At 45.1% G+C, this 144,179-nt stretch overlaps 1 protein-coding gene across 1 annotated transcript; it reads right to left on the bottom strand.

The window, feature by feature from the left end:
• Nucleotides 1–22,659: 22,659 nt before the first annotated feature.
• Nucleotides 22,660–129,808, bottom strand: LOC138297020 (homeobox protein unc-42-like). Its single transcript, XM_069236538.1, has 3 exons — nt 129,370–129,808; nt 74,488–74,729; nt 22,660–23,250 (listed from the first exon to the last, which is right to left on the bottom strand). The coding sequence occupies exons 1-3, from the start codon at nt 129,806–129,808 to the stop codon at nt 22,855–22,857; spliced, it is 1,077 nt and encodes a 358-aa protein (XP_069092639.1). The 3' UTR covers nt 22,660–22,854.
• Between the last annotated feature and the right edge of the window lie 14,371 nt (nt 129,809–144,179).

Genomic DNA, 144,179 nt, shown 5'->3' with positions numbered 1-144,179 from the left:
GCACAGAGACTGGCTAGCTTGTTTTTAATGCCCGCAACCCTGATTTTTAGTTCTAGCAGGTCCTTCAGAACCTGTGCCTCAAATAACAAACCAGTAGACAGGGGTGGAATGGCCTGTGTTGCTTGCAGCAGATGTGCTAAAGATGGGCCTTGAATGGCCTGAGGAATATCTTGCTGCTGTTGGGCACCCTCCAGTCTTTTTTTGGGCTTGGATTGGCCTTGTTGTTTCCACCTGTCTGCATGCCAGGTTCTTGAAGCCTTCCTTTCTTCAGGATGCCTTTGCAACATGACGAACGTGGCGATAGCACTCCAACCCTATGTAGTATTGTTTTGCCACTTCATCTGTTATGTTGTCTAGGGAGGTAAAAGAATAATGTATCAGATGAAGTTGAAACTGTATATGATGTGCTTCACTTATTTACATATGTGAACTGCATTAGGTAAAGCAAATCACGTTAGTGAGCTTCTGCGTTGTAATACTCATCTGTAAATACACAATGCAATACACATTGATGTCTTAACAGACCCAGTGCCAGATAGTCAGAACATAGAGTGGTTAGCTACCTCCTGTAAGACAAAACAGTTGTCCTCTTCACCAATATAGACTCCGGAAAATACCATGGAAATGTAACCTAAAGCTTCTGGTTTATAGCTGTAGCAAAAGCATGTAATCTTTCACATATACAAAAGTCTTTACACACATTTTCTCATGGCTGCTTTTCTCCCCACACAATGTGATTCAGGCAATGCATGTCAGGAGTGCGTGCATGCATGATGGAATTCTCATCTGTACAAGTAATTTGTGGTGTATGATGCAGGGAACCTTGCACCATGAATCAGGGGTGATAGCATTGGTGGTGCCCAGTATAACTCACTCCACCAGTCAGTGAGAAGTATAATGGGCTGTATGCTGCTGGCACAGTGCATCCCTACATGTGGACTTGTGAACATTGCTGCAAAGTCACAAACTATCTGGCACTGTATGAATGTCTCCCAGAAATGGGACATAGAATATATGAGGTCATGAGTTTGCCATTTAAATGTAATTCCATGTGCAGACTAGTGACATGCACAGTGTGCTCCTTACAATTATTCTTTTTCACTGCGGTAGGGTTCCTGACATCCTGTCATGACTTGCGAAGCCACATGTCATTACCCTTCCACGTGGACATTTACACTCACAATGTGCATCAGTCAGGCAGTCTGGAAATGATTTGTTGAACATCATAGTTACATAGAGTTACAGATCTGTGTACTTGTTTCCCTATCATTTCATTTTACATGTGGATTACATGGACTACTGTGAGGGATGCTCAAGTACCCCTGAGGCTGGATTACAGCAACCATAACCCATGTTCAGATATAGAAATGACGAAACAAAAGTACTACTGATAATGTACCTACACCGTTATAGCTACAAGTTTTGAGATACAATATGTCCTTTGTCATGACTTAAATCAATGGTTAGTTGATCAGAGAAAGAATGGTTTGTTTGTGATGGCCAGCCTGCAGATACAGTCATACAAATTTGTACATGTTGGACTTTGGAAATCAAACATAGCTACAGGAACAGGTATGGGCCACACAAAAACATCTTAAGTGTTGATTAGCATGGATGTCTGACCATGCATATAGTCTTTCACACTGATCTTGTGTTACAGGATAGGTTCAACGTATGTAGCATGTATGAGCATAGTATGATGCCAAATAATGCAATACATGTGGTATTTGGACATATGCGTACTTTATTTAAATTACATGAGACCATAATGTTTACACTTGGCAACTCTTTCTGGGTAATGCGTTTCATCTCATCAGCGCCAATGTCTAACTCATCCATAGATTTAGCCAAGCGCACCATGTCAAGACAAAATAAGCTCATTCCACTCAGCTCCAACATTTGTCAAGCCATTGTTTATAATGTTTCTGCCATGTGTTGGATGTCACATTTTGCATCTTTGGAGCATCAACATATTAAGTGCTTGATGATGGTAATTGTGCCATTGGCAGCCAACCTCTTGGTGAGCAAACATCACCACAGCAGGGAAAGATAAATTAATCCTTTTGCCATGCATGCATACATTGTCCATACATACACATTGAAATAAATCTGTCTACTTTACATTATCATGTATTGAAGTACTGTTGTGCGTGCACACTGAGTGCAAAATGGTTACATGTGATTGACGCATCACCATACGCATCAATGATACTGCTATCATGGATCACACACAAACCTTGCAGAGCTACAACCATGTATTTATTACACTCACTAGTAGTGTTGGGATCCCAGATGGTTGCAACGTTTCCACTTGCGTAAGGTGCTGGTCCACCTACTAGACAATTAGAACATTGCATTGTAAATAGAGCAAAAACTCACTGTCTAAATATCATGAACAGTACTTGACATCCCAGCAATTATGGAATTTCAACAAGTTCCACACATATATGTAAACATTTTCTTAAGATATGAGATGCAGATCATCACCTTACATGGCAGAGGTGTCTGGAAGGTACGATCAGACATATCTCACAGCACATACTTGAAGCATGCCTCAGGCATGTGACTATTTTGTGCACTGTGAGGCACCATCATCTCAGGGCCCCTGGCCCCAAGACACAAAGGCCCTCATTACAACCCTGGTGGTAAATCCCGCTTACCGCCGTGCAGAAGACCGCCAACACACCGCTGCGGCAGTGGAATTCCGCTACAGCTATTACGACCCACAGCCCGGAACCCGCCATAATCCAGACACCGACACAAGTCCGACACACCAAAGGTCAGTGATAAACTGTCGATAACAAAACCTCCACCGTCACGCCAACAAGAATACGCCCACACTATCATGACCCACGAATCCATGCAGCAGTCTTTTAACCGCGGTATTCCATTGGTGGTACACACCGCTGCGCTCAAAATACACACACATCTACAAAACACAACCACATTGGACAATTCGAAATACACATACACACACCACACCCACACACCCAATCCAATATGAAGCACACACCCACATCACCCACAAACCTTTACACCCAAAATTCTGAAAGAAGGCCAGAGAGAGAGACTACCTAACACAATACCAGCATCCATAGGCACACAACACCATCACTCACACAACATCCACGCACCTCAAACAACACATCCCCTCACACATCACAACACACACCACCTCACACATCACCCACACCACATCATGGCACCTCAACAACACCCCACGTCCTCTGAGGAGGAGCTCAGGGTCATGGTGGAGGAAATCGTCCGGGTAGAGCCACAGCTATTCAGATCACAGGTGCAGCACACCTCCATTGCTAGGAAGATGGAGCTATGGCGCAGAATCATCGACAGGGTCAACGCAGTGGGACAGCATCCAAGAACTAGGGATGACATCCGAGAGAGGTGGAACGACCTACGGGGGAAGGTGCGTTCCGTGGTCTCCAGACACCCGATTGCTGTACAGAGGACTGGCGGTGGACTCCCACCTCCTCCCCCACAACTAACAACATGGGAGGAGCAAGTCTTGGCAATACTGCATCCTGAGGGCCTCGCAGGAGTAGGGGGAGGACTGGACTCTGGTAAGGCAAATCTTTACTACCTTATCCCCCCCACCCCACCTGCATGCCATCACATACTCCCACCCTTACCCTCACACCCATCACCCTAACAACCCACAGATACCCCACCAACACAACCCACACATCCCAAAACCAAGCCCTGCATGTAACACCAATGCATGGACACCCATCACCCAAGCATGTCCACTATAGGTACCCACACAGACCCCAAACCAATTATCACACAAGGACCTCAACAAGAATGCAAGCACTGGAGTACAGGGTCACTCACCCAATGCACACGATGGCACACACAGATGCAATAATCATGCCTTTACACCCCTGCAGGACCCCTACCCAAGGTCACCGGACAGGAGGTATCAGACATATCCAGTCCCCCCACAGAAGAGACCCACAGTGATGACAGCACCTCTGCACAACTGGATCAAGATGACCAGCCCGGCCCATCAGGGACCTCGGGACAGTCGGTTCCCCTGACACTGGCACAAGCCACCACAGAGCCTCCCCTCTCAGGAAACACCAGCACCCACCCAGCGGGCCCATCCCTCTGTCCCTGGGACACGTCAAGCAGCAGTGTGTCCACCACTACAAGGATCCCAGGCAAACCCACCAACCCAAGACAAACAGGGACCTGGGGGCAGTGGCAGTGGGCACACAGTTCAGGGGACAGAGGAACAGGAAAACAGGGGAGCTGGGTGGACTGCTGTGCGACAGGGGGAGGACAGGCCCAGGGAACCCACTCTCCACGAGCCCTCTCCAACATCATGGGAGTGTACTTTCATTCCCAGGAGACAATGGCAATGGTACTGGCCAAGTTTCAGAAGACCCAGCGGCTGCAGTAGGAACACTATCTGGGGATCAGGGAGGAACTGAAGTCCATTAACACCACCCTGGTCACCATTGCAGGGGTGCTGCAAGACTTTGTCAACACCAGGAGGGACACTGTGGCACCACAAGGGGCCCCTGACACTAGCCCGGATGATAAACAGCCCTCCACCTCCGCCGGTGCTAGTGGACAGGAGACACCGCCACAGGAAGACAACACCAGCACCCTACCCCCTGCAGATGGAGAGCCACCCTACAAATGGTCCCTGAGATCCTGGAATAAGACAGAGAACATTGCCAAGACCCCCTCCAGGAAATGAGACCCCCTGAATGTCACCCTTCTGTCCCACTTTGTCACCCTGTCCATCCATCAACTGCCCTTGCTCCACTTTCTATGCCCCTTTGGACAATACACCTGTGAAACAAATAGACTGGACTCTGCCATGGACATTTCTCCACCATCACCCCCTGCCCATTTTACAACACCCTCCACTTATTTGCACAGAAATAAACACACTTCAATCACAAAACAATCTGGAGTCAGTATGTGCTTTCACAAATGAGTAATTGCAATAACTATGGAATATAGCAATGTCAGTTTAATTGTTCACATACCGATGAAACACAGCTGTAGGGCTGGAGGAATATAGCAGAGGGCACAAAGTGGGACCCACATCTGTTAAATGGAAAGGCAAAGTAACAAGTCAGAGTCCATACACTGAGTGAAAATGACAGACTTATGCTAGCTCCAACAATAGTATGAGATGTGTGAGGCAGTGACATCTTCTTACCTGTGTCTCACAGGAAGTATTGCTGGATAATGTTGTTTCTGTTGTCGATATCCTCTTCTTCTGCCTCCTCTTCTTTACTGTCCACAGGCTCCACAGCTGCCACAAGACCACCAGCTGAACCATCCTCTTGCAGAAAAGGCACCTGCCATCGCAAAGCCAGGTTGTGCAGCATACAGCAGGCCATGATGATCTGGCACACCTTCTTTGGTGAGTAGTAGAGAGAACCACCTGTCATATGGAGGCACCGGAACCTGGCCTTCAGGAGGCCGAAGGTCCGTTCAATCACCCTCCTAGTTCGCCCATGTGCCTCATTGTAGCGTTCCTCTGCCCTTGTCCTGGGATTTCTCACTGGGGTCAGTAGCCATGACAGGTTTGGGTAACCAGAGTCACCTGCAAATATTGAGGGACAACTGTTAGACACAAACTAACCCGTAGGGACAACCCCAGACCCAGACCACTATTCATACTGTATAGGGTCCTTGTCCTCACCTATTAGCCACACACGGTGCCCCTGGAGTTGCCCCATCACATAAGGGATGCTGCTATTCCTCAGAATGTAAGCGTCAAGCAATGAGCCAGGAAATTTGGCATTCACATGGGAGATGTACTGGTCGGCCAAACACACCATCTGCACATTCATCGAATGGTAGCTCTTCCGGTTTCTGTACACCTGTTTACTCCTGCGGGGGGTACCAAGGCCACATGTGTCCCATCAATGGCACCTATGATATTGGGGATATGTCCCAGGGCATAGAAGTCACCTTTCACTGTGGGCAAATCTTCCACCTGAGGGAACACTATGTAGCTGCGCCTGTGTTTCAGCAGGGCAGACAACACTCTGGACAACACGTTAGAGAACATTGGCTGGGACATCCCTGAGGCAATGGCCACTGTTGTTTGAAAGGAACCACTTGCCAGGAAATGGAGTACTGACAGGACCTGCACTAGAGGGGGGATCCCTGTGGGATGGCGGATAGCTGACATCAGGTCTGGCTCCAACTGGGCACACAGTTCATATATTGTTGCACGATCTAGTCTGTAGGTGACTATTATGTGTCTCTCTTCCATTGTCGACAGGTCCACCAGCGGTCTGTACACTGGAGGATGCCGCCATCTCATCACCTGCCCCAGTGGACGTGCCCTACGGACGAGAACAGCGAGCAGAGAGTCAGCCAACACTGAGGTATCACAAAATGTAATTTGCACACATTTATTAATCCGCAATGTGCCTGTTACTGTGTGTATGCAAGGCCAACATTGGTGTGACGCAGTTAAAATTAATGCCATGTGGCCCCCTGAAATGGCGGCTGCCTGACCTGTAAGGTGAGACAAGGGGATATGAGGTAATTGCGCTGGTGTTGTACACCGTCGCGGTAGGCGGTCGAAGACCGCGGTGCAATCCTGCATTGGTTAACATTGGACCCTATGGGTCCCAGGAGCCAATGACGACGTACGTCGGCGGTGATGGTACGCACCGCCATGGACATGACCGCCATTTTCTGTCTGTTCCCTCACTAACTGACCTTCAGCAGGAGAGGACCTACACTGCAAGTGCTGCTGTGACCTCAGTCTGGAAGCGACAATGGCTCATGTGTCTTCACTTCAGAGGAGTTGGAGAAACTAGTAGATAGGGTCCTCCCCCAGTACACACAACTGTACGGTCCTCTAGACAAACAGGTGAGTACACTGTGAGAATGCTGCATGGGCAATACCTGTTTGGAGTGGTGTGGATGGAAGAAAATTGGGGGCGGGGGGGGACTGAGGCCTGCATGTGTGGACGGTGAGTGTATGTGCGTCAGGGCAATGGTGGGAACGTGGGCCAAAGAGGATGACGATCTGGACGAGTAAAGATTTTCCTTTTACACTGTACTATTCCTCTAGGTCAGCGCCCACCAGAAGAAGGATATTTGGCGTGCCATCGCCAAGGACGTCCGGACCCTGGGGGTCCACCATAGACGGAGCACCCAATGGCGGAAAAGATGGGAGGACCTTCGCTGCTGGAGCAAGAAGACGACGGAGTCCCAGCTGGGGATGGCCTCCCAACGTGGGAGGGGTGCCTGTTGCACCATGACCCCCCTGATGTTCCAGATCCTGGCGGTGGCGTATCCGGAGTTGGATGGGCGCTTGAGGGCATCACAGCAGCCACAAGGGGGTGAGTACACTATCATTCTGCTGACTTTGGCGCATTACAAGGTGTCTGGGCGGGGGAGGTGGACAGTGGGTTCCCCTAGGCCAGGGCAAGCTTTGTAGGCCAGGTCCCTTGTGAGGCAGGCTCTGTAGCACCCCAACCCCACTAGTGGTTAGTGCCATCTACACATAGTCAGGCTCATGGGACTTCCAGGTGTGCAGCAATCGGGCTTAGACCTTGTACCCCATGGACGTGTGATGAATCTAGGAACTATAAGTGCATGGCGTAGTGCAGAGGGCTGCTGTGTCTGTTGTGTCCGCCAACGGTAGTGGTGTTGCATGCACTGAACATGTCTTTTTTCTGTCTCCCCCCCCCTTTTTGTGGTATCCCTGTTCTTGTGTGCAATAGCATCATCAGGCGGAAGAGCAGTGGCACCGGAGCAGGAGGGAGCTGCATCCCACTTGGCCCTGGAGGGCGAAACAACAGAGTCTGAAGCCACTAGTGGGACGGAGGGCAAGGGGAGCTCCATGGCGGGGACAGGAGCAGACAGCAGTGACAGTGACTCCTCCTCTGGTGGGAGCTCCCTTGCGGTGGCGGGCCCCTCTGTGCCCCCCGCATCAACAGGTACAGCCGCCACCCCCTCTACCAGCACTGCCTTCCCAGCAGCCCCTCAGCGTGTGTCCCGTGGCCGCTCACCAAGGAGGGTGGGCATCTCCCTCACCCCAGGCACCTCAGGCCCTGCCCCAGTCAGCCCTGCTGCCCTCAGTGAGGAGGCTATTGACCTCCTGAGATCCCTCACTGTTGGGCAGTCCACCATTCTGAATGCCATCCAGGGTGTTGAGAGGCATTTGCAACAAACAAATGGATACCTGGAGGGCATTCTTTCTGGCCAGGCAGCCCAACAGAGAGCATTTCAGGCTCTGGCATCAGCACTGATGGCAGACATTGTCCCTGTGTCCAGCCTCCCCCCTCCAACTTCCTCCACCCAGACCCAATCCCCTGTACCTCACTCTATCCCAAGCACACCATCAGAGCAGCATGCACACACCTCAACACACAAGGGTGGCTCAGGCAAACATAAGCACCACACATCCAACAGGCACTCACACAAGCATCATACCCATGCACAAATACCAACATCCACTGCCTCCACTGTGTCCCCCTCCTCCACGTCTCCCTTCTCCCTCCCAGTCTCATCTCCACTCACACCTGCATGCACTACATCCTCAGCCATTACCTTCATCACCAGCACGCCCATCACCACACACCGCTCATGTGCACTCACCACCCCCACTACCATTCACACATCCCCAGTGTCCTCACCCAGTGTGTCTGTGAGCCCTCCTCCCAAAGTACACAAACGCAGGCACACACCCACCCGACAGCCATCCACCTCACAACAGCCTCCAGCCCATGCACCTTCACCAAATTTCAGCAGACGTACACCTCCTACAACCACTACCTCTACCTCCACTCTCCAACCCTCTCCATCTACCCATCACAGTGTGTCTAAAAAACTTTTCCTCGCTAATATTGACCTCTTCCCTACACCTCCCCCACCCCGTCCTTCCCCTAGGGCCAGGCTTTCCCGGTCCCAGCCCAGCACCTCAGCCACCACATCCCCAGGCACAGTGGTGCTAGCATCTGCGGGGTCATGGAGTGCGCCAACCATCAGGGCTGCCAGTGCGCCACGGAGCCAGGGCAAGGACATTCCACCACCTGCCAAGGTGAAAAAGGTGCCCACATCCCGGAGGGAAAAGCCGAAAACACCTGCCACCAAGGGGTCAGGGAAATGGAAAGAGGATAGTGGCAAGACAGCTGTGCCACCATCAAAAGTGGGGAAGGGTGAGAAACTGAAGGGCAGGTCAGGAGAGGGCATGGTGGCACCGACTGAGGGACCTGTGTCACACCTTCTGTCCACGTTGACGCCAACCTGAACGGCGGAGAAGACCGCTACATGCACCGCCACCTGCACCACCACAGACCTCGCAGCCAGCACCGGCGCCACAGAGCCCACCGCCAGCACCACTGCCTCAGAACCTGCAGCCAGCACCGCCGCCACAGACCCCGCTGCCAGCACCGCTGCCATAGAGCCCGCAGCCAGCACCACAGCCAGCCCCGCCACCACAGACCCTGCCGCAAGCACTGCCGCCACAGAACCCACCAGAAGCACCGCTGCCACAGAGCCTGCAGCCAGGACCGCCGCCACGGACCCCGCCGCAAGCACCGCTGCCACAGAGCCCGTCGCAAGCACCGCTGCCACAGACCCCGCAGCCAGCACCACCGCCACAAGCCCTGCCGCAAGCACCGCTGACACAGAGCCCACAGCCAGCACCGCCGCCACAGACCCCGCCGCAAGCACCGCCGCCAGAGAGCCTGCTGCAAGCACCACCGCCACAGAGCCCGCAGCCAGCACCACCACGACTGACACCGCCGCAACCACCGCTAGCGGCCCGCAACATCCTGAGCCAGTGGCACCACCGCAGACATGTCTGCCATCCCCAGTGGTCAGTCGTCCGAGGCTGGTGGTGAGTTCCAGGAGCCTTAGCAGCTCCCATGAAGCATCACTGTCATCACAGTTGTCACCTGCATATGGAATGCGAAGCCGCAGCAGTGTGGGGTATGTTTCTCCCTCCATGGCGTATCAACCTACCTGTACCTTGGCAATCTCGTGACACACACACCCAGGCGAGTGTATTGCTGCGGCCACAATGCACGTGGAGCACTCTGGGCACAAATCTCCCTCCAGAACCAGTGGAGAAAGGCATCCACTACCTCAGTCCTTGGCAGGATGAAGCACTCTGGGCACCAAGCCCCCTCCAGAACCAGTGGAGTATCTCATCCATTGCCTCAGTCCTTGGCAGGATGAAGCACTCTGGGCACAAAGCCCCCTCCAGAACCAGTGGAGTATCACATCCACTACCTCAGTCCTTGGCAGGATGAAGCAGGATGAAGCAGGATGAAGCACTCTGGGCACAAAGCCCCCTCCAGAACCAGTGGAGTATCACATCCACTACCTCAGTCCTTGGCAGGATGAAGCACTCTGGGCACAAAGCCCCCGCCAGAACCAGTGGAGTATCTCATCCACTACCTTGGTCCTTGGCAGGATGAAGCACTCTTGGCACAAAGCCCCCTCCAGAACCAGTGGAGACTGTTATCCACTTGAGAGACTGTGGCTTTGTATTCCCCAGGATGCAGCAGTGGGCATACCACCCACTGGAAAGACTTGAGAGACTGTGGCTTTGCACTTCCCAGGATAAAGCAGTGGGCAAACCACCCAAAGGAGAGACTGTGGCTTTGCACTCCCCAGGATTAAGCAGTGGGAAAACCACCCACTGGAGAGACTTGAGAGACTGTGGCTTTGCACTCCCCAGGATACATCAATGGGCATGGAGCCCCCTCGTGGAGCAGTGGCGTTGTGCGTTCATCTGGCTGAGGTGCCCCCCTCCGCCTCCGCCTGAGGTGCTTATTTATTTTCGATCTGATGCCCCAGCAGTGTTCTCTCCGTTTCCAGTCAGGTATCTAGAGTGCTATCTAGTTTGGGCCCAGTGGTCCACGGACAATGATTGGTGCACTATCCGGACTTGTGTAGTTGGTGTACATAATTGTATACACTGGATTTTGGGTTTTGACTGATGGATTTTTTTGGATTACAATCGTTACAATCATTTCCTTTTGTCCTTGCGTTATTCCAGGGGGGGTGGGGGGAGTGTATGTGTAATGTTGCAGCATGTGCTTGTGTGTATGGTGTTGTGGGTGAGGGTGGGGGTGTTGCGTGTTGCTTGTGTGTGTCACTCTATTTTCCCTCCCCCTCCCCTGTGTTGTAGGTGCAGGACTCACCATGGTCGTCACCGCTGTCGTTGGAGCTCCTGATAGAGGAGCAGGAAGACCATCGCCGGCAGGATCTGCAGTTCGGGCTCCATGGCGTCCTGGTTCCTCGTGGGGTGTGGAGAGGTGAGTGTTTTCCCTTCTGTGTACTGTTTCCGCCGTATTTTTATTTGCGTTGGTTCCGCCCCGGAAAAGGTGTTGTGATAGGGTGGCCGGTACAATGTCTTCCGCCTTACTGTTGGCAGTGTCCGCCGCGCTGTTTGTTTGTACCGCCGTGATGGTCGGAGTGTTAAAGTGGCTGTCTATTTTGGCGGTTTCCGCCACGGTCGTAATCCCATTTTTTTTTTCCGCCGGCCTGTTGACGGTATTACCGCCGCTTTAACACTGACCGCCAGGGTTGTAAGGAGGGCCTAAGGGCCAAAACCATTGGCATGACGTGGGCCAAAGTAGTGCTGGGATGGGTAAGGTCATGACCATATCAGACTATTCATGTCACGAGTGCAAAGAGTGCTGACTGGCGGCAAAGCATGCTACCTTGAAACATGGTGCAAGGGTGCATGCCTTGGAAGACAGTATACATCTCTGTCCTATAATGTCCACGTTCATTAACTATTATATTTGACAGTGCCATCTTAAAATTTACACATGTGCAGAACAATGCAGCACACATAAGGAGGTAACCTCATAGGAGATTGAACATTACATTCCTCCTTACACATCACCTATGCTGAATTTAAAAATCTTTGGCTCATGCCCTGCATAAACACTTATGTGAAATCATATCATGTTGCCTAATGCAAGCATGTATATTTTAAATATTAAAGCCACATAACATTGAATCAATCAATCAAACATTTATAGAGCATAGCAAATCAACCGTGAGGGTCTCAGGGTGCTGGAGCTGTTTGTTGCTGTGTGTAGGTATGATCATTTGAACATCCAGGTGTTTAGTTCTCTTCTGAATCGCTGGAGTGACGGTGCTGTCGTGAGGAGCAGTGGGAGGGTGTTCCAAGCCTTGGCTCCTAGGTGCGAGAAGGAGCGTCCTCCGCTGCTGACTCGACTGATCTATGGGGTGAAGCTGATCGGAGGTGTCTGATCAATCGGTGGAAGGTCAGGCATTTGTTGATATATGCTAGACCTTCATTGTGCAGGGCCTTTTAGGCATGGGTCAGCATCTTGAACTGACATCTCTTCTGAATTGGGAGCCAGTGTAGTTTCTTGAGATGGGGTGTGATGTGGGTCCTTCTGGGGAGGTTGAGTATGAATTGTGGTCTTCTAGGTGTTGGGTGAGTTGCTAGTTGATCGCTTTCTTGAGGACTTTTGCTGGATAGGGGAGCAGAGAGATGGGCCGGTAGTTCTTCAGTTAGTCTGGGTCGGTGGATTTTTTTTCAGGAGGTGCCTCACTTCCGTGTGTTTCCAGTCCTCCAGGAATGAGGCCACAGTGAAGGAGGTATCCAGGACCTTCCTGAGCTCATTACCAATTGTCTTGCTTCTGAGGTTGAATATGTGGTAGGTGCAAGGCTCTGTGGGTGCTCCCGAGTGTACGTAGTTCATGATGGAGATAGTGTCTTACATGATGAGGAGTTACCAGTGCATAAAAAGGTGTTCGGGTTTTTGTTCATGTGTGTGAGCTGGTTAATGCTGTCTGCATCGTAGAGTTGGCGTTCAAAGTTTTTGTAGATGGCCGAAATCTTGTTGTGGAAGAAGTCTGTGAGCTTGTCGCACAGTTCCTGGGAGGGAGTGATGTAGTTTTCGGTGGCTGCAGAATTGGTGAACTCCTTCATGATGGAGAAGAGTTCTTTATTGTGGTTTGCCCTGGCTTTGATGTGATCTGCTACTGTGTTTTTTTTGCTTTTTTCAGGAGGTGGTGGTACTGGTTGAGAGTAGTCCCGAAGGTGGCGCGGTCCTGAAGGCGGTGCGGAAGCTCTGTGCGTTTTCAGAGTTAAGTGTAGAGACTGGGAGGTGGGAGTGGAGAGTGTCCTTCTACTGTTCTTCTAATACCTTTTTGCAGTTTCTTTGTGTTGATTTGGGGGCACATTGCCGGGGTAGGTGGGTCCTGAGATGGTGAAGTGTACATTTTGGTAGTCGGGCCACATGAGTGGTGATTTGTGGATGTACCTGACTCGCACTATGTGTGGTGCATGCACAATGCACCATGGTAAATGTGCTATGCAAATCTATTAGTTTGTTTGAGCCAACCAAGGCCAGTTTGTGAAGGCCTGACAAGTGCCATTGATCACGAGTGACACAATGGCCCTCATTCCAATTCTGGCGGGCGGCGGAGGCCGCCCGCCAGAATTCCCCCCTCCAAAATACCGCGCCGCGGTCAAAAGACCGCGGCGGGTATTACAAGTTTTCCCCTGGGCTGGCGGGCGGTTGCTGAAAAACCGCCCGCCAGCCCAGGGGAAAACGACCTTCCCACGAGGATGCCGGCTCGTAATCGAGCCGGCGGAGTGGGAAGGTGCGACGGGTGCAGTGGCACCCGTCGCGTATTTCAGTGTCTGCAAGGCAGACACTGAAGTACTTTGCGGGGCCCCCAGGGGCCCCGCGACCCCCCCTACCGCCATCCTGTTCATGGCGGCTTTCCCGCCATGAACAGGATGGCGCTAGGGGGGGTCGGAATCCTCATGGCTGCGGAGCGCGCTCCGCTGCCATGGAGGATTCACACGAGCAGCGGAAAGTCGGCGGGAGACCGCTGACTTTCCGCTTCTGACCGCGGCTGAACCGCCGCGGTCAGAATGCTCGTTGGAGCACCGCCAGCCTGTTGGCGGTGCTCCCGTGGTCGGTGGCCCTGGCGGCCACCGGCCGCCAGGGTCAGAATGACCCTCAATGTATTGCAAATCAGTGGATTGCCTTACTTTGCACCAGAAAGAGGTTCCTTGACCGTTGCATGGAGGTACCCATTGACATCAGATGGTTTTAGATACAGTCCCAAAATTAAAAAAACAGATAAACCTTGAAATGTGCCAGTAAATACTACCTTCCCAGGAGTGGCATTGCAAGGAGTTAGACCTTTAAATCTCCTTGTTACTTCGTTTTCAATGTGTGCTGCATTCTGCAGCACACATAGATGGTGGAATACACCAGGATAATTTGGTTAACAGGAAGACACACATGCATGCACAAAAACATTCATGCATGCGTCCTTGCTTTGTGGTGAAAGTGTGCCTGTGTTAGCCCTAGGCAGCTAAAACATCCCCAGCTTAGGAGAAAAAGGCACAATTGTTTTGTATTCTATTAGACACAGTATATTACTTGCATTTTGCTTTCACACATAGCCATGCAGTAGAGAGACTATACCCCTCATTATGACATTGACGGTCTTTTCTAAGACCACCAATGCCACGGGCACCAGAAGACCGCCAGTACTGGCGGTCTTCCGCCCGCCATATCATGACTGCTGAAGGATTTCTACCACAATTTGGGTGTAAATCCTTCAGCTGTCGTTCTGGCGGACAGAGGCACTGTGGCGGTTACAACACCGGCACCGCACTACCAGTAGGACACCGCCTGCCGTTTTATGACCAATAGGATGGCTTGGCAGTGTCCTGATGGCGGGGTGCTGCCGGTGGTGGAAGCTCCCCTTCCGGTTCCCTGCCAGAAAACATGAGTGTATGAATGCTGAAGTGAATGTGAGTATGGATGCATGTGTGTGAATGCGAGTATGGATGCGTGTGTGTGAATGTGTCTGTGTGAATGCGAGTATGGATGTGTGTGTGTGAATGCATGTATGAATGCTGAAGTGAATGTGAGTATGTAAGGGTAGGTGAATGAGTGTATGCGTGGTGCATGTGGGTATCTGTGTGCATGTATGCGGGGAGAGCTGTGTATGGAGGGGGGCTGAGGGAGAGGGGCGATGCGAGTGTGTCTGTGTGCGTGTACAGCTGTGGAGGGTGTTGTGTGGTGGGTACATGTCTGCGTGTAAATGAATGGGTGTCATAAGTGTGTGTATCTGTGGGTCTGTGTGTGAATGGGAGGGTGGACAGTGTGTGCGTGTATACAGGGGAGGTGGGGTAAGTACGGGGTTTGGGGGTGGGGTTAGCTTTTGGTTGGGGGTTAGTGTTTAGATGGGGGGCTCCTACATGTTGGGGGTGGGGTGAGGGCGTCATCTACTGTCACCAGGAGACTCATAATACCACCAGAGGTCATTTCAGGACCGCCGGGTTGGAGATGCTAATCTCCGGCCCGGTGGTCCGACCACCCTAGCGCTACAGGTGGTGAACTGGCTGTGTTGCAGCCAGTTCACCACGACGGTCATTATAAGGCGGTCCTCACTGCCGGCCTGTCGGCGGTCGGACTGCCACCTTTACTCTGGCAGTCAGAAGACTGCCAGGGTCAGAATGACCCCCTATATGTGCTGCACTGTGTGGCCATGCCCAATAATCCCCCCTCTTCTTACAGTCACAAGACATTATGGGAAATATACTGTGATCCACATGTGGCAGACGTAAACAAAACATCATGACATGCGACACACACACTCAGTCATCACATACAATTTGGTTCTACATTCTCTTTGGGCTGTACTGGAGTGTCTGAAGGTGAATACACTCTAGCAGCACACACATTCAGCATGTGCACACTGTTCTACATTGCAGCCTTTGTGTTCTGTAAGTCTGACACAAGCACTTGTTCTGCACATGGGGTCATCATGCACACATATTATGAACAACATGATGTTGGGGAGGGGTGAGTGTAACACAGCAATAGACCTTTGGAATAGGTGAGTGAGCCATTAGGCCTCACTTCAGTGAACCAGGGTCACATGGTCATGCTCACCACTAATGTTCAATGAACCTCATGCTGCCAAACACACATGATATCTGTCTTACTCCTGCCAAAGGCAGTAGCAGTACATCTACTCTAAGGGCAGGTCTTTGTGTGGCCCTCCTGCTTCGAGAATACTGCAATTCCTGACACAGGCATATGTAATGGCACACAAGATTTATGATTACCTCACCTATGCACCTGTACACTTTGGGCAGGGGTAAACTAACCTTGCCATGCTGAGGTAAGTTCATATCCAAATTCCACCATCATATCATGTTCAATGAGTTAGTGTGTGTACACATACCATTTTGTGTGACTTGACATGGATATTTCACACTCCAGACATCTCTGTGTTCTTCAGGTGTTGTGATGTTTGCCAAAACCATCTTCATTGTCATACTTGTCTGGGTATGTACTCACATTGCAAAGACATCTGCTTATATTGTTGTGTTACAGGACTTTGAGTCTCATTGCATTGCTGTGCAATGTCTGTGAAATGTGTATTTTGACAACTGTGGCCTGAAGAGGAATATATGACAGTTTGGACAGGTATTGACTCACATGTGCAGTGTTTTGAGGATCCCCACACATGCATGTATGCAGTCAGAACAAACAGGTTTAACTTGTACACATCATACTTAGGCGGTCATTCCGACCCTGGCGGTCATGGACCGCCAGGGCCGGGGACCGCGGATGCACCGCCAACAGGCTGGCGGTGCATCCAGGCCAATTCTGACCGCTGCGGTAAAGCCGCGGTCAGAAAAGGGAAACCGGTGGTTTCCCGCCAGTTTTCCCCTGGCCTGAGGAATCCTCCATGGCGGCGCTGCAGGCAGCGCCGCCATGGGGATTCCGACCCCCTTACCGCCAGCCTGGTTCTGGCGGTTTTGACCGCCAGAACCTGGCTGGCGGTAACGGGTGTCGCGGGGCCCCTGGGGGCCCCTGCAGTGCCCATGCCCTAACAGGGCCCCACCAAGATTTTCAGTGTCTCCATAGCAGACACTGAAAATCGCGACGGGTGCAACTGCACCTGTCGCACCCTTTCCACTCCGCAGGCTCCATTCGGAGCCGGCATCCTCGTGGAAGGGGGTTTCCCGCTGGGCGGGCTGGCGGCCTTCTGGCGGTCGCCCGCCCGCCCAGCCGGAAACTCAGAATTACTGCAGCGGTCTTTTGACCGCGCAGCGGTATTCTGACGGCGGGACTTTGGCAGGCGGCCTCCGCCGCCCGCCAAAGTCAGAATGACCCCCTTAGTCTTTGTACATGACAATTGTCACTCATGATCTTCGGAGGCATGTGCTACAACTTTTGCTCCTGCAAAGTGCTGCCATCCTGCATGATACCACATTGGTGAGACTCATTACACTGAGTGGTTTGTCTCAGGTTTGGACATATTGGGTGATTTGTGTTGCAATACTCACTCAGTATTATACGAAACACACTTTGCTGCTGGACTCCCCCCAGCTCCCCATAACACAGCAAGACTGCTAGCTGTGCACTACTACTCTGCTCAAGAGTGTGAGGACAGAAATGTTCAATTTAGATGTGGATATATGACAACCCTTTATATGCATTACACTGTATCACATTCCATTGCTCTTTTGGTTGACTGAATATCTGGAGACATGGCCCGATGTTGTTTAATGAGTCAGACAACATGACTGATACATGTTTAGGCCTACTTTTAGTAGAGAAGATGTGATTGATCTGATGTTTACAGTGACTGTGACATAAAGATAATATAATGAATGTGTTCAAGCATTTCTTCTCATGTTCATCGTTGATGACATTTTAAAACATTTTGTCCATTGGGAAAAGTTATTATGGAAGAAATTTGACACAAAGGTGTTGCATCGCCATCGACCAGCCATCGTGTTTTGGTGGTCTCCAACATTGTCATCCTTCTCCTGCACTGGCTCACTTTCCTCTGGCTCCAAGTCCCAAGAGGCATTTGTTCTGACACAAATGTTGTGCAGGATTGCACAAACCAGGATGATCTTACACACCATGAGCGGGTGGGAGGAGCATTTGCAGTCTTCCCCCAGACATATCAAGGCACCGAAACCTGGACTTCAGAACACTGAAGGTCCATTCTACCATGTTCTGGGGCCTGGCCAGCGCCTGGTTATACTGTTTTTCAGGCTCCAAATGGGGATGGAGGAATGGGGTCATGACCCATGGCTCCAGACCATATCCTTGGTCAGCTGAAAGTACAAATAAATATGTTAGTGTTATCCACATTGTTACAGGAACATACCTGTCCATGTGTGTTATGTATACTCACAGATATTTCCTACATTATTGAACGTCATGGGTTATAAATACAGTTACCATGGTTTGGCACATGTGTCTTCAAGTTATCTGTGTCAATGCTAATGTTGTCCATGTCCTGATACCCTGGACACTTCTACATGCTGACTTTCATGTTATGGCAGTAGATTATTGTGATAGGTATTTCTGAATGTTGTGGGCAACTCTGTTATGTGCACTCACTACATGTGCATAGAGACAAAATAAGGATAACATTTTGCATCATATATTCAGCACTAGGTAGGTTTGGACAGTGCCAAACTGTATGACACACACGCATGCATATGTCCTTTTGAAAATTTGAAAATTCTCAATGCTTTTGCTTGGCTACATGACTTTGACCCAGCTTTTGATTTGTTCACTGGCTTTGACATTTACAATTGCAGCCTACATGTACTGCATTTGTACCATGTGACAAGGATATTTTATACATTTTGTTGTAAGCTTTTAGCTAATGCTTGTTGTCAGACAAGTAATGCTGAACTTAGATGGACACATAGGTATGGCAATGTGGACCATTAGTATGTAGGACACACTAATGTAGATACAAGTAGATTTCTATTACAGACAAGGACACAATACTTTACTGTTTACCAGGTATGTATATGATTTTACCAGGTATGTAGATGATTCTTTACTTCTATGCATTGATCCTGTCATCGTTGATGTGGCTTGAGAATGTTGAGATTGGGATCCTAGGTACATTGGGATACCTTGCCCTGGTTGCATTACATTCTATGTTAGTTATTGGTGTATGACATGTTTGACAGCATTGTGGTTGAATTTGTGACCTTAACATGGAAGGCTTCATATGCTGGGAATTTGGGCTCGTTATAAAAAAATACTTTTTGGCACGCCATTCCAAGCCAGGAATTGCCTCATGCATGTACCACAATGAATGGTGCAAGTATGAGGCACACCATTCTTACATATGCACCTAGTCCCATCAACAGATACAGAGATGGCTAGTATGTCATACATTTTTACGTTTGTGGGTATGTTGCATTCTTCAGATTTACTCATTAACAAATAGAGCATTCCCATATCGGCCATCCTGGAAGTGCTCGTTGATAATACTAAGCCAGAAGATGTAGGCATCATGGTTACTTCTAGGATATTAGGCCAGCACATTGGTGAACATCCCCAGATAGTCCATGATGGCCTGGATGTTGATTGAGTAGGTATGTCTGCAGTTCTGGTACGGGTGGGATGTTTTTGCAGGGGGAACCAAGTGCACAAGTGTGCAATCCAAGGCACCTAAAACATGGGGAAATCCCATAATGGCACAGAGACCTTGCTTGGTCTTCAGCTGTTGTTGATAGGTCTTGGGGAAGAGGAGGTACTAGGGTGTGAGGCAGATAATGGCATCCAGGATAGTGGAAAATTATGCCTGAAAATAATGCCTGCGATATTACTGCCACTTCAGCTGTTGTGACCTGGAAGGAACCAGAAGCACACATGTGGAGGAAAGCTATCTGGTTCACCTGGGGATAAATGTTGGTGGGCCTGGCAGTTGGTGGCAGGAGACTTGGCCCAAACTTGTGGAGCACTTCTATTATAGTCTCCCTCCTGACCCTATAGAATTTGAAAACCTCATCCTCCTTGAGCTTGATGAGTGAGAACACACGCTCCCTCCTCCTTTGCTGCCTACGTAGTGGTTGTCTCCTTGCGATGTTGAGCATCAGAATCACAACCTACATCATGTAGATGAGCTTGCCAAAGTGTTTTTGGATGTTCAGCTTTTTATACCACAGCCACTGTGTCATTTCCTACGCCTGGGTTACCAATGTGTAGAGTTTTTGGTGCATTTCAGGTTTTGCACACCACATCCAAATGATGTGTCACACATTGACAAACCCATAAATATCACAGGGCTAGTTTTGCATGATATTTTGTGTGGGAATGCCTACCTTGCATATTTTAATTTGTGTTTGGCCTAGCTGGTTGAGGTGCAGCTTTTGCCCGACGCAAGCCTTAAAAACTGAAGCATTTGGGCAAATGTCTTGTCTCATAGATCTGGAGTAGTACTTGTGTCACTGTTGAATCCAAACTTTTTGAGAAACGGCGGCGCAGGCCTCTCATAAATATGCCCCCAAGTATGGAGGGAGATTTAGACAATATACAGACACAGGGAGAGCAGACATGTAAACAGACAGTGCAGATTGTGTGCAACAAACAAAGACAGAAGTGCAGTGAGGGCTGAGATAAGTGTTCTGAGTGGGAAAGTGCAGAGAGTAGAGATGAACTGCTGGAGAGCATCGAGAAAGTGCAAAGTTCAGAGGGACATAGTGCAGAAAGTGGCTGCACAGAGAAAAGAAGACTGCATGTAGAGAGGATGGACAGAAGCTCAGTGATCAATCTTGTCCTTAGTCTGCAGGTCTAAAAAAATCATTAAAATGTTAATAGACCAGCAGATCAAGCAACTTGTATAATCTACTTCACCTAACTGTAATGTACCTCAAATTGTGTAACTGTAGGCAAATATTTTATTTTACAGTCGCCTTTTTCTTCATTCTCACATATGAGTATACCTTCAAATATGTGAGTTGAGCATTTCTGCTCAACAAAAAAACTCTTTTGTTTTTATTAAATATACTAAATGTTTGCTCCATGTATAATAGGAATCTAACCCACATATCGGGTACACTTGATCCATGACTCATCTTTTAGTTTACTAAGAGCGTTGCCATCAGGGCAGCAGTGGTTCTCAGTTTATGTTTAAACACTCACTTTTAAGTAATATAGCACTAAAGCATGAGGTAGTAGTGCACTGCCACTTACAAACCATAAATGTCCAAGAACTGTCCAAAAGCCTTCCCACTAACTTGAAGCTTTACTGATACTATATACTGTATTAACAATAATCTGTGAAAATTTCAGAAAACATATTTATCAGTGGCACATCACCAAGTAAAGTGTTCTGGTTTATTTTCATCCTATTAAAATAAATTTTCATCACACTGAAGTACAAAAAATGGGCTTTCACAACTAAAACCATTTTGAAATGTTTATACAGTTGACTTAGTTATTTAAATGTTGTGTGTTAGGAAAAACCTGACACCCTACAACCTTTCATTTTACACTTTTTACAGCAGGTCAGAGAGTTCACTTTACAAAATCCTAGAACTGTGCAGTCAGAAGGACAAAAAGGCAAGCTGACATTTGACCTTTGTCTCTGAACACAGAGCAAAAGTAAGGAGAACAAGATTTAAAGGTGTCTTTATGGCTCCTTCACTTTCTGACTTAACAGAACACCTGTTCTTTGTCAATTTGCCAGAAGGGGGGAGTAGGTCCTAAAAATAGCTCAACCTGATAAAATATGACTCGCCACAGGAAGTGGTCAAGTAGATTTTCCGATGCCTAGTTTGACAAGATGCCAGTCAGGACATGGGAGAAATTGTTCATATTTTACGGTCTTGTGAACATTTCCAAATAAATCTTGTGTGGACACTTCCAAATATATCTTGTGTCTCAAGCAAAAGGCCTCATAAAAGCTCCATACTTTAAAGATGTCAATTGTGGCCTTTCAGGAGACCATCATCCCCCATATACAGGCCTGTCCTTGCCTGCCCGAGTCGCTCCTCATCAAGGCATTGTAGGCTAAGGAAGTCCAAAATTGCTCTGCTCCCACTGCAGAGCTGCTTCAACTATGACCATGCACATGAATTTAATTTTTCATAATGTGAGGAATTTGCAGGAAGAACTATCCATTGGAAGAAAAAAACTACCTTCAGTAATGATATTTCTAGTGGATATCAAATGTTGCTGCAGATTCCTCACTGTCCCTCCTCTTCTTCTTTCTGAGTTGGTGGTGATCATAATAAGGTCCCAATGTATGCAACTGTTGTTTCTGCTGTATTATTATCAGTTGTCATGAAGTTTATTTCACTTACAAATTGAATGCTTTGTTGGACATAGAAAAGATTAAGTAATGCCAGAGTACCATGCATCACATCACGTGGGACCATGTCCTCACATCCTTGGTGAACAGAGCCACAAATGGAGTCTTTTGGCACCATCTGTCAGCGCTCTGCAACTTTTGCTGAGGTGAATATTTTCCAGATCCAGTCTGGAGTCTGTGTGATGATATGGTATCCACCAGAAATATAATTACCAAAGGTAAGTAACTTTTCCTTCATAGCCCTCCTGGTACGTATACACACTAATCCAGTCTTTGTAGTGATCCCATGTTAAGCACTAATACTTGCAGTCTTCATTGATTTTTCAATAAGATCTATCTCTTTCACACCTAAACGTCTGTGCCCACCATGTTTTTTCTTGTCACTACATTTTACAGTCACGCTCTTCACCTTTGTCTTCCGCTAACATCCTCATTCTTCTTCAAGAGGTTGACATCACTAGAAGTATATTTTGTCTTCACTGAACATTTATTTTGCTTTTTATAGACATGTAAAATTGTCTGTGTAAACAACCATGTTTTAGGACATTTTTATTGAAAGAATTCAGAAACCTAAAAGAGATATAACAAATTAACAAGCTGTACACAATGCATTCATTATCACTCAAAGGAAAGTGTTTATGTCACATTGACTGGAGTTGATAAATTGGTTTGCTAAAAGTTATTGGTAAACTCCAACCATCTGTATAAGGTGTGCTGGTGAATGAGTTTTTAGTTCCAGTGAACTGAGGGATCCAAAGCTGAAATGGATGTTAGGGATATCATTGAAGATGGCACATTGGCACTTGATGAGTTAATCGACCTCAGTGGAGTGTACCAGTCATCATGCTGGTGAGAAGGTGGTGGAGCAGCTGGCAAATGTGGGTGACTGCTTGAACATGAGAACTGACCAACAGTATGATGAGGAGAGTAGCTGGTGCTAGCTAAAGAGGAGAAACGTGGCATGTGATTGAGGGAATGTGGGTACTGATATTGGTGGGACGAAGTGGAAGCTGAGCATACTCCAGGCATTAGACTACTGCAGGATGGAATCACGGAGGGCGTCAATGATTTTTGGATCACCCTTTCATGCTTGCGATGTTTCGCTCTTCGATTTTGGAACCAAACCTTCAGAAAATATGAAACATAGATTTTATCACTACAGTACAATTAGCAGTGACTGCAATTCATTACATAACAACTCAATATACTTAAAAGAATTAAAAGAGACAGGTCACAGTTCTGGATATTACTATACTTATTTAAATAAACTTAACCCTTTCATGTACAATGAGTCGTGTCTTGCACATGAACAAGACAATATATGTACTACATAAACAGCTGTTTGTGTGTCTATGCTCAAACTACAATATCCAGCATTACTAGACATTATGAAAGTATCGGAAAATCAACATTTCTGTATACAGTTCATGTGGTGCAACAGGCCTAGCTGAGCTCTGCTCTCACGAGAATTTTCATTAAAAAAATTCCAATATGGTTTCAGTATTGCTTGAGAGTTCTAACTTGCCTCCTTTTTGTTTTCAGAACTTGAACTGTGGGAACAGATCACCAAAAATATAGACCAAACAGCTGCCATCATACTGCAGCTAGCTTGTAGTTTTGTTGGATTCATAGCTTTGGCAGCTCAGGGGTGATAGCTCAGTGTGGGTTTGCAGGGGGTATGAGGATAAAGCATTGAATTTAGGCATTACTGAGAGAGCGGATTCAGAACATCATCATTTATTAAAGGCTGAAGGACTATCCACTAGCTCTCCTAACTGCTTGGTGAAATGTTGATCTTAGCTCCATATAATTTGATCTTGGCCAAAATCTCTGTAAATTCTTGTTAGAAATTGAGCTATTGGTTGAGCAGTGGAAACCCTACTCAAGCAACAACCACAATCTCTGTGAGGGTGAACCACAACAGAACCCCAACTTTACCTGTGCTTAACAATCTGGTTGCTTGACACAAATCAGTCAGGCTTAACCTTGAGTCAATGTGTAAAGTATTCATGCAGCACTTCAAACAGTAATAAAGTGAAAATACAACACAAAAAAAACTCACAATGATTCAGAAAGATAGAGTAAAATGTAATAAATAATTTAAAATCAAAACAACATAAATCCTATTCAGTAGAACCAGAGATGTGCAATTGTAAAGTTTTCAGTGCAAACAGTGCTTAGAAGCACAAAGCACAAATTTTTAAAATCTGATTCTTATAGACCGGGACAAAGTCACAAGTTTGGCTGACCGTTAATGAGCGCGGGCCAGATACAGGGAACAAGTCACAGGTGGAGCCGTGCATCGACAAGAGGCTTGTGGTGTGAAGGTCTGCTTCGATGATGCGCCGTGAAGTGGCAGTTCCATATAGCCTCTGGGCTGTGATGCAAGATCTGGCATCAGAGATGTGTTGCGCTGTGACAGTTTTGAACCAGAGATGCATTGTGCTGCATCGGTTCTGTCCATAGGACAAGCTGGGCTGGCAGCTTACCTTCAGGCCCACAGGGCACAGAGCAGTACAGCAATCCTACTGAGTCTTTCACAGTTCCATAGGTGTAATGAAGAGTTGCATCTGAGGGTCCAATAACTATACCAGGTGCCCACTTTGAAGTAGGAGAAATTGCTAGAGGTTTCCACCCCCAGAGATGTCTGGAATATTATGCTTTCCTAGCCTGCTTGTCACAAACGACTAGTGTCAAACTCTTTGCGAGTTTGCTCAGGCAGAGTCTTTGTTATGTGAAAGTATGGCAGGTGACAACTCCTCCGCTCATCAAGTCAGAGCTCACTCATCCTGCCAACACCCATTTCCCTTTTGTCTCACTGTCTGGGAGCAATACACACAGACCACCTGCCAGCTACACCTAGTTGTGTGACCCAGGATGCATGCTGACAACACAAAATGGTAAAGACAAGAAAATGGAAACTTTCCAAAAGTGATATTTTCTGATTTATGACTCAAAATCTGACTTTACCATTAAAGAGCACTGCTTGAAGTGGAAAAACTTTTTTGTCAGATGTATTTGCTGGTAATTTTTCAATCACATACCATGTGAAATTGTTTTCGAAATGTTCCATTTCAATAAAGTGACACATTAATTTTGTCATTGTTTTTGCACCTAGAGGTGCTTCTGTGTATATTAATTTGTGTCCAGATCTTCCATGTTGTCGTGCCAACATACTTTATACTACATGGGCAGACTATCATATGGATTACATTTGTAGGATTACAGTTTGAGTTGTTTCAGTGACCAATATGTTTTCAAACCTAGATCTAGTTTTTTACTTGGTTTGTGAGAGTGCAGATATTACAACAGCCACATGGGTAATGTCCTGACTCTGGGGGCACATTCCAAAGTGACTGTAGGGTAGTTTTTTTGTTTGGGATGGTATTGTTCTTGTATGCACTAGTGAACCCTCAGTGACCTGCGGCGTTTATAGGAGAACCTCAGTTTCTGGAAGTTAAGGGGACCTAACATGAGAATCATGCAGTGCCTATTCATTATTTTCTTTGTTTGAGTATGTAGTATGTCTATTAAGGTATGATACTTTCCATCCTAAGTCACTAAGCGATAACTTACTGGTAGGCCCGCGTTTGAGACTAAGAAGGAATTTTATAGAAAAAAATGACTATGATCAGCATGCAAGGCTACTGTCTAACAAACTAGAGGCAAAAAGTACCCTATCAAACATATAAAGAAGGTCAGAAAAAGAGCCTGCAACAATCCCAGGCAATCACATCTACAAACCTAAAAATGAATGCCTTATCTGTGTCACCACCTATGCTACATACTCAAACCAAAAGAAGAAAACAATCAATAGGCAATGGAGGATCCTCACATCAGGTCCCATTAACTTTCAAAAAACGATGTTCTCCTTTGTCCGTGGAAGGACACTAAGGGATTCGCTAGTGCATACAAGACCAAAACCACCCCAAACAAAAAAAGCTACCCTAGAGTCATTTTGTAATCTGCTCTAGTGTTAGAACATTGCCCATGTGGCCGGTGAAATATCTGCCCTCTCACAAGGTAAGTAAAAGAACTGGACCTAGGTTTGAAAACACTTGGTCACTGAAACAACATAAAAACTGGTATTACAAATGCAATCTATATGATAGTCTGTCTATGTGGTTTAAAGTATGTTGCCATGACAACAAGGAAGAGCCAGACCTGAATTAATGAACACAGTAGCAACTTTAGGTGCAAAAAAACTAGCACAAAATGAATATGTCACTTTATTGAAATGGGACATTCGGAAAACAATTTCACATGGGATGTATTGATAAATTACCAGCAAATACATCTGACAAAAAGCTGTTCCACTTCGAGCAGGGCCTGGATTTACTGGTTTAAGAGTTTGGATACCATCCTGAATGATGCTATTCAATGATCCCAATACTTAGGACAGAGATAGCCACACACGCACAGTAGATCATACATTTAGATTTTATAACATATGGAAAGAGATGAAAAAAACAAGGGCTATTCAGTATAGAATATAACCTGGTACCTCCTCTATAGTTTCTAAGTACAATAGTGTCACTCTATTGCCAAATTAATATTCATTAGGTGTAGAAAATAGACATGAATAATAATGCCTAGATAATGTATCTATCATGTAAAGTGAGTCAATTTATTAAGTTTTCTGCATTTTCACAAGGGTGGATGAGTCATTGTTACTCATATAACACGTTGGAAAGTTTTATAATCATGTCTACGGTACTCAAACAATAAAAAGGAAATTTCCTTGGGTATACCTAAAGACATTTTTACTTGTCTGAATCCCTGCGCCAAATCCAGTAGTGATTCATCTAAGAACTCCCATACGTGGCTGAGTCTGCCATGGTGGTATTCACCTACCTATGATGAAACATGCCACGATAAGTTTTGGGTGAGGCATCTATTCCAAAATCTGTTTTGCTTCTGCTCATAGGAATGACCACATTTATAAAAAATGAGACCTGGTTGCCTGTGTGTGTTTAGTGTAAGCCAATTTTACCATGTTTAGAGGAGGGCGCATGAGCACTTTAGTACTAGTTAGCAGTTATAAAGGGTGCAGGGTTCTAAAAACCAACCAAAACAGGTTCAGAAAATAAGAGGGTGTTGCCAAAAAAGCTTGGTGATGACCCGTCAGAGGGTGCTGCGTCCAACAATTCTGTAGTGGTTTTTAATGGACATCATAGGCTTTGCATACATATCAAACAGAATTAATTCTGTACAGGTTTATGCTAAGGTCTTCTTTTCTCATCTCTGTTTTTGTTCTGGGAGACAGAGCTTTTGCTTTCTGTCAGATTTCTTGAAATCACTAAACAATAATATCTAGTGACAGGGTCGAAGGATCAGCCTACCTCAGCAACTTCTTATAATGTCTTTCACATTTTGTTTGTTCCACACTGCAAGGGGCATTGCGTTGATTTCTGGCCCGCAGTCTTGGGTCCTCACTGCAATGCAGGTTTCTTTTCACGCCCATGGACGATACTTGGAAATCCTGGGTGTGCGGGATGAAGTCTCAGACATTGCATCGATCTGGCAGGCGATTTGTGGAATTTTCTGTCGTACGGTAGGCAGTGCGTCGATTCTTCACTCAAGAATACGGACTGCGTCATTCGGCTCAGCTGTGCAGCAATTTTCTCGTTGCAAGGCAGGCTGTGCATCGTTTCCAGCAGGCTGTGCATCGATTTTCGGCACACAAGGAATTCCCTTGAAGAGATGAAGGCCCTTATTATGACATTGCAAGTAAATCCCACTTACTGCTGCGGTGACAGCCGCCAACATACCACTGTGGTGGCGAATATCCGTTCACCATATTATGACACACACAGCAATCTGACATAATACTGCCACATACACAAATCTGCCAGCCCAAAGGTCAGTGCTGAATTGGCAGTCCCATCACCCATACCGTTATGCCAACATCACAATATGACCCACAAATCACCACAGCGGACATTAAACGGCGGTAAACCATTGTTGGTACATACCGCCGCGCTCAGAATGGACACCCACATATAAAACAACACTACACTGGCCAATACGAAAAACACACCTGACACTCATACACACACCACACCCACCCACCTATAAAACACCCACCCACATTACCCAAAACCCTTTACAAACAACATTTAATGCCAGGAGATTGACACGAACAGCACAGATACAACTAGACATACACCCCACATCACACACCCCACCACATTACACAACACACTCACAAACCCACTCCACACAACACCCATGTCCCCACAAAGGCACCCCTGTTTCACTGATGGGGAGTTAAGGGTCATGGTGGAGGAAATTGTCAGGATAGAGCCACAGCTGTTTGGAGCACAGGTACAGCAGAAATCCATTGCCAGGAAGATGGAACTATGGTGGAGAATCGTGGACAGGGTGAACACCGTGGGACACCATCAGGAAGAGGTGAAAAGATACGTTCCATTGCAGCAAGGCACCTGATCGTCATACAGAGGACTGGCGGTGGACCACCACATCCTCACCCACAACTCACAGCATGGGAGGAGCAAGTCTTGGCATTACTGCATCCTGAGGGACTTGCTGGAGTAGCTGGAGGACAGGACACTGATAAGTCAACATTTACTACTTATCAACCCCCATACCTGCATGCCATCTCACACCCTCACTCCCATCACTCCACTCCACCCCACCCCACCCCACACACTGCACCTACACATATGACTAACCACATTTGCAAGCCCTGCATGCCATACCAATGCATGGACAGCCCTCCCAGCCCTGCATGGACACCCATCACCAAAGCATGCACAGCATAGGGGAGCTAACAATGATACAGTACATCACCATACACAAGCAAAAGGTGTCAGGGCAACACCAACGTCAGAGGGGAAGCCAGGGATGTAAAATATGTCACAGACATGAAGCATAATACATCACTTACATCCCCACAGATGCCCCAGCCAATCTCAGGGGAGAGGAGGTGCCTCAACAAACCAGTCCCCCAATAGAAGATGCCCACAGTGATGACAGTAGCTCTGGACTTCAGAATCTGGATGAACTATCTGGCCCATCAAGGACCAATGTACGGCCTTTCACCCAAGCCCACTCCCATTCCACCACAGAGTCTCCTCCATCAGTATCCAACACTACAGCACCCACCCAGCGTACCCACACCTCTGCCCCCAGGACACGTCAATCAGCAGTGTGCCCACCTGTACAGGGACCCCAATCCACACCTCGCCCCCAAAACAATCCGGAACCTGGGGTCAGTGACAGTGGGCACACCATTCAGGGGACAGAGGCACAGGCCAACAGGGACACTGGGAGGTCCACTGTGTGCCAGGGAGAGGACAGGACCAGGGAACTGACTCTCCAGGATGCACTCTCCGAGATCCAGGGAGCCTTCCAACATTCCCAGGACACAATGGGCCAGATCCTTGACAACATGCAGGAGAACAGGAGGGACAGTTTCAGGGGATCATGGAGGACTTGCAGGCTACTAACACCATCATAATCTCCATAGCAGGGGTGCTGGCAGAAATGGCCAACATCATAAGGGAGGCAACACCACACCAGCGGGCCACTACCACTAGCCAGTCCATTGACCGGCCCTCTACTTCCGCTGCAACTAGTGGACAGTAGGCCTCGCCACAGGACCAACAGGCCACCAGCACCCCTCTCCCTGCAGAAGGTGAATCATCTCACAAACGTTCCCTGTGACCCAGACAGAAGCCAGAGACACTTGCAAAGACCACCGCCAGGAAATGAGACTCTCCTGATTGTCCCCCTTGTGTGCCAAACTGTCACCTCGTCCACTTTGAACTGCTTTGTTCCCCTTCCTATGGCCCCCTTGGACACTGCACCTGTGCTACAAACAGACTCGAACAATACCCTGGACCTTCATCTGCCATCACTCCATTCCATTGCACTTTTCTCTCCATTTCATAGCACTACAATAAACACCCTTGAACACAACTTGACTACTTGTATTTTGTGTTTTGAAACTGTGCATTTATGGAAAAAGTCACATCTTGTGCAAATGACCTGAACACTATGAGAGCATAGAAATAAGGACCTGTAGCTGTCTGTAGTCAGCACATCAGTATACAGTTGTTATCTCAGCAACATCTGTAAAATGACAAGCCATAGGTGACAGTAAGTTGAGATGCAATGGAAGTTAATGCCATCATGCTACAGCCACACCAATAGTCATGGGAATGGTCAGTTGCACTGTCTCACCTGTGTGTGATTGAACGTATTGACGGATAACTGATGTTCTGTTGTCCTCATACTCATCCTCAGTCTCTTCATCCTCACTGTCCTCAGGGTCTACTGCTGCCACATGAGCATCTCCAGTCTCTTCCTCCTGCAGAAAGGGTACCTGGCATCTGATGGCCAGGTTGTGCAAAATGCAGCATGCAACTACTATCTGGCAGACCTTCTCGGGTGAGGAGCACATGTCCTCTCGATGATCCGTCTGGTTCCCCAATGTGCCTCATTATAACGTTCTTCTGCCCCTGTCCTGGCATTCCTCACAGGAGTCAGCAGCCACGATAGGCTTGGGTAGCCAGAGGCACCTGCAAGTATTGAGGGATCACAATTATTTGGGGATGACACCTGAAGGCAAACACTAACATACAGTGGGTGGGGACCAAGGGTCATGTATTAGCCACACCCTGTGCCTCTGTAGTTGGGTCATCAATTTTGGGATGCTGCTATTCCTCAGAACAAAAGCAACATGCACCGACCCAGCATACTGGTCCGCCAGGCACACCTTTTGCACATTCAGTGAGTGGAAACTCTTCCAATTCCTAAACACCTGATCACTCTGGAGGGGCAGGGGGAACAAACGCAATATGTGTCCCGTCAGTCGCCCCAATAATATTTGGGATATGTCCCATTGCATAGAATCCGACCTTCACAGTGGCCAAATCTTCCACCTGGGGGAAAGAAATGTAGCTGCACATGTGTTTTACCAGGGCAGTCAACACTCGTGCCAGCACGATTTAGAACATTGGCTGTGACATTCATGCTGCCAAGCCCACTGTCACTGGGAAAGAACTTGTTGCCAAGAAATGGAGCACTGATAGCACTTGCACAAGAGGGGGGATCCCAGTGGGATGACGGATAGCAGAGATCAGGTCTGGCTCCAATTGGGCACACAGCTCAGTTATTGTGGCCCTGTCCAGTCTATAGGTGAGGATAATGTGCCTGTCGTTCAGGGTAGCCAAGTCCAAAAGGGGTCTGTACACAGGGGTATGTCTCCACCTTCTATTCATCCGCAGCGGTAGGTATCTAAGGGACACAAGAGTGAGTAGGTTGTCACAATTTCAACAATGGAACCACAACCTCAGTGTACATAGTGCATTTATGAAATGGGACAGTGAGAATGGCGAGGTATGGGCTAATCTAGGCTGTGATGCAGTTAATGTCGATATGACCGTTGCCCCACCCATGAAGTGGTGACCACCTGTCCTGTATGTAGGTACAGGTGGAAGTGAGGTAATTCCGCTGACGTTGGGCATCGTGATGGAAGGCGGTCTTGAACCTCCGTACAATTCCTCATTGGATATATTGGGGCTCTATGGAGTACAGTGGCCAATGGGGATCAGCACCGGCAGGGACAGTGTACACCACTGTGGATGTGACCGCCATTTTTTATCTGATTCCTCACTTGTTTCCTGACCTTCAACACGAGAACACCTACACTGCGTGTGCTGCTGTGACTTGTGTCTGGAACCTACCATGGCCCGTGTGACCGGGCAAAGGGCCCCAGCCTTCACTTTGGAGGAGTTGGAGCGACTGGTGGATGGGGTCCTACCCCAGTACGGACTGCTGTATGGGCCTCCAGACCAACAGGTGAGTACACATTGGGCAAGATGCATGTGGGAAGGATGCATGGAGATGTGTGTGCAAGCATCGTGTTAGGGGGAGATGAAATGTCTTGTGATGGTGTACATTGTGTGCGCCAGGTGATGTGTGTCCCAATGGTGATGTAAACGGGATTGGTGGGCCATATGTGTGACAGGCTGAATTGTTTGGTTAATGGTGTTCTCCTGTCTAAATTATCTCTGCAGGTCAGTGCCCATCAAAAGAAGAGATTCTGGCATGCCATTGCCAAGGACGTGCGGACCCTAGTGGTCTATGGCAGGCGGGGCACCTACTGTCGTAAATGGTGGGAGGACCTGAGACGCTGGGCAAGGAAGACCGCAGAGGCCCAGCTGGGGGTTGCCTCCCAACGAGGAACGGGTGCCCATAGGAACCTGGCCTGCATACTGGCGGTGGCCTACGCAGAGCTGGATGGGTGCTTGAGGGAATCACAGCCGCCACAAGGGGGTGAGTACAGTGGGTATTATTAAACAATTTATCAGGTGGGGTGGGATCCGTGTGATGGATGTGAGTTAGTGGGTGCCTCTAAGGCCAGGCCAGACATTGCAGTGTGAGTCAACTCTAGGGTAATGGGTATATGGCAAATGCAGGTAAGCTAGCTTGTTAGCATTCCATTTCAGTCAGGGCTTTGTGGGTACCAGGTGGGGTGCAGTTGGCGGTGTGTGGCCCTCATCTTGCTGTAGCATCTAACCAAATCACTGGTAGTGCAATGCATAGTGCTCAAGCCTGATCCCTGTATGTGACGGTGCTGTGTATACCAAATATGGCGTGGGTGCAGTAATTGAGCCAGTGTTTCCTTTTTCTCTCTTCCCCCCTTTTTCTTCTGTCATCCTGTCCATGCGTGCATTAGCATCATCTGGCAGAGGAGCAGGGGCATCGGTGACAGAGAGAGCTGCATCCCACAGTACCCTCGAGGCAGAGTCCACCGACGCCAAGGGAACCAGTGGGGCGGAGGGTGAGGGAGCACCACGACGGAGACAGGAGGTGACAACACAGACTCAGATACCTTCTCCGATAGAAGCTCCCTGGTGGTGGCAGACACCTCTGTGACCACCCCAGCTGCAGGTACAGGTGCCACCTCCCGTACCAGCACCATCCTCCCAGTAGCCCCTCAGCGAGTTGCCTGTGCCCCCTCACCCAGGAGCGTAGGTATCTCCTTCGTCCCAGGCACCTCAGGCCCTACGCCAGTCAGCCCTTCTGTCCTGAGTGAGGAGGCTATTGACCTCCTGAGATCCATCTCTGTGAGGCAGTCAACCATTGTAAATGGCATCCTAGATGCATTCCTTGAGGACATCCACAGTGGATTGGCGGCCCAACAGAGATCGATTCAGGCTCTAGCCTCCTCTCTGATGGCAGCCATTGTCCCTGTTTCTACTGTCCCCCTTCCAACTACCACTTTCCAGTCCCAGTCTCCTCAACCCCAACCCATCGCAAGCACACATACTGATGAGCATGCACACAAGACAACACCCAAGAGTGGCACAGGCAAACACAGGCACCACACTTTATCCCAAAAGCACTCACGCAAACACCAGACAGTTTCAGACACAACCACATCCACTACCTCCACTGTCTCCCCCTCCTACTCCTCCATCCACCTCCCTCCCATTCACACCCACACTCATACCTGCATGCACTGTACCAACATCCACCACCAGCTTCACCACACCAAGTAGCACACACACCTCACTGGCAGACACCTCCACAGCATCCATGCACACTTCCCCTGTGTCCTCTCCCACCCTGTCTGCCCCTCTCCTAAAGGACACAAATGCAAGCACTCACACACCTAACAGCCATTCACTTCACATCAGCATACTGCCTATGCACCTGCACCCAAATTGAGCAGACATACACCTCCTACAACCACTTCCTCAACCTCCACTCCACTCCCATCCCTCCTCCCACTCCACGTCCTTAAGAAGCTTTTCATTGCCCGACTTGATCTCTTCCCCCCATCCTGCTCGAAAGAGCAGGGTCCCAATGACCCAGTCCAGCACCTTAGCCAAACAGTCCACACGGACAGTGGTGGCACCACCGAGTCGGGGTGGAAAGACAGTGAAAGATCTCATTCCACCAGCCTTGAAGGGGAAGGAGCCTACACCTCCTGCTTCTAAGGAGAAGGAGCCTGAACCTCCTGCTTTGAAGAGGAAGGGGCCTGCACCTCCTGCTTTGAAGGGGAATAAGCCCTCAACTCCTGCTTTGAAGGGGAAGAAGCCCGTCTAAAACCTATTTGTGGAAAATTAGAAATATGTTTATTAATGGAAGGGTTGTTTTGTAGTAGGTACCAGTGTTTTCGTAGATGTTTCCGGATGAGATGGTGGCCACTGTGTAACTCAGTAATGAACCAGATAACAGAATTCTTACTGGCCTGTTGGAATTGATTTAACAACTTGTTATGGTCCATGTCTCTCAGTTTGTCCTTAATGGTGTTGAGTGATTTTAGATTGTAGCCCCTGGCTGTGAGTCTCTCAGTCATTTGGATAGAGATAGTTTCATAGTCCGATGTGTTGGAACAGTTCAGTCTGGCTCTCCTATACTCGCCTTGAGGAATATTCTGGATGGTACTGGGAGGATGACAACTGGTAGCATGAAGGATTGAGTTGGCCGCTGTCCATTTTGGTTGCATGTCAACCGGGAGTTACCTGCTTTCCAAAATAAAAACTTGATTTAGAGCAACTAAGGGTCTCTTTGCAGTTCCTTCTATGAACTTCACCGATTTCATGACAATCAGATATAAACTTTTTCATTCATTTAGTAGGACCTTACCTTCTTCTTACTAGCGTATTTCTCTTGGAGGACTAGGGTCCATGTCCTCTGGTTAAGCTCCCACGCTTACAGATAAGGCATTTTACACAGGAAGTTTGTGGCTTGGACCCCCTCCTCTTTGGAGCACCTCTGCTTAACTACAATAAATTTACTTCCTGTCCTAAGCCTCGGATATTAAACAAGCTAGAGATGTCCTCTCATATGAAGAGACGTGAACTACGTAATTCCAAATTAGACCAAGTCTTCAACCCATCTGGTGCTGGTATTTCTTACCCAACTACCACCAACCTACTCTCCGCTAAAAGTACCTTTTTAGCTTTGGAGAAATCCCTTAAGAAGGAAACCTCCAAATGGTGGGAAGTAGCCTCCCTCAAAAAATATCTGGAAAACAACCGTATATCTCGTGGACTCAGGATCTTGATCTTCCCAGCAATGGACACTACATCACAAGAGCATCTACAAAAATGGGAAGCCAACTTAAAACTAGCGTCAACAAACATGATTAAACAACTGATTGAAATATCCCAAGAAGAATATGAAAAAGATAGACAAGAGGTTGACAGCCTTACCCAACGTATCGAAGAAGCCAACTGGGGAGAAATTAGAACTAAAAACTATGCCATTCTTAACAGCATAATTGACAGTTATGAGGAAGACATCATTCAAAGAAAAAAGTTCAGAAGGGATCTTTATGATTACCAACATGGGAGAGTCTACACCTTCAGTAAAAAGTACGATAACAATAAAGACTCTAATCTCTCTTTGGATACACAAAGTTGTCCATACACCGTACCGTCTTCAGAAATTGAATTCTCTGATGATTCTGAACGAGGTCCATCAATTAGACCCCAAGTACATTTTTCCGAAGAGGCAAGGCGCTATCACCTGGGGACCTTAACCCCTTCGCTGCCAGGCTTTTTCCCCCTCCTGTGTCGAGCCTTTTTTTGGCTATTTGGGGCAGTTCGCGCTTAGGCCCCCATAACATTTTGTTCACATAAGCTACCCACGCCAAATTTGCGTCCTTTTTTTCCAACATCCTACGGACTCTAGAGGTACCCAGACTTTGTGGGTTCCCCAGAAGGAGGCCAAGAAATTAGCCAAAATACAGTGAAAATTTTGTTTTTTCAAACAAATGGGAAAAACGGGCTGCAGAAGAAGGCTTGTGTTTTTTTCCCTGAAAATGGCATCAACAAAAGGTTTGCGGTGCTAAAATCACCAGCTTCCCAGCTTTCAAGAACAGGCATACTTGAATCAGAAAACCCAATTTTTCAACACAATTGTGGCATTTTACTGGGACATACCCCATTTTTACGATTTTTTGTGCTTTCAGCCTCCTTCCAGTCAGTGACAGAAATGGGCATGAAACCAATGCTGGATCCCAGGAACCGAAACATTTCTGAAAAGTAGACAAAATTCTGAATTCAGCAAGGGGTAATTTGTGAAGATCCTACAAGGGTTTCCTACAGAAAATAACAACTGAAAAAGAAAAATATTGAAATTGAGGTGAAAAAAACTGAAATTTTTCTCTACGTTTTACTCTGTAACTTTTTTCTGCAATGTCAGATTTTTTAAAGCAATATACTGTTACGTCTGCTGGACTCTTTTGGTTGTGGGGATATATAAGGTTTGTAGGTTCATCAAGAACTCTAGGTACCCAGAGCCAATAAATGACCTGCACCCTGCAGAGGGTTTTCATTCTATACTGGGTATACAGCAATTCATTTGCTGAAATATAAAGAGTAAAAAATAGCTATCATGAAAACCTTTGTATTTCCAAAATGGGCACAAGATAAGGTGTTGAGGAGCAGTGGTTATTTGCACATCTCTGAATTCCGGGGTGCCCATACTAGCATGTGAATTACAGGACATTTATCAAATAGACGTCTTTTTACCACACTCTCTTATATTTGGAAGGAAAAAATGTAGAGAAAGACAAGGGGCAATAACACTTGTTTTGCTATTGTATGTTCCCCCAAGTATCCCGATAAAAATGGTACCTCACTTGTGTGGGTAGGCCTAGCGCCCGCGACAGGAAATGCCCCAAAACACAATGTGGACACATCCCATTTTTTGACAGAAAACAGGTGTTTTTTGCAAAGTGCCTACCTGTAGATTTTGGCCTCTAGCTCAGCGGGCACCTAGGGAAACCTACCAAACCTGTGCATTTTTTTTAACTAGAGACCATGGGGAATCCAAGATGCGGTGACTTCTGGGGCTCTGACCAGGTTCTGTTACCCAGAATCCTTTGCAAACCTCAAGATTTGGCTAAAAAAAACACATTTTCCTCATATTTCGGTGACAGAAAGTTCTGGAATCTGAGAGGAGCCACAAATTTCCTTCCACCCAGCGTTCCCCCAAGTCTCCCGATAAAAATGGTACCTCACTTGTGTGGGTAGGCCTAGTGCCCACGAAAGGAAATGGCCCAAAACACAATGTGGACACATCACATTTTTTCACAGAATACAGAGGTGTTTTTTGCAAAGTGCCTACCTGTAGATTATGGCCCCTAGCTCAGCCGGCACCTAGGGAAACCTACCAAACCTGTGCATTTTTTAAAACTAGAGACCTAGGGGAATCCAAGATGGGGTGACTTGTGGGGCTCTGACCAGGTTCTGTTACCCAGAATCCTTTGCAAACCTCAAAGTTTGGCTAAAAAACAAATTTTCCTCACATTTCGGTGACAGAAAGTTGTGGAATCTGAGAGGAGCCACAAATTTCCTTCCACCCAGCGTTTCCCCAAGTCTCCCGATAAAAATGGTACCTCACTTGTGTGGGTAGGCCTAGTGCCCACGAAAGGAAATGGCCCAAAACACAATGTGGACACATCACATTTTTTCACAGAAAACAGAGGTGTTGTTTGCAAAATGCCTACCTGTAGATTTTGGCCCCTAGCTCAGACGGCACCTAGGGAAACTTACCAACCCTGTGCATTTTTGAAAACTAGAGACCTAGGGGAATCCAAGATGGGATGACTTGTGAGGCTCTCACCAGGTTCTGTTACCCAGAATCATTTGCCCTTAACCCCCCGGGGAGCGACCCTTGCCTACGGGGTCGCCCCTGCATGACATTGGTGCAAAAAAAAAAAGATCCCCGGTGCCTAGTTGTTTCTGCCCCCCTTGGGGGCAGATTGACCTGATATCGGCCGATTTGCCCCCAAGAGGGGCAGAAATGGTCTAAATACAATTTGCCCCCCAGGGGAGCAACCCTTGCCTAATGGGTCGCTCCCCATCTAAAAAAAATAAAAAAAATAAAAAACAAACACAAAAAAATAATTGCCCTGGCGTCTAGAGGTTTCTGCCCCCCCGGGGGCAGATCGGCCTAATAACAATAGGCCGATCTGCCCCCAGGGGGGGCAGAAATGGCCTAAAATAACTTTGCCCCCTCACCTCCCCGGGGGAGCGATGCCTTGCCTACGGGGTCGCTCCCCTTGCGTGACGGCGCAAAAAAAAAGATCTCTGGTGCCTAGGGGTTTTCACCCCCCTTGGGGGCAGATTGACCTAAAATCGTCCGATCTGACCCCAAGGCGGGCAGAAATGGCGTAAATACAATTTGCCCCTCCAGGGGAGCGACCCTTGCCTAAGGGGTCGCTCCCCATCTGTAAAACAACAACAACAAACAAAATCCCCGGTGCCTAGTGGTTTCTGCCCCGCTTGGGGGCAGATCGGCCTAATTAAAATAAGCTGATCTGCCCCCCTGGGGGGCAGAAATGGCCTAAAATATATTTGTCCCCCAGGGGAACGACCCTTGCCTAAGGAGTCGCTCCCCTTACGTGAAATTCATCAACAAAAAAAAAGAACTCCCTGGTGTCTAGTGGTTTCTGTCCCCATTGGGGGAAGATTGGCCTCATAAAAATAGGCCAATATGCCCCCAAGGGGGGGCAGAAATGGCCTAAATATAATTTGCCCCCTATGGGAGCGACCCTTGCCTAAGGGGTCGCTCCCCACCTGTAAAAGAAAAAAGAAAACAAAAAAGAAAACAAAACAAAAAAATTATCCCTGGTGCCTAGAGGTCGGCCTAATAATAGGCCGATCTGCCCCCAGGGGGGGAAGAAAAGGCCATAAAAAAAATGCCCCCCCTGGGAGCGACCCAACGGGTCGCTCCCTTATGCCAATTTCATTTTTAAAAATAAATCCCTGGTGTCTAGTGGGCGTTTCAAAAGCCGGATTGCTTTGCAATCCGGCTTTTGAAACGCAGAGAGAAACCTCAAAGGGAAGGAAATAACTTCCCTTCCCTTTGAAGCCTCTCTTGGCCTCCCCCACGTGATCGGAGGAGAAATGCTTTGCATTTCTCTTCCGATCGCGCTGGAAGCTGAGCTCCCAGCGCGATGAGAGGAGGCCCTATGACAAATAAGCCCATGAATGCGCGCTGACGTCACAGTGGGGTCGGGGTGGAAGGGGAAGGGCTTCCCCTTCTATCCCTGCCTTGGGGGGGTGGGAGGGAACCCCAGAGAGGGCTCCCTCTGGGCTCTGTGCCCATGACGTAATGGTTACGTCCTGGGCACAGCAGCACTGTGCCTCAGGACGTAACCATTACGTCCTGGGCACAGAAGTGGTTACAAGACATACGAGCAAAACCACCAGATACTTTAATAGAAGTACCAAGTACATCAGGCATACTAACGAGAGCTCGCATCAAAACTACAAGAACTTGAAACCTGATGAGCAATTGATAGTTAATCTTTCTGATCACAAACTTTCTTCAACAGATCAATACATTCTGAATAGAGAACTTTCTTTTTGTCCTACCAACCATTGGAACATTACACACAAAAAAATTGACTTCTTTAAATTCATACATCATTTAAAACTCAAATCTTTTTTTTCCACTTTTTCCCCACCTCCCCCTTTACCATCTCCCTTGCCTAGCTCAAATGACTGTTCAGTTCAAGACCTTGATGATATCGGTCTTTTACGGAATTTATCCAACACTGATGAACCTGATCTCCCACTCTCCTCATTAGCACAGGAACTTGACCTTGACATTAATCAATATCACCCCTCTGACTTACGACCGCAATCTACTTTCACCCCCATCCTCCCAGCAGGTAATTCAATTGACTTATTTTCGACTGCGGTCTTGAAGGACCTTGACCGTGAATACAAATGTTACTGTGATAAACGTAAATACATTCCTTCTAACACTAACAGACAGCAATCATTAGCTCTATAACAACTGAGCAAAAATAGTCAAATTGTTATCAAAGAGGCCGACAAAGGTGGGAATATTGTTATTCTTAACACCCAGGATTACCTGCAGGAAGCTTATCGACATCTTCAGGATAAGACATGCTATAAAAAACTTTCTCACAACCCAACAGCCGAAATCCAACAAAGGTTGTCTGACCTTCTGGAGTCTTGGCATTCTCGTCAAACGCTCTCAAGCAAAGAAATTTACCTACTATCCCCATATTGTACCTTCTACCAAAAATACACAAACAAGGCCACCCACCTAAGGGAAGACCAATAATATCAGGCATCAATTTGGTTTGTTCCAAATTGGGAACTTTAATTGACAAGGAGCTACAGCCTTTCATGATCAATTTACCCTCCTTTATTCGTGATACTAAAGACATCTTACAAAAATTACAAAAGATTGATTGGCAACCTGACTATTTCCTTGTTACAATTGACGTAGTTAGCCTCTACACCTCTATTAAACATAGTGATGGCACAGAAGCTGTAAGAAAATGTCTTTCCACCAAAGCTGTGCAGTACATGGTACGAAACTCAATGATATTGGAAATGCTGAAATTTTGCCTAGAAAACAACTATTTCCTCTTTAATGGTCAATTCTATCTGCAACTCCAAGGGACAGCGATGGGGCAAACTTTGCACCACCGTATGCTTGCATCCTGATGGGAGCGGTTGAAAACTCCTGGCTTTGGAACGAAAAAACTGAGCACCTCTCACAACAATAATCTTTTGGGGACGCTATATCGACGACATGTTGCTAATCTGGCAAGGCCAGAAAGACCTTCTCAACCAAGTTTTACAGACATTAGTACCTAACAACTGGGGAATTGATATTACATATCAAATCTCTAATTCATCAGTAGAATATCTTGATCTTATGATTTTCATAAAAGACAACAAGTTACAGACCAGGTTTTTCCAGAAAAAGACAGCGGCCAACTCAATCCTTCATGCTACCAGTTGTCATCCTCCCAGTACCATCCGGAATATTCCTCAAGGTGAGTATAGGAGAGCCAGACTGAACTGTTCCAACACATCGGACTATGAAACTATCTCTATCCAAATGACTGAGAGACTCACAGCCAGGGGCTACAATCTAAAATCACTCAACACCATTAAGGACAAACTGAGAGACATGGACCGTAACAAGTTGTTAAATCAATTCCAACAGGCCAGTAAGAATTCTGTTATCCGGTTCATTACTGAGTTTCACAATGGCCACCATCTCATCCGGAAACATCTATGAAAACACTGGTACCTACTACAAAACAACCCTTCCATTAATAAACAAATTTCTAATTTTCCACAAATAGGTTTTAGACGGGCTCCCAACCTCAGGGACAAATTATGTTAATCTTTTTTCCATGCCAAACCATCCACTACATTTTTACCTTCGAAACCAAAAGGCTTTTATACCTGCAGCAAATGTTCTATTTGTAAGTTGGGCCTATCTAAATCTAGAACTCTCACCATAAACGAGCAAGGTTGTCATATCAATGACTTCATACATTTTGAAAGCTCCAATGTGATCTATGCAATATGGTGCCCTTGTCAACAAACCTATATAGGCAGTACTTCTCGCACACTCAAAATCAGGATTCAAGAACACTACTGTAATATAAAGAAACTGGATATGAAGGCACCTTTAGTAGAACATTTTACTGAATTTCATTCTCATAAATGCACGTTCACTTTCAGTGGTCTTCGAAGGATCACAGCATCCCCAAGAGGAGGCAATTTACTGGTACGACTGCGCCAGGAGGAGAGCAGAATGATAATTCACTACGACACAGTGCATAATGGACTCAATAAAGATCATGAGTGGCACTATTGGCTGATGTAAAGTGCCATTCATGCACTACCTCCTTTTTGGTGATCACCAGTGTCAGTTAGGATTACTTATTGTCTGCTTTCAAGAAAAACGTGTTCTGTGTTCTGAGTTAGTAGCCTAATGTTTATACCTTAATCTCCATTTTTCCTTTAATCATATTGGTATATTTTGTCCATTTAATTTTTTCTGTTCTTTACTTAGTTTTTAATCTTTGGTTTTTGCACTGGTAAGGGGGTTTTCACAAGGATGTCAATGAGCATATCAGGAGTTTATTGATTCCATTTCTTTATATATGACCCACCCAGGCATATCAGCCCCTTATATCAACAAGTTTGCTTTAGGATCTCATTCTACCTCAAATATGTAGTATTATCATCATTATTATATTTTTCTGATATAGGCGACACCATTACAAGATGGCTCTGTCTCTTTTTGGAATTCAAGATGGTGCCGTCTTTATTAGATATGGCATCATTCGATGCTTTGTACTCTTAGTCCTTTTTAGTGACCACACTTCATCAACTACATTGAGGTAGGACACATATATTTTTTGGCAAACGGATGTAAGGCGCGTTGTCGGGGCGGCACGTTCGCCCCGTTTAAAATTGTGGCGACGGATGTGAATACCCGAATATTTGACCGGCTCTGACCCCCTTTTTGAGGTGAGATTTGTGCCCATTTTCAGAGCTTTTCTGCATTGCTAACATGTATCTAACATTAGCGTTAGGTCGCAAGTCTTTTTTATTCCTTAACAATATTCCCAAATGTATTGGCTATCTAATTTACTTTTTTGAGCATTTTTATCTTTACATTAAGTCTCAACAGGGTTTAAAGATCTTGCTTGACTTCTTTCATGGCTAATAACATGTTTCCCTAACATTAATGGCGTTGTTAAATTTCGCATTTCTGCTGAGTAATTTTCGTGCGAGGCTACACTCTTTTTTCTCCTTTCTCTATTAGTTTTTAACTTTTCAATTTCCTTTTCCTTTGGATCACCAATCACTTGGAAAAAGTTTTTCCTGGAATTAAATTTTATGCTTTGCATGGGCACGATTATCTTCACGGACCTTGGGTTTTCACACATCGGTGTGGTCTTCTTTCTCAACTATCTCTTACAATACAACATGAATTATTTTTTTAGTCGCATGTCGTTTCTCTTTTTCAGCCTTGAGAAAGCCCTGGCATATGTGCCTGTGGGGCGAAACACGTGTTGGCTGAGCTTCTGCTTTCTTGTGGGACCCATTTTGTTTGCATTTCAACCGGGAGTTACCTGCTTTCCAAAATAAAAACTTGATTTGAGCAACTAAGGCTCTCTTTGCAGTTCCTTCTATTAACTTCACTGATTTCATGACAATCAGATATATACTTTTTCCTTCATCTAGTGGGACTTTACCTTCTTCTTACTAGCGTATTTCTCTTGGAGGACTAGGGTCCATGTCCTCTGGTTAAGCTCCCATGCTTACAGATAAGGCATTTTACACAGGAAGATTGTGGCTTGGACCCCCTCCTCTTTGGAGCACCTCTGCTTAAATACACAAAATGCCATACTGCAGCCCAGCACATACAATTATTATGTTGATACAGGGTGCATACATCAACAAATCTCAAAATCATGCAATCACGATTAGAGTAAACAAAGAAGACACAAATGCGTCGGAAATATCCGCAAACGCAAACTACATGACCTGTTGGCCCTTAGTGTATTTTCCAACTTCACACTCCTCGCAATACTGATTTACTGTTAAATCGAAGCATAAAGGTTATGAGTCAGTAAAAATAGACACACCTAAGTAATGCGTCAGAAATACACAAATATCAGATGCGTCAAAAAAATACATGCATAACAGAAAACGTGACTCAAGGGCACAGGAAGTGATATAATAGGATATCCTGTTTACAGGCCTGGTACAGTGGGTGTCCTTTCACTTTCTCTTTACAGTCTGTGCCTCTGTTGACTTTGTGGTTGTGTTTTGGAGTTGGTGGTGTCTTCTTGCGATTTAGTCTATCTTGTACTGTCCCTCCTGTCGTGTTTATGTTGTATTTTATCGTCATTTGTCCCAGTGTCTGTGAATTTGTTGTGTTCAGTGTATTTTACCTTGTACTTGTGCTGTCTGTCTGGGTTGGTTCTACAGGTGGGTTAGTTGGGTTATATAATTTTTGGGTGTTAAGTTTCCTTTCATTACTTCTGTTTTTCCATTGTACTGTCTAACATTTACTTCTAGCTGTACCCCAATGCAATGTCTGGCAGGGGGAGGCTGACCAGAATGGAGGAGGAGGAGCTGGGAGGCTTTACTTGGTTGGTAGCCCAGTACCTCCCATTGATGCTAGAGATGGGTGGCCGTGTGATCCAGGGCTACCGTACAGAGGCAAGGCGGCTGCGTTGGGGAAAGGTGCTCCACCACCTGAAGATGGTGTACCCCACCAGTCGCAATGACCACTAGCTGAAGCATCGCTGGGCTGACCATGTGGGCAGGGAGCAGGTTCTTCTTGACCATCTTGGTGTGGTGATTGGTGGCCCTGTTGATGGTACCCCATTGGCTAACTAATTACTGTTCACTGCACTTGAATGCCAGTAGCAGATGTGTTGGCGTGCTGCATGCAATGCATGTGAACAGGTTGCATGCAACCAGAATGGAGTGTCACTGTGCCAGTATAGACATGGGCTTCACATATCCTAACATTTAACCAATGCAAGTCAGAATTTCCGATAGTCATGCACATTCATCACTAAGTCACACATTTCATGGGCCATGGCAACATCTGTGCCCCAGCATTGTGTCATGTATAATAAGGTTAAACACTGCCAGCATACCACTTGTGAGTGGATTGTGATAACTAAGTATGACAATCCATATATGGTGCAATAATATCAGAGTTTCACATACATCAGCCCTCCATTATGTTTACAAAAGGGTGAATACCCGCTTTAGGGAGCTCTGGCAATGGGCCATTTGATGCCATCAGCCAATTGTGACACATCGGTCATTGATTACACAATGCATGAGAATTGTAGACTAACTATTTAGCTGCTTGTCCTCCACAAACTGCCTCTGTGTGCCTTGCAGGACAAGCCAAAATACCTGAATCAGTTGTCTTGCAGAGCACAAAGGTCGTGCCATTTACCTGTCACCCAATTCCCGCTCATACCATGGAGTTCCATCTTCTACAGATTGGCCACACATGGTTGTTGCAGGGTGCACCACTACATGAGTCTCAGGCCCAGTGTAAGAGTGAAGATGTATGTCTCTCATACACCAGAGTGACAGTCTCATTGTGAGTATGCAGTGGTGTGTCTGTTGCACTGTCCACAACCTGGATGAATACCTCACTCATCTGAAATAGTACATACTGCCATATGTTGTCCACTAGTAGTGACAGTGATGTGATAGTAACCATGGTTTTTCATCCATATATTTCAGGTGGACCTCCCCCCTACACCATAGGTGAAGTGGCAAGATTTGAGAACCCAGATGTATCCAGTAAGTGTGATTTTGTCTTTCCTGTGAAGTGTTGAAGTGTTTAGTGTGAGTGAGTCATGAGTTCAGCACCCAATGCTAGGAGTGATGAGCTGTAAAATTATCGGAAAGCAGATTAGGATGGTTGGTGACAATGTGTCACATTTAAGTGGTTCCCCATGCACAAGCAGAGAGTCATATTTTGTGAGTACAATTGTGTACTGGCATGGTTATGGGAGGAATGATATTGGCTGATCAGGTATTGATGGGTGTCTACACCTGGACACATGATTGTAGAAGTGAGAGACCTATGGATACCAGCTTCACGTTTTGTCATCACCTAAATTATGGTGCACCCCCTGACTCCATGTATGAGTGGGCATGCAGTGGTGGATGAGCTGGACAACTGAGATGTTGATCTGCATAGCCATACCCCCTGGGGCACAGGGGGTGGGATCAACAAATGTGTAGGTATATGTGATGCTCACTGTGTAGGTGACAGTCCTTCTGATCAGGCTTGCATGTGCACCTATCAACACTGAACCCTAATGGTAAACAACATCATCCCATACTCGCAATAACAGCATCAAGTTTCAGGTGATGTATGTTTCAACATTTGACACTTAAGAAGAGGAATAGGGGCCCTTATCAATGTGAATTTGATGCTGGCTTCAAATTGTCGCACATGGTGCAAAGTCCAAACACATCTGAATTTGTTTGTTACCTAATCTTGTTGTGGATGGCTATGGTGTAAGGGAAGTGGTGCTAAGGCAGCATTGTTGTTTCATCAATCAGGGCCATTGTATCATCTGGATTTCGAGTAGAAGTGCATGTGCTATTCGATGTTGATAGTAAGCTGACTTACTGTACATACTCCACACAGTGCTGACACTGATGGCTGTCTCATTTTTACAGATGCCAACATGAATGAGAACCAACTCTGGTGTTGCAGAAGTGGGCAGTGCACTATAGGCACATTTTGACAGTGGAATCTGGGTTCAGGAGGATGGCTTGCCACTATCGCTCAGAGCGATCCACTGGTGAGTGGCGGGCATTCAGCCAAGTGGGATCCACACTTGCCACACAGGCCAGACCAAGCACAACTGCTGTGCAGGGGCCCACAGCTGCCAATGTCACCATTGCTCCAGCTGCTGCAATCACAAGTAGCATGACACAGCCAACCACATCAGTTGCCATCGACATGAGTACCATAAAAGATCTTCAGAGGGATGTACAACTGGTTCTCCAAAAGCTGGACTTTATTGAGCAGGAGGTGACCAAGAATAGCAAGCCCCTCAAGAATATTAAAAAAAAGACTCAAAAGGGCCAACCTCTGAATGACATTATGTCACTCCTCCCAAATTGACTCCCCTCCCTCCTCTTCTTCTACTCTTTTTTTGTGGGTATTAAGGAGTTAGTTGTAGGTTAGAATAGGTTAGTGGGTTAGTTAGGATAAGCAGGTTTGGGGAGTGGGTTTACTACTTTCTATGTTTTACTATGTGGGCAGGTGGGGGTGATGTTGGGGCTTTTATGTTTGTAAAAAAAAGAAAAAAAAGAAAAAATATATATATTTGTTTAGTCATAGTTAGGAAAGTGTAGTTTAGTGTATGTTGTCCTGCATGTGTCCTGTGATAAAAGAGGGTGGGGGACGAATGTTTAGAGTGTGTATGTCAACACCAGAGCAGTACGTGCTCTATTGACGACAAAAATGCAAAAACCCAGCACTCTCAAAACAAAGTAATTTATGCATTGTGCTGATATGTTGTGGTTTAACCTTTTGCATTGCAGAGTTCAATCCTGAAAACTTATTTTTAATATGCTTACAAATACTGTTCCTTTGCAATGTATTGCTGCAGGTTTTCAGAGTGTGTTAGGGTGTGGCCCCTTTCCACGGCCTTCCAGAGACTTTCCCTGCAACATGCCTGGGCGTGGTTCTGGGCTGGGCCAAGACTCTATAAAAGAGAGCCAGCCCAACTCCCAGTGCTCACTATTCAGAGGTCCTGGTGCAGAGCAGCAGCTTTTTCCTGAGCTCCTGTCCCGGCGGCCTATTTGGATCTTCCAGTCTTCTGCCCTAATCCTTCATTGGTGATCATTGTTCCAGGCGGTAAGACGGTGGTTGGACTGTCCCGACACCGTTATTTAGAATTTTCATATTCTTGGTTTAAATTCTTAAATGAGTAACAGATTACTTGCGCGCTACCATTTCTTGAGATTTATATGGTAGTTTACAAATAGGCAAGACGTGCGATTTATTTCATAAAGGTTTGACTTTGTTATTCATTGCGCGCTACCATTTCTTGACATTCACATGGTGGCTTAAGAATCGGCAAGACGCGTGATTCGTTTTATGGTGTTTAAACATTGTTGTCCATTGCGCGCTACTATTTCTTGACATTTACATGATGTTTTATGAATTGGCAAGACGCTCAACTCGTTTCATGAGCATTTAACTTTGTTGTTCATTGCGCGCTACCATTTCTTGACATTTTACATGGTGGCTTAAGAATCGGCAAAAGAAGCGCGATTCGTTTCATTGTACTTTGATCTTGTTATTTATTGTGAGCTGTTATTCCTTGACATTTACATCGTGTTTTACGAATCGGCAAGATGCTCAATTCGATTAATGATGATTTGACTTTGATATTCATTGCGTGCTACCATTTCTTGGTATTTTACATGGTAACACTCGAATTCGCAAGACGCACGATTCTCTCCTCGAGTTTAATTCATGTTGTTTATTGTATGCTACTATTCTAAGATATTTATTGTGGAATATTCGAGTTGACAAGTTATGTGATTTGGTTCCTGAATCCATATTGTGTTATTCATGGTGCACAATCCTTTTATGGTGTTTACTATATATATATATCTATATATATCTGCAATATGCGCAATTTGTGTTGAAACATTTTAAGAGTACACAGAAGGCCAGAGTTTCTAGATGCAATATTGTATGGTCCTAGTATACATTCTCAAAACAGGATTTATATGACTGGTTTAAACTTTAGTCAGAATGTTTTTTTCTGATTCTCATGTAAAGGAAAGTACTTGAGTAAGAAAGTTTTCATTTAATTCATCTTGATTCCCCTACAGGTATCCGGCCATCTTGAAACTTAGTCATTTTAAACTTACCTCTTAGATTGTTCATGTTTTCAGAGTGACTAGGCTTAGAATCATAGTCTAGTATTGATTTCAGGAGATATAATTTTCATATTGTGTGTTCTAACCTTTTTCTTACTACAGGTCTCCTTCCCAGCTGTTCCCTTCCTAATCCCCTCTTCCCCTCTTGAACTCTCTCAGTCTCTGTGATTTATCTATCAGAGTCTTGGAGCTGTTCAGTGGTGGACGTGTTGGGAACGTGCACAGACCCCGAGGATCTGGTGAATCTGACAGAATAGTGAGCCCACAAATTATTATCCTCCTGGCTTGTGTATGTTCTCAGCATGGCCACGCTAGACAAGTTAGTCAAGGCTATCACACAGCTCCAAGGAGAGGTGGTATCATCCAAAGAATTGACAACTAGCTTAGCAGAGAGAGTGAGTCAGTTGCAAGATAAGGTAGAGAAGAAGGAACAAAGTCACACAGGTGTGTCTTGGCCAGGTACTTCTTCTCAGGTTTCTGGAAGTACTCCAATTTCCCTAAATGTTCCTTCTGCAATTCCTTTAGCTCCCCCAGAACGTTTCTCAGGTGACCATTTGAAAGCGCAATCTTTCCTGGTTCAAGTGGAACTACACTTCACCTGCAGACCAAATACTTTTCCCGATGCCTAGTCCAAAGTAGCTTTCTTGTTATCATATCTGTCTGGGGACGCAGCTACTTGGGCAGTTCCTTTTGTGCGTAAAAATAGTCCCTTGTTGTATAACTGGAGAAATTTTGTTCGTGAATTTGAGAGAGTTTTTGATCGTTGAACTGTAACACAGTCAGCAGATCGTGAATTATTAGATTTACGCCAAGGAAATCAAGACCTAGTGTCGTATTTAGGCAACTTTAACCGGCTGGTTGCAGAGACATCCTTTTACAAGGGACTCAAAGAGGTATTAAAAGATATCTTAGCACAAATCGATCCACAACCTACAGACTGTCAAGAATTAATAAATCTTGTCTTGAGACTTGATCATCGTTTAGCAGAACATAAAGGAACGCGCAAAAAGATTGAAAAATATTCATGGCGCGTTCATGATAACAGAGACTCAAGAACTCCGAAAGAAAGAACGCCGGAACCGATGGAAATTGGAACCATCAGAAGACCTTTGACCAAAGATGAAAAGGACCTCCGCAGAAAAAATGGACAATGTCTTTATTGTGGGTGAAAAGGTCGTTTTGCCAAAGATTATCCAATCAAACCAAAGAACAAGCAAGGTCCAGTTCAGAAGGTCGCAGCCAATGCACCAGTCGAGTTGGAAAACTAAAACACCCGAGATGCAGAGAAGGGTTGCTCTTGGGTGTCACTGTGGACCCTTCACAATCTAGACATCTTAAACTGGAAATAAGAGTTCAGGTCAAGAAAAAGATCTATTTAAAAAAAAGCTCTAGTCGATTCTGGGGCTACTGGGAATTTTGTTGATGTCCAATTGGTTTGTGCATGGGGGATCCCATGTATTGAAAAGAATACCCCAGAAACCATCCAGGCAGTCGATGGAAAACTCTTGACTGGAGGTCCGGTAACTTTTCAGACTATCCCCTTGTCGATGATTTGTGAAGATAAGATTCAAAGAAAGAAACATAAAGAGAAAATCATCTTTCATGTGATCCATGCTCCCCAATATGGGATTATCCTCGGCTTGCCATGGTTAACTCATCACAATCCGGAGATCAATTGGGCAGAACAAAAAATCGTGTTCTCATCTGCGCTATGTAATGAATAATGTCTCCAAAAGATTCAAGTACCAAAAGTTTGCAACTCTTACATAGCTACTGCCGCGGAGAAAGAAATTCAGCTGCCCAAACAGTATTCATCTTACAAAGATGTATTTGATGAGAAAGGAGCAGAGACTCTAAATCCTCATAGATCTTATGACTGTCGAATTGATCTAGCCCCAGGTGCGATACTTCCCAACTGTCATGTATATGCCCTGTCAGAACATGAAAATCAACATTTACGAAAATACCTAGATCAATTTTTGGAGAATGGCTTCATTCACCCCTCTAAGGCCCTCATTCTGACCTTGGCGGGCGGCGGAGGCCGCCCGCCAAAGTCCCGCCGTCAGGTTACCGTTCCGCGGTCGAAAGACCGCGGCGGTAATTCTGACTTTCCCGCTGGGCTGGCGGGCGGTCGCCTTCAGACCGCCCGCCAGCCCAGCGGGAAAGAGGCTTCCACGATGAAGCCGGCTCGGAATCGAGCCGGCGGAGTGGAAGCTGTGCGACGGGTGCAGTTGCACCCGTCGCGTATTTCACTGTCTGCGCAGCAGACAGTGAAATACATGTAGGGGCCCTCTTACGGGGGCCCCTGCAATGCCCATGCCAGTGGCATGGGCACTGCAGGGGCCCCCAGGGGCCCCGCGACCCCCCCTACCGCCATCCGGATCCCGGCGGTCGGACCGCCGGGATCTGGATGGCGGTAGGGGGGGTCGGAATCCCCGCGGCGGTGCAGCAAGCTGCGCCGCCGTGGAGGATTCAATGGGGCGGCGGTACACTGGCGGGAGCCCGCCAGTGGTGCCGGTCCGACCGCGGCTTTACCGCCGCGGTCGGAATCCCCATTGGAGCACCGCCGGCCTGTCGGCGGTGCTCCCGCGGTCCTCCGCCCTGGCGGTCTCCTGTAGCTTCGCCTTTGTTTTTTGTTCCAAAAGCTAATGGAGAACTGCGACTTGCATCTACTATAGGGGTTTGAACAAAGTCACCATCAAGAATAAATATCCTTTGCCCCTAATTCCGGTCTTATTGGAACAAGTAAAGAAAGCAAAAATCTACACGAAGCTTGACCTTCGAGGTGCTTATCATTTGGTCATAATGAGAGAGGGTGACAAATGGAAAACAGCGTTCAAGACAAGATATGGCCTTTTTGAATACACTGTCATGCCTTTTGGTCTGTGTAATGCTCCAGCAGCATTTCAATTTATCTTGAATGACGTTCTTAGAGAGTACCTCAACATATTTGCCATAGTCTACATCAATGACATTTTGATCTACTCAGACAATGAAAACAAACATGTCAAGAAAATTCTTGCAGCCCTTCGAAAACACCATTTATATTGCAAACTAACCAAGTGTGAGTTTCATGTTACCACAGTTGAGTTTTTAGGGGCTATTCTTACCCCTCAAGGTATGGTGATGGCAGAAAAGAAAGTAAAAGCCGTATCTGATTGGCCCACCCCAAAGACTGTTCGTGATGTACAATGTTTCCTGGGGTTTGCAAATTTTTACCGGAGGTTCATAAATCATTTCTCCCAGACAGTGGCTCCAATCATTAAGCTACTAAGAAAGAAAGAAAAGTTTGTATGGTCCCCAGAAGCTGATCAAGCCTTCTCGACTTTGAAGGAAGCTTTCTCCACTGCCCCAGTCTTGACTCATCCTGATGCAAATCAACCTTTCATAGTGGAAGCTGATGCTTCAGATGTAGCAATAGGAGCCGTCTTATCACAACGAAATAAAGACACTGGTCAACTTCATCCAGTAGCTTTTATGTCTCAAAAGTTGAATGAAGCCGAACAGAACTATGTCATTGCTGAAAAAGAGCTTCTGGCAATTCGTGACGCCTTTAAAGAATGGAGAAATCATTTGTTGGGTGCCAAATACACTGTTACAGTATATACTGATCATTGTAACCTTCAATTCATGAGTTCCGCCAGACTTTTGACCCCTCGGCAATTACGCTGGATGATTTTTTTTGCTGGATTTGATTTTGTAGTAACCTTCCGGCCTGGTAAAGATAATCGCAAGGCTGATGCCTTGTCCCGTCAAAAGTCTACCACGTTGCCTGCATTTCAAGCCTCCAGAGCTATCATTGCTCCTGACAAGGTTCTATGTATCATAAAAACTGAAGATTTCTTTGAAGAAATTCGCAACTCTTTCACTGTTTAAAAATGGCAAACATGGGCCCAAGCAGATCCCAAAAGGTCAATCAAGCAAGGTTTACCCTTTCATGACGCTCGTTTGTTCGTACCCACTACCAAACTTCGCAAGATAGTGTTTCATTGGTTGCATGTTATACCTACGGCACGTCACCCAGGTACTCCTAAAACTATTGAACTGATCCAACGGTATTTTTGGTGGCCTACCCTAACAAAAGATGTAAAAGCAATGGTAAAGAACTGTGAAGTTTGTGCTTGCATTAAAACAAGTCATTAAAAACCAAAAGGGTTGTTACATCCACTTCCAACCCCAAGTCGTCCATGGGAGCACATTTCTTTAGACTTTATTACCGGTCTGCCAGTGGTTCAACAGCATTCAGTAATTCTGGTGGTAGTAGATAATCTCACGAAATATGGACATTTCATCGCCTGTAAAAAATGTGCCCACTTCTAGTGAATTGGCAACTATTTTACGGAACAGAGTGGTTCGTTATCATGGACTGCCAAAGGTTATCCTCTCCGATCGGGGGTCACAATTTTCCTCGAATTTCTGGAAGACATGGTGTAAAACACTCTACGCTATCTACTAGTCACCATCCTCAAACAGATGGTCAAACAGAGAGACTAAATCAGACTTTGAAACACTACCTACGTGCCTATGCTGAAAAGGCACTTCATTCTTGGAGATTTATGCTGTGGTTAGCTGAGTTAGCTTACAATAACTCATTCCACACTTCTATTGGCGTTACACCCTTTTTTGGTTTATTTGGCTATCATCCTGACACCTTGCCCATCACAATTCCTCAAGAAAGTTTTCTTACTCCAGCTGTGTCAGAAACCATTCAGCATTTACATCAAACCCAGAAACTGATTCAACAGCATTTAGAAAAAGCCAAACAAAAATATAAAAGGCATTATGACAAGAAACATTGTGAGGGACCACAATATCAACCAGGTGACAAAGTGTGGCTTTCCACAAAACACATAGACTTCAAGAAGAAGCACATGTTTAACCCTAAATTCATAGGTCCTTATACTGTCCTTCAGCAAATCAATCCAGTGACCTATAAACTACAATTGCCCAGATCCTTACGGATTCATCCAGTGTTCCACACTTCCCTCTTGAAAAAGGCAGTCCAAAAGGTCCACCCTCATCCAGCTCCTGTTCTAGTACAAGGGGAAGAAGAATACGAAGTCAAGAAAGTGTTGGATTCTAAACTGAGAGGGCGTAATCTATGGTACTTAATCTCATGGAAAGGTTATGGTCCTGAAAGTAACTCATGGGTTTCCGCATCTGATGTTCATGCTCCAGTACTTGTGAGACGCTTTCATCGTCTTAATCCAAGCAAACCAGGCCCTAGAGTGCGTCTGGGAGAGGGGAGTACTGTCAACACCAGAGCAGTACGCGCTCTATTGGCGACAAAAATGCAAAAACCCAGCACTCTCACAACAAAGTAATTTATGCATTGTGCTGATATGTTGTGGTTTAACCTATTGCATTGCAGAGTTCAATCCTGAAAACTTATTTTTAATATGCTTACAAATACTGTTCCTTTGCAATGTATTGCTGCAGGTTTTCAGAGTGTGTTAGGGTGTGGCCCTTTTCCACGGCCTTCCAGAGACTTTCCCTGCAATATGCCTGGGCTTGGTTCTGGGCTGGGCCAAGACTCTATAAAAGAGAGCCAGCCCAACTCCCAGTGCTCACTATTCAGAGGTCCCGGTGCAGAGCAGCAGCTTCTTCCTGAGCTCCTGTCCCGGCGGCCTATTTGGATCTTCCAGTCTTCTGCCCTAATCCTTCATTGGTGATCATTGTTCCAGGCGGTAAGACGGTGGTTGGACTGTCCCAACACCGTTATTTAGAATTTTCATATTCTTGGTTTAAATTTTTAAATGAGTAACAGATTACTTGCGCGCTACCATTTCTTGACATTTATATGGTAGTTTACAAATAGGCAAGACGCGCAATTTATTTCATAAAGGTTTGATTTTGTTATTCATTGCGCACTACCATTTCTTGACATTCACATGGTGGCTTAAGAATCGGCAAGACGCGCGATTCGTTTTATGGTGTTTAAACATTGTTGTCCATTGCGCGCTACTATTTCTTGACATTTACATGATGTTTTACGAATTGGCAAGACACACAACTCGTTTCATGAGCATTTAACTTTGTTGTTCATTGCGTGCTACCATTTCTTGACATTTTACATGGTGGCTTAAGAATCGGCAAAAGAAGCGCAATTCGTTTCATTGTACTTCGATCTTGTTATTTATTGTGAGCTGTTATTCCTTGACATTTACATTGTGTTTTACGAATCGGCAAGACGCTTGATTCGATCAATGATGATTTGAGTTTGATATTCATTGCGTGCTACCATTTCTTGGTATTTTACATGGTTACACTTGAATTGGCAAGACGCACAATTCTCTCTTCGGGTTTAATTCATGTTGTTTATTGTATGCTACTATTCTAAGATATTTATTATGTAATATTTGAGTTGACAAGTTATGTGATTTGTTTCCTGAATCCATATTGTGTTATTCATGGAGCACAATCCTTTTATGGTGTTTACTATATATATATATATCTATATATATCTGCAATATGCGCAATTTGTGTTGAAACATTTTAAGAGTACACAGAAGGCCAGAGTTTCTAGATGCAATATTGTATGGTCCTAGTATACATTCTCAAAACAGGATTTATATTACTGGTTTAAAATTTAGTCAGAATGTCTTTTCTGATTCTCATGCAAAGGAAAGTACTTGAATAAGAAAGTTTTCATTTAATTCATCTTGATTCCCCTACAGGTATCTGGCCATCTTGAAACGTAGTCATTTTAAACTTAACTCTTAGATTGTTCATGTTTTCAGAGTGACTAGGCTTAGAATCATAGTCTAGTATTGATTTCAGGAGATCTAATTTTCATATTGTGTGTTCTAACCTTTTTCTTACTACATGCCTCCTTCCCAGCTGTTCCCTTCCTAATCCCCTCTTCCCCTCTTGAACTCTCTCAGTCTCTGTGATTTATCTATCAGAGTCTTGGAGCTGTTCAGTGGTGGACGTGTTGGGAACGTGCACAGACCCCGAGGATCTGGTGACTCTGACAGTGTAGTTAAATGTGTAAGGTAAGTGTAGCATAGAGTAGTTATGGTCTGTTGTGGGTTATGTATAGTTAGGATAGGTTAGATTAGGATAGGTGTTAATTATTATTGTTTAATTGATTTATTTATCATAATAAATGTTATTGGGTACTCCCTTACTTCAAGTGCGGTATGCTTGGGTTGCAGGGTCTTCCCATGGGTGTACAGTGCAAATTGTGTGTTGTCCTGGGGACTCCGTCCTGCATCCAAATCCCTCTCTTGACATTTTCAACACCTCCTTATGACTGGGCTGTCACATTGTAAGCTACAACACATCTACTTACCTGTGCACCTGCATCCAGTGTTCCTACCACTCAAGCTGACTATGTTGACCAAGTATAGGACGGGATAGGTATGGGAATACAGCTAACATTGTATGTGTTTTGTTTTGGGATGCTGGTCACTGTGGGACACGTTACTATTGCGTACATATCATTCCTATCCTGCTAAACTGATCACTGGCAATAATGGATGAGTTTGAGTCCCTCTGTTTCACACCAATGTGTTCTAGTGGTACTCCCAGCTGACAAAATTGCCCGATGACTGTTTCACACCCATTCTTGCAGTATGTAGTGGGTGTAGCATACATGTTTTCAGAATATATCATATATTTAGTGATTTCCTTGTAGGGGATGAGGCCAATATCAACGTACAACATGTAGGTACCATGTGCATAGATATGTACCCACATATACATGCACTCTTGTACTCACACTCTGTGACTTGAGACATGTTGCACACATTACAAACACTAGGCATAGTAGAAGTGTCACAACACACATAAACATGCTGGTTGTGTAGGTGGTGTTTATTTAAAAGTGTAACAGTGCAAAGTATATACAATGTCCAAGTCTGTGACCCCATTTGTGGAATCCATCCAATTGGGACACAACACAAGTCCAGGGTTGAGGGACATGTCACAGGACATGTTTGGGTAAAGTGTCTTTCAGTGCAGGAATACATAAATTGCCAAATGGAAAGTTAGGGACAATAGCACTCCATAGCAGAGAGGTCAACAGTGTGTTGAGGTGGAGGGCATATGTCAGAGTGCCAACACTGGCATGATGTCAAGCACAGGACTAAGGAAAACACTGCCCATGTGGCATGGGCTGGTGCTACCGGGAACTCCTACCGGTGAAGATGATCTGTTCCACATCTTCATCCTCCGACGTGTGTGGTTCCTCCTCCATCCTTGATGGTGGTAGTGGGGGGTAGAGGAAGCCACACACACCTCAGTGGTTGCAGATGTGGACTCCCAATTCTTGGCAGCTGCCATCTGTGGCACTACATATGGTATCACTGCAGCAAGGAAAAACTGCTAGTTTTTAAGTATAGCTGCAACATCCCTGTGGTAAGAAGCCATGTCTGCCCTGAGGGAGAAATATTCCCAGTGAATGGAGTCCTTATTGTCCACAGGAACGCTACTGCCAGTTTGAGAGGGCAGTTGTTGTGGCCTCTCCCTCATGGCAGCAGCTATGTCCCTCAGTCACTCCTGGACTCCACATATTGGGGAGTGTGTGTGTCGGTTGGCTACAGTCTGTTCTGTTGCCGTAACCATGCACGTCCGCATCCCCACAAGGCTGGCTGCCATTGTTTGCATCACCACCCGCACCTCCTTGACCAGCTCCCGCTGGCCTCCCACCACAGACCTCTAGAAGCTGGTGCCTGTGTCCTCAGAGTCCTCTGATTTGTCTGTGCTGGCAGGTCGTACTCTTGGGGTGCTAAGTGGGGCCTGTGGGATGTCTGCTAATTCAGTTCTCCTCCTTGCGACTGGAGGTGGTGTCTGCATGTTCACAAGGACTTCTTGGAGGGTCTCTAGGCTGATAGTTGCCAGCTGGTCATCCAAGTCATTAGGGTATTCCAGGACAGGCAGATCCGCAGAAGAGCCATCACCCTCTGCAATGAGATAGTGTAAGATCAGTCTATCTGTGTTAGGGCAGTTGACAAGTCACTTCACTGACTTGATAATTGAGGCTCATTGTCATTATAGGCCCATGTTGATGTTGAAGTGGTGCAGCACGGTGCTGTGCAATAATAATCAGTGCCACACTGCTTCACTTTGGTGACACAAGATTGCACGGTATGCAAGTGATTATGGGGCACCTCTGTGTTGTCCCCCATACTGGTGCAAGATTCAGCTGCCAGTGTAATTGTTGGCATCCTTGCACCATTGTGCAAGGATGTATGTATTGAGGGGTGTGACTGTTAATGTGTGTGAAAGTGTCCCTTCATGCACATTAACAATTACCAATGGCACTCCTGTATGAGCTGTAGAATGCAGCGCACTCTGAAGAGCCAAATCATCATTTACATATGATTGTTTATGTGCATGGAGTTACACCTTCACAGTCTTAAAAGATCATTTCTGGCATTTTGCTCTTCCTATGCATGCTGCAGATTGCAGCAGACATAGGAATTCAGAAATGAAGGAGGTACAAATGCATTCCTTTTCATTGCGCCCTGCTAATGCCACCCCTGGTGCTGGCATAATAGGTTTGGCCCAACCTCAAGTGTACAATATTCCATTCATCTGAGGCAGCATTGAAATATATTGTGTGTTGCTGTGGCACACCCACAGCAACACCCATTTCACCACCTTCCACGCACTGTCATGATCAGGTGCCTATGTATTTACAAGGTGAGATAATGCAATAAAAAGTGTACTAACGCTACCTTGTCAATACAGCGCAGTGCTTAGCACCACTGAAGCGTCACTGAAAGTGACACTCCAGTGCCCGTAGGGGCCTATGATTTGCCCATTAGTTCCAATGGATTGTTCCAGTACATCATAGCTGCAGTCTACATCTCTATGCCCAACCTGCATGTCACATGAATGGAAGCGCAGTTGCCACAGTTGTCTACGTCATATCTTCTAAGTGTGTGGTCTATCCTTATAGTGTCTTGACTGCCTCTTATCTTGTTCTACCCTCCCTTTGCATCCATTTGCATGGTGTTGCCTTGCAATGTGTGTTGCTGTGCTCATGGCACAGCACCACACATGGCAATTTTCACCTGTCCCAGTCTTAAATGTTTCACATACACCCATGTTGTGCTGAGACCTTGGACCACCCCAGGGATGGCATAGTCACCACACTGTGCTCTTGTTGCCATTGATGTCTCCTCATGTTGTGATTTGTGTTTGCATGCTACTTTGCATAGCACTCGTGGACCTGGCAGAATACTGTTTCTACTCCTGTCAGAGAAGGTTGTTTACCTTACTGAACACCTATGTTTTCCCCCTCAATGCAGCCCTCCTTGCACTATGAAACATGAGTGCAGCATGGTGACAGTACAGCTCATGTGACAAAAGCTCAGGTTTGAACCCAGGGATGGCCAATATTGGTATGACATTTCTGCTGTGTACATCATTCTGTTTGTGACAGTGCCTGGTGGTAAATGTGTCTATGGACATTGCCAATTCTGAGGAGTTGTACTCAGGTCAGAGCCTGAGGTAGGTTCATATTAAATGTGCAACAGACCAAGGGGCACCTGACTGTCACTGTGTAATTGTTCATCCCCTACAGCACAGCACAGGTGGTGATGGCAACTGTTGTCAATGTGTAATGCCCCATGGGCCAATGGCCTGGACATGGCAGGTTACCAGCAGCTGAGGGACTGGCTATGGCATCAGTCCTGTGACACTAGACCAGTGATGCGTTCAACATAACCCTCCAGGTATATTTCCAAATTTCCTCCAGCCTTGCCATGGCGATGTAACCCCCATGAAATGGTTATTGGTGAAGTGGTGTGCCCCTGGGTGGCCCTGCACAGCCCATGTACTTGGCATGGGCAGTGCAGGGTATCCCATACCTTGGCCCTTTGCCGTTTTCACTGCCTGATTTGCAGGGCTTGGTGCAGCGTGTCCTCTTACACCCAATGCAGGCCACAACTGGCACTGACTCCATTTGATCCATCTATATCCTAGTGTGTGCCCCACAGAGCTAAAATGTGCAGAGATATTACCAGCCACCATCCCAACGTGTGACCCAACCTGCCAAGTGCAGTGGGTACACTGCACTGGCAGTCTTACCAACAGCGGGCTTGACCATGCACCATCCCCTGCCCGTTGATGTAGAATTAACTGCCATTATGTTAAAGCCATACCCCATGTGTTGTATGAGAGTTTTTTTCCCAATTCCCATGTGTCTGACATGGTTGTGTCCAAATAGTTGTAGGTTCAGCCTGTGACTGTTGTGACCTACTCTTAGCAATCTGTGGTACATATTTTGTGTATTGCCACATTTCAGTTCAGCATCAATATGTGTGGTTGAACACAACTTCAGTTTAGTTGGTCTGGGTAGTGGCATGTTACCAATGATTGTAGTCCAGCCTGCTATTCTGCCAGCACCTGTTGGGTTAATTGTTCCACGCACCCAGGGGACACCCTACTTGCCTGATGTAGGGATGGCTGGCTCGTGTGGATGTGTTGTCTAAGTGTGGAGGTGCTACCAGCACATGCCTGGGGACTGTTGGGACAGTTGCAATGACTAGTGTTCTGTGAGATGCAGCACACATGCGTTTGGGCAATGAGGCAAGGCTGCTACAATATGTTACAGCAAGGGACACCACTGTGTAGTTGCCCCAGGAATAGGGTTGACTGACTACCTGGTCTCTGAGGTCTTGGTTGTGTTAGTGGTGTTGATGTGACTACATGCAAGGGATTTAGTGATATCACAACCAGTGGCACAGTGATTATACATGCCATCATCCCATGTGCTGCATTTATACATGTGGGTATTTAGGCCTGGTGTTCTTAATATGTCCAGGTTGTGTATGCTAGAATGGTGCATGTCACTCCCAAGGCGCGGGTACATGGGTAAGCTTATGTTGGCATGGGGCAAGTTGCTTAATGTGCATTGTATCCCTTGGTGCTCCTTTGACATAAATTGTGTGTGTCCTATGTGCCTCCTACTTCTAGCATTGACATGTAAGCATATATTTCCCCCATGCAACTTACCTTGCATTTGTGGTGTTACCTGGCATTCTGCACTGTCCTGTCCTTGTATCCCTGTGACGATTTCTTCCGGGATGACCACTGCAACCATCTCCTCCATCTCATCCGTATCCTCTTGTGGTGCTGGTCTCCCACCTCTAGTTTGCAGTGCTGCCTTCCTGTTCCGTGCCATTTTTTCCATGGTCCTTCTCTTGCAGTCATGCCAGTGTTTCTTGCACTCAGTCACTGTTCTCCTAATTTCTGCCACACTGTTGACCTTATCCACAGTCTGCTGCCAGATTGCCTCTCTCCTTCCAATTGGCAATTTAGAGGTGATGAAGAGTTGATTTTGATGCTCCTGGCTTCTGGGATCCATTTTGGGGCTCCTTTGCACTGTTTGCTCCACCCGCGTCTCTTTTCTACACTACTGCAGGCAAAAATGGTGCATTTCTGCTTTGCGACATGTTTCCATGTCGGAAACTAGATTAGAGTCATTTTTCCTCTGTTAACGTCATTTTGCCTTACGACAAGGCGCAATGGTTAATGCGGGAAAAAATGACTCTGAACATTTTTAGCACCACCCAGAGTCAAAGTATAAATTTGGCGCCCGAGTAGCGTACAAAAATGGCACTAGTCAGCGCTAACCTTTTTGACGCAAAACTGAGTTAGTGCAGTTTTGCATCAAAAAGTATAAATCAGGGCCTGAGTTATGGGCTTTATGGTAGATGAAGAATTACATTGTGGAATTATTAGTAACCTGTCCAGAACTACATGGACAGGAACAGAATCAAGCTGTTCCATGACAATATTAGTCAACTTCCCCGCAGGCATTACAATGCGTTGACCATTACAACGTGTTGTAATACCGCGGAGGGCTTTGCAACACAAATGCAGTGGCATTGACTGATAAATATATATATCTTTTATTTTAGGGGCAATCCCTCAAACCTCCATTTCGAAAATCTATGTAAAGTCCCCAAACCCCTTTTTAAAGAAATATAGATATACATATATTTTAAACATTGATTGTTTTTTCACTTTCTGATGCCCTTTTAAATTGCCCCTTATTGCCCTGTACCTTCACCCATGCCTGAACCCTAAAAGAAACTTACAAACATTACTACTCCATACCCTTGGCCAGCCCTGAGCCCGAACAAACCCTTTCTATCCTGTACCCTTACCAGTCCCTCAACCCTAAGAACCCCTTACTACTCCATGCCCTTATCCAACCCTAAACCCCCTATAAAACCCTTTCCCATCCTTAAAAATCCTTAAACCCTTACAGAAAATACCTGCGTGATGAAATACTTGTGTGGTAACATTTTGTAGGGTAAATACTGTGGGGCAAAAGCTGTATACCATTCCATGAAGAATTATGGCCCTCATTACGACCTTGGCGGTCTTTTTTAAAGATCGCTGAGGTACCGCCGTGCTGAAGACCGCCAGTGCAGGCGGTTTTCCGCGCAGCTTATTATGACTGCTGGCAGCCATACTGGCGGTCGGCGGGGAAGTGGAGGCTGCTCCACCTCCACCGCCCCGTCATCAGATCACCGCCCACCGAATCACGTCCCATGATTCGGTGTGGCGGTGTTCTGGTGACGGGGAGCTGGCGGCAGAGCAGCCCTCATGGAACCTGTCCCCTCCCGGAGGGTCAACGGACAAGGTAAGCTGATCGTCCGTTAAGGGAGGGGGGTAGGGGGGGTTGTGTGCATGCATGGGGGTGTGCGTGTGAGTCTGTAGAGGAGGTGTGTGAGTGTGTGTATGCATGCGGGGGGTGTTGTGTGTATAGGAAATGTGTGCGGGTCAGTCTGTGTGCATGCCTGTTTGTATGTGTGCGGGTATGTGTTGGTGTAGTGTATGTGTGCGTGTAGGGGTGTGTGTATGTGCATGTTGGGGGTGGGGTGGGGAGGGGGGTCCTGCCACCTTTGGGGGGTGACAAGGGGGTGGGGGGTGGCAGAGGGGGGTGGCGGAGACCCCTATCAGTGCCAGGGAAGGAATTCCCTGGCACTGATAGTGCCTACCGCCATGGATTTCGTGGCGGTTCCAAACCACCCGAAATCCATGGCGGTATGCAGGGTCCTGATACGACCGGTGGTCTGGTGACGGCTGCTGGGCTGGAGACTGAAGTCTCCAGCCCAGTGGTCGTCACCGCCCTGGCTGTCGGAGTGGAGAAGTGGCGGATGACCATGGTGGTAACCGCCATGGTCATAATTCCATTTTTTTCCGCCGGCCTGTTGGCGGTTTTACTGCCACTTCTCCCCCGTCCGCCAAGGTCATAATAAGGGCCTAGGTCTCTTCATCTCAATTTCACAAAATCTAACCGTAGAGCTTTTTCACTAGTCCTATTGAAAATCCCAAGATGTGGTCAACATAAATACACTGGTGTTGTACAAACTTGTTATTATGCAAGTGAAATTCTGAATAATTGGTCTTCATGTTGTTTGCTGGTATTCCTGCTTTCCCTTAACCTACACTCCAGTGTGCACATTTCCCCTTTATCTAAAACCATACAGTGTGTATATTTCCCCCTTATTAAACCAAACAGCATTTAAAATCACAACTGTTTTGCAAACAAATGCATACCTTGCAGAGCTTTTCCTCAGTGATTCGGTACTCATGAAGGAAAGATATGCCAAATTACATTTCCTTACAAAATGGCTAAAATGGTGTATACAATATTAACATAATTGCGAACTTGCTATTTTATGAGTTAAAACTCATAAAACTTTGTGGTCTCATACTTTTGATACTTGATACTTTTGATAGGTTTGTGTGACATCCTGTCTATAGTCACAGGGGATCTGTCTATGCCCTCGGCACCACACCGACCCCCGCAGACCACGCCCGCAACCTAGGCTTCATCTTGGACCCTCTTCTCACCATGACCAAGCAAGTCAATGCCGTGTCCTCCGCCTGCTTCCTCACCCTCCGCATGCTCCGCAAGATCTTCCGCTGGATCCCCGCCGACACTAGAAAAACCGTGACCAACGCCTCCGTCACGAGCCGCCTGGACTACGGCAACACCCTCTACGCTGGGACCACAGCCAAACTCCAAAAACACCTGCAACGCATTCAAAACACCTCGGCCCACCACATCCTCGACGTACCCCGCAACAGCCACATCTCCGCACACCTGAGACACCTGCATTGGCTCCCAGTCAGCAAAAGAATCACCTTTCGACTTCTCACCCACGCACACAAAGCCCTCCACAACAAGGGACCGGAATACCTCAACCGACGCCTCAGCTTCTACGTCCCCACCCGCCTCCTCCGTTCCTCTGGCCTCGCGCTCGCTGCCGTCCCTCGCATCCGCCGCTCCACGGCGGGTGGGAGGTCTTTCTCCTTCCTGGCAGCCAAGACCTGGAACTCCATCCCCACCAACCTCAGGACCACCCAGGACCACTCCGCATTCCGGAGACTCCTAAAAACCTGGCTTTTCGAGCAGCAGTACCCCCCCCCCTTTTTTCCCCTAGCGCCTTGAGACCCGCACGGGTGAGTAGCGCGCTTTATAAATGTTAATGATTTGATTTGATTTGGTCTATTGAATTCTGAGGTTCTCAGAATTGCAAGGCATCTTTTGAAGGAACTTAGAGGCATATTCACAAGCCCCTAACGCCGCCTTGCGCCACCCTAGTGTCATTTTTTTTATGGTACGGCAGCATTAAGAAGGCCATTCCCCCAGGCCATAGTTACAAAGTGGAGCAATGCATGAATTGCACCAAGTTGTAATGCCTTGCACCACATAATGCCTGCACCAGGCATAATGTATGCAAGGGAGCGTTCCCCCGCAGGGAGGCCTGAAAAATGTTGCAGTCAAATTTACAAGATTTCACTGCACCATTTTTTATGTTATTGTTAATGCCTGCCGGCAGGCGATACATTGTTGCTCCTATTTTGGCCTATGGACTTCCCTGTGCATGGCTGCACTAGCACCAAACTTTTTGGCGCTAGTCAAGCAAAGTGCCACAACAGCACCAAAAATATTGACGCTGTTGTGGTAACGACCGCCATGGTGGACCGTACTGTAAATACGGCACAGCCATGGTGTCGTTAGGGGGGTGCAGGGGGATACAAGAAACCGATGTACCACTTTCTTGTAAATATGCCCCTAAAAGTGTAGGCAGTTGGGGCTGTGGCTAAGGAGTAATCATTAAATTTACGTTCCTGCTTCCTTACGCGTGGTGCTTCATTAATAAGCTCAGCTTACCTTTTCACACTGGCGACAAGAGAAAGTTTACACCTCAACACACCAGGAAGAAGGACATCTTTTAGCGGAGCAGATCTCTTCGGGACGTGCAGAGGAGGCGACATTTGGTCTCAATAAAAGCCTTTGTGATTACTTTACACCAGGATTCTCACTGGTGAGTGACTATTACTAAGATTTACGAGAGGGCGATCGTTTGAACGACGAGGAGAAGGTAGTGACTCAAACATCATTTGAGGGGTTGCGTTTCTTAAGGGGAACCAAGGAAACTACTGAAGCGTTTGTCACACTGTAGCAATGTGTGTTTGACTCTACCGTTCCCACAAGCGTCTTGTGCTCCTTGGCGCATTTACAGATGTTCCAGGCTCCCATCCTCCCTTGAAGAAAGTACTCACCTATATTTGAGCGTCATCGCTAATTATGCTGAAGTAATGGTGGTGAAGCACTATAATTAAGAGTGACAGTGCAAAGCGAGTTTAAATTTTGTCAAAGCACGCATTCCTCCTCAGACTTATGCAGCAGATTGTCGCGCCTGCAACCTCATTACTAGAGCAGTATTTTGCTGCGCGCACTCTGAACCTGCGTCCCCTCGTGAAGGATGTGGTTGGCGCATTGAAGAGCTGGGAGAGGGACTCATATTCACCTAATATCAGGACTCCCTCGACTACTTAGCGCGTTAACATTAAGAGGCTGGTAGTTACCTGGGGTCATATGACAGTCAACAACTATCTGTGTAGAGTCTTTGGGAAAAGGTCTCCTGCCTGCTGCTGCTGGTGGGCGACATTTTGTTGAAGGAAGGGGCAGATCGATGTGTTGTGAGAGAGCTTTCGCTTTCAGACAGTTCAGCTTTAATATTTCCACTGCATTTTGATTGGACATACTGTCACCTGGTGGATTTCTGAGGAATTACCACCTGGTGGATTTCATGAAGGAAACTACTATTCTTCTGTCATTGCGAAAATCTGGACGAAGTCTTCTTCAGTGAGTCGCATAGTGTTAGGAAAATCAACAGTATTCAGAGTGGGGAAGAATATATCAGTGGAAGATGACTGTGAACGTCTTCAGTGATTTGCACACGTGTGAGTGTGAGTGTTGGAAACATCTCACAGCAGGAAGAGGCATTGCAAATACTGATATGCATATATACATATGTATATCGACTCAGTGATTCACACACTGGGGAATTACATTATTAATCCTCAGGGTTTGGTAAGTCTGACCATGTACATTGTTGTAAGGTTCACAGTAGATATAAGGGGTGCGATTTCACACTAATAATTAAACTGCTGCGAGCGTAAAGTTAGCAAACATGCAAAGTATCACACCACCTCCGTTTTTTTCATCATGCCTTGGTGAACCACCATTGAGATGGAGCAAGTGGAAAAACGTTTTTCATGACTATGCAGTTGTATGTGGGCCAAATCTAGGTTTGGAAAGAAAAGCTGCGTAATTACTCCATTGTTTTGGGGCGGAGGGACAAGAAACACTAGAATATCTTCCAGATCTGGAGGCAATGATGCTAGAGGTTTCAATGATTATGAAGTTTGCATAAAAAAGTTGGATAATCATTTTTTACCCAAAATGAGGACTATTCTGGAACTCTTTGACTTTGGCATATGTTCACAGGAGGGTGAAAGTGTAGAAGAGTCTGTGTTGGCACTAAGGAAGTTGGCAGCCACATGCAGCTTTGGGGCTAGTTGTGATGAACGCATCAGAGACCAATTTTTGTTAAATAGCAAAATAGAGAAAATTCTAGAAGAATTGTGACTGAAAGATGACCCACCCTTAAATTAGATATTAATTGTAGCTAACCAAGTACAAAACATTTTGAGGTGTCTGCGTGAGATTAAAAAAGATAATGTGAGTAAAGAAGAGGTACATCAAGTGGAAACAGAAGAAAGTGATGTTCAATGGGTAAAAAATAAAATGCTTACATATGGGAAGAAAAGTGAAGATGACTTTAAAGGACGGTGTTTCACATGTGGGTGTATGTGGCGCCTGGCAAATACTAACGATTGCCCAGCTGTTAAGGTCCTATTCAACAAATGTGGAAAAAGGGGACTGTACATGATATGTTGTCAAAGTGGGAAGTTTATAAAGAAAACAGATAGGAAAAATGTGATAGAGGTCGATAATGGGATGGCACTAGCCTGAGTAATTCAAAAGATTGGGTAAATATTATATGACAGAGATGTAGAAGTCATGTTTGACTCTTGTTCCAGGTTGATGATCATTTCTGAAAGAGTGTTCAATTTAATGCACATGGAACAAATAAAGCTTCACAAAATGGATATCTCCTGGGGCAGACATGGAGTGCAACCAATATAAATGAAGGATTACTTCCTAGGTAGAAATAGGGTGGAATACAAGAACAGCCATGCAGTGTGCAAAATATATGTGTCTGTTTGTGGTGACAATATCCTGGGCTGGCCAGTTCAGAAAGATTTAGATGTATATCTCAACCTCCAACTCTATTCCACAAAATTTTGTGCAAAACATTTCACAGTCGGGTAATAGAAAATATGATATTGAGATAGAGTTTCCAGAAGTTTTCTCTGACAACTTGGGCTGCCTGGAAACGTTTGTGCAGAAAATAAAGCCAAGAGACAATGCCATCCCAGTACCAGCAAAAACAAGGAGTCTCCCCAATAGGGTAAATGAAGCAGTGAGGGTGAGCTGAAAAAATAGTGCAGATTAGATGTTATCACACCAGTCTAAGTGACAGAATGGTTAGCTCCAATTGTGGTTGCTAAAAAAGAGGATGGAAGAATTTGTCTATACAAAAATCTTTGGGTCCTCAATAATGAAGTTGTAGTGGACACGTTCCGATTGCCCAAAATTACAGAAATCTTTACCAAAGTAGCTGGAGCTAAGTACTTTCCAACATTAGACTTGACTTCAGCATATCACTAAATTTCCTTACATACTGACTCTCACGATCTTACAGGCTTAATAACTCCAATGGGGGCATACAAGTTTAAATGAAAGCAGTATGGCCTTGTGTCAGTGGCATCAGTCCTTCAAAGGGCCATGTCATCCATAAAAGTTGGGCCCGGGGTATTTGTTTTACTAAGATGACGTGCTGATTTTTAGAGAAAATTAGACAATACATGATGAAAGACTACAACATGTTCTGCCAAAGTTTGAAGAGTATGGACTGATAATCAAAAAAGGGAAATGCAAGATTAAACGTGTAGAGATTATTTATCCAGAACACACAATGTCATCACAGGGCATATGTTAGAAATCGGTTCTCTAGTTGGCAGTCAGTTTGCACCCTGTCCAAGTAGGGACCCTCACTCTAGTCAGGATAAGGGAGATACCCGCTCAGATAACCCCTGCTCACTCCCTTGGTAGCTTGGCATGAGCAGTCAGGCTTATCTCAGGCGCAATGTGTAAAGCCTTTGCACATAACACACAGTAATATAGTGAAAACACTACAAAAATGCACCACATCAGTTTTAGAAAAATAGCCTATATTTATCTATATAAAAAAGACCAAATACAATAAAAATCCAACATACGGTCATAGATATATGAATTCTGCAAGATTTACTAAAAAATACAGATGTTTGAAGTCACAAGCTCCACCTGGGGCTTTCACGGCGTCGTGATCAACAAAACCAACAGTTCAGGCCGGCTGCAGCGTCGCAGGCCAGCAACAGTGTCGGGAAGATCTGCAAACAGTACCTTTACAATTGCAGGGCATCGTGATCCTCGCAATGAGATCCCGAGAGCGACTTCGCTGGCGTCGCGGTGTCAGTTGCTGGGGCATGCAGGAGTCGTCGGGCACTTGAAGTCACACGCGTTGCAGATTGAACTCCGGGCTGATAAATTCAGGAGCACTGGCGTGGATGGTGTCGGGGCTGCGGTACGAAGCAGGACGATGCGATGTGTGGTGCCCACATGTCACGGTGCAGGCAGCGGCTCAGTGACAATGTCCAACCGCATCGGTGAGACCCGGGCTGCTGTATGAAGCGGGGTGGTGCGACGTGCGGTGTCACCAGATCATAGTGCAGGCAGTGACATCGTTGTTGCTGAAGTGCTGCCGTTGGTAGGCCCAATCCGGCAGTGTGGGACGGGACGGTGCTTTGTGACCCTCACAAGCGGTGTCCAGAGGCAACGGTGCGGGCCGGGATGCCTGGTGGCAACACTGGAGTCGATGATGCTGGCGTCAGTGGACCCGGACTGCGGTGCGGGACAGGATGGTGCTTCGTGTACCTCATGAGCGGTATCCATAGGCCACAGTGCAGGTAGCAGCGCCGGTGTCAGCAGGATCTGTGTTGTCGGGGATGCCTAGGCTGCGGTGCGCACAGGTCACGGTGTCAGCAGCGGCTCGGTGAAGTCATCTGATGACAGCGTCGGTGAAACCAGGGTTTCGGTGCAAAGCGGGGCAGTGTGGATCCGTGCGGCATTGGCAGGTCACGGTGCAGGCCAGGGGTGTCATTGTAGGTGTTGCAATGATTTCTCCTCTTGAACAGCACAAAACACACAGTTCCCAGTGCTGCAGGTACAGGAAACTGAAGTCTTTGGTGTCCCTGAGACCTCCAAGAGTAGGTAAGCTCTGCTCCAAGCCCTTGGAGAACTTTCACAAGCAGGACACACGGCAAAGTTCACCCTTTGCACTCTTTTCAGGCAGAAGGAGCAACTGCAGGCCAGTCTAGCAAAGCAACACAGCAAACGGACAGTACTCCTCTTCCAGCTCTTCATCTCTTCTCCTGGGCAGAGGTTCCTCTTGATTCCAGAAAGATTCTAAAAGTATGGGGTTTTGGGTCCAATACTTATACCCCTTTGTGGGAAACTTCAAAGCAAAGTTTCAAGTGTTTGTCAGATCATTTCTTGTCCAGGCCAGGCCTCAGACACACACCAGGGGGTTGGAGACTACATTGTGTGGGGGCAGGCACAGTCCCTCCAGGTGTAAGCGACCACCCCTCCTGCCACTCTAGTTCAGATGGCTCATCAGGATATGCATGCTACACCCCAGCTCCCTTTGTGTCACTGTCTAGAGGAGAGGTGTAAAAAGCCCAACTGTCAAACTGACCCAGACGGGGAATCCACAAACAGGCAGAGTCACAGAATTTAAGCAAGAAAATGCTTACTTTCTAAAAGTGGCATTTTCAAACTCACATTCCAAAAAACAATTTCACAAAAAGATGAACTTTTTAAATTGTGAGTTCAGAGACCCTAAACTCCACATTTCTATCTGCTCTCAAAGGGAATCTGTGCTTTAAAGTTGTGTAAAGGCAGCCCCCATGTTAACCTATGAGCGAGATAGGCCTTGCAACTGTGAATCCCGAATTTTGCAGTATTTCACTGTTGGGACATGTAAAACACACCAGTACATGTCCTACCTTTTAAATACACAGCACCCTGCCCATGGGGCTACCTAGGACCTACCATAGGGGTGCCTTACATGTATAAAAAGGGAGGGTTTCGGCCTTGCAAGTGGGTACACTTGCCAAGTCGAATTGGCAGTTTAAAACTGCACACACAGACACTGCAGTGGCAGGTCAGAGACATGTTTACAGGGCTACTAATGTTGGTGGCACAACCAATGCTGCAGGCTCAATAGTAGTATTTGATTTACAGGCCCTGGGCACCTCTAGTGCACTGCATTAGGGACTTACCAGTAAATCAAACGATCAGCAGTGGTAAAGTGTGTATAGACAATAAACCGGCAAAAAGAGAGTCCAGTATACCATAAAAACAGTAGGTCAGAAGGCAAACGGACAAGAGAGACACGCCAAAAAGCTGCCAGGTCTAACAGCATACAACCTAAATCTGAATTGTTGAACACTATAATGAACTGGGCTTTACCTAAGAACATGGATGAATTCAAATTGTTTGTTGGGAATGGTGGAGTTCTATAGTAAATTTATAGTTCATTTTGCAGGCTACACATTTCAGAAGAGGAAACTACTGAGTTAAATGTAGTTTACACCTGGGACAAGTTGTGTGAAGCTGAATTCGAAAATATTAAGAAAGCCTTGGCTAAAACTCCCAGCTTTAAATAATTTGTATCGGGAAAGAAAACAATAGTGGCAACTGATGCTAGTTCAAAGTGTTTAGAGGCAGTACTTCTACAGAAAGATAGAACTGGTGAACAGACAATTGCATTTGCTTCCTCAGCTCTAAGACAAGCAGAATTCAATTACTCAGTGATTGAAAGGGAAGAATTGACAGTATACTGGACGCTCAATAAATTTAGAGACTTCTTTTGAGAAACCGTATTTAAAGTAAGGATGGACCACAAACCTCATAAGGAAGTATTTACAAAGAAAGGCTTGATGGCAGTCTCTAGTAGGATCAAGAGGTGAGTCATAAACCACTAGTAAATCAGCTTTGATGTTGAATGTTCCAGGGATTAGGAACTGTGCTGCTGATTGTCTGTCACATTTAGTAAAAAAAAAAAAAAAAAAAAAAACTACTGAGTGTGATTGTGAGAGTAATGGTAATGAGGATATTGAAGTACCTAAAGAAGATGTCTGTGTAATAACTAAGGGTGCTATTGAGGAGAATTGTTCGAAACAAGAACTAAAAGCAGACGTTATTCTAATAAAAGTTCTAGAAAAATTGATTAAGGTATGGGACTCGGAAGGGAAAATTGAGGAACAGGTGCGACCATACTGGATGGTCAGAAAGGAGTTATCCAAGTTGGATGGGTGTCTGTTCAGGGGTACCAAATAAGTGCACCAAGCAATCTAAGGATGAGATTGATTGAACTACCACACAAAGGTCACTTTGGTATCACTTAAACTAAACACAGGTTGTGACTGGACTTCTGGTTGCCTGAGATTGATGGAGCGGTGGAAAGAGTGGTCAGAGACTGTATATCTTGTACAACCAGTGATAAGGTGTTAAACTCTTACGCTCCTCCCATGCTGTGTCGTCCACTGCCTTAGGGTCCCTGGATAAATGTGGCCATGGACATAATTAGGCCATTGTCGGAAGAAATGTATTCTCTATATATATATTGGTATTAGCAGATCTTTTCTCAAGGTGACCAGAAATGAAAATGATTTCAGATATTTGTCCTAGTACAGTGATCAAATTTCTGATAGATGTTTTCATGTGTGAAGGTCTTCCCAACACTTTGGCCCTCATTACGACTTTGGCGGACGGCCTCCACTGCCCGCCAAACTCGTACTGCCATCAGGCCGCTTGTGCTGCCGGAACACCGCCGGCCCTATTAGGAGTTCACCGCAGGGCCGGTGCACAGGACCATATAGGCCATCATAGGGGCTAAAACATGTTGACACATTGAAGTGAGGGTCATAGGACCATAATATCTTAGAGTACACCCCATTACATTTTGTTTTAACTATACCTACTGTCACCATTAATAAAGGAAAACCTTAGTGAACAGTAAGATATTTGTAATCATTAGCCCCCCTGTCATAGGATCTTTTGAAGAGTTCCTACAGTGTCAGTAGAGACCACCCTGGCTTTTAGAGGCTGGGGTGGACCAGATGATTAAGCATGCCACTACTATAGTGGGTGAGGGTCACTAAAAAGAAAATAAGTCTTTTCCTTAGGGGAACAATTGAGGTTAGGCCTCTGACACTATTAACCATAAGTGTCACTTAATCACTTAATAGTCTAGGAATACTTGGGGTTGATGGCCAGAATAAGATAGACATGAGAATCAGAGACAAGCATCAGTTGGAAAATGACTCCATGAGAAGGAAATATGTTAAGCCACAAATCAACAAAGCCAAGAAATTTATCAGGACAAGTGGGCGGGTGACACGGCCTCCGTTTTATTTCAAAGATTACAAGATCAAGTGAGTTCTGTACTTTACTCATAGGAATGTTGACTTTGTTACTCAAGTCTTCCATTGAAAGTTACCTTTCTTCATATTTCTTTCTCTTACCTGTTTTCACAGCTCCCAGTTATTAATGCAGGCAAGTGTTTCCCTAACTTTCATTGTGTCACAATTTTTGTTTTTTTTATCCAAGTTATTGTTGTCTTCACATTGCAAGTTCTAATGTAAACCCTATTGTTCTTATGGTTCTAACTGCCATTATCATATTGGGCTCAATGCTTTATATTTTTTATGCTGGTGCCTATGTCTTCGTATAAAGAGGGAGATGTGTGACATCCTGTTTATAGTCACAGGGGATTAGTCTACGTCCCTGGGCTTCTTAGACTCTCAGAATTCCAAAGCAGCCTCAGAGAGAGCTAAGGGGCTGATTTAAGACCCCTTAGCACCATCCCAACGACACATTAGCCTAATTTTTTTTACGCTAATGTGGCTTGAGATGGCCAAAAACGCTGTGCTATATTTACAAATTGGCGCATGTATGCATTGCACCACTTTGTAACCATTTGTGCTACATTATGCCTGCGACAGGTATAATGTATGCAAAGGGGGTGTTCCCCCGTTAGGGGGGCTAAAAACGTGGAGCAAAGAAATCTAAGAGTTTTTTTGCGTCATTTTTTTAGCACTTTGAACGTCTGTTTAGAGCAGGTGTTAAAAGGAGGCACACCAGTATTTATAATGGGCCTCAATGGACTTTTCAGGATTAGCATCAACATTTTTGATGCTAGTCCTGCAAAGCTCAAAACTAGCATAAAAAATATTGATGGTAGTTCCCCTAACTACTGCCATGGTGCGTCCTTTCTTAGATGCAGTGCACATATGGTGGCATTAGGGGGGCTCTAAGGGGCACAAGAAAAGTATCGCTGCACTGTGTGCAGCCCCACTTATCTTAATCAGGCCGTAAGAGTGTAACGGCAGTTGGGACCCTGGCTGTAGTTGAGGTGTAATCATTTACCTTATGTTCCTGCTTTCTCATATTTGGCGCTTCATTATCGAGCTCAACTTCAAAGATTGCAAGAAATAAGTGAATATATTGGAAAGGATATTTTCAGACTCTAAATACAGATTAGTATTTATTACAGCGCTTCCCAATCAGGGTTTCGCTGAATCTTAGGGTTGAGCAAATCGTTAACAGGGGTTCGTCAAAAAAATCAGGAAAATAACACACATGAAAAAATGTTAAAACAAGAACTATTCCAAGCATCCAATTAAATATTGAAGGAAATGTTGAGCAATTGACAATTCTGGAGTAAACGTCGTGCAATACCAACCACCTGTTAGATTGATTGTTATTTTGCATACGGTTATATTTAGATCAGCTATGGCGGAACGGTAAGCTCTCTGCTACCAAGAGGAAAACCATCAGTATTGTCTGGAAGCGGTGTTTGTATCTGAGGGTCAACCTCCAAGAATCCCGATCATCTGCAGAGTACTTCCTAAAATTCTCTGAGACTCTTCTCTTGTTTTCGATCTCCAAATGCCAGATTGCTTGAGAAGGATATTTTGTTTACTTAAGACTGACGATCAGGCAAGCAAGTCAGTCCTAAGTAGTCACCGGTTCCATGGATCTCCATAGTAGTGCAACTCAGACTGAGCTAATGTCTGCTATGGATTCATGAGTGTTGGTTAGTTCATGTCGGTTGATATTTTGTAAATTTGTAGTCTACATAGTTTTGTAACTTGCATTTTTAATAAAATCGTGATTTTTGTTTGTCTAAAATCTAACCCACCTAACAGTATTTTTATGCGGCTGTAGAAGACTGAAATATGGTAAAGTAAATGACAGGCGGGACAGTAGCATTTAATCAAAATTATGGGACCCACTTACTAGTCTACAGGAAAAGAAGTGACCGATAGTAAAAACAAGCCTCTAAATGACAGTTATTTACCCACAGGTATTTATGACAAACAATATCAGTATTTATACATTTTGCCCCTTTTTATCAACCTTATTTTGTCTGTAAGCATTTTCCTACTAAAGGGGTTCCATGGGATATGAAAATGTTTTATAGGGGTTCCTCCATGGACACATTTTTATTTTGGCTGCTATCAGGCCAGGAGTCACAAAGTGTTTATTCCCATGATAATGACACATGGAAAATGTAACATTTTGTAGCTATAATTTCCAGAAAGTATGCTGAGATACCTGTATCCGGGCTTCGTTCAGTTTGGTAATCCTGGCAAGGTCTTCTCGGCAGTAGATGTCAGGATAGTGGTTCTTCCCAAATGCTGCTTCTAGGTGCTCCAGTTGTTCTTGGCTGAAGGTAGTTCGATGGCGTCTGCGTGTAGGTGTTGCATAATGAGGTGAAACATGACCACTGCTTGAAATTAAAGAGTTGTCTCCTAGGCCAGAAGTGTCTTCAAACTTCTTATACACATTCTCAACGCCTAAAAGGAGAAAGATTGTGTTCTGTTATCTAGAGACGTAATAAACATTATAAACGTTAAGACTTTGGCGAAATAGTTTTTGTTGGATTTTTCCCTAACAATTCAGTATGAGCATGCGCAGTTTGCTGCAAGAAAATCATGGGAGAAACCTGAACCAGTTACTGTTGTCAATGTTTATGGAAACAGGATTCCTGTGTTTTAAGATGTAAATAGCTTTGAGCTAAAATACAAGAAATATGGATATTCCTCTACTCCAAAAATTACTAAAAAAGGAATTTCCATTGTCTCAAGATACCTGAAATAATGTTTTCACTTGGAACAGTTGCATTGCTGTGCGCAGGAACCCGATCATTGTCTTAACCTAAAAACATTTTATGGCTAATCTGTGAAGAAAAGTATTTTTTTGTATTTAGGGTAATGGTAAAATGCTTCTAACCACCATCCACTAGTCTTAGAGCGCTTTGTGGTGTGGATACATAAAAGAATGGGGTTGTTAGGGCAGTGCTTTGCAGAACCTGGTGATGAATGTGGGTAAGGGTGGTGCGTAGCGCGGATGCTCATCATAAAATGTGTCCCAAAAGATGAGACAGTCTTAAAAACCAGGGTCCTGAATGCTACGGACTGAGGAGGAATAACTTGAAAAGTATTGTCTTATCCATATGCCAAGAAGAACAGAGGAGTCTTTTAGTATTGTTTTTTAAATATTGTTTTCACTTTTCTGCGATATGGCAAGGTGGAGAACAGGGGCCTGGTCAGCAAGCAGTTCTCTGCTTCACGCTTTGTGAGACCCTCTCCCATCATCGGACTGACAGAGGGCAGTCTGGCAGTGCAAGATGGGCTGGTCTGACAGATCAGTGTGTGGTCCAGTTTTGTGGGTTGGTGGGCCGGTTTAGTGTCCATGTCTGGGCCAGTGTTGTGAATATTTTTATATGATGAATAGGAGGAAGTAGCCGGCAGCACTGTAGTAGTCATGTTATATTCCACTGGGCACATACAGGACTGTGGTGTTGGTGTCTGACATGGAACGCAAGGAACTGCATCAAGTCATATCTGGTGTGCCTTGGCAGGTGGTGCAATTCTAATTTAAAAATAAATCATCTGCCAAAAATCCATCATGAATGCTGCATGCATATCTTCCCCAAGTTCTCTACTCTTCAAATCTATCCTGCCCCTATTCACATGGGTGCTGAATGTGCCAGGGAACTCCCATTGGAAATACCACATGAGGCTATAGCAGCAGTTGATTGGCTGGATACGGAGGAGCAAGACGTGAGCAAGTGTACTGTTATCACTTTTTGTGCATCATGAACTCTCCAGAGGCACAATGGGAGAGCTGCTTGATGAGATATTGGGCAATTCTTGATATCAGAGGGAGGGAGGTTGGGGAAGTGTTCTGAGTAATGATAAAAATGAACCAATCAATTAATCAGTAGCTTTACAGAGCACTTCATGTCACCTGTGGGTGTATTCAGGCACTGGCATGGTCCAGTTGATTGGCTGAATAGCCAGGTCTTCTGGGACTTTGGAACTCTGGAAGAGATGCAGAGGTCCGGGGATGAAAGGGTAGCTTGTTCCATGTCTTCACTGCTGGTAGGAGAAAGAGCAACCTCTGCATCTGCTACATTGGATGCGGAGGGTGAGGGTTAGAGAAAGCAGAGCGGAGGTGTCTGGCGGGCTGATGGAAGTTCAGGTGGTGGTTAAAGTAGGAGGGTCTGCAGTTGTGTAGGGCCTTGTGGAGGGGAAGGTGGACTTTTTGGATTCTCCTAGCGAACAAAAAGGCGAGCCATCTGAGAACAGCTCCTTGGATGCCTATGTTGTGCAGCATTTTGATTATTTGGACATACAACTATATCACAGCATACAATGAAAACTCTGGCAACTGCATGTATAAATGTCACAGTGCAGTTAAAGGAAAGAATATAGCAACCTATGCATGTATTATGTAAGTGAACCATTGGTGATATATGCAATATATGCATATCCAATAACTGAAATAAAATGTGTTTAAAACAAAATGATGGGACAGCTACTATTATGCTTTGCAGGATCTGTCATGCAGTATTGGATGGAGGCATTTGACACAGTAGTGAACGAGTTACTGAGCCAGTCAGACCAACAAGATATTGTTTTCATTTTCTTTTTTCCTAAACAAAACGTCTAGACGTTTTGAAAAAAAATACTGGTTAGTGGAAGAGAAACGTCCCTAGGTCGTTAACAACCATTTTCTTACCTTCATTAGTGCAACCGCCTCAACACTGGAGTTACTGACAATTCAATATCCATACACCAAAGAGTCTAAAACCATTGTGTATGATGTGTGCATGAAACTACATGACCACATCATACCTGTGCTGAAGGCCGTTTATTGGCTCCCTTTAAAGGAGAGAGAAAGTTTCAAATCTATATGATGTGTCCACAAAGTCTTACATGGCTGAGATCTGAATTAGTTGTCAAAGCTGTTTGCCCTTTACCTATCCACCTGATGTCTCATGTCTTCCAAATTTAGCATAATGTCTGGCTGGCTGACTTGTTACAAGAGTGTAGGGGAATTACTTTCCATGTGAAAGGCTCATCTCTGTGGAGTTTTCTATCTCTCTACCTCTACCACATGAAGTCTGACTTTCTCAAATTCAGATTAATTCAAGTGAACATCTGCCAGCATCTCCAGGTTCATGCCTCTACTGTAGTCTTCTTCCCAAAGGCCTGTTAGTCAGATGCCTAAAACATTTTCCCACCTTTTTATTGTGCAGACTCTTGACTGTTGCTTTAAAACTATTCTATCAGCTTACATGGTTGATGGATTCCTTCAATTAAGAATACCAATCTGAATAATGTTAATTTATTATTCAAAACGTACATCACTTTTAGTCTTCTGCATATCTGATTCATGGCACTCTAGGGCTACCACAAGGTTTTTTTGCAGTACTTTACAAAAAAACAGAATACATATGAAGGAGTTAGCATATGCACTATAACACTAATGCCGGCTAAATGAAGGGACTGAACCCCAATTGAACTTCACTAGGAAGTCAATTTAAGTACATATGTGAAAAAAGTTGATAGATGATTAAAGTGTCAAGTACAATACAGGCAAATGACTTTTCACTGCTCTGTCTTGACATTTCAATTGTTGAAGGTTATCTGTGAATCATAAATTGATCTTTGTTATATTAGGCTTGTTGGTGGATAACCAAGCAAGAGTATCTAATGCACAAGAACATTTTTTAGATGTTTTGCGGTGACCCCCGAAGTCCTCTGAAATCAGAAAGTTAGACTTTAATTTTCTGTGGAAACAGTGTTGGGTTTTATTTGAGTGGCTAATTAAACTATGTTCTGGCCAGGAGAACTGCTGGGAGCCGATAAGGATCAGTTCGGTAATCATGGCAAATGTGTCAAGACAAACATTATGAGTTGGGACATTGGAATGCTGGGAGAAGCTAAGAGAGCCCATTTCCAATTATGTTTTGACTGCATGTATTGGGAGGACCATCTAACAAGATATTCAGTAATGGACAGAATTCAATACCCTACATCCTAAGGGCACACTTCACTAGTAATGAAATTAACTGAGGCAAGCAAGAGTGTCCTGGATCCCTGTGAAAATAAGGACTTCATCTACAAAAACCAAAGGCTGAATGTCACATTAGACCTTTTAAACCTCTAATGCCTTGCTTCACTCCTCTTCATTTCATCTCCATCAACTATGTCTCCTTTTCCCTCTACCCCGTGTTCTCTCTCTATCTTCCTGTTTCTTCTTCTACCTCTATTTTCCCTTGTCTCTCCACCCTCTGTTCTCTGCTGTACTTGCATTTATATTGGGAAAGTGACTTGCAAACAGACCAGTGAGGGAAACTGAGAGAAAAGGTAAAATGCCTCAATACACATTATTTCTTTTTGAGTAGCAAGAGTAGGGCCGTACGCCGTAGTGTGTCTTTCCCAAACGTCCCTTTAGCTAGCCAAAGTCAGAAATTGGAAGGCATAGCCCAGTTCCAGATAACTCTAGACCATGTTCTTAACCAAGGCTGCTTATTATCTTTTCAGGGGCCACAGAACATGCAACCCACCCTAAGATGATGAAATTCATAGGAAGGAGGGCAGTCACACGCAACCGCTCATGCTCCATTTACCCCATACAGTCCACACAATATTTTCTGAGGATCAAATCACTCCAAGGCTATGCCATCCAGTCTTTGCTTCAGGCTGTTTTCTTTGCTGCCCTCCACAGACCACATCATCTGCCTGTCATTTCTCAAGGGCGATTACATACAGAAAGCATCGATTTCTTCATATATGTCCTAAGTGACCAGCATCTGTTCAATATGTAGGTACTGCATAGCAATATTGAACAAAATTACTACCGTAATAAATACTGCTGGTAATTCACACTCCTCTTGCTGATTTGAAATTTATTTTTAATTAACTTAGGTGAGAGCGTTTTTCTGGTCTAGTTCTAGGAGAATACGAAAGGAAGGAGGCATGACCTGTGCCTTTCACCCATGTGCTCGCCCTCTGTTTTCTATTGTCGAAAATGGTGCCACCAAGGACAGCCACCTTTTCAAGAGATAGGAAACACACCCTTGTCAAAACTACAGGGCCGTATGGCAGTTCTCTAAAAATGTCAACTATGTCTAGAACATTGTTAGATTTGCCAGGGGTACAGTTACCACTGTTGCTGCTAGTGAAATCCAGAATGTAAACTCTGATCACCTAAATGATGACAAGCCCTTTTACAGCACTCTTTTTTTAATAAAAGGTGATGCAAATATAGACACACCCATATGTATACCTTTACTTGTATTTCTGTTTACCACTTGTTACTACAATCGTCCAGTTTAGAGGTGCTTATTGAATCTGTCACCTCCCAGTTGCCCTCAATTAACTACAAGAGGAGCATTGACCGTTGAGGTGTCCTACCAGTTATATCTGTCTGGCAGGTGTACCACATGGGGTTGAAGCATCCAATGATCTGTATGCGCCAAACAACTCTTGGGATAATACAATACAAAATAAATGGTGGTTAATGCCATAAAGTTCGCACATCCAATCCAACGTGTCTCTATGATTAATTATGGGGAAGCTCCTAGGTCTTTGTAGAGACGTACAGCGTGGGTGCCAACCTGGTGTGACACTCAACCACCATGGGTGTCAAAATTACTGACTAGAAGGCCAATCAGAAATAGAATTTGAATACTATATACCAGGGCACACAAATGTAGTTCAAAAATGTTCATCCAATTGGAAAAGTAAATTCAAAGTCCAAAGACACGTAGTTGAAGTTGATAGAAGTTTATTCTTGTCGAGAGATGATGAATCCAATATACATCTGACACATGTTTCATCACATTGACTTTATCAAGGCCAAAATTAGTTTTTAATGATGGTGTCCAGTGTTCATAGGCGATAAGCTTCCCTACAATTCTAATGTAGACAAGTGTCTGTACAGTTTTGAGACTTTTCTTATTCCAAAAGTCAGAGCGGTTTCTCGGCGCCCATTCTAGAAATGTCTCTGAAAGAAAAGGCCATGATGAGCCTGTTGGTCAGTGTCTTGTGCTGTGTCGCGTCGGGTAGTCGTATCATTGTGGATTCGCTTATCGCCCATGAACACTGGACACCATCATTAAAAACAAATTTTGGCCTTGATAAAGTCAATGTGAAGAAACACGTGTCAGATGTATAGGCTGTATATTGGATTCATCATCTCTCGACAAGAATAAACTTCTATCAACTTCAACTACGTGTCTTTGGGCTTTGAATTTACTCTTCCACTTAGATGAACATTTTTGAACTACATTTGTGTGCCCTGGAATATAGAATTCAAACTCTTGGGATACTGCTTCCATTGTGTTGCTAAGGTTGCTAATGCACTTCCTAAAGAGATCTGCTTACAATCTTCTGCTGGCAAGTTTAATTAACCACAAAACATTTTAGAGAGTTTATGTGCCTACCTCAATATAATGTATATAACCTGTAAATCACTTGCTTTTTTTAAAATCCAGATCAAATTTGTTACTTCGGTACAAGATGTTGTGGTCGCCCAAAGCGCTGAGTGGGACAGTGGAATTGAAAAAGCAGGACGATGACAGAGGAAGGTAGCATTGATGGCTCAATAGCGCCTAGTGGGTAGAAGAGCAGAGATGGGTCATTTTTTTATCTTTTTGATAGCAAAGGAACACAATGAATTGTACTGCTGCATTTCCATAACATTAGTAAACTCATAGTCTGCAGCAAAAACAAATGCCTTCAGATTTTCACCCCTCGGAGACCACACAGACAAATGTTCAAAGTAGCTCAATTTAGAAATGTGGGAGAGTTTTTTTACTATCCACTTTGTAACTGGTGCCACTTATATTTTGGTGCCTGGGTCTATTTTCTGCCACAGTCCGACCCCGTCAGTAAAATATTACCATGAGTAATATTACAGTTGTATTTCTCAGCGTGATGCGTGTAGGCAGAATTATATGAAATGTACACAGAAGCCACATAAATCATTCCAAGAAGTGAAATAGGTGCCTAGGCACATAAGATCACATTCACACACACCACGCGCCAATAACAACCTGTAAGGAACACAAAACATCTCCTTGGGGTGGTAGTATACACCACTGGGGCGTCTGGAAAATATATGACAAATGAGCAGCCGCGTGTCAAAGCCAAGTGCACTAGGATATGGGTGGCAGATGTAATCTCTAGCAGAGAACCAGATCATGCCTTTGACTCACGCCCCATGGAACAGCCTTTCCTTAACACCATATAATTACCCACTTCATGGTAGTGATACTTCCTATATAATTACAAATATTTTTCCTCGGACGCATGTAAACACCATTTTGCGGAGACCCAATGTTTCGCATTCCTTATATTTAGATCAGTATGGTTAAGAGACAAAATATATATAATTGTCAGACAAATACATAAGGTCTACAAAACAATTGTGCGGTGCTGTGTGAGGTGAGTGATCACAGGTGCAAGTGAAAGAAACGAACAAAATACAGCTGGGAAACGTGATCCCCACCGAAGCAGTGGTAGACATCAAAAAGACGCCAACTAATAACTGAATTAATTACAAGGAGCATCTATAGAACAATGAGTTTTGTGAAATGTAAACCTCTATGCGGGTGACCAAATTCTCTACAGTCTTGGCGTCACAGAAGGTCCTCATCGGGAGAGGGTTCAGAGTACAAAGTAGATCACAATGCACTGCATGACTGGCTCCGTAGGTGGTTACTTGTACTACAACAACAAAGGGCCTGATTTATTCTTTTTTAGTGCCGCATTTGTGTCATTTTATGACGCAAAAGCGGCGCAAATGTACAAAATATAATTGAATTCTGTAAGTTTGCACCGCTTTTGCGTCAAAAAAAGAAGGTGCGGCGCAAAAAAAGTATACATCGGGCCCAAAATGTGTACTTCTCTCCTATGTCAGTCAGGTTTGTCTGCTGCCTCGTGGCCTCATTAGCACCAAGTATCCTCATTGAATACAAGGTCAATTGACAACAAATCACATGGGGTGGGGGGGAGCTGAGATGTGTTGAACAAAACAAGCCTGTCTGCTGCATCCAGGTGTTCAGATCCATTTGCCTGCATGTCAGAGTTGTCTGATGGGAAATATTGTGCTATGCCACCTAACTCGTACAGGTATTTTTTTCTTTCCCATTACTTTGCCTAACAAACAGACATGTCACCAATTTTGTGCTCACAGCATCAAAGAACAACTGACCTCATAGGATGTGTCTAGTGCAAACTGCATCCGTGGCACTGTCAGGTAAGATAGTACTGATATCATGTGGATGTACTTGTCATACCTGTACTTTAGCACATCAGGTGACGAGAGTGGTATCATAATTTAGGATAACAGGTTGCAATTACAGATCAGCATGAAGCCTCTGTTGTTGCTGCACGCCTTCCTCTCACACATCCGCACTTCCCCATGGTGGTTCTTCTATGCCAATGGTCCCCACCCTTTTGACTTCTGTGGATACCCACTTTATCATTACTGGAACGCAGGGACCCCCACTGAATCATTATTGGAATCCGAGGACCCCACCACTGAGTCATTACTGCAAACTGGGGACTTAATCTGTTAATATTTTTTAATGTTCTAAGCAGTTGTGGACCTCCTGGGGAGGCTTCGCGGACCCCCAGGGTTCCCTGGACCACAGGTTCCGAACCACTGCTCTATGCACCAGAAAGAGACACCTGAGCTAGGCATAGGACGAGGCAGTACAGTTCGAACAGGGAAGAACCACAAAATAATTTGCACAAATTGAGCAGCTTAGAAAAAAGTTGTACCTGTCGGTTGGTGGAAATACCATCCAGAAACCACTACAACGTTCCTCAAAGCCAGTGGAAAATGGCGCTGCTGAGATTCAATTTCTGTGATCTATCGCCTCGTGCAGATGGTGGCAGTTGTATCACTCGTTGTTTCACGGCGTGCACTGTCTCTGTGATGTTAAACGCATCAGAAGGTTAACGTTCACAGTGCAAGTGCTGGAATCCACCCTTCTGCACCCTTACAAGTGTTGTAATGGATGGGCTCAACTTGGTGACCGACGACTGGCGCAGCAGCGGCATTCAACCAACTGGTGCAACAAGAAAGGCCGATTGTTCCTTCTCACGGAAACTGAAATGCCCTAAATGTAAAGGGCGCAACCACTAACTTACAGTCAGGTCACCGGAATTGTGTGATTCGGCAGCCGTGGCTTTTTTGCATATTTATGGATTTGAGGTATTCATCAAATAATCCATCATTTGCTGCATAATCTGTTGGTTTTTTGCTCAAATTGGTCAAACGTTACTGAAAACACGTGTTTCTGAGTTCTCGCAAATGTTGACGGGTCATCTTTCAGTTGCTTATTGGCTTATTAAGGCGTTAAAGTGGTATTGCGAAGGCGAAATATGTTTCCAGACAGTGTTAGTATGTGTAAACGGATACAATAATGAAGTAATACTATCATGCAATGTGGCACACTATGCCACATAATTTTCCTTTCCTTGCCGCATAATTTAGTCAATCCTGCTGCACAATGTGTCCCCCCTTAGCCACAACATTCTAGTTACTCTGCTTATAGTTCTGTTTTAAATGTGGGTACTAGGGTCATATCGCTGACATATGAACATATTTCAGAATATCTTCTGTGGTGGCCTCCTCTACCCCACCTTTACAAGTCATGTACATACATATATAAATGATGTGGGCTGAATGAGCAGACCGCACTGGGGCAGTAGAGGCTTAAGTTAGTTGCACCCTATCTATAAACATGTATTTTCTGCCATCGCCTGCACTGCCTCTCTCTCAATCGGTCCTCTTTCTGTTCTCCCTCTTTCTCTCTCTGATCTCTCTCCATCCTCTCTTTGTCCCTCTTCCTCTCTTTGCTTACGCCCCACTGTGCCTACTGTAATAAAGTAACAGAGGTGCCAGCAGCATCCCTGGGTCTTAAAAACAGAAGCCAGAGGTCCCAGCCCGCCAGGGAAATGCCCGGAGTGTTAACAGGCCAGTCAGAAATGAACTTCAGGATAAATGCTACAAAAATAAAGCGTGCGATTGGATTCGCACTGACTGAGCTTCCGCTACGGCTGTTCCGTCAACACTTCAGAGAATACGGAACAGCCACATTTGTTGGCGAAAATATACAGACCGCATGTCATGTTTTTGACGTTGGGAAAAATAGGCAACATTAAGTAAATTTTTGCTCGGGAGGAAAAATTTGAACATCTCACAAAATCGAGCAGCGTTGAAAGCCTTCAAAGTAGAGCAAAGAACCACGATACACCGACCATGCACAACGTCTGTTTTTGGTGAACTCCTTGCAAAATAAAATTAACAAAATGGGCGATTTTCAGAGAACACTTTCCAGGAAATGGGTAATTACGGAATCACCTAATATGCAAAATGTCAATCAGAATCTAATGAAAGGTACATTTTATGTTTACAATGCGCTGGTTATTCCCCTGCCAATGCTTTGTTGAAAAGCAAACTAATTACTGATTTTTAATATTTGCTTCCTGTATCCTCCTCTAACTGGTCGAAAAAAAAAAATTGATGCGAAAAGAAAACACTTCAAAGGCCTCCAGATACTCAGCACATCTTTAAAAATTCACCCTACAGGTCACTTTAGTGAAACTTAGTAATGCCATGTTTGGAAATGGAGCTCATTCTCATGATTGTATTAGTTTTTCCTAAAATGGGCCCATTTGTGTGATTTACATACATTAGGGCCTACATTTACCAAGGGTTGGACAGATGCTCACATGGTGCTGCATAATTCTGCGGTGCGCCCCAGACCTTTTCAATGGTAAGTATATGGAGGTAATGCTTTGCGCCACTTTGGCCGGGCGAGTACCCCTGCAAAACATTGCTGCATAACGCCCTATATATGATACCTTCAGACATTTTGCGAGAAATTAAGAAAGTCATACAATAAAATATTACTACTTTGTCCCTCGTGGTGGCTTTAAGTGACTGAGTAAAGACATGCAACAGAAATCATCTATTTTAATTGAAGCCTTTGTGCTGACCTGGACTTGAAGTGACAACAGCCATCTCTGAATAAACCTCGTCAAATTCACTGCACTTCTTCTTGCTTGTCCTGGCTCCAGACCCTTCCATTTCATCCGCAGGGTTTTCTCAAGTACCAGTGGTTCGAAATTGCACCACGCCAGCCCAGTTCCACATGGTAGGTTCTTTACTGTGCCTTTAAGTTAGCAGATCCATGATGTCACACAGTCCTTGACCAGAGTTCAGCCAATTACCACAGCGGAAAGAAATAGTGTGGGTTTAAGGCCAATCAGAGAGGGAACAGGAGACAACAATAGAGAGAGGAGTCGAGCCAAATAATGTCAGGTGCAAGCAACAAGAGAGTGTGTGAGTGGTGGAGAGAAGAAAGGAACAATATCCAGGGATGATTCAGAGACAACTGGGTTGAAAATCCGAAATCTACTGCCTGAAGTGTTCTCCAGTGATTGAAGAGGACTTCTGACATTTATGAGTCTCAGAGAATCTCAGGTAAAACCTAGACAGCTCAGACAGCTTTGCATCACTAGGAATACTTTAATTACGATAAATGTATTTGTGCTGATTGTTCCCAAGTGGAAAATTCGCCTTCAACAATCCTGCTGAAATGCGTATTAACACATGCAACGTTTTATTCCACAGTTAACCTATTTTCATTTACACGCCCACTGAATATGGGACCGTCTTCTCCTCGCTCTGGGAGGGCACTTGCTGACTTTGTGTGCATTTCAAGACCATAAACTGTTTGCAAAAGTTAGGGGAATTTTTGTGGTATTCAATACATTTTCAGAGCAACCCCTTCCTGCACGTCCCCTTTTCTTAGAGTGCCTCTAGTCCCAAGCCTTTGACTGTGGAACATCTGTTGGTGGATGTTGTACAATGGTAAGTGAAATTTACCATAAACATTCCTCAAAAACATCACTCTGTGAATCAGGGTGTGGAGTTTACAATCTCAGAATTCAGTTTCACATATCTAAGTTTCAACTAGGTGTGCAAAAACATTTGTGGCTTGATCTGTCAAATAAGGAACCTGGGAAAGTCAGCGCATGTAAGACAGGCAAAGAGTAAAACAGGGAGGTAGAAAGAACGAAAACAGAGAGTTTGGAGCGAGTTAGAGAAGAGAGAGAACTAGTTAAAAGAGCAATAGAGAGAAGGGAGTGACAACACTGGAAAGGAGTGGAAAAAGGAGTGAGAGAGAAAGCAAGAAAGATGAGAATGAGCGAAATAGTGAGAGGGCGACCGTAGAGTGTGAGAGAGAAAGAAGAAAAGATACAGAGAAAGCGAAAGAGAAGAAAAGGGTAACAAATGAGAAAGACGAGAGACAATGTAGAAAAAGAGTGAAAGAGTGAAAGTGTGAGAGAGCGAGAGAACACAAATATAGAACCCCTGGGACGCACAGATACAGCCAACAAAGTAGAAACTAAATGATAAACTTTCTAAAGCATGGTAAGGACTAAACACTGGCAGGCAATGTACTCACGATGTATAATAGGATGCTGATGAAGGAGTATAGGCCCAGCGATAAGCAACAACAGACCTGAAAAGACTAGAACCCCTAAGGATGTCACCTAGGCCTCACAGACGTGCCTCACAGCCTCACACGCTGCCCAGTACCAAGCCCAGGTAACCATGGGACAAGATGCAGCCACACCTCTTCAGGTCAGGTTTCTCATTCCCACACCAGGCACACACATGCCATGGACGGAGGTAAACCAGGCTCTCTGGGTGGTCAATTAAGCAGAGAGCGGAGGGATAGCGTTCTCTTGTGTTCCTAAACCCCCTAATTACCAGAAGGAACTATTTAATCTCCGTGGTACACATGTGACTGTCTTTAGAAAAAAATCCAATTGAATATGTGCTTTGTGTAGCAACAGCATGTCAATCACCTACCGGCGCATCATCGTGCCCTCTCGACATCAGTAACGCAATACGAAGCCTTATCATTAAGCATGTTCATGTATTAGGGCCATTCGCATATTGAGACAAAAATGGCGAGCCAGCGGTTGACTCAGAGAGGTTTGAGGTTTGCGAAGTGCAGGTTTATTCCGGCAGAGACTGAATTCGGTTTTAATGTTCCATAGACATATTTCTGAGCAGAGCGCAGTCGCGCTACAGTTCGTCCCTGGTGAATGAATGAATGCGTAAATTTGTATAGCGGACAGCTCCTTCACGGAGTGTCCCGGCGCTAGGAATCCATACTAAGGTGCACAAATGCTGCATAACTAGCAGGATGCAAATAAACGGTTCTTTTGGGCTTTCTGGATGCAAGTTCATTCTTGATGGAGCGTATTGCAAAGGGAAGGCGGGCCTCCTTCCTTGACGGCAAGAACCGTGAAGGAATGTCCACCCTGCCTAACACAATGAAACCTCGGAGTTAGAGCTATCAGAGACAACGTCGACCAAGGGACTTTAGGGTGCGACCGGGGCAGCCCCACTCGGCTCTGACCTGGAAGGGGGAGTGGGGGCACTGACTTCAGGGGTGAAGGGGCGCTGTGTTGAGCAATGACATGCGATTTAAAAGCACCTGCTGCAGAGTTCCTTGTGGTCCAGCTTTCAGGAAACATTAAAAATGTCAAGAGAACTCTTATGATTAATATTCCTGCTAGAGAGAGAACGGGTTTTGTCTAGTGGCAGTTTTGACTCAGCATAATGTAGCACATATGGTTAATATGCCTGCTGCAAAGAACAGATCTATATTTTTTGTGGCTAGCTGAGTGGATTAGTAAAACCAGCTTTTACCGGCACTTTAAAAGAAACAAAATGTATGTGAGAGAGAGGCGTTATGGACAGATGAGGGGCACTTTTGCCAGGTGGTAGTGAGGGGATCCGAGGAGGAGGTCATGGGGAGGAGGGGTGTAAAAAAAGATTGTTGCACTGGGCGCTACAGCACCAAAGCCGGTCCTGCGCAGACCAAAGGTTCCTATCTGGGAGATAATCAACCACTCTGTCATAGAGGTATCTTGGGCCACATTTGTAAAATGCTTGATATGTGATAAGGAGGGCTATATATAATATCCTTTTCTTGACTTGCAGGCAAAAAAGTTCTTTCAGATTCTGAGATATGGGCACATGGTTAGGAATGTCCAGTATAAGCCATGCAGCTGAATTTTGTACAATTTAAAGTCTGGTAAACAATTTATCATGGATACCTAGAGAAAAGGATAGTGCTGTAGTCAGTGCTTTAAATGGGCCGGTACTCTCCGGTACTGAGTACCGGCACTTTTTTATTTTGAGAGGGAGAGTACCGGCATATCTCAAGAAAAACGTAATACTTTTAATTAGAGAGTAACAGCACTCCTCAGAAACAAGCAGGTACTCTATTACAGAGTACCTGCATTTCTATTTTTCCATTTAAAGCACTGGCTGTAGTCTAACCTTAAAGTAACCAACCCATGAACGGCCAATTTGCTTTTGGCTAAATTAAATTGAGAATTTGTTTAAGAACTGAAGCAAAGTACCACAGGTGCCAACTACTGACAGGATTTGAGGTTGAAAAGATAACTTGTCATCAAATTTAACACCTAGAAATCACTGTTCTCTCCCTTCCAGAATTGATTTAATGTAGCCCAAAGCTGAACGCCAACCTGGTAATTGCTAGCAGCTGCAGAAGAATGGAATGAGACACTGTGTTGAACGCTTCTGACAGATCCAATGGGATCAAGGCAGCATTCCTATGTCCAGTATGGTTTTCATAGCCTCCGAGCCTTTCCATAGAGCAGTTTCTGGACTGTGAAATGGGTGAGATATGGACTGGGTAGGAAATAACAGTTTATTAATGTTAGAAATGGGGTTTTTGGTTGGCAGTCAGGTTACCTCCTGTCCAAGCAAAAGCCCTCACTCTAGTCAGGGTAAGTCACACACTATCCAAGATTATCCTGTGCCCACCCTCTGGTAGCTTGGCACGAGCAGTCAGGCTTAACTTAGAAGGCAATGTGTAAAGTATTTGTGCAATAAATCATACAATACCACCATATAGCACCACAAAACTACACCACACAGTGTTTAGAAAAATATATAATATTTATCAGGATAATTGTAGGTCAAAAAGAATAAAGTTGCAATGGAAAATTGTAGAAATATCACAGGGAAGTGATATAAAGTGTCTTAAGTCTTTAGAATGCAATACAGTGTCTTTCAAGCACAAAGTACCTGGTTTCTGGTGGAAAATCTCCTCAGAGGGCCACAGGAGAAGAGATGCGTGGAAAAAGGGGTGTGTGCGTCGATTTCTCCTCAGCACACACAGACTTGCGTCGGTCTTTTCCACGCGGGGAAGTCGGGCGTCGTTTTCCGGCGCGCAGACAGTCTCTTTTTGTGGATCGCGGGGATTACCAGATATCCCGGGTCTGTGCGTGGATTCTCCTGCTTGTTTTCCGGCTGCGCGTCGTTCTGCGGGGCTGCGCGTCGAAGTTTCGATCTCACGGTAGGCGTCGCGTCGATTTCTCCTTGGAAGTCGGGCGGCGTTGTCCTTGCGAGGCCGTGCGTCGAAAGTTTGGTCTCACGGCAGGCGTCGCGTCGATTTCTCCTTGGAAGTCGGGCGGCGTTGTCCTTGCGAGGCCGTGCGTCAAAGTTTCGCACTCACGGTGGGCGTCGCGTCGATTTCTCCTGGAAAGTCGAGCGGCTTTGTCCTTGCGAGGTTGTGCGTCGAAGTCTCGATCGTCCCGAGGGCGTCGCGTCGATCAGCGTCGGTGTGCGGCGTTTTTCTCGCCGCGAAACAAGCTGTGCGTCGAAATTTTCGGCGCACGGAGCGTCCAAGTGAAAGGAAGAAGTCTTTTTGGTCCTGAGACTTCAAGGAACAGGAGGCAAGCTCTATCCAAGCCCTTGGAGAGCACTTTCACAGCCAGACAAGAGTTCAGCAAGGCAGCAGGGCAACAACAAGACAGCAGTCCTTTGTAGAAAGCAGACAGGTGAGTCCTTTGAGCAGCCAGGCAGTTCTTCTTGGCAGGATGTAGTTTCTGGTTCCGGTTTCTTCTCCAGCAAGTGTCTGATGAGGTAGGGCAGGGGCCCTGTTTTATACCCAAATGTGCCTTTGAAGTGGGGGAGACTTCAAAGAGAGGCTAAGAAGTGCACCAGGTCCCCTTTCAGTTCAATCCTGTCTGCCAGGGTCCCAGTAGGGGGTGTGGCAGTCCTTTGTGTGAGGGCAGGCCCTCCACCCTCCCAGCCCAGGAAGACCCATTCAAAATGCAGATGTATGCAAGTGAGGCTGAGTACCCTGTGTTTGGGGTGTGTCTGAGTGAATGCACAAGGAGCTGTCAACTAAACCTAGCCAGACGTGGATTGTAAGGCACAGAAGGATTTAAGTGCAAAGAAATGCTCACTTTCTAAAAGTGGCATTTCTAGAATAGTAATATTAAATCCGACTTCACCAGTCAGTAGGATTTTGTATTACCATTCTGGCCATACTAAATATGACCTCCCTGCTCCTTTCAGATCAGCAGCTGCCACTTCAACAGTGTATGAGGGCAGCCCCAATGTTAGCCTATGAAGGGAGCAGGTCTCCCAGTAGTGCAAAAACGAATTTAGGAGTTTTACACTACCAGGACATATAACTGCCCAGGTACATGTCCTGCCTTTTACCTACACAGCACCCTGCTCTAGGGGATACCCAGGGCACACATTAAGGGTGACTTATATGCAGAAAAAGGGGAGTTCTAGGCTTGGCAAGTACTTTTAAATGCCAAGTCGAGGTGGCAGTGAAACTGCACACCCAGGCCTAGCAATGGTAGGCCTGAGACAAGGAAAAGGGGCTACTTAAGTGGGTGGCACAATCCGTGCTGCAGGTCCACTAGTAGCATTTAATCTATATGCCCTAGGCACCTGGAGTGCACATGACTGGGGACTTATAAGTAGATTAAATAGTTCAATCAGGTATGATCCAAAGTTACCATGTTTACAGAGAGAGAGCATATACACTTTATCACTGGTTAGCAGTGGTAAAGTGCGCAGAGTCTAAAAACCAGCAAAACAGTATCCAAAACGAGGAGGGAGGCAGGCAAAAAGTTAGGGGTGACTACCCTAAGGCTGTCAGGTCTAACATGTGTCCCCCCCAGCTGAAAGTGGGGAGAGCTACCCGACCTCCTGGGAGCTCTCATCGCTAAGGCGGAAGTACCTGGAGAGACCATCAGCATTGGCGTGGTCAACCCCTGGGCGATGTTCCACCGTAAAGTCCATCCCCTGTAGGGAAATGGACCACCTCAGAAGTTTTGGATTCTCACCCCTCATCTGCATGAGCCATCTGAGGGGTCTGTGGTCTGTCTGAACTAGGAAGTGAGTCCCAAACAGGTAGGGCCTCAGCTTCTTCAGGGCCCAGACCACAGCAAAAGCTTCTCTTTCAATAGCACTCCACCTCTGTTCCCGTGGTAATAGCCTTCTGCTAATAAAGACTACCGGTTGATCTTGGCCCTCCTCATTTAGCTGTGCTAGGACTGCCCCTATGCCATGCTCTGAAGCGTCTGTCTGCACGATAAATTCCTGGGAGTAGTCAGGGGCCTTGAGCACGGGGGCCGTGCACATGGCTTCCTTTAGGGCGTCAAAGGCTTTCTGACAAGCCTCTGTCCAATTCACCAACCTAGGTTGCTTCTTGGACGTGAGTTCTGTCAAGGGGGACACAATGGTACCATAGCCCTTGACAAACCTGCGGTAGTATCCGGTGAGGCCTAAAAAGGCTCTCACCTCAGTCTGGGTTCGAGGTGGTTGCCAGGCCTTGATAGTTTCGATCTTGGCCTGGAGTGGCTGCACCTTGCCACCACCTACTAGGTGTCCCAAGTACACCACGGAACCCTGCCCAATCTGGCACTTACTAGCCTTGATGGTCAGGCCTGCCTGTTGCAGGGCCTGAAGCACCTCCTTGAGGTGGAGCAGGTGTTCCTCCCAGCTGGAACTGTAGACAGCTATGTCATCCAGGTAGGCTGCACAGAAGGCATCCTTGCCAGCCAGGACCCCGTTAACCAACCGTTGGAAGGTAGCGGGGGCATTTTTTAATCCAAACGGCATCACTCGGAACTGGTAATGGCCGTCAGGGGTGGAAAAGGCGGACCTTTCCTTAGCCCCCTCAGTCAGGGCGATCTGCCAGTACCCTGAAGTAAGATCAAACGTACTCAGGAACTTGGCAGCGCCTAGCCTGTCCACGAGCTCATCAGCTCGGGGGATGGGGTGAGCATCAGTCCGGGTGACTGAGTTGAGACCCCGGTAGTCCACACAGAACCGGAGCTCTGGCTTCGCACCTGGGGCAGTAGCCTTAGGGACCAATACCACTGGGCTGGCCCAGGGACTACTGGATTTCTCAATGACCCCTAGAGTCAACATCTTGGAGACCTCCTCCTTGATGCTGGCCTTCACCTTATCCGACAACCTGTAAATTTTGTTTTTCACAGGGAGACTGTCACCGGTGTCAATATCATGAACACAGAGGTGGGTCAGCCCAGGAGTAAGGGAGAACAGGGGGGAGAACTGCTCCAACAGCTCATAACAGTCTCCTTTCTGATTTAGAGTCAGGGTGCCAGACAGAATGACCCCGCTTACGGACCCATCACCTTCTTGGGCAGAGAGGAGGTCGGGGAGAGGTTCACTCTCCTCTTCCGTTCCTTCATCTGTGACCAGAAGCATGTTGATCTCCGACCTCTCACAATGAGCTTTTAGTCGGTTCACATGGAGCACCCTTAGGGGATTCCTAGGGGTTTTGAGGTCCACTAGGTAAGTGGCCTCCCCTTTCCGCTCCTTTATTTCAAATGGGCCAGACCAGCGGTCCTGGAGAGCTCTGGGCTCTACTGGCTCCATTACCCACACTTTGTCTCCAGGTTGAAACTCTACCAGGGTGGCCTTCTGGTCATACCATTGTTTCATCACCTCTTGACTGGCCTCAAGGTTATCTTGGGCTTCTTTCCAGAAGCGGGTCATCTGGTTGCGGAGGGCCAACATATAGCTGACCACATCCTGAGGGGGTGCCTTTGGAGCTTTCTCCAATCCCTCCTGGACAATGCTTAAGGGTCCCCTGACAGGGTACCCATAGAGAAGTTCAAAGGGACTGAACCCTACCCCTCTCTGGGGGACCTCTCTGTAAGCAAAGAGAAGGCATGGTAAGAGGACGTCCCACTTACGCCTCATGGCCTCAGGAAGGCCACCAATCATGCCTTTCAGGGTCTTGTTGAATCTCTCCACAAGACCGTTCGTCTGGGGGTGATAGGGTGTGGTGAACTTGTAAGTTACACCACACGCATCCCACAGCGACTTCATGTATGCGGACATGAAGTTAGTGCCTCTGTCAGACACTATTTCCTTGGGGAACCCCACACGGGTAAATATCCCCATCAGGGTTCTGGCCACCACCGGTGCAGTTACTGTCCTTAGAGGGATTGCCTCTGGGTAACGGGTGGCATGGTCCACCAAAACCAGGATGAACCTGTTGCCTAAGGCAGTTTTGGGGTCCAAGGGGCCAACAATGTCGATGCCCACCCTTTCAAAGGGGGTGCCAACGACAGGAAGTGGAATCAGGGGGGTTTTAACCCTTTTTCCTGCTTTACCACTGGCCTGGCAGGTAGGACAGGATCTGCAGAACTTGTCTGAGTGTGTCCTCATTTTGGGCCAATAAAAGTGGGTGACAAGCCTGTTAAAGGTCTTGCCCTGCCCCAAATGTCCTGCCAGGGGAATGTCGTGAGCCAGACCCAGTAGGAAGGTTCGGTAACATTGGGGGACCACCAGCACACGTGCTGCCCCAAAGCCCGGAACCTTAGGCTCACTGTAAAGGAGATCATTCTCCCAATATAGGTGGTGATCGCCAGAGGCGTCGCCGGCTGCCTGGTTTGAGGCTTGTTTCCTCAAACCTTCTAGAGTGGGACATTCTTTCTGCGCCTTGCAGAAGTCCTCCCTGGTGGGTCCACCCTCAACTTGCCAACCAGCAAGCTCAGGTAAGTCACCTAGGGCGGCGATGTCTTCCCCAGTTGGCTCGGAAGCCTCCTCCTCAGGAGCCCCGTCAGCCACTGTGGGAACAGCGGGGGTCGGTTTCCCGCACCCCTGGTCCCTCCTCCTGGCAGCTCTCTGGGCCATCGTTCCAGGCTCCAGATGCCCTTGACTTCCCTCTCGGTCAGCCATGGACCGTGTGGTCATGCAGACCCACTCAGGTAACCCTAACATCTCCAGGTGAGACCTGAGCTCCACTTCTTTCCAAGCAGTGTGCTCAAGGTCATTGCCTAACAGACAATCTACAGGCATGGCAGGACTCACAGCTACTTTCAGAGTACCAGAGACCCCCCCCCACTCAAAGGGAACCAGAGCCACCGGTAGGTGACTCTCGCGATTGTCAGCTACTCTGACCTGGTGGAATGTATTAGGCATTATCTGCTCTGCTGACACCAGCTGACTCTTGATAGTAGTCATACTGGCTCCTGTGTCACGCAGAGCCTCCACCCTCTGCCCATCAATGGTGACCCACTGCCGGTACTTGGAAGTATTTCTAGGCATGTGGGCCTTGGGCACCATTTCTCCTTCTCCCAGGGACACTAGGGAAATCTCTACCTGTTCCCCAAAGCTAGTTGGGTCCATCTCCCCCCCGAGTGCTACACTAGTCAACCCAGGTGCCTGTCCGGTAGTGGACGGTGCCCTCTTGGGGCACTGAGGATCGCCTTTGTAGTGACCATATTGGTAACATTCCATGCATTTGGGGCTAGATTTTCCTGACTTGTCAAATGTCCCTGGCTTTCTCCCAAATTTGGAAAAGGAAGGGTTGCCACCCCCGCCCTGGGAATTCTTTTGGGGGCCTTTAGAGAGTTCCTTATCTGTAAGTTTATCTCCCCCCTCTTTCTTCTGTTGGGAACCCTGACCACCTTTGTGGGAGTCCCCCCCAGGTACCTTTTTGGACACTCTGGTGCTAACCCAGAGGTCCGCCTCCTCAGCAAGCTTCCTGGGATCAGTCAGCTTACTATCCACTAGGTGCTGGCGCAAATCTGTATAAGTAACATTAAGCATATGCTCTCTCAGGATCAAATCATATAAACTTTTATAATCTGCTACTTTGTTGCCCCGCACCCATCCATTCAGTGCCTTACTAGAGAAATCAAAGAAATCTACCCATGTTTGTGTGGTTTGTTTGGTGCTGTCCCTGAACCTCTGACGGTATCCCTCAGGGGTCAGCCCAAACTTGGCAAGTAAAGTGGCTTTCTGGAGTGGGTATGTGTTTTGATCCGGTGGATCCAATGTGAGAAGTGTGTCCCTCCCCAATGGCGGCACATAACCCCACATAGCTACCCCCCATTGCCCTTCAGGAACCTCATGAGCCCTTAGTGCAACTTCATAAGCAGCTAACCATTTATCTATGTCATCTCCCACCACAAAACTGGGCACCACATTTTTGGGTATACGAACCTTCTTTTCTCCAGCAGGTCCTGTCTGTATGCTGCCACCATTATTGCTGGATTCAGACTGTCTTGCCTTGATCTCCAGCTCCTTGAGACTCAGTTCATGAGCCAACAATAGTTTCTTTTCAGCCAAAGCTCTTTCAGCTTCCACTTGTTTGGCTGCTCTTTCAGCTTCTGCTTGTTTGGCTGCCCTTTCAGCTTCTGCTTGAATCTGTTTGGCTGTCCTTTCAGCTTCAATCTGTTTGGCTGCTCTTTCAGCCTCAGCTTGTTTGGCTTCTCTTTCTGCCCTCCTCTCCTCCTGTTGCGCCTCAATTTTCAGTTTTGCCATTTGCAATTGGAACTCCCTTTCCTCTCTCCTTTCCTCTGCGGTCAGGCTTTGCATGGAGACACTGCTCCCTGGTCTGGAAGGGTGCACAATTGCAGTGGTAACACCATCCATAGATAGTGAAAATCCTTCTGAGGGGCCATTTTCTGGCTCCCCTTCCTCATCATCCTCTAAATGGGCTTCTGCCCAGGCCCTCAGCGCCACTTGAAAGTCCTCCTTTCTGGAGGCCCCTTGGGTGGGTACCCTCAATGCCCTGCAGAATCCTCTTAGTTGTTTGACCGTGTATGTATCCAACTGGACTAGGTCAAAGTCCCCTGTCTGAGACCCAGTCAGAGACATGTTGAGTGAGGATTTAGTTTTTGAAAATTGTCAGGAAAAAACGGATTTTCAAAAAGAGATAAAAACCAAGTTGACCTTTAACTGTGGGTAGGTAGTGAGATACTTAGCTACTGTATGTCACTGCACAAATACAAGTCCTATCCTCACCGCTGATCACCAATGTTAGAAATGGGGTTTTTGGTTGGCAGTCAGGTTACCTCCTGTCCAAGCAAAAGCCCTCACTCTAGTCAGGGTAAGTCACACACTATCCAAGATTATCCTGTGCCCACCCTCTGGTAGCTTGGCACGAGCAGTCAGGCTTAACTTAGAAGGCAATGTGTAAAGTATTTGTGCAATAAATCATACAATACCACCATATAGCACCACAAAACTACACCACACAGTGTTTAGAAAAATATATAATATTTATCAGGATAATTGTAGGTCAAAAAGAATAAAGTTGCAATGGAAAATTGTAGAAATATCACAGGGAAGTGATATAAAGTGTCTTAAGTCTTTAGAATGCAATACAGTGTCTTTCAAGCACAAAGTACCTGGTTTCTGGTGGAAAATCTCCTCAGAGGGCCACAGGAGAAGAGATGCGTGGAAAAAGGGGTGTGTGCGTCGATTTCTCCTCAGCACACACAGACTTGCGTCGGTCTTTTCCACGCGGGGAAGTCGGGCGTCGTTTTCCGGCGCGCAGACAGTCTCTTTTTGTGGATCGCGGGGATTACCAGATGTCCCGGGTCTGTGCGTGGATTCTCCTGCTTGTTTTCCGGCTGCGCGTCGTTCTGCGGGGCTGCGCGTCGAAGTTTCGATCTCACGGTAGGCGTCGCGTCGATTTCTCCTTGGAAGTCGGGCGGCGTTGTCCTTGCGAGGCCGTGCGTCGAAAGTTTGGTCTCACGGCAGGCGTCGCGTCGATTTCTCCTTGGAAGTCGGGCGCCGTTGTCCTTGCGAGGCCGTGCGTCAAAGTTTCGCACTCACGGTGGGCGTCGCGTCGATTTCTCCTGGAAAGTCGAGCGGCTTTGTCCTTGCGAGGTTGTGCGTCGAAGTCTCGATCGTCCCGAGGGCGTCGCGTCGATCAGCGTCGGTGTGCGGCGTTTTTCTCGCCGCGAAACAAGCTGTGCGTCGAAATTTTCGGCGCACGGAGCGTCCAAGTGAAAGGAAGAAGTCTTTTTGGTCCTGAGACTTCAAGGAACAGGAGGCAAGCTCTATCCAAGCCCTTGGAGAGCACTTTCACAGCCAGACAAGAGTTCAGCAAGGCAGCAGGGCAACAACAAGACAGCAGTCCTTTGTAGAAAGCAGACAGGTGAGTCCTTTGAGCAGCCAGGCAGTTCTTCTTGGCAGGATGTAGTTTCTGGTTCCGGTTTCTTCTCCAGCAAGTGTCTGATGAGGTAGGGCAGGGGCCCTGTTTTATACCCAAATGTGCCTTTGAAGTGGGGGAGACTTCAAAGAGAGGCTAAGAAGTGCACCAGGTCCCCTTTCAGTTCAATCCTGTCTGCCAGGGTCCCAGTAGGGGGTGTGGCAGTCCTTTGTGTGAGGGCAGGCCCTCCACCCTCCCAGCCCAGGAAGACCCATTCAAAATGCAGATGTATGCAAGTGAGGCTGAGTACCCTGTGTTTGGGGTGTGTCTGAGTGAATGCACAAGGAGCTGTCAACTAAACCTAGCCAGACGTGGATTGTAAGGCACAGAAGGATTTAAGTGCAAAGAAATGCTCACTTTCTAAAAGTGGCATTTCTAGAATAGTAATATTAAATCCGACTTCACCAGTCAGTAGGATTTTGTATTACCATTCTGGCCATACTAAATATGACCTCCCTGCTCCTTTCAGATCAGCAGCTGCCACTTCAACAGTGTATGAGGGCAGCCCCAATGTTAGCCTATGAAGGGAGCAGGTCTCCCAGTAGTGCAAAAACGAATTTAGGAGTTTTACACTACCAGGACATATAACTACCCAGGTACATGTCCTGCCTTTTACCTACACAGCACCCTGCTCTAGGGGATACCCAGGGCACACATTAAGGGTGACTTATATGCAGAAAAAGGGGAGTTCTAGGCTTGGCAAGTACTTTTAAATGCCAAGTCGAGGTGGCAGTGAAACTGCACACCCAGGCCTAGCAATGGTAGGCCTGAGACAAGGAAAAGGGGCTACTTAAGTGGGTGGCACAATCCGTGCTGCAGGTCCACTAGTAGCATTTAATCTATATGCCCTAGGCACCTGGAGTGCACATGACTGGGGACTTATAAGTAGATTAAATAGTTCAATCAGGTATGATCCAAAGTTACCATGTTTACAGAGAGAGAGCATATACACTTTATCACTGGTTAGCAGTGGTAAAGTGCGCAGAGTCTAAAAACCAGCAAAACAGTATCCAAAACGAGGAGGGAGGCAGGCAAAAAGTTAGGGGTGACTACCCTAAGGCTGTCAGGTCTAACAATTAACTTCAAGGAAATATGAAAACTGCGTGTTAATCAGTCTTTTGTAGGTTTTAGATTCTGCTAGCAGGAGAAATCGGTGACAAATCAGACAGAATTGAGGCATCTGCTGTAGAGTTTTGCAATAGAGATGCCATCTTTGCCTTATTTCAGAGGCGAGGCATCATAGCTGACTCTAGGGTATTATTAAAAAGTTGATGAAAAAAGGAATAATATCCTCCACTGAGCTACTTAAAATTGCAGGAGGACATGGGTCGCTCAGGGAACCTAAATGTCATGCTTCAAGGGCTTGTCTAATTTTCTCCATTGTAATTGGATCAACATTTAATACATAAGATGGTTTGTGGACAAGTACCTCTCAGGCCATACCTCTGGTTCTTGTCTAACCGTAAGAAGCGTGAAGTCTGCCAATAGTTTTTTTCAACTTCTCAAAGAATGAGGAGAGCTTATCACAAACCTCTAGCGAGGCACTGATATCTGAAGTGCAGGCTTTAGAACATATAGAAATATTTAGCAACCTTAAATATTTCCCAAGGGACATTTCCTGCTAATTCCATTCTATCTGCATAATAAGAGCATTGTGCACCTTTGACTGCTTATGATAATTCTTAAGCGCCATTTTGTAAGGAAGTTTATCTTCTGGTAGATAACAGCTGCCATTTCTGTTCTGGCTATTAACAATCCTTTTTATGTTGAAACGTTCTGCAGAAAAGCCGTGGGGCTGCTGGCGCGTCCTTTAGACCTTATATTTCTTTTTATATTTTATTTTATAAGGGGACATATTGGGGGAGGTCGTATGGACATTTGTATTTTGATAGTGAGAAAGGGTATGGTCTCAAAACAACTCATCAATAAACATTTCAATCAATAATATCACAAATTCAGATAGGGAGTCAGTAACTTGAATGCAGCATGACCTATGTGGCCACGAATCACCACACCAGTTTAGTAACGTTTAAACATTTAGTTCCCTAGATTAACAATACTAAGATCACGTAAATCAAGCGCAGAACAAAATCATAAAGATACACAAATACCACTAGCTGACCAAATCTTCAAAAGAAATTCCGCTTCTGCAAAATTAATATTCATTTTTTTTCTCCAGAATAATCGTACAGAATAGTAACAATATCAAATGAATAATTGAAACAGAATACATTGAGTTATGGCAGATGAACTGATCACAATCAATTTCAAACAGCAGTCAAATTTGGGATGTGTGGCACCCTAATCTATTACACTAATCAGATTGCCCATGTTGGTCTTCATGCAAAAGGAAAAATCAGGCCAAAATATAATTTGGAAAACATCTACATATGGCACTATAAAAAATCAACGGTTTGCTTCTAGATGGGAAAACTTAAAAACCTGCAAGAAAAACAGATGTGCATTTATGCCTTTCCTTAATTGGGTTCAGCATGCAGCAAGGTTTTTCTTCAGCAGAGCAGCTTCATGGTCAGCTTCAGATGGGCAGTGACATAAGGGAATAGTTCAGTAAAAAGTGGGCCTAAGTACCTGAACCATCAATGGCAGTAGCTAAGGTTAAGCATCAAGAACAGAACAGAAAAGACTGCAAAAGAATTGTAAAGCAAATGGAATATGAAAAGAACAGAAAATAATCTAAAGAGCAACTGAATAGAAAGCTGAGCATGAGCTAATAAGGCTGAGCAAAAGACAGAGTGAGAGAGACTGACAAAATCTGAAAAACTGAACTGAACTGCCTCCTCATCTGTAAGACATTGTCCTTCTCCGGACCATTATCATCTAAGAAAGTGGTAGCAGAGGACGGTTTTGGTCCTTTGGGGCCCTAGGACGAGGGACCGCTGTTTGAAAATTTGTTTTTGAGATAATGCAAATTGGAAAGATGATGTGCCCCTAAGTTCCAAATGGCCTTCCCGGAATCTCTGAGCTTGCCGAAGTGAGTTGGGTATGTTCTCGGCGTTCTAGTGATAGTGTGAGTGACTTAGGGTTTGCGCTTGCACAGCTTATGCATACCGCAGGTGAACTGTGAGGTTTGTGAGAATTTTAGGCCAGGTGATGTTTTAGTAGGAGTGTGCGTACTCCTCAGTATGAGAGTAGGGAAGTCAGCGAACTTCATGTGAGTGTGGCGCTTTGTGCTAAAAAAATTGTCCACATGGTTGTTGGTGATGTACGGACCCTGCGTGGTCTAAGACTCCGGAGAATACTGATGGTTTATGTTGTAATTTGCGCGGCTTAATAGGTCAACCGGGCGTGGTTGACGAACCGAGTTTGAGTCAATGTGAGTGAATGATAACTTAGATGGAGATTTGGTGAGTTCTAAAGTGCACTAGAACAACCCATTGACAAGTCGAGAGTAGAATTTGCTGGTCAAATTTTGCTTGCAAGTGCGGGATCTGAGAAGGAGAGAGTAGCGGCCGAGGCTAAGCAAAATCTCTGTAAAGTTCTGAAGCGATTGTGTTACCCTTCCTGTAGTAAACCGGCAAATTAGAGTTTTGTTAGGGCTCGCAATATATTCCATTAGTTTGGTGTGAATCGAGAGTGAGGAAGACAAGCCGCAAGACTTTGTCAGCCGCAGTGTGTGTGAGTGTGACGTCATTGGAGCCGCGCTGGGATAGGTCAATTAGTAAGAAGGGCCGTGCACGGATTGGCAGCCGTCCGTGAGAGGCAATTGGTTGAGAAAGGTGGGCGAAGAGAGTTCTGGGAATTAAAGTCACTTCCTGATTCAATTGTTAACAAAATAAAAGATGAAAAAATGAAGTTTTTCAAGGCTCTAAAGAGCGCTTTGAGGGAGATGTGTACATTTCCGCGAGTGTGGGGGAGCCTACACCGCCAGAGGACACTCCGGCTTATGCCGTAATGGAGGAGAGGGGAGTCTCGCCATGTCTTTGGCTAAAGCAATGGTACAAAATGACAGAGAAAGAAGGGTGTTTGGCATTTCAGGAGCACGGAACGTTCAATATAATGATTTTGGAAAATTTGCAGAGGGTATTAAATGATCAAAAGCCACCTCCGAGGCCAGCACAGTTTGAGGCATTAGCAATTTGGGAACTGATGGCCATACGACAACGGCAACAGAAATTTTAGAAGAGAATGAGGAAAGCTGAAAAAAACACTAGCGGAGGCTAGGTGGGATAGCGAGCAGAGGGTTTGGAGAAGAGAGATAATAGACGGAGTTAGGATGTTTCCAGCGATAACTCAAGAAGGTGAAACCCAAGGAGGGAAAGCCACTTGTAAGACGGATAAGGGTTCTAGCAAAGAAAAAGAGACTAAGAAGTCCTGGGCCGAGGCAGATGACTCAGATGATGATGAGTTCCTTAATCAGTTGCTACATGATCGACCACTGCCATATGCCTTAGATAATAATAGACCAAGTACTAGTGCGGGTCCTATAAATTCGACTCAAAACCAGGGGACAACAAACACGGTACAGGTAAATACTGTTGCAACACCAGTTCCGAGACAGAACAGTGTCAGTGTGTGTCTACTGCTCCAGAGATGCAGACACAGCTGCAGCCACCACCGGTTTAGAGGCTCTACCCTGATGTCCCAATATTAGAGACTATTATGAATTTGATGGTGCCGTCAGATCCGGCATATACGAGACCAAAGCTAATACAGACTGAGCCAACTCCACTTTTACTGCCTCAGGCATAGCAACAGATGGTCCCGAATTACACCTCGGTCACAGGACCGCAGTTAGCCACCGCACCTATAATGAATCAGAATATGGCAGCTAATGCTCCACAGGGTTTGGGAAGCAGGCAGTCGCCAGCCACCATATCCTTACCTATTACAGTTGGTCCACCAGTACCATTGTATGCACAGGCGAAGTCTGGTGTATGCGATCAGGGAGTAATGACCCAAGAGATGACAAGAGGAGGGTTTGTAGGGACCTCTCAAGGGGTGACTCCAGTGGAACAAACAATAGAGAGATCTAGGTCCTTGTTGGACTTCAGTCCGATTGGGGTCCCTCCAGATACCATGAGACCATCAGGTTTGGGACTGCTGAATCCGCAGATCTCAAGTGCGAATGCACGCAAACACCGATAATGCAGGCTGGAAATATCTCCTTGCAAGGCTTAACTGCTCAACAATTGAATGAATGGTTAGACAAGTTAAATTCACCACAGACTACCCCTGTGACAACAGAGCGGTCGGAAAGAGAAGAGTACCTGAATTTTGTGAGGTTGGGCATGGAGGCAAATTAACTAGTTGAAGGAAGCATGGCAGTGAACAGGCTAGAGTCATACACTGAATCAGAATTGAGGTATCTGTGCCCAAAGATAACTAAAGAAGTGAGCAAGGTGTACCAGAAGTTGGCAAACCCGGCAGATAAATACGGCATAGACTTAGACAATACTAAACATCTGAAGAGGAGTTATAGGTTAGACTTTGAGTCTAAGGATTTTGATCACATGAGGTATACTGGGATGAAGGCACACCTTAAAGAAATACTGCATAGTGCACACGTTTGGGGAGCCTTAGAGAAGTGGGAAGGCAGATGGGCAAAGAAAAGAGATAAAAGGAAAAGTGACTGCCCTGAGCAACAGCAGGCGAAACCAGTGCCGAACACCGGCACAATAAAGATGTTACCAATGAGAGAGACGGCAGGAGGGGTTCTTGTCCATGTACCATGGTCGAGAGGTGACATTCTGTCATTCACAAATGACTTTCCCAGGCTGAGGGAGAAGCCAATAGAGTGGTACCAGCAGACAGATAGGTTTGTGAAGCTTGCGAAGTGTCTTTGGGAAGACCTGAATACTCTTTTTGAGATTATAGTTCCAGCTGATTTGTGGCTTGAGTGCAAGAGGAGTGTGGATTGGCAAACCGCGGAACCAGCAAGGGATAGAGCCACAGGAGCACCGTCTCCTGAGGTGATGAAGTACTACTATAAGGTGACTGAGTTCTTGAAGCAGAAGGTGTCGCCGCAAAATATTTATTGGCAAAAGATTGATCCAACGATGCAGGAGGCCAAAGAGTCGATACATGCCTACTATGAGAGATTGTTGAAGGCGTTCAAGCACTACAGTGGTACAGAGGTCATAGAGTCGAAGGACATGAATCACCTTATGTTCAGGTTTGTTGAAGGACTGAGAACCGAGATTAGTCAGATGATTAAGAATCATTTGATCTGTTGGCAAGCAAAGCCAATTGATGAGGTGTTGCAGTATGCGAAATACTGTAGTGACGAAATTGACTTGAAGCACAGAAAGTTAAAGGAGAAAGTGATGGTAATGCAAATTAAGGCAGCACAAGCAGGGATGCAGGGAAATGTTTTACAGCAGATGGTGCAACAGCCGCAAGGAAACGGGATGTTTCAGGTGCAAGTGAGAAATAGAGGTCGAGGAGGTTTTGTGAGCTGTGGTCCAGATTTGAATACCATAGTGGTTCAAAATGATGTGCAGGGGATGAAGAAGGTGTTACCTTGTCATGCTTGCAGGGGCGTCGGACACTGAAAGCGGGAGTGCCCGATGATGGTGCCGGAGGGTGTTGTTCAACAAAGCAATGATGTCAATGCATTCCAAAATGTTAAGGGCCATATTTATACTTTTTGACGCAAAGCTGCGCCGTCGCCGTTTTGCGTCAAAAAAATTACCGCCGGCTAACGCCATTTCGTTGCGCCGTGCGGGTGTCAAATTTATACTTTGACGCACGGCGGCGCAACCAACAGGTGGGAGTCATTATTTCGTGACGCACACAGCGGCGTCAAGTCATAAAGGAAACCAACGTCAACGCGACGCAAATGACTGTGGGTCGATTTACGACAGCGCAACCCGGAAAGCGCCGTTTATTTTGACGCAATAGCGTCAAATTCACCCACGAACACTGCCCTTTTAGCAGAGGAGAGCCAAAATGGATTCCAGATGCCACAACAGACCCCAGGAAGATGACAGCAGACCAGGAACCAGCCAGGATAATCCATACAGGAACCAGGACATTTTTAGAAAAAAAAGAAAGTGTCGCTTCAGTGCAGAGGAGCAGGAAATCCTGGTTAAAGAGGTGACGGAACACCAGCACCAACAGTTCATCACCTCTAAGTTGCCAATCAGCAGGAGAGAGGCCATATGGCAACAAATTGTGGACAAGATCAACAGTGTGGCTGAAGAACGCAGAACAGTCACTGAGTGTAAGAAACGCTGGCATGACTGCAAACGTAGGACAAAGGAAAAAATGGCCAGGAACAGGAAGGCAGCACTGCAGACTGGAGGGGGGAGTCCAGCACAACAGGAGGCCCTGGACCACATGGAGGAGATGGTCGCAGCCGTCATCCCTGAGGAGATCGTCACAGGGATTCAAGGACAGGACAGCGCAGACTACCACGAGACAACACACATGCAGGGTAAGTCGCATGGGGAATTATAATGCAATAATGATAACTGCAACCGGGGTGGGGAATACCTACTACATAATGCATGTAAGTCAGCATATATATTAAGTGGCATGGGTAAAGGGGCACGGCAGGGGGGCATGCCCAGCACAGACAGAAGCTGGGGCATGACAAAACACAGCACCAACACCAGTACCATGGGGCCATCCTGTCATGACAACAATGGAGCTAAGGGAAAGCAGTGACAGGTGGGAAGGCCACTACGTCAAACTTACATCCAGGCACTCGTCAGTCAAAATGTATCCTACATCAACTAGGTCCCTATCAGTAATCCAGTAGCCAAAACAACAACTGCAATGTAACTGCAACAACAGTTGACACTAACACCTCTGATCTCTGTGCAGCTATAGTAGCAAATGGCAGGAACCTCCCCATGGAACATACCTACCTAAATTAGGGGGTGAGGATGACATCTGCAACTATTTCTAGAAATAAGACAAAGGCACCAGTACACTCAAATGCCAATGCCCATAGTTGACACATACATCAGCCAAAATAAACAGCAATAGGAGCCACACAGCACTAAGGACACATACATGCTGCATACGTCAGGGTCCCTCACGTGCCTGGCTAACAAGGCAACATCACTAATGTCATACTGCTCAGACAACAACATTGAGGAGGGGACACATGCAACTGGTCACTGAAACACACCTGCACAGTCTGAGAACCAAATAGGACATTGATACGATAAACAGGGCAATCCAATTAAACACACATTACCCAACATCAGCTGGAAACATCAACAATGTTTACATCCATATCACATCCTAACATTGCCATGCATAGGATATGCCACATCACAATTACATTTAGGTCAATGTGAATAAAATGATTTTGGGGCAGGTCCTGAGAGGCAAGTGTGCTGCCAGGGCAATCACAACACCCTCAGCCAGTGAAAGTGTAGTGTGGTAAGTTTTACGTATCCTTTGCGCATTAGCTTCAGGCTTTAGGCCTTTTTGCACTTTGCCCTGAATGTATTTTATTCATTTGCTGACAGCTTAGAGCCTCTGTGCACTTTGCACTAAATGCTTTTTATTAGGCTTCGTACTGTTATTTTTCAAATAGCCAGTTCTACGGTCTTGTTTTTTATTCATTTCACACTGTTTTGCCTACTTCAGCACTGGAGTTCTCCATAACATATTCACTCTGTGCTTCAGTCAAGGATACAGTCTGGTACATTGCCGATAGACGTGGTAGGAGTTTAGATGTGGCATTCCTGCGTAGGGACATTTTGTGATCACAATGCCATGTTAGTTATAAAATCACTTCCTTGTCCCAATACACACAAGAGGGAGTTTCTGAACAGAGAACCACAACTAGACGCTGCCTGCCTTGTTGCAGATGCTGAACCAGATCACAGGCCTTTGCTCAGGTATGAGGGCTGATGTCTCCCCAGTGATTTGGAAAGGCAAGCTAGAAGCTTAACATGCTGTGCTCTAAATAGAACAAGCAGAGGGAGAGTAGAAACTGTTAGGCACTATGATAGCTTTGTTCTTATGTTTTACTCTCCTGGTGACTATTTCAATTCTACTATGTTGTATTGTTCTGGTTATTGTGGCACACGCCTTATTATCTAAAATACAGTTGTTTTATGAAATCATCATATAAAACGTATACTGTCTTTGTCATTTGTATATGAGATCATACTGGAAATGAGAGAGTTGGTTTGGATCTGAGTGACTACGACTTCCCTGAGAAGTTCCAAAGATGTCATGCGTTCGGCTGCCTAATCATTTCTTCCCCGTGGGAAACATGAGGCGCTGCTAGTTAGCCAGAGCAAAAAAAAAGATTTAGGGTGACAGAGTTCTTTACAAGTGGGTCAGACTCAGTCCCCCACACCGTTATCGATCCTGCTGCCTAGAAATCCAGTAGTCTCATTTAGGATAATGAGAGCCCACGCGACAAAATGTCTCTCCATAAGAATAGATATACACGGAGGGACGAGTAGGACAAAAAGATGGCTATTCCCTAATTGGTACAAAGCAACACCTAGAGGCGATTAGGCAGACAAGTCTGATAACTCTATATCATACATGTGACACACAGGTGGGCCATAGGCCTATAACAATGCTCATATGAAGGACAGCAGATACCAATACCAAACCAGAGCACAAAGTAAAGTCATCAAAAGGCTTGCATGTTACGGCAAAATTGTCACAACACAGACACACTAATTGTACCCTGTTTCATTGCAGAGGAACATGGATCTCCTGCCGATATGCCTGTCCCTGATTTCCCTGATGACATGGATGACGAGCCCATAAACATTTCCCAGGAGACCATCCAAAAGGTCCTTGAAACCCTCCAGACCCCACCTTCAGTCACAAGGAGGAGCACAGAACATGCAGCCATCACAGAAGACCCACCCACCACCCCAATTGTAAGACCTGCAAGCTCCAACACAGCTGAGGACTCTGACGACACTGGCACCAGCTTTGAAAGAACTATAGTTGGTGTACAGCGGGAGCTGGCCAAGGAGGTGCGGGTGGGTATGCAAAAAATGGCAGCCAGCCTTGAGGGGGTGCGTTTGTGCATGACGTCATTTGCAGATCAGGCAGCTGCTATGCAAGCCCTAACATCTCTCTTGCAGGAACTTGAGAAAACACAGAAGGAAATCAGCACAGCTGTGATCCAGTTGACACAACACCTACAACTGCAATCCAGTCAACGCGTGCACGAATGCAACATTGAACCCCTCAGGGCCGACCTGGCTGCCTACCATCGTGATGTAGCTGCTCTTCTCAAAAACCAGCAGGCCCTCCTTGCAGCAGTACTGCCCTTAAGAACTTCACAGGGAGCAGCCCCCGGGATGTCTGACTCCACGTCTTCTAACACTGAGGTGTGTGTTGCCCCTTTACAACCAACAACAACAAGGACAAACCAGGCAACACACACATCAGAAGAAGAAGACATGGAACAGATCACATTCTCACGGAAGAGTACCCGGAAGCACTAGTCCCTGCACCATGGCCTACTTTGACCAAAGTCCTACGTTTTGTCAAATGCCAGTCTCACTACAACTACACTCAATGACTGTTCTGCTAAACACTGTATGACTTGTCACCATTGCCAGTGAATGTCTCTCTCCTACTATTCAGCAAATCCTGTCCCTCTGCACAGTCTCTGACATCACCCCAGCATGTCAGGAGCATCATCCACACCCCTTCTGTAGGATCACCATGTAAGAATGCACTAGAACGGACTCAGCAAACATGGACAATGGACATTTTGCACTACAGCACCTATCAATAAATAGCACTTGCACACCTAATATGTCTCTGTGTTATTTGACACATCAACTGTGCAGTAGATAACTCTAAAGTGCCTGTGTGGCAACCATGTAGCTTGTCAATACAACTGTGCTGACATCATGTAGTCTGATACATCTGTGCAGTGGCCAGGATTGCATCATAGCCTTACCATCCTGAGGAAAATAACTGATGAAGGGACAAACCACACACAATCATGCTGTGTTGGACAGAATAATGCTCCATCTATAGCAATTCAAGTCAACTAATGGTGGCTGATAAATGTAGGCACCATGCAATACTAAAACATGAAATTATGCAGCAAAATCTAAGCAAACAAAAAAAACCACTGCATCAATCACCCTTTCTGAGTATACTTCCATGAAGGGAAGTCATGCTGAATTCTTACACACATGATCTAGGTCAGCAATGAAGGCAACAAGAACAAGAGTGCTAACAACACCTCATCTACAAATATCTCCCTGAACATCACACTGCAGTCTGACCTATTAAATTACCCACAATAACAAGTCTGGAAGCACACTTTGTGATGTATTATACCTACTCATCAACACAAATCCTTGGTGATCGATGTAAACTACCAATGGTGGGTCTCCCAAATGGTGGATACTTACCAAGTTTGCACACGGGTAGCTGCCATGTTAACCCTCCATTTTCTGTGGTGGGTAGCATAGGACACTAATGTCATAGAAAAACATTCACCTACACTGATGTCAAGGCCATGATAAAGTAGCAGTTAACGCATCATGCAAAGGGTTAACTATATGTTTATTCCTATTTATTCACACCAGAGGCAACTAAGGGAAAAGTCATACCTACACTAATCTTACCTGACTACTACTAACCCACAACTGTCCCTAACTAACCTAAGCTAAACTTACTCTACACATATAACGAAACGATCTAAACATCAACCCCCCACCCACCATTATGAGACAGGACACATGCAGGACAACACATACTAACCTACACACATACTATACTATCCTAAACAATCATATATTTTTGGGGTGTTTTTTTTCTTTTTTTTTCTTTTTTTTTTAACAAACATGAATCCCAACATTGACCACCACCCACCCACCCAAAAAAGAAAAATAGAAATAATAAGGACCCCCCCACCGTCCTCCCTAACACTAACTAAGCTAACAACCTACACTAACCTAACACTAATCTCCAAAACCCAACTATCAGTACAAAAAGGAAAGAGGAGAGAGGGGAGGGGTAAACGTAAAACATGGCAAAAGTCCTAGAGGTTGGCCCTCCGTAGGGTCCGCCTGATGGACCGAACCCTTTTCTTAATGTAAACCACATCCTGGCTTAGCTTGTCCACCTTTGAAAAAACTTTGTCCAATTTACGGCTTAATGCCAGGAATGCCGCTGGGTCTACAGGAGGGGCTGCTGCAGTCTGTGTGCTGGCCGAGGTGGACGGTGTGGCAGTAGTTGTATGCCCACTGGACTGTCCTGTGTGTTGCAAATGGCTGGGTCCAGGTCTCGCTGACGAGGCAGGGTCAACTGTCCCCACCGTTGCTGGGGCCACTTGGGGAGACCTGGTGGATGTGGTGGTGGTGGCTGTTGTGGGCAATGTAGGGCCACCCTTTGGTGAGGCCCACCATGCCCCGGAGGCCCGATCTGCTTGGTATTTGCAGGCCATCCTCCTGAACCCCGACTGCACCTGCAGGATGTGCCGGTATCGCATTGCACGCCGTTCAAACTGGTGTCTTTCTGCGGCACTCATGTTTGCAGCTGTGAAGAGATATGGCAACTATTTAACATAGGAAATGCATTGGGTGGAATTGCACAATGGGTCATTTGCACATTACTTGTACTGTATTTGTTACAGCGATTGTCACAACATAGTTCATTGAAAGTCTCAGAGGAAGTACATGTGAAGCCTGCATACAAAAGGCCATCTCACACCTAGCATATCCATGTCTCTACATGATGGATGACATCAGCCTAAACTTCTCATCCAAATAATGGGTAATGCAGCTGACATTATGGCTGAACCTCTTCCGCATACTGACTTCACTACATATGTCACTCTATGTGATAACTATCACAACCCTCACTCAATGCCATTTGTAAATTGTTGTTTGCAAAAATTTAACCCATGTGCCATAACCAAATGTGTACACTAGGTTCTAAACTAAGTTGCAAAAGGTCACAAGTATGTGTAACATACTGGTTGCCACAGTCCTAGGTACCCTATTCCCAATCACATGGCAGTCTTTGAGGGTGGGGTGGGAAGAACAACCAACAATCCCAGATTCAATGCACACCCAGGAGTGTATAGAAAGGTCAACAAGTATTTGACTCCACACACAACACCAATGAAGGGCTAGCAACAATTTGGAGTCAGCCAAACATTGTCCTATCCAAGGTCCACACATGTCAAAATGCACTGACTCAGGCCCACATCACATACTACCACTGAGGCATATTTAAACACACACACAGAGGAGCAAGAACACCCATGATCATGAGTAGAATAAACACCTAGGCCATTGCACTCTAGTCCCACACACTTCTAGTTCAACTTGTGGAAGTACATGCCCCCGGAAGATCCAACCTACAGTGTACTCAGTCCATCCTCAACTAGGAAGCTGAATATTTAATACAAGCCTTTTGCAGAAGCTATCTGGGAGAATGTCAGTCTGAAATGCAGACTCAGTCCAAGCCAAGTCCCAGAGCAACTCTTACATTAACCAGTGTATTCCACATGACTCATCCCACTCCCCATAGCGGGGCCGACTGGAATGACCTACAGCCCCTAAATCTGAGAGATGGCTAAGCATTGGTCTACAGAAACTGAAGTGATATTTGAAATCCCACTAATGCAACAATACCAATGAACGGGCAGCACATCAAACCTTGAACTCTGTTGAACACACAGTAGTCCATCATGCATCACTAGCAAACAAGAAAAATAGCACTCAGGCCACACTCACTGTAGATGTCGGGGTCCTCAAAATGAGCCACCTCTCCCACGGTGTACGGTGCAGGTCCACCTGTAAAGCATGGAAGGAAGAATATACTCAGACTCCGTGCACTGACAAACAATTGCAGTTACAATGACAATGTGAGAATATGACATGCGTAATGATACACTTTCACACATGCTCATACTGCATGGAAGAATTCTTAATCAACATTTACATTGGATGAGTCTCCTGCTACAGTTACACACCCTACTACACACATGCAGTGGCCAGGACAGTCATGTGGTGTCAAAGATACACCTCCATTAGTATGCCCCAACAATATCGGGGTGCATTCATCTCATCATGTGCATCCCAGAGAGACATCCAAAAGCTGGTTACTTGAGGACTGCATGACCCCTCAAACTCTAACAGGCTATGTGGTCATTTTCAACACACACCAACCAGACACACATGTGACATATGTGTGGAGAACATAGCTAACTTCAATTGACGTGAAGGCACCACTCATTTATAGCATCATCATGGTTTTACAAATTTCTGTCTAGCTATGGCGTCTACATATGTAGGTATGATGTTTCAACATCCCTTTTTTCACTGGCAATTATGACCTGTACAGTTCAAATAGAGGCATTAACGTGTCGCTTGTCTGACACAAAGGCAACACTACATTACATACAGCTACAGGCATCCGGTATGTGTTGAAAACATGAGCCATCTGACTGCTAGCATTGGTCTTCCTACACATTGTGCAACAAATACACATTAGGTTTCCCTAGCATTACACACAGTCAGCTACTTATCTAGCAGATTGGGTAACAATCATCACATGTCCCCACACAGCGTTCAATTATTCACATGTAAATGATTTGTACTCACCAACATGGCCACCAATCCTGATTCCCAGGTGGTCCAGCAGATCCTGCTCCCTGGATATCAGATCAGCCCAGCGGTGCTTGAGTTGATGGTCATTCCTCATGCTACCATAGACCCGGACCAAGTGATGGCGCACCTTCCCCCACCGGACTTTACGTGCCTCCGTGTGATACCCCTGTATCACACGGCCCCCAGCCTCCAGCATGAGTGGGAGGAAATGGCAAACAAGCCAAATGAATCCCCCCAATTCCTCCTCACCCATCCTGGCAAGCCGTGGCCTACCTGACATCTTTACTATTAGCAAGGTGAAAAAATTAGAACAAAAAGTAAAAGGGGGAAATGGGGAAAGGTAGAGTAGTGAAGGAAAAAGAAAACTTAAGAAAAATAGCCCAACTAACCCCAAATTTAAACTACCCAGAACAGACTCCCACAGACAAAAAAAAGAAACACTGGATTTGACAAAAGTATACAAAACAGACTAGGACAATATTAGACAACAAGACTATGATCACAAAAGCACAATAGACAAGGTACACAGGACACAAAAGCAGTAAAACACAGGACAACACTTTTCACACAGCCACACAGTCTAGAATAATCTGAGACTGCAAAGTGAAAGTGAAAGTAAACTCACAGTACAGAATCTGTAAACAGGATATCCTATTACATCACTTCCTGCATAAAATGGCCGCCGTTTTTATTTTTCCGTTATGCGTCATATTTTCACGCATACAGATTGTGCGTCATATTTTTTTACGCATAACAGTGCACATGATGCAGAGTCAAAACTAATTTCTTCATTGTTCCCTTACATTTGTGTGAGGCTGAGTTTACAGTTCTAGAGTAGAAATGTAATTTGCTGGCAAATATGAGAACCAAATATGAATATGACATTTGACTCTGCATTCTGTGCACTCCTGTACGTCCAAAAATTATGACGCCCATGCTGTATGCGTGGAAATATGACGCATCATAGAAAATATGGTGGACATGTAATGCAGCTTATTAATCTATTATTTTTAATAGGATATTTTTTGACTCTGCATTCTGTGCACTCCTGTACGTCCAAAAATGATGACGCCCATGCTGTATGCGTGGAAATATGACGCATCATAGGAAATATGGTGGACATGTAATGCAGCTTATTAATCTATTATTTTTAATAGGAAATTTTTTGACTCGGCATTCTGTGCACTCCTGTACGTCAAAAAATTATGACGCCCATGCTGTATGCGTGGAAATATGACGCATCATAGAAAATATGATGGATATGTAATGCAGCTTATTAATCTATTATTTTTAATAGGAAATTTTTTGACTCTGCATTCTGTGCACTCCTGTACGTCAAAAAATTATGACGCCCAGGCTGTATGCGTGGAAATATAACGCATCATAGAAAATATGGTGGACATGTAATGTAGCTTATTAATCTATTATTTTTAATAGGAAATTTTTTGACTCTGCATTCTGTGCACTCCTGTACGTCAAAAAATTATGACGCCCATGCTGTATGCGTGGAAATATGACGCATCATAGAAAATATGGTGGACATGTAATGCAGCTTATTAACCTATTATTTTTAATAGGATATTTTTTGACTCTGCATTCTGTGCACTCCTGTACGTCAAAACATTATGACGCCCATGCTGTATACGTGGAAATATGACGCATCATAGGAAATATGGTGGACATGTAATGCAGTTTATTAATCTATTATTTTTAATAGGAAATTTTTTGACTCTGCATTCTGTGCACTAATGTACGTCAAAAAATTATGACGCCCATGCTGTATGCGTGGAAATATGACGCATTTTGACAAAAATGTCTTAATTTTTTCAAGTTGTGAAAGGAATTTTGTCATGACCAAACGGTGCTATGTGATACACATTTGTGGTTAGCTATGACACATGTCCCTTATTGGATGTATAGAAGGCATTCACACTGTAATATCAATGATTGCTCAAAATGGTTATTAACCATATTTGTACACATATTTTGGGTAATTGCTGATGGCTATTTTGAAATGATGAATGGGATACCAGGATGTATTCCTTCTCAAAAATGTGTCCACATTTATCACAATAATGCATTTATCTATAGTCCAAACAGGTAGTGCAATTGTCACCCACACTTTTTATGGGGCTAACCATGTCCTAATAATTATTTTGTGTATCTTATATGTGTTTTACTTTTGACATGTAGGCCACACATGCGCCTTATGCATGTGTTTACTTCATATGTACATAATTATTGTATATTTGGGGGGCGGTAGAGGTGGACTTAGGCCCCCAACACCCTAGGGTTTGCCCTTCCAGATTTGCTAATTTATCCATGGCTTTCATTTATTCTGTTATGCTAAACCTGCAGCAGCAGGCTCATGGAAGGCCATAGGGTATGAATCACTGTTAGCCATTCAATAATCCCATTTGCCCATTTGACGTTTGCCCTATTGATTATTTGGAGCAATCTGACATACCATTTTGCACTGAAAGTTTTTGCTAAATCTCGGCGTTCCTCATGTGCTGATGACAAATAGGTTGTTGATGTATGTGGCCCTTTATGCATTACCTGGTTTAGTGGCATGTTACATTCTTCCTGCTAGGTTTGAACTGGGACACTACTGTGATTGGCTGCTTGCAAATATTTGGTTGATTGGATGACATATGTTTATATGTGTGGGCGAATGTAGATCCACTATCAACTGTCTGGGTGTATGTTGTCACTGTAACTTCAAGGTCTCCTCATGAGTTAGTGGCAGCTAAACTTGTTCCAATTGGTCATTGTTTGTAGCAAAAATTGAGAGAAGCCATTGAGGACATGGTCACGTACACATGGATGGTCCCACCCTGTCACTGAACACGTGTAATGAGACTTTCAAATGAGCTACATTTTTGTGCTGAGTGAGAGAATGTCTCAGGTGTCTGGATCAGGCATGTGTCATTGCCACATTTGTACTCCTGTTGGCCTCTGTGGATGGTAATGTATCATGAAACATCATAGCCTCTGTGCAGACATTTGTGGTGTATATTTTTTGTGTGATGAGTGTTATGTCATTATTGCTCAATGAGACGACATTCTTCTTCAGCAATTTCAAACTAAAGGTGGGTAGAAATGAATAGGCCAAACCATGATGTGGTGTTTGTTATCTGTGTTTATTTACAACTGTGCAATAAGTGTTGATATAAGAAATTAAGAAAATAAATTATTTACAAGCTGTTGGCGCCTACGCACTCCAGGAGCCGTGTTTGGTTGTTCCCCCTCCTGTTGCAGGCCAGCATCCTCCTCTTCATCGTCTTCAGGCATGTCTGGGTCTGGTTCAAGGAGGGGAATGTTCCTTTTTACACAAATATTGTGCAATATGGCACAAGTGAGTATGATCCTACAGACCATCTCTGGGGAATATAGTAGGCTACCGCCAGTGATGTCAAGGCAGCGGAACCTTGACTTTAGGATCCCAAAGGTCCGCTCAACAATGCTGCGTGTCCTCTTATGGGCGTCGTTGTATGCCCGCTTGGCAGCAGTAGTCGGGTTCCCAAATGGTGTCATTAGCCAAGGCTGGATGCCATACCCCTGATCAGCTGAAGGAGAAACACAGAATGGGATCATGTAGATGTAGGAGGCACTCTTGTACAGACCTTTAATGGCAGTAGTTGTCTTGTGTTGTCTGTGACTCTTTTGTGTACTAATGTGAGTACCTATACTTGTAGGAGAACACTTTTGCATTGAGTTTTTTCCTTGGCGAGGCAAGTGTTTGTTAGCTAACTGTTTGTTAGCAGTATGTATTTGGATTTTCTGTACAGTGTGCCCTCCCTAGCATTGTGACTTGTGAGACAGGTGTCTGTGTGTCTTCACTGGGGGTGAGATGATAGTTCCATGCAGAGTTAAAACATGAAAGTGTAGTTAACACGTTCATATGAAAGTACCCTGGACATCCCATACCTTAAGACCTATGCAATGTATTCATGTACAGCTTATTGTAACACTTACAAATTGCAAGGTGACATTTAGGCAACCACACTCATTAACGTCTTCACATTAAGCTGTAGAGTAAATTCCAATGTGTGACAGGTTCAATGGTGACTTCAGAAACATGGCTAGTGATGTGAGGACCTCAGTGTGTTCCTGGCTAGGTGTTGCTATTGTGGTGTATGTGTTGTGTGTCCTAGAGGGTTGCTGTGCAGTGTGTATATAAGTTGGATTTTTATACTTACCAACAAGTAGTCCATTGCCATACTGTCCATCCTGGAAGTGTTGGTTGATGGTAGAGTGACGGAAGATGAATGCGTCATGTACACTCCCAGGATATTTTGCCACAATGTTGCTGATCAATCCTTGGTGATCGACTATGGCCTGCACGTTGATTGAATGTGTGTGCTTCCTGTTGCGGTAGAGGTGTTCTGTTGCAGCAGGTGGCACAAGGCGTATGTGTGTGCAGTCGATTGCACCAAGGACGTGTGGGAAGCCACTGATGGCGTAGAACCCCTGTTTTGTTTCCTGTTGCTTCTGCAGTGTGTTAGGGAAGCAGATGTGGAGGGGTGTCAGGCGAATGATGGCATCCAGTACTTTTGGCAGGAATGCGGAGAATGATGGTTGTGATATTCCACCAACCAGGGCACCAGTTGTCTGAAATGAGCCACTTGCCAGCAGGTGAAGTACGGCAAGCAGCTCTGTTTCTGTTGGTATGGTGTGGGGTGTCACCAAAGTGGGGGCCAACTGCTGTTCAATATTTCTCAGCAGCTGCTGAATGGCCTGCCAGTTCAACCGGTACCTCTGTATGATGTCGTGTTCCCTGAGGCCATGCAGGGTTGTTCTTGGGCGGAATATCCTCTCCTGCCTTCTGCGCTGCCTTTGGGGTCACTGCTGTTGTTGTTGTAGCTGCTGTTGTTGCTGCAGGGCTCTGCGTCGACGTGCACGCTGAATAAAAATCACCTCCCTGTCTCCCTGTTGCTGCTCTGCTGCTCTGCTGCTCTGCTGCTCTGCTGCTCTGTTGTTTATTCTGTGTGTTCTGATTAAATACAGGTGTGTTTGCCCCATTTTAACGCCTGCCCTGACCCAGGCGTTAAATTTTGACGCACATCGGGCTTTGCGTCATTTTTTTGCTCCGCCTCCCGGCCGAGAGTCATTTTTGCCCGGAAGCATAAATACGGCGCACGGCTGTGTACGTCGTTTTTTGGACGGGAACGCCTACCCTGCATATCATTAACGCAGGGCGGGTTGCCGCATCCAGAAAATGACGCACATTGCGGATTTTTTTTGTGCGCGTGCTCGGGCGTCAGGGTTTAAATATGGGGCAACTTTTGCGCGGATTGTGCGTCCAAATTTTGGACGCACATTCGGCGCAAACGGAGTATAAATATGCCCCTAAATGTTAAATGTTAATGTCGGGTCCAAATCCGAACTTTCAAAATAACATGGTTCAGATGCAGGGGCTTCAACCCATGCAACAAGTGCAGATGCCACATGTACAACCAGTACAGATGCAGCAAATACAACAGCAGGTTCCTTTGGTACCTAGACAGCAAATGCAGTTGCCCTTAGCACCAATGGGACAGCAACACGTGATGCTTCCTCAACAGATCACAAGTCAAGGAATGAGTCAAAATAATGCAGTACAGCAGTTCCCATTGCATGGTGAGAATGGAATAAACGATAAATGGTTGGATGAGAGTTCAGACGGTGAAGAGTGTAAGCTTGCAGCGTCCTTAGAGGTAGATCAGAGGGGACCTTACATGCAAGGCAAAGTGACGGGTCACAAAGTCTCATTTTTGGTTGACACAGGAGCTACCCACTCTACAGTCAGAAGTGCAGAGGTTCTGAAATTACCTCTTTCGGGACGTACAGTTAAGGTAGTAGGAGTGGTGAATCAGCTCTTGACTAACCCAATCACAGATCTGGTTCAGGTTGAGATTGGTACTCTCCAGGGGTTGCACAGGTTCGTAGTCTGTGATTGGAGTCCTGTGTCCGTACTGGGAAGAGACTTGCTGTGCAAGACAAGATGTTCTATCACTTGTTCCAATGAGGGAATTGAGGTGCAGACAAACAGTGATGATGAAGAGTCAGATCTCAGATCCTGAAACTGAGACCACAGATGAGGAATATCCTCTGATTAACTTCTTCCCAATGTTCACAGTGACTGATCTGCCAGCAGATTTGCAGGGGACAGTTAGAGAGAAAGTGTGGGACTTGACAGGAAAGGAAGTGGGACTGATAAAAGGAGTAGAACCAGTTAAAGTCAGTGTGATGCCAAATGCTGTGTTTCCTCAGGTACCGCAGTACCACATGGTGCAAGATGTCCTTATACAGGTAGTGCAGTTAATTGCAGACTTTGTGAAGCAAGGAGTCTTGAAAGAAGTGATGAGCAGTCAATGTAATTCACCAATAATGGGACTGAGAAAGCCTTGTGGGAAAGTTTGAATTGTCCACAACTTGAGAAAAATTAATGACATAGTGGTGAAGTGTTGCCCAGTGGTGCCAAATCCAGCTGTGATCATGTTCCAGGTTCCATGCGATGCAGAGTGGTTCACAGTAGTTGATTTGTCCCAAGCGTTCTTTTCTGTGCCTCTTCATGAGGACAGCCAATTTCTTTTTAGTTTCAAATTCTTGGACAAGGTCTACAGTTGGTGTCGAATTCCTCAAGGGTTTTCGAATTACCTTCCATCTTCAATAAGATACTGAAGAAAGATTTGGAGTCATTGGAATTGCTTTTTCAATTGACTCTAGTACAGTACATTGATGACTTGTTGATTGCATCCAAAATGAGAGATGACTGCAAGTATGATTCAATTGCTTTACTGAACCACTTGGGAAAGAACGGGCATAAAGTGTCCCCAAAGAAGCTGCAGTACTGTAAGAAAGAGGTGAAATACTTAGGTCATCTAATTGAGAAAGGATTGAGGAAGTTATCCAGGGAGAGAGTGACCGCCTTGTTGCAGATGAATCCCCCAACGACACAGAGAGACGTTAGAATGCTTCTCGGAATGGTGGGCTACTGTCACCAGTGGATCCCGAATTTCTCAGTCATCTCCAAGCCATTGGTGAGACTGACGGTTAAGGATGGGCCAGATGTCCTAACGCTGACAGAGAAAGAAATGAAGGTGTTTGTCGAGTTGAGGGAGTGTATGTGTAGGGCTCCAGTTTTAGGTATGCCTGATTACACGATGCCTTTTGTTCTGTTTTGTCATGAACGTGATGCATGTTCTTTGTCTGGCCTGACACAGGTCCATGGGTGTGTAAACCGACCAGTAGCATATTTTTCATCTACTTTGGACCCAGTCGCAGCAGCCTTACCTAATTGTCTGCGTGCAGTAGCAGCAGTTGGTCAAAGCCTCGCACAATGTGAAGGCATAGTGATGGGACATCCTTTAACAGTTATGGTCCCACATTCAGTTGAGATCTTGTTAACCCGTACCAAAATGCAGCACATGACAAATGCAAGACTGACGAAATATGAAACGATCTTATTGGGGGTCACCAAATGTAACGTTGAAAAGATGTACAGTGCTGAACCCGGCAACTTTGCTTCCAAATGAAAATACAGAAGTTGAGGATGCTGAGGATGTAGAACATGATTGTCTTGAGGTAACAGAAATGTGCACCAAACCGAGGCCTGATATTAAAGATACCCAATTGGAAGAAAATGACAAAATTATCTTTGTTGATGGTTCATGTTTGAGAGACTCAGTAGGAGTGCTGAGAGCTGGATACGCTGTGTGTACAATCACTGGTATCCTGGAAGCGTCTTGGCTTGAGAGAGTGTATTCTGCTCAAGTGGCAGAATTGGTTGCTCTTACCAGAGCTTGCCATGCCGCTGCCGAATTGAGAGTAACCATCTATACTGATAGCAGATACGGATTTGGAATTGTTCATGATTTTGGGCAGCTATGGTCACAGAGGGGTTTCCTGACCTCTTCTGGTTCTCCAGTGAAAAATGGTGAAAGAATTAAGCAGTTGTTGCACGCGATTCAGTTACCTCATGAAATTGCCGTGGTAAAATGCAGCGCTCATGTGAAATCACAAGACTTTGTTTCAATGGGAAATGGATATGCGGATCAAGTTGCTAGGTTTTGTGCATTGAACTGTATATCAAAGATCAGTGGGAATTACTACCCGAAACAGAAAATGAGACAAGCACAGGTTACGTATTTAGGGTGGTTGACACGTTGGAGGAATTGAAATTGTTGCAGGGACGTGCCAGCAAAGATGAGAAACATTCTTGGGTTAGGATGCAATGTGTACAAAGACCAGATGATTTGTGGGTTTCAGACGAGGGGAAAATGGTTTTGCCGAACAGTCTTCTGTCACAGTTTGCAAGGTTTTACCATGGGCAAGCAAATATTGGGAGAGATGCCATGATCAGGTTGTTCAAAATTGACTGGTTTAACCTGAAACTCAGACAAGCCGCAGAAGTGATCTGCCACAGGTGCATCATATGTCAGCAGATGAATGCGGGGAAAGGGACCGTGGTGAATTTGAGCCACATTGGGAGAGCAGGAGGTCCATTTAGCAGAATGCAATTGGATTTTATTGAGATGCCTGTGTGTGGAGGTCTGAGATACATGTTGGTGATTGTGTGTATCTTTAGTCACTGGATTGAAGCTTACCCTACATGCAGAAATGACAGTCTCACAGTAGCGAAGCTGCTGCTTAGGGAATTGATACCACGTTTCGGGTTTCCGATCTCTTTAGAATCAGATAGGGGAATTCACTTCAACAAGGAGGTGGTTAAGCTATTGTGTGCAGCATTGAACATTGAGCAGAAGTTGCATTGTAGTTACCGCCCTGAAGCATCAGGATTAATGGAGCAGATGAATGGCACCCTGAAGTCGAGAATGGCAAAGATGTGTGCAGCCACAAATTTGAAATGGCCTGATGCATTGCCTTTGGTGATAATGTCAATGAGAAACACGCCCAACAAGAAAACAGGACTGTCTCCTCATGAAATTCTCATGGGCCGAGCTATGAGACTGCCCGCAGTGCCTGGAAATGCTTTTGTCAATATCAAGGATGATATGGTATTGGATTACTGCAAGGGTCTGGCTGACGTGGTCCGCTCTTTCTCTCACCAGGTGGAAGCTACCACACTGCCACCGATAAATGATCCAGGTCACAACCTGAAAGCTGGTGATTGGGTTGTCATCAAGAAACACGTGAGGAAGTCGTGTTTGGAGCCACGTTGGAAGTGATATTAACGATTACAACTGCTGTGAAGTGTGCGGGAATTCCAAAGTGGATCCATGCCAGTCACACGAAAAAGGTGACGTGCCCAACTGATGAGGAAATTGAATTGTCGAAAGTAACAGCAACAGAAAAGGAAGTCTCAGGGCCGGAGAGTAATCAAAGGGGAACTGAGACAGAAGGAGAGCCCATTGAGGACGGCTTGGTCACTCCAATAAGAGACAAAGGAGAAGAGACCCAGAGGGGTGACGGTGAGCCTATCTCAACTGAGGCGCCAAGGGGACCGAGTCAGACGGAGGTTCTCCCAGAAGCAGGTGGATATGAACAAGAATTTGAGCCCCTGACAGACCTAGAAGGCGAAGAAGTTGAGGCGGAAGAGAATCAGAGTGACCAGACTCCTCCTGATCAAATTGCAGGTCCATCAAGAGAAAACACCATAGAGTCAGGGGAGGGCGACGAATTGCCACAAGGAAGATCAAAGACCAGAGAGACACTGAAAGGAGATAAGTGGCCAGAACTGCAAGTGACTAAAGGGAAGGTGGTTGTCGAAGATGCAATAGAGGAAGAAGTCAATACAACAAGGAGAGAAGATCTGAGTGAGGGAGAGTTGCAGGGTGATCGCAAGTTGAAACGAAAGAGAGTTGCAAACAGAAGGTACGCAGGTCCTGAATGGGCATATGCAGCGTCAGCTGAGTGGCACAAGAGTTCTTGGCGTTCTGCTTTGATCGAGAAGTCCCAGGTCAGTACTTTGGTACCTGAATCTGGCCAGAGAAAGATACTGTGTTGATGTGAAAAATTAGCTAAAAAAACTGAGAAAAGAGACTGATACATTACCGGATGTGACACTGTTAACCTGAATTGACTTTTGAGAACTGGTTTTGGCAAGCTGCTAATCTGAATTGACAAGGATCCTGGGAGTCAATGTGAAAGCTGTAAATAATTGCTGAAGAAAGACTTTCGGTCGCTTAAACTTGCTGAGAGAAAAAAAAAAAGGGCTTCAACCATCCTCACTTGGTTGTTGTTTGAACTAATAATACTTCGCTCTCTGATTCTTTACAGATCATGGCTAACACTAGAGATGATAATAGGGGAAGTAGGCGTTGTAAATGTTTGGGTGTTGGTTTGGGTGTTGTGTGTGTGATATTGATCATTGTTCTGATTGTGGGAATGCCATTGGTGGATAAGAGTGAAACTAACAATGCTACAATTCCTGAGACCGTTGCTACACTAACAGCTTGGGAGAGGTTTGAGCAGGACACAAGATATTTGCATGAAGGAACTAACGTAAAAGGGGAACTATCAACTAATGTTTTCTATCGCTTGCTGAGTGAATATGTTGACACTATGGATGCAAAAGATTGTTATGTGTGTACACAGATTCCTGTTTCAGTGCAAGAGGGAGTTACCTACCATAGTTTACCTCTAACATATGGGATAAGCTGTAGTTTATTACTAACACGATTCTATAACCAGGAGGAGATCCAATACTTTTATTCAAATAATGATCTTGTGTTTTCTTATGTGCCTATCATAGAGGATTTGAATAGTGTAGCTAAATACTATACCATAAAATTAGTTAAGGGGTTCTTTGAAGCAACATTAACAATTAGTACATCTTATGCACACCGCAATAATTTTACATGTTTGCTCACATCTGTAGAGAAAAGCTTTCTAGATCACACGGAAGATAGAAGGAGGGCATTGAAGGGGAAATTGGAGAAAGGATTGCAGCAGCAAGCTTTTAGTAGTAGTGAGTGTTATAGTGCAGTTAGGGAACAAGGGAAATTAGCTTTAGATGCACTACACGTAGGCCAGCTTTGCATAACACGACCAAAGTCATATTATGACAATGTGTTTGTGGGAATGAGTGAATGTAAGCATGTGTTTTTGTTTCAGAGTAAATGGACGTTCATGTTAAATGGACAGGATACAGCGATCCCTGGGATCTATTATATATGTGGACTTAATGCTTATTACCGACTTCCAAAGGGGTGATATGGGACATGTTATTTGGGGATAGTTTTCCAAAAGATATATCAATTAGAGGAATTGAAAAAGTTTCTGAAACTGTCTGAATTACATCATACTGGACAAAGGAGCTAGACTGCTGCTGGTGTAGTAGGAGACATATTTGGGGCAATAATTCCTTCAGTGGGAGTTATCTTAAATTCCATAAAGATTCGAAAGTTGTCTACTATCGTGGATAACATGCTGACAAATTTTACAGGGGCTATACTCCTGATGGATACTGAACATGCTGCGGAAAGAGCTATGACTCTTCAAAACAGGCTTGCTCTAGACATTCTTTTAGTGAAAAATGGCAGAGTTTGTAAAATGCTTAATGAGCGTCATTGTTGTGCCTACATACCTGATAATATTAATGAGATTAGAAGTATGCTTACTAATTTAGCAAGAGATAGTACAGATTTGAAGGAGCTGAAAGTACCTGGAGTTTGGGAAAAGGTTGGAAAAGGACTTGCTAAAGTGGGAAATTGGTTTAGCAATATTTGGCATGGGATATTGGCTAAAATAATACAGGGAATATTGATTGTTTTAGCTTGCATATTTGGATTAAGGCTGTCATGCAAAATTAGTAAAAGAATCAAATTGAAAATGGCGAAAAATAATAAGAGGAGGGAAGAAAAGAAAAGGGAGAAAATGTTCAGAGCAAAATTAAAAGGAGCAAAGTTGAGGGAAGAAATTGAGATGCAAGAGTTCTAAAATGAAAAGTGTAAAAGAAAGGGTTTGTGTGATGACAAGAGTCATCAGAGGAGGGATTGTTGGAGTGTGACTTTTAAAATTAAAATTAACATGAAACGCTTGCAATATAATGTGTAATGAAGCCGTGTAGAAGATATGTTAACCTAGAAGAAAAATAATGTACGCGTTTGAAATGTGCCCACGGGGAGTGGCCACCAATGTATACAATGATTAATGAAACTGACTAATAATGAAGTAACAATGTATTAATGTATGACTTTGTATTAGAATTAAGAGTTATGTATTAGAGTTATGCTAAATTAATTCCTAGGCCTTAGTTAGCAAGAGTCTGGGCCTAGCTGCCTGGTCTCACATTAACTGTGTTTTTCTAACGTGCAATGTGCTGTTTTCCTGAAGGACACGAAGCTGTAATTTTCCAGAAGCTAGAGATATGTGTGTAGCCGTAGTAAATTCTTTCTCATGGGAACCGACTTGCTCAAGGAGACATTCTTGCCGAATGCAACACTGTAATTCACAACAGGTGCAAGGTCGTCTGGACTAGGAGAAGACAATGGAACTACTGACTGGAGAGACAAGTTTCACTTTCTTACCTGACATTCCACCCGTTGAAGACGTCAATCACAGGAGCCAATCAACTGCACGAGAACTGTCTTAGGTGAAAATTCTAGTAAGGTGTTTGACGGATTATTGGACAGAGAGAACGATGCACCAAATATTGCCCAATGGGAAATTAGAGACTTGTTCGACAACTTCGAAATAACGGTGTGACCCAAGGAGAAATTAGCCATTCTTCCTCGCCGTTACGGAGCCATTACTTAGCTATCACTCTGCAATTCCTCGCCATTCTTCATCATCCTTGCCCTTCTGAGAGACTTTGTCTTTGGCTGTCTTATACCTTAAACCATCCTCACCTTATTCCTTGTTCGGTATGCACTTCTCCTCCTTATGAGGGAAGAGTCTTTCTTGCTAAGCCCTACTGAGACTTACCTGTCTATCCTGGCTGATGGTGAATTGACTGATGTCCTGAGGACGAAGACTGACGCTGTATGCTGACCCATTTGGATGGGTAACTATCTAATGATAAATTGTAATTGTATGTTTGCCTTTTCTTCTAGGTACCAACTGCTCTTTTGATAGAGGCCATAGTTAGATGGTTTCCAAATTCATGTTGCTACATTGTTTTGCATGAAGCCCAACATGCTGATGCTAATTTGAGGTTAGTTAAGGAGTTCACTAATATTGGATGCACATAGACAAATGACTGAATTCTTGCTTTGTTGAATAATGTACTAATGATACTCTGCTAAAGTAGATTAATGTCAATGTCGTGCTTTGTTCTAATGTTCATGACCTATGGTTTGATAAAGTCTTACTCGAGTTGCCAAGTTATAGTGGTATTGATGTGCTTATTAATATTGCGACTAATAAAATATGATACTAGAGTGTAACTAATAGGGAATAAATATCCTAAATCTTACTAGATTTGTGTGGTTATTTATGGCTGAAAGGTCATGGTGTGGTTTATTCTTATTAAATGCTATTGATTAGTTTGATTGATTAGTTATTGTGAATATTGATGAGGTTATTGATCTATTGATTGCAATGCTAAACAGATATCTCACCTGGGAAGTCCCTAAACGCGGTTAAAAGATTCATTGGCCTAAAACGTGTCTCCTTGCAGGATAAATTATCAAGGTTCTGACGCATTATCAAAAGTTACAAATATTTTGCAGCTATGAACATTTCTCATGTGCTGCACAAAGCTCTGGGAAAGAATGAGATAACTTCTCCCCTTCATATCATAAATTCTATACCTTGCTCTACATGTCAAATTCTTGACCCAGCGTGGGTTTCAGCTGAAAGAAAACAGCATTTAAAGCGTTCAGTATAAATATTTCACAAGCTCTAAACTAAAACATTTTCACTTCATAAATCATTAGTTTATCATTGTGCAGAGTTAGTAAAATATGAAATACATTTCACAGTGTGTTTATTTCAGAAATACATTCATGTAACATTGTGCATTCATTAGTAAAGTGTAAGCTACATTTAAAATGTGTGCTCTTGATATTTAATTTGTGCACTGTTTAACAAACATCAGTTTAATCACACAATTAGTCAATAGTAAATTATGCTCCCAATCCCTCCTCTGATGACTGAAAATGTAATCACAAAAGTTACATCAATTAATGCTTGTATTAATTCTCACTAGTTTAAAATGAAGTATCTCCAAAATCTCTATTATTTATCTTTTTGTTCATCTTTCTGTCGTTAAGTCTCAAATCCCGATAATTTTTGCTTCTCATTTTTTTCAAGTCGTATCTCCTCCCTCCTCAAATCATTTCTCACCCATTTCCTTTTAATCAGTTTGAAAATATAATAAGATCCTGTAGCACAGATGACACATGCAATCACAATCAAGAATGGGGTCAGTATTTTCCCTAAGATTCCCTTTCCAAGGTTGCTTAACCAATTTTTCACAATTGAAATACCTTTTTTAATTTTCTCATAAACCCCAGGCTCTTTCAGATCTTTTACTTAAATTTATCAGGTTCTTAATAAATTTCCCAATCCCTTTACTAATGTCAGGTATATACGTACAGCAATGTTCAGATTTTAAAAAATTACAGACTCCGCCTTGCTTTGCTAAAAGGATGTCTGAAGAACCATCGCTCGTACCACAGTCATTTCAGTATTTATCAGCGTTTCAGCTCCAGTAATTTTCATCAACATCCACAAAAGTAGACAACTTTCTAATCTTTATGGAATTCAGAACAACTCATGCAGAGGGAATTATTGCTCCAAATATATCTCCAATAATCCCAGAAGTACTCTCTCTTTTTGATCTTAGTTTCGGGATTTACTTCAAATTTGGTTTGACATCTATTTTGTCAACTTGATGTATCTTTGGAAATACAACTCCCAGGTAACAAGTCCCATACCATCCTTTAGGAAGACAATAATAGGCATTTTTCCCACAAATATAGTAAACACCTGGAAGGCTGGATCCTGACCACTAAGCATAAAGGCCCATGTATTCTTAAAAAGGAATACATGTCTGCACTCACTCGTTCCAACAAAGTTAGTATCAGTCTTCGACTGTGGTCTAAATATACACAGCTTTCCTATGTGTAGGGCATCTAAAGCAAGCTTCTCTTGCGTTTTAACTTCCGGGTAAGCAAAATCATTCTGATAGGTCCTCAACACTAATCCCTTTGCTATCTTCTCCTTCAGTGCTTTTCTCCTGTCATCAGTGTGATCTAAGAAAGCCTTAGGGTGTTCCTGTGTGCATAGGCTGTCCCAATGTTTGCGTTGGCTCAAAGAAACCTCCCACTATATCTATTTTCTTTTTTTTGGCCATTCTACTCAGGTGCAGGTTAAGTGGAATATAGGAGAACACTAAGGGCCTCATTCCGCCCCTGGCGGTCATAGACTGCCAGGGTGGAGGCCGGAGGTAGCACCGCCAACAGGCTGGCGGTGCTACATGGGCAATTCTGACCGCGGCGGTAAAGCCGCGGTCAGAAAAGGGCAACCGGCGGTTTCCTGCCGGTTTACCCCTGCCCAAGGGAATCCTCCTTGGCGGCGCTGCTTGCAGCGCCGCCATGGGGATTCCGACAAGCAGCGCCGCCATGGGGATTCCGACCCCCTTCCCGCCATCCTGTTCCTGGCGGTTGTTACCGCCAGGAACAGGATGGCGGGAACGGGTGTTGTGGGGCCCCTGGGGGCCCCTGCACTGCCCATGCCACTGGCATGGGCAGTGCAGGGGCCCCCTAACAGGGCCCCATTAAGATTTTCAGTGTCTGCCTTGCAGACACTAAAAATCGCGACGGGTGCCACTGCACCCGTCGCACCCCTTCAACTCCGCCGGCTCCATTCGGAGCCGGCTTCATTGCTGAAGGGGCTTTCCCGCTGGGCCGGCGGGCGGCCTTCTGGCGGTCGCCCGCCGGCCCAGCGGGAAAGTCGGAATGACCGTCGCGGTCTGTTGACCGTGGAGCGGTCTTCCGACGGGTTACTTTGGCGGGCGGCGGAGATGACCCCCTAAATCTAGATTAGAATAGAAATACTGAATATATTCCTAATTATAGGATATTGTTTGTAAAAGACTGCAACTAATGGCATATGTTAAAGGAAGACTATGATATGTAGCTCCTTCCTAGACAGAAGGAATTTGCGTGCACACATAACACTCTCTTGCATCCATTGTTTCAACATATTCATACAGTAAGCGATAGAAAACGTTCGAAGAAAAATCTCCCTGTGAGTTGTCTGTGTGTAGGTATTTCTCATCCCTGTTAAACTTCTCTATTTCTGAAAGTGAAGTAGTAGTTTTGGTAGGACTAATGTAACTATTCTCGGGTGTGTAATGAATAGTCATACTTACAATTATTAATAATCACACTAACACACACACAATTCCCAAAGCAATACACACATTTACAACATCTTTTAGGCTTTGATCTAGTTAGTTTGCTATCCATCCTGTAAAGAATCAGAAAGTTGAAGTAATAAAAGAGAAAACATTTGTGCTATGCAGCAAAAATCAAAAACAAAAATATCTACTCTGCGTCTATTTACAGCTCCCAGCTTTCATATCTTTTCCCTGGCTATCATCAAAAATCAGTTCAGAAGTTTGTCAATGTCGATTTCCACTTGTCAAAATCAGGTTTCAAAGTCTCTTTCATTAGATCATAGTCTTTCAAACAATGACCTTCATTTGCGCTGGTAGCATGTAATGTTCTTCTTGTTCAGCTGGCACTTTAGTCTCAAATTTTAACTCAAAGGCAAATTCAAGTTCCAAAATCTTGATCTGGAAAGTCACGATCACAACAAAAGACAAAAATTCTTGTTGCTACTCATCTGTTGCCCAATACGACCATTCAGGACCAGAGTACTTTCCGTTTACGACTTTCTTCCTTTTCATTCTTCTGTTTGCAAGTACTATGTCTTCACTCAGAACATCACCTGTATTTGCTCTTGTTGTTGTGTCTGGCTCTTCACTTATTGTCAGCAGTACATCTGGAACTTTTTCACTCGTTTGTGAATTGGGCCACTTATCTCCTTTCAGTGATTTGTTAGACAGTGCCACTTGCGAAACTGGACTTACTTCTTCTGCAGGATTTATACATTGACTTGATGTACCTGTACCATCTGCCAAATCTGGAGGAGTCAAATCGGCATGACTTTGATCTAACTCAACTCCTTCATCAGCTGCTTCAGGAAACGTAATACGTCTCAACTGTTCTTCCCACTCGTCTGCTTCTGGGAGAGTTCTCCTCTGACTTAACTCTCCTGCTACATTTGTTGATTCTCCTGCAACTTCAGGAACCTCTATTTAATCTCTCAGAGGTGTACCTGGATCTTCACCAGTTTGCACTGTCTCTGTCTCCGTCTTTGCAGTCTTTTTCCTTGCCTCTTGAGCCTGCACATCAGTTGTTGGTACTCTCAACAACTCATCTTTCATTTCTTCTAGTGGGTAGGGCACTTTTCTTCTGTAGCTGGCATGAATCCAGTTCAGGATCCCTACACACTTTACAGCAGTTGTTGTAACAAGGACAACCTGGTGTGGCCCCTTCCACCTAGGTTCCAGACAAGTTTTTCTCATGTGCTTCTTGATCACCACCCAGTCACCAGCCTGCAGACTGTGAAACTGGTCTTGGGGTGGGGGCACGTTTGCCGCTTCCACCTGATGAGAGAAAGAGCGAACCACATCAGCTAGGTTCTTGTAGTAATCCAGCACCATAGCATCTGTTATGTTTACAAGAGCATTTGCGGGGACAGCTGGTAATCTCATTTCTCGACCCAAGAGAATTTCATGGGGAGAAAATACTGTTTTCCTATCAGGAGTGTTTCTCATGCTCATCAGGACCAAGGGCAACGCAACCGGCCATTTCAAATTTGTGGAGGCACACATCTTCAGCATCCATGCTTTTATTGTACCATTCATTTTCCCTTCCAAACCAGATGCTTCAGGTCAGTAGCTACAGTGCAGCTTCTGATCAATGTTCAATGCTGAACACATCAATTTTATTTCTTCACTGTTGAAATGACTTCCTCTACCTGATTCTAAAGAGGCTGGAAAACCGAACCTTGGGATCAATTTCAAGTAAAAGCTTTGCTACTGAGAGACTGTCATTTCAACGTGTAGGGTAAGCTTCAATCCAACGGCTGAACATGCATACAATCACCAACACATATCTCAAACTACCACACATGGGTATTTCAATGAAATCCATTTGCTTTCTATTAAAGGGTCCTCTAGCTCTTCCAAGGTGACTTTGACTAACAACTGTCCTTTTCCCCATGTTATTTCTCTGACAAATGATGCACCAATGACAAATTGCTTCAGCGGCTTGTCTAAACTTTGGATTAAACTAGTATTTTGTAAAGGTGTGAATCATTGTATCTCTACCAATGTGTGCTTTACCATGATAATGTCTCACCATTTGCATCAGTAGACTGTTTGGCAAAACCCCTTGTCCTTCGTGTGTAACCCACAGATCATCGGCATCCCTTTGGACACATTTGCTATTCTCCCATGATTTCCTCTCCTCATCAGGGACTCCCTCCTGCATATTCTTGATCTCATCCCATGTGTCAACTGTGGACAACAGGTAATTTGCATTTGCCTCATTATTCTCATTTTTCTGACATTCTTCAGTAATAGTTATATAGTTCAGGGCACAATATCTAGCTACTTGATCATCATAAGCATTTCCTCTTGAAATGACATAAGTGGATCTCTGATGTGCACTGCATGTAACCACAGCAATTCTCTTGGGTAACTGTAGGGCATGCATTTTATCACTATTTCTAACAGGACAACCAGATGAGGTCATAAAACCTCTCTGTGACCACAGCTGGCCAAAGTTGTGCACTATTCCGAATTCATATTGGCTGTCAGTAAAAATTGTAACTTTGAGTGGTGCACTGACACAACAGGCTCTTGTAAGGGTGACTAATTCAGCAACTTGTGCAGAAAATACTCTTTGAAGCCATGAAGCTTCGTGTATACCAGAAATTGTGCACACAGCATATCCAGCTCTCAGGTTGCTTGCATTATCCCTTAAACAGGAACCATCGACAAAAATAATTTGGTCATTCCATTCTAAAGGGGTGTCTTGAATATCTGGTCTGGGTTTTGTGCACAATTTAGTCACTTCCAAACAATCATGTGCGACTTCTTGCAACTTCCCAGGCTCAACATTTTTCCATGGGGAGTAATGTTGCTGGGTTAAGTACTGTACACCTTTTCAGAGTTACTTTGGGTGAGCCCAGTATAAGGGACTCATACTTTGTCAACCTGGTGTTAGTCATGTGCTGGGTCTTTGTACGTGTCAATACAATTTCAACAGAGTGAGGGACCAAAACTGTAAGGGGATGTCCCATTACTATGCCTTCGCATTGGGACAGTGAAACACAAACCACTGCAACAGATCACAAACAGCCAGGTAAAGCTGATGCAACTGGATCCCAAGTAGCAGAAAAATATGCTACAGGGTGGTTTACTCTACCATGTATCTGTACCAGGACAGAAAGTGTGCAAACATCTCTCTCATGACAAAACAACATACATTTTTTCGTGTAGTCAGGCATTCCCAAAGCAGGTGCTCTGCATAAACTCTCTCTCAACTCAGTAAAGGCTTTCATGCAAGCTTCATCAAATGGGACCGGTTCTGGGATATCTTTGTGAGTCAATCTTTGCAAAGGCTTCAGAATCATAGAGAAATTGGGAATTTGGGAATCCACTGGCGGCAATAGCTCACCATTCCCAGAAACATTGTGACATCTCGCTGTGTAATCAGGGGATTCATTTGTAAGATGGCTGTAACCCTCTTTTTGGAAACTTTCCTTGCACCTTTCTCTATTTGGTGTCCCAAATATTTCACTTCCTTCTGACAATACTGTATTTTCTCCGGGGACACTTTATGTCCGTTCTCTCCCAAATGATTAAACAAAGCAATTATATCTTGCCTGCATGCATCTCTCGTTTTTGAAGCAACCAAAAGATCATCAATGTACTGAACTAATGCTGATTGGAAAGGCATTTCCAATGGTTTCAAATTCTTTTTCAACACCTAATTAAATATTGACGGTGACTCTGAAAAACATTGTGGGATCCTACACCAAGTGTAGACTTTATTACAGAATTTAAAGCTGAAGAGAAATTGGCTATCCTCATCAAGAGGCACAGAAAGGAATGATTGTGAAAGATCCACCTCTGTGATCCATTCTGTATCACATGGAATCTGAAACAGAATCACTGCTGGAGTCGGTACCACTGGACAACATTTCACTACTATTTCAGTCATTTTTCTCAAATCTTGAACAATTCTGAATTTGCCACTTGGTTTTCGCAAAACCAAAATAGGCGAATTACATGATGGGCTGCTCAGCACTTCTCTCAGAACTCCGTTTTTCTCAAAATCCTAAATTACAGGAGTTACTCCTTCTATTACATCTGGTGCCATCTGATATTGTGGGGTTCGTGGAAAAACTGCATTAGGCTTGACTGTGACTTTGACGGGATCAACACTTTTGAATTAACTGTAGCCAGTAAATCAGTTGGCAAATCTTTTACTGTGAAAGCAGGATATAAACTAATCAGTGGAAACTCTTCATTAACTGAATCATATTCAGTTTGCACAAATGAATCATCCTAATCATCACCATTCGTCTGAAAAGCACTCCCACCACTTGAACAGGTGAGTGAGCATTTAGTTTTGCACAATAGATCTCTTCCTAGCAAGGAGACTGGACTTGAGTCACAAACTACAAATGTATGCATTCCCTCAAATTTCCAATTTTAACAGGGACTGGTTCAGTAATCAGGTTCATTAGGGACTGATTTGCTACTCCTATAATCTGGATCGTTTTCCCAGAAAGTGGTACATTCAGGACTTCTGCTGTTCTGACAGAGGAGCGTGGCACTCCTGTATCAACTAGAAATTAGACATTTTGACTCATTACCTTTCCATTTAAATAGGGACCCTTCTGAGCCACTTCTAATGAATCTGCCAACACACATTCTTTTTCATCTGAACTCTCACTAATCATTTAATCATTTGACTCATCCTCACTGTGAAGTGTAAACTGTTGTGTAGTTTGATTTCTGTGATTCAGCTTTTGACCCATGTTCTGCTGAGGAAGCAACGTCTGCTGCTGGACCATAGAAGCAGGTGGTATCTGCATTTGCTGCTGTGGTACCATTGTTACCTGAGGTTGGATTAACTGAGTCTGCGGCATCTGATGATGTGGCATCTGCATTTGTTGTACTGGTTGCATCTGTTGGGGACTTAGCATTTGCTGAAGAATCGGTATCTTATTACTTTGTACATTAAAATATTGAACCCTCATTCTCGGACCTTTCGAATTTGGGAAAAGATTGCTTTCATTCATCTGCGTAACTACACCATCCTGCACCATCATTTGACATTCACGCTTCCAGTGCCTTAAATTTCCGCAACTGTGACAAGTGAACATTCTTTTCATTGCCTGCATATCACCTGAATTGACCGTCACATCCGAATCGTCAAGATTACCACCTCCATTTCTGCCACATACTCCACCTCCTGCCTGATTCTGAAACAACGTTTCCCTGTTGCTGAGGATAAATTCCTTGCTGCTGTGGAAAATTTCCCTGCATCCCTGAGTGTGCCACTTTAATCTGCATCACCATTGCCTTTTCCTTCAATTTCTTCTGCTTCATTTCAATCTCATCACTTCCTATTTCGCAAACTGCAACACCTTATCAACCGGTTTTGCTTGCCAACAATTCAAATGGCTCTTGAGTATCTGGCTAACTTCAGGCCTGAGACCTTCAACAAATCTAAACACAAAGTGAATCATGTCTTTCGGCTCAATTGTCTTGGTTCCACTATAATGTTTAAACACTTGCAGCAATTGCTCATAGTAAGCATGTAAGGACTCTTTCGCTTCCTCTGCTGTTCTGTCAAATCTCTGCCAATTAATGCTTTGGGGAAATTCTCATTTTCAGGAACTCAATCACTTTGTAGTACGACTTCATTATCTCAGGCGATAGTGTACCTGTGACTGGATCTCGTGGAGGCTCTTTTGTTGGCCAATCCACACTCCTTTTACATTCGACCCACAGGTCTGCTGGAACCGCAATCTCTAATAATGTTTTTAGGTCCTCCCACAGTCACTTTGCAAGTTTCACAAACCTATCTGTTTGCTGGTACCACTCCACTGGCTTCTCTCTCAATCTAGGGTAGTCATTTGTAAATGACAAAATATCACTTCTGCTCCAAGGGACATTTACAAAAGTTCCTCCTGGAATTTCTCTCATCGGAAACACCCTAACTGAATTATTATCTGCTTGTTGTACATTCAAATTTGAGGGAGAATCCGTGTTTACAGACTCCCCTTTCTTTTTGTCTCTCTTCTTCACCCATCCGCCTTCCCATTTATCTAGTGCTCCCCATAGATGGATACATTGAATCAGTTCCCTATCATGAATTTTCATTCCTGGTATTCTCGTGTTCTCGAAATCCTTTGAGACAAATTCTAATTGATAACTTCTCCTCAACTGCTTTGTTTTGTGAAGATCTACATCATATTTCTCTGCCAGGTCTGTTAATTTTCGGTGAGTCAGTCCTGCCTTTTGTGGTATCACTCTGCATGCGTAACGCAGTTCGTCTTCAATGTATGCATCTATCCTATATACATCGATCCCTCCTTCAATTATTTAGTCTAACTCGAATTTAAGCATTGTCATGTTCATTGATTTATCCCTTTCAGTAAGAGTCCTCGTCCTTGTTTCGCTCAACTTTTCTAGCCAGTCTGTCAATTATTGGGCTGTCATCCTGTTGTATAGCTATTTTAGCCATTTTATTTTATTTATTAAAAAAAAAAAAATCTTTTTACTAAACAACAAAACAGCCATTGCATCTTGTAACATGCGACCATCAATAACCCCTCTTTTGATAACAACTCAGAGATTTAAGACATGTTTTAGACACGTTGGTTTTAAGCTAAATAGGCCTGCCGCTGTGCACTTTAATCCTATTACATTTTATTCAGCATTGCTTTATTTATCTAGCAATAGCAATATTTGCGGTGATGTTTTATTTTCTTTATCTCATTGTACTTTTGCCTAGAAAAGCATTACATTCTTTGTAGGACATTTATTTCACTCTGAGCTTTCTCCATAGCTACAGTCAGACAGGGTTGCCGACAAAGGTAGTATGCTGAGTCTCCAACATTCATAGAAAACATACACTCATACGTGGGGACCTTTTCTTAGAATGTCAGCTGTTTTATTATAAAAACACCCCCTTGTCCCAGACACGGTAGAGGGTGATTCCAGCCAGATGACCACGACTTTATGCTGATTGCTTCGCTGCAGCTACTTGCCTAGACGGCCGGACCCCTGATCCACATGGGGCTGGTGTCTCTCTAGACTACAGGCTTTTTCCTCCAGGTATGAAGGATGGTGTTCCCCCAGAGGGAAACCCAAAGGGCAGATTAGGCTTATTATGCTGTGCTCAGGCATAGAATAGGTAGGAGAAATGTATGCATCACTTCTAGTGACAGTATGGTAGGATTATTCTTGTGTTTTACTCTGTTAGTTACCTGTTTGCTTTTATTGTGTTTCATCATCCTTGTTATTGCAATGCACGCCTTTTTATCTAAGATGCAGTCATTCCAATACATTCTTATTGAACTATATTCTGCCTCTGTTATCTTTGCCTGCATGAGACTTTTGGTAACCGAGACAAAGGGGTGGAATCCGATCGACCACGTTTCCTCTGAGGAGTCATCTTGTCATGCGCCCGATTGTCACAATCATCTCGGCTTGAGATGAGGTGCTGATTGCTAGCCAGAGAACCCAGAATCAGCCGACAGGCATCATGTGGTGTGGAATTCTAGTTAGTAGCCACAATCCATGTGATCCTGTTTCCCAAATCCAGTAGCCTCATTAGTAGAATGAGAACCTACGCAACATGGCACCACCAATGTTAGATCCTCCTAAGTATCTCTGTCTCATTTAAGACTAAAGACACCTCAATACTGTATACGGAGACATCCATGGTATTGAAGATTTCCTCCTCAGCTATATAGGTAGTACCTATCTTGAGCTGTAGGTTGTTCAAGCTTGAAGGGACAAATCCCCAGTGGGTATCCTTATCTCTGAACATACATCTAACATTAAAATGGCGAACCCACAACGGGTAGCAATTGCAGTAAATATGTGACCACCCCTTACAGCACATGTATTGGCAAATGGACAAACAGCCCAGGGGGGTCCAGTTACATTTGTTTTTGAGGCACTTCCAGCCTATAGAACAGACATTTTTTAATCTTAGGTCACCTTTCCAGCAGTAGATGGGAACACAAATACATTTCACCACTATACACCTGCAAACATACCAGCACATCACAGAGCTAATGTATATTTCCAAATACCTTTATCTTATCAAGACCATAACAATTGGCTTGATGGCACCCTACCACATACAATATTACATGTTAGGCTAGGTCCTCTGAGCAATGATGGCCCGCCCTGGCCTTTATTGGCCACATTTACACCACACCCTGATGCAGCAACCTTAGCGGTAGCTGAGATTCGGCACTTAAATTTAGAGATCATGACAATATACAGATTATTAGTACAGTTTGTCATGCAAACATTAAATACTAACCCAGCACGTGCTGCCCCAGTGCAACAACATGCAGTATCGCTAGGCATTAACCCTGCAACTCTACATTCGATCATGGGTAAGGTACCCACCAAGCGGGAGGAAATTCTGTTTTGGTTAGCTCAAAAAATAAATGCACTGGATGCAGTTTTTCCTCATAGAGGACCTCAGGATAAACTTAGAATTCTCACTATGTGCTTGCCATTTGGGATGGTTCCCACAGTTAATAACTGCAACACATGGGGCATGGTATTTTCCACGTTCGATAATACCGCACATGGTACACCAACACTTGCCAATCTTTCGGAGGCTTTAAAACAAATTCAAGATGAATACGGGGCTGCCCGGCCCTGGATTTGGGGATGCAATTGATGAGCAATTTTGCCACAGTATCAATTATATTAAGTAATTTGAAAGGGGAATCAGTTGCACTAGCAGTGCACGTGCGGCTCCGTGATGTTCCTCCACAGGATCAAGAACAGGAGCTACCAAAGATTAGCGCATAGACCTATTCTAGTATTGGTCGAGATAGTCTGGGGGCCAGACCGATTAAACTACAATTTCAAAGCAGATCTGATAAAGATACTACCAAGCAAGTGCCTGAAGGTTCCAAAAAACGCTGGGATAAAAAACAACAAACACCTAAAAAAAAAAAGGGAGAATCTCTGCATGCGGAGACCCCACAAAATAGGTACAACCTTAGAAATAGCGATAATATAAAAATGCCTGACAGATATCAATATACTAATACACAACAATCTTGTTCCTTTCAGGTCTCACCAGAAAAATGCAGTGAGAGAGGTGAGCGGTCAGAGCAGCGAACTGAGTACGTGAAACTGAGAAAGGACAGTTAAAAAAGAAGAGAAACTTACCCAACAAAAACACCAATTCAAAAAGAAAAAGGTGGCAGCAGTTACAATTCGACATGCCACTCAAGAAGAGGGCTTTACTAAAACACAAGAAGTGGGCACTTGCACTGCTCGATAATGCAGCAGATGTCACAATAGTTCACCAGGATCTTCAAGAGCATCTGGAGGTGAAAGCAACTGATGACTTCTTATAGGTTGAGACTGCGGGCATGAGTGTCTCATGAGTGTCTCCACACCCAAAAGGGTGTACAGATTAACTATTCAGTTAGAAGGGGACCCTAAACGCATAATTGATGCTATCTTTTGGGACTGCGTCGTCTCTATTTACGATATTTTGCTGGCTGAAAACAAGTGGCTGCCAGAATTCATCCACAATCTCCCTTATGGAGAGGATGTGATTGAAAATTATTTCTCGCCCCTTGTTCCCAGAAAGCTCTTTGAAATGCATGTCATTGATTGGCCATTGGCACAGGCACCTGCGTTATATCCCTATCACGTAGGATGGGACAAAGATTCTCCCTACCACGTAATACCAATAAAATCCCAACCCCAACCGCAACCTCAATATCCTATAAAATATGATGCTACAGCACCCGTGAGGGAAATCCTCAACCAATTGGAGTACCAGGATGTTATTGAACTCTCTGACTCATCCATGAATAATCCATTATTTCCAGTCACTAAACCCGACCATTCATATAGAATAGTTGTAGACTACAGACATTTGAATAGTCACACTAAAACATTTGCTATACGCAATGCACATAGCACAGCACTTATGAACAATACAGTGCACAGAAAATACAAAACGACCCTGGATATATCCAACAGGTTTTTCTGCCAAAATAGAGTGCCTGAAAGTAGGGAGCTAACAAGTTTTAGTGCCCTTGGCTCTCGCAAAAAATTCTGCCGACTCTCACAGGGGTACAAGAACAGCCCAGGGCTGTTCTCTGCTCGTGTAACATCTATTTTACATGACATTGACCCGTAGGTGTTGTCATATGTGGATGACATTTACCTCATAGAAAACAGCCTTATGCAACGTTTAAGACGGGTAGCCCGCGTTGTTGTAGGATTTGCCAAAATTGGCTACAAATTCAACTTCAAAAAAACAAAAATAGCTTCCCTTAGTGTCCTGTTTCTGAGATACGAATTGTCGGATAAAGGCAGGACCTTGGCGCCCCAATTCTTTTTTTAAATGCGCACAACTACAACCTCCAAACACAATACAAAAACTCCAGTCAGTATTGGGCTTTTTAAACTTTGGAAGAACATACATTCCAGATTATGCACCACACATCAAACCATTGTACGACTTAATACGTCCTGATTTTACTGGTAAATTTTGGACAGTCGAACACACATGCATTCTGAAAGCCTTGCAAAAAGACATGCTCGAAGCAAAACACTTGCATACAAGGGACAATAAAAAACATTTGGTCATCAGAGTAATTGCTGGTATAATTGGTTTCACCTATGTGACATTCAGTGAGGGTGAGACCATCCCAACTGCATATAAATCACACTTATATTCCACAGCTGAACAACGCTTTGCTCCCACTGAGAAAATCCTCACTGCTGTCCAGATAGCAGTCCTTAAAGAGAGACCTCTGGCCCAGGAGAAGCGCATTATTGCTGTCTCCCGCATTCCAGCCCTAGAAGCTGTTACCAAAGCAAGCGTTCCTAACGCCAAAGCACTACATCCACGTTGGATTCAATGGCCAACATCTCTGACAGCCACTGATGTTGATTATGTCTTTGACTCCAAATTACAGACCCAAGAATTCTTACAATATGAACTTGAGTATCCAGTTCCAGCAAATACATTGCCTATCGAACAATATCATGACATTTTGTATACTGATGGTTCAGCCCAACCAGTGATAGGAACAAAACATCAATACTCCGCTGCTTGCGCAGTCTTGAGTGGTTACTTGAAGGATGGCAAGTTCCATCCACAAAATATTCTAAAAGACTGTAGGAGATTGCACTGCACAACTTGCAGAGCTCAAGGCTCTGGTGATGGCACTGGAACATACGGATCCTAAGCAGATGAAGTTGATTGTCTGTCATTCGTACTATAGTGCCCAGTCCTTCAATGAGTATCTGCATTACTGGCGGCAAAATGGGTTCAGAGATTCAAAAGACAACTCCGTTAAACACAGACTTCTCTGGTGGAAAGTAGCGGATCTGAAGGAAATGCTACCTAACGTCCATGTTGTACATACACTAGGACATCAGCGTAGTGGAATACACGTTGAATGTAATACTCTGGATGATGAAGCAGCCAAATAAGCAGTAGCTATGGCTTCTTTTGCAGCAGTAACTCGTTCCAAGCTAAAAGTGGATGATGAAACACTGGCAGCCGTAGCAGCTTCGGCTGACGGCATGCCTTTTCCTAAAGAATATTCTGCTAAGTATTCTTACTGGATGGCAGGCTTGTTTGATGCACAAGTAACAGTATCAGGTGTGGGAGTTCGGATAATTCCCAATAAAGAACCAAGACCTGCGTTAGTAAAAGCAGAGCATGAGGGTGTTGCTTCTGCCCATGCAGGTGTGGCGACTACAATTTCAATATTACAATCACAATATTGGTGGCCAGGTCTATATAATGAGACCAAGCAGTATGTCCTTTGTTGTGACATCTGCCATCAAATAAAAGGTTCCACTCTAAAATGCCCACCGCAGACACCCCTCCTATTTTCAACAAACCATTACAATGTGTGTACGTGGACCATTGTGGTCTCTTGACACCAGATAGTGCATACAAATACATCCTAGTCGCTGTCGATTTATGCTCCACATTTCTGTGGGTTTGGCCACAACACTTGAACTGTTATTAAAGATTTGCGATTCTTTATTGGTATATGTGCTGCTGCGGCTTTCCATTCGGACTGGGCCCTGCTTTCACCTCAAGGACTTACAGGGACGTCATGGCTTCATTGGGGGTCCAACTGCATTACTCGTCTCCATTTCCTCCCGAAGGAAATAGTGTTGTGGAGTGACGAAACCGAGATTAAAGCAATCCTTAACAGCTAGGTGTATTAGGCATGGGTCATAGCTGGCTTACACACCTATATGGAGTCCAGAGAGCACTTAACCATCTGCCTAGAAGGTCCCTGGGGGGGGGTATAGCATACAAATGCATTTTTGGAACTCAAATGTATGTTCCAGATCTTGATGGTCCTGGCGTGGAGGCGGCGGATACACACTATGGCATAAATGAACGTGTCACTGTCCTGCAGGACTTACAACAGTTCCACGATGACAACGCATCTGCCAATGATGCCTCCCTTGGAATCAGGGATGTACCAGTAACATACACCGGCTGGATTCCTAAACTTGGGGATCTTGTGCGTGAAAAGATTGCTGTGAAAAAGAAAAGGCTGGGAGATAGTTACATAAACGAAGTGTGGGAGCTTCCTTTCTTGTACAAATCTTTCAATGACATGAAAGAGGTCTTTCTTCTCAGGTACTGTAATAATTGGCTTGGAACTTACAGTCAGAACAGTAAGATAAATCTTAGCCGGCTCAACTGTCTTCATCACTGGTGTCTGTGTAACCTTTATAGCAGAAACATTAGTTGTAACCTGAACTTGACTCTGCGTACCCTTAAATGGCAGTGACATTGGGGCATTTAGATTAGTACTAGTACTTGGAGTTGGCTCTTGTTGCATATGGTGGGGGACAATTCCTCAGTAACTGTAGTAAGAACTCCTCATCGTCTGAATCTTCATCTTAAGTCAATGATTTTCTAGCCTCAGCTGACTTCGACCCCCCCTCTTCTGAAGAATCTCTGTTCTTTGTCTTAGCCCACTGTTTCACACAGCTCTCTGTCTCTGGTGTAATTGCAGGAAACATTCTAATTCCCTGTAAAGTTTCAGTTCACCAAAATGTTAACTCTTTGCCCCATCTAGCTTCTGCTAAAGTCTTTTCCGCTTTTCTCATTCTTCTCTCAAATTTTTATTTCTCTTGTTGTCTGGCCACTAATTTCCAAATGGCTTAAGCTTCAAATTGTGCTGGTCTCTACGGAGGGTTTAAATCATACAGCACTTTTCTCAAATTCTGTAAAATCCTCAAGTTAAAGATTCCATGCACCAGTGTTTTAACCAAAGACATGCTCCAGTACCTTTCTCCTCAAATACAATGTATGCTGGAGTACCTTCTGGTGGAAATATTCTCCTACTCTAGCTGGAATATATTCATCTCCCCTCTGCACACTATTCAATACTTTGAATAATTTCATCTTTTTGCTCAAACATTTCATTTTTTGCTCAAATGTGACTCAGAACTACAATTTTTAATTTCAAACAGGAAGTAATTCAATCCCCAAAAACCTTTTCGCTTGTCTCACTAGGCCAATCATCTCCTACTGTTTCGCTTGCGACTCTTTTCACCAACCAACATATCTCAGCATGGACCTATGTGACATCACTCACACGTACACGAGCTGACAAAGTCTTGCGGCTTGTCTGCCCGACACTCAAAATCTCACAAAACTAATGCAGAATATTGAGAACACTAATAAAAATCAACACACCAATGTGTCTGCTTGCTACAGGTAGGGAACAAAATCACTTCGGAAGCCTCACGGAATGTTCGATTGCACCATTTAGCTCTGACAACTACTGATTCAGAAGCTTTGTCTGACTCGCAAGCAAAATTCGACTATCAAATTTTACCCTTGACCAATACCAGATCCGCTTTGGGCCGTCAAGAATCACCAATATCAGTCAAACTATCACTCCCTTCAACACTCACAAACTCAGGACTTTACAGTCAACCACGCCCGATTGGCCTACTAAAACAGACAAATTACAACAACCAAGTATCTCATATACTTGTAATACTCCGGAGTCTTAGACCATTGCAGGGTCCGTACATCAACAACCAAGTGGGCAATATTTTAGCACAACCCTCTGTCTGGATTTCTGCACCCTCTCACTAGGAGTGGTACTGTCAGACACCAGAACTGGTGGGACGCTGGCTACAGCTGCCCCCCCAAGTTCTCCTGACACTGTGGGGTCTCCCTCAACAGATGGCCCTATGGTACAGGCTAGGCTCCCCTTCTGATGTTCCCTCATGGAACCCTCCAGGACGTGGGACCGGATCTTGGGCACCTTGGGCCTCAGCCCATCCCCATTCACTCTCCTCTGAGACTGGACATGGGGTCCCTCACCCATCCCACTACTCTGGGAATCCTTCCCTACCTCACCTGGTTGGGAAATACCTAGACCACTCCTCTCAGGAGCACCCCCAAATGCCTCTTCAGATGCCTCTGGTACTCACCCAGAAGTCTGCCTCCATTGTAAGCTCCCTGGGGTCAGAGAACTCACACGCCACCTAGTGTTGGCATAGCTCTGGAAAATAAGGACTAGACATATGCTCTCCAGCAATTACATCACACAGCCCCTCACATGAATTAACCAAAGTACCCTTCGCCCAACCTTCCAGTGACTCAGCCTTGAAAAAGCAACCCACATCACCCTCCTGAGACTGGTGAGACAGTACCTGACTGTCCCTGACCCTCAACCCACACTCTTCTGGGATGTCTTCACACTCCATAACCAGGACTTCTACCTGGGGGGAACCCCTATACCTGTCACTCTCACCCAGAGACAGTAGAGTGTTCCTCCCACCAGTAGGAATATGACTCCCCATGCCAGTTCCCCAATCCACCTCAGGGACCCTGTGCATCACTGGAGCTACCTCATACCCCTGAACCTCCTGGCGTGTGTTAACTCCCTCCTTCAAGTAGGGCACCACATCTCTGGGCATGTGCACTTCTTCAGCAGCACTGGATATAAAATTGCTGCTGCCACCATTCTAGCTGGTATCAGCTCTCCTGACTTCCAGCTCTTCCAGTTGTAGCTCAGAAACCAAAATCATAGTTTCTATCTTGAAGTCCCTTTTCCACTCATTGTACTCCCTTTGCATCCTCAACTTTTCTGCCTCCAACCGGCGAGCCCTTTCTGCCTGTCTGTCCTGCACATCTTTAGGAGTCAGACCCTTAGAGGACATACTGCTACCACTCCTGGAGACCCTCCCCCCAGGTGTAACAGGTACCTCTACTACACCACTGTGTAGACTCTGCACTTTCCCATCCATATCTTCTGTGTGCCCCCCAGCTTCCTTGGCTCTCCCAGGGCCTCAATGCCTCTTGCAGCTCCCCCTTCCTAGAAGAGCTCTTATCGGGACAGGCAAGATCTTCACAGAACTGTTTCAATTGAGCAACGGAGTACCTCTTCAGTTTCCCTAATTCAAACACAGCTCCAGCTGTTGCATCTCCAGATTGAGACATGATGGCAACATGTGCAAAGTTCCAACGGCAGAAAACAAGTTCCCAATGAAGTAAAAGGAATCAGTCTAGGGATCAGCAAAATCATGGACGTAGAACAAAAAGGAGTCCTTCAGAGAAAAATGAAAGATCACCAAACAAGTAGTATGTGGTCACGTAGTGGTCTGAGATCAAAACAGTAGTGTACACTTAATCACTGTATTTCAAGTACAAATACAAGTCCAAATCCCACCGCTGCCACCAATGTTAGAAATGGGGTGTTTGGTTGACAGTCAGGTTACCCCCTGTTCAAGCAAGGACCCTCACTCTAGTCAGGGTAAAAGAGAATCACGCTCA

This window comes from Pleurodeles waltl, chromosome 5, assembly GCF_031143425.1.
Source record: "Pleurodeles waltl isolate 20211129_DDA chromosome 5, aPleWal1.hap1.20221129, whole genome shotgun sequence".
In the NCBI taxonomy this organism is placed as follows: domain Eukaryota; kingdom Metazoa; phylum Chordata; class Amphibia; order Caudata; family Salamandridae; genus Pleurodeles; species Pleurodeles waltl.
The sequence above is the reverse complement of the archived record's forward strand: the minus strand, read 5'-3'. Positions and strand labels throughout refer to the sequence as shown.

Excerpts from the sequence above, each read along its gene's own strand:
- LOC138297020 (XM_069236538.1), bottom strand. The coding sequence starts at position 129,808 with ATGAGATTACCAGCTGTCCCCGCAAATGCTCTTGTAAACATAACAGAT. Across the intron at positions 74,730-129,369 it reads GCAAACTGGTGAAGATCCAG|GCGTTGAGAATGTGTATAAG; the intron begins GTACACCTCTGA and ends TTCTCCTTTTAG. Across the intron at positions 23,251-74,487 it reads TGAACGAAGCCCGGATACAG|GTTTGGTTCCAAAATCGAAG; the intron begins GTATCTCAGCAT and ends TATTTTCTGAAG.